At 41.8% G+C, this 105,973-nt stretch overlaps 5 protein-coding genes across 31 annotated transcripts in view; 3 read left to right on the forward strand and 2 right to left on the reverse strand.

Moving 5' to 3' along the window:
* Positions 1–2,398: 2,398 nt before the first annotated feature.
* LOC143419072 (uncharacterized) lies at positions 2,399–4,096 on the reverse strand. Its single transcript, XM_076885286.1, has 3 exons — positions 3,644–4,096; positions 3,237–3,519; positions 2,399–3,104 (listed from the first exon to the last, which is right to left on the reverse strand). Exons 1-3 carry the CDS (start codon positions 3,973–3,975, stop codon positions 2,436–2,438), a joined length of 1,284 nt encoding a protein of 427 aa, XP_076741401.1. The 5' UTR covers positions 3,976–4,096; the 3' UTR covers positions 2,399–2,435.
* Positions 4,097–9,362: 5,266 nt separating this feature from the next.
* Positions 9,363–25,055, forward strand: LOC101483811 (tensin-4). Its single transcript, XM_004538722.3, has 12 exons — positions 9,363–9,429; positions 11,606–11,859; positions 14,031–14,367; positions 16,451–16,848; positions 17,175–17,306; positions 19,173–19,265; positions 19,749–19,826; positions 21,629–21,691; positions 23,379–23,550; positions 23,658–23,726; positions 23,838–23,867; positions 24,246–25,055. The coding sequence occupies exons 2-12, from the start codon at positions 11,637–11,639 to the stop codon at positions 24,376–24,378; spliced, it is 1,728 nt and encodes a 575-aa protein (XP_004538779.3). The 5' UTR covers positions 9,363–9,429; positions 11,606–11,636; the 3' UTR covers positions 24,379–25,055.
* Positions 25,056–25,131: 76 nt separating this feature from the next.
* krt222 (keratin 222) lies at positions 25,132–62,356 on the reverse strand. Of its 4 annotated transcripts, XM_004538721.5 has the most exons (11): positions 61,977–62,352; positions 59,183–59,565; positions 58,757–58,960; positions 52,688–52,770; positions 48,181–48,334; positions 46,739–47,035; positions 42,973–43,098; positions 41,065–41,285; positions 32,806–33,026; positions 31,749–31,851; positions 25,132–27,994 (listed from the first exon to the last, which is right to left on the reverse strand). In XM_004538721.5, the coding sequence occupies exons 3-11, from the start codon at positions 58,958–58,960 to the stop codon at positions 27,781–27,783; spliced, it is 1,623 nt and encodes a 540-aa protein (XP_004538778.3). In that variant the 5' UTR covers positions 59,183–59,565; positions 61,977–62,352; the 3' UTR covers positions 25,132–27,780. The 4 variants fall into 4 exon arrangements, with proteins under 4 accessions (XP_004538778.3, XP_004538776.3, XP_004538777.3 ...); XM_004538719.4 differs by lacking the exon at positions 59,183–59,565 and having other exon boundaries at positions 61,977–62,356; XM_004538720.6 differs by lacking the exon at positions 61,977–62,352 and having other exon boundaries at positions 59,183–60,452.
* A 16,289-nt stretch (positions 62,357–78,645) lies between these two features.
* LOC101482554 (keratin, type I cytoskeletal 19) lies at positions 78,646–83,584 on the forward strand. Its single transcript, XM_004538717.4, has 8 exons — positions 78,646–79,284; positions 79,971–80,053; positions 80,308–80,464; positions 81,027–81,191; positions 81,313–81,438; positions 81,631–81,851; positions 82,817–82,851; positions 82,951–83,584. Exons 1-8 carry the CDS (start codon positions 78,652–78,654, stop codon positions 83,055–83,057), a joined length of 1,527 nt encoding a protein of 508 aa, XP_004538774.2. The 5' UTR covers positions 78,646–78,651; the 3' UTR covers positions 83,058–83,584.
* Positions 83,585–88,051: 4,467 nt separating this feature from the next.
* The window catches only part of rims1b (regulating synaptic membrane exocytosis 1b), a 96,488-nt gene continuing 78,566 nt past the window's right edge, over positions 88,052–105,973 (forward strand). For 11 of the 24 annotated variants that reach the window (XM_076885261.1, XM_076885271.1, XM_076885269.1 and 8 more), the window contains exon 1: positions 88,060–88,801. In XM_076885261.1, the coding sequence (XP_076741376.1) occupies positions 88,635–88,801 (167 nt within the window). In that variant the 5' untranslated portion in view covers positions 88,060–88,634. Of the gene's footprint in view, positions 88,802–105,973 lie in introns of all 24 variants that reach the window. The other 13 variants (XM_076885274.1, XM_076885276.1, XM_076885279.1 and 10 more) reach the window with 4 other exon arrangements.

A 105,973-nucleotide genomic window follows, 5' to 3' on the forward strand; every position in this document is an offset into this window, starting at 1 on the left:
GACAGAAGCGGCAGAATGCCAAACAGCCAACTGTCACACATCAGTGAAAGGGGACAAGGTGAGAGACACTGAGCGATCCAGAAACCACACACAGGCGTTAATAATCATTCCTCGGTAGATTTACCTACTGCAAAAACTGAAAGCTCTCTTAGTCATTTGAGCCTTTACAGTGAGTAAAGCTGTGCTTTTAAGACAGTCAAAAGCACCGTGCTGCAAAGGATTTATAACAAGCTATCAAATCCAGAATGATGTGGAGGTAAATATATAAATAATGCTCAACGAGTTTTGGGAACACGAAGATCAAGAAATGAATCAGCATTTTTATAACACGCTTTACAGACAACTTAAAGGCAGATTAACCCATTAATACACAGAGCACGTCCTTTAATAAGGAATGATGATACTGCAGTGGTTAGGTGTAATAAGGGTGGGCAGGAGTCAGAGTGCAGGAACATTTTGGAGCGGCCCAGAAGAAATCACCTCCTTCTGAATGTCAGCAAGACAAAAAAGATGCTGGTTGACTTCTGGATGAAAAACACTGCGACTACGCCCATCAGCATCAGGTCGAAGCAGCGGACACGCTGGAGGAGCAACAGTGACGCTGTGTACAAAAAGGGTATGAGCAGACTCCACTTGTAAGGAAGCTCAGATCCTTTAAGGTGTGCAGCGAGATGTTGGAGATCTTCTACTAGTCTGTGGTAACGATAGTGCCAGAAACACCAGCAGGATCAACAAACTAATCAGTGAGGCTGGAAGCATCACTGGAGACTCCATGGGAGTCAGGCATCACTGAACAAACTGCTCTCCATCACAGTTTTCTATAAAGCTGTATAATAAATCTTCATTCTGTGAGGTGAACACACTCGTCAAGCATCAGATCCCAAAGAGATTTTTGTATTATACCTTCATGCAGCAGTTTTTCTTACAGTTATAGTGCACATATTATTTATTAACGCAATTTTAACTTCTTTCACATAAACAGGTCGATGGATAGATGCACCAAACCAGGAGCCAAGATTTCAGGGCACATCTGTACTCGTTTCTACACCAAATCATCTGTATAGCGTCTGATATGTCATCAGTGCTTCTTCAGATTGTGTTATCACAGAAAAGCACTATAGGCAGCCCATCTGCAGACCACTCATCATATTTGAAATCATTTTTCCAAATGTGTTAGCACTCCACCATCATTAAACTTTCCTCATCTCTTTAAGTGAGCTTTGAGTTTTCATTTAGAAGAAATTATTGGATTTCACGAGCCTTTTTTTTTTTTAGCTTGCTAGTTACCAAGTGTGCATGAGCCTAAATTGCCTAAAAAAAATAATATAATCATTAATATTTTTTTCTGTAGTTGTACAGTGCAAAAATATATTGTACAGTTGTCGCAAAGCACACCAGTTGGGAACCACTGCCTTAAGCACGCACACAGATGTATTATGGTCGTGTAAAAGTGCTGCAGATAGCAAGTTGTAATTGTGCATTGTCAAAAATACTTACATTACTTTTTAACTCCCTCTCACCCCCAACATCTTCTGGATTAGCTTTTCTTTCTTGTGTCTGCTTCTGCACCCTTGAACTTTACACGTCTGCACCGCATGATCTCACACACACACACACACACACACACACACACACACACACACACACACACACACACACACACACACACACACACACACACACACACACACACACACACACACAGCTTCAGCACATCCTCTACAGCCTCACGGCGCATATAATTTAATGTGCACACATACAATCAGACAACACCAAGCACCACTCGGGTCTATGTATCGCGCTCTTATGGAACCACACCTTCTTGCATATGATGGATGTGTGATTTTTCTCCTTCGTTTAAGCGTCACACACAGCGTGCAACATCAGCTACACACACACACAACCATGGGTACACTAAAGTGTGCTAGGTTACAGTTTTTCTCAAATGCTAAAACACATGTCACAAACGTTACCACCAGGTCCCCCAATGTCCAAACACAACACCCTTCTCTAAAGCTACATAAACACAACCACACCTTCCCACTGCAAAACTCAAACTCCCACACCAAGAGAGCAGCTCGAAGCTGTCAAAACTGTAAACACTATACACAGCATTACACACTACAGCAAAACAATTGAAAACACAATGCTCAATTTGTGAGAAGGTTCTTTGGTTCATAACTGCCAATGCATATTTTTATAAACTGTACAGTAACGGATCGTCATAGAACCCTGCAGAGGATTAGGCATTTAGATTTGTGAGTTTCACATGAAGACTATAAATCTATAAAAACATCCTGCATGTACGTACACTACTGTAACACAACTCAATGCAAAAACAGAATCTATCGCACACAACAGTACTCTCGGAAACATGATCAGGGTGTGAAGTCTTTTTTATTGTCTACACGGTCTTTTTACAGTATTACACACAGTCACTGTGCGGCATCATGTCGCCGAGCTGCATTGGGCCACATCACCTCATCCACATCACAGGCTATATTGTCCCTTGCTAGGCACCGCGGGAAAAACGCCCTGGAATGGCGAATCCATCCCTGGAAGGCCTCCACTGGGATGTCAGCACAGGCCAGCTCCATTGCCCGTACGAGGTTCTCTCTTGTGTATGGCTGTCTGTCATACACCTTCCATCTCCATGATGAGAAGAACTCCTCTATAGGGTTCAGGAAAGGGGAGTAGGGTGGCAGACAGACGTTTAAAAAGTGGTCACTGTTTGTGGTGAACCACTCTCTGATTTGGTGTGTCTTGTGGAAGCGGACGTTGTCCCAAATGATCACATACATGTGATGTGCTAGCCTAGGATGGTGTTGTTGACGGTCCAGGAGGATGTCTTTTAGCTCCTCTAGGAAGGTGAGGAGACGTTGGGTGTTGTAAGACCCAAGGACAGCATGCCGGTGGACAAGCCCCTCCGTACCCATAGCTGCACAAAGAGTAATATTACCCCCCCGTTGGCCAGGAACCTCAGTGATGGCTCTCTGGCCAATGATGTTACGGCCTCTTCGCCTTCGTTTCTGGAGGTTGAAGCCAGCCTCATTCAGGAAGAGGTACTCATGGGGTCTGGCCATCGCGTCCAACTGCATTATCCTCTGTGAACATGGGAAAGCGTACAGGTGTTCAGAACGGTCAATCAGGTAGCACAGGTAGTCCAGAAGTAATGTAGGCCACTAAGCAACACAGTATGTCCACTAACTGTACTGTGGACATGGATGTATACGTACTTGCACATACTCGTAACGTTGTCCTATGTGTCGCGCAGAGTTGCGCTTAAAGGGAACCCTGTAGACCTGTTTCATCCTCATCTGTTGGCGCCGGAGAACTCGGTCTATTGTGGACACGCTGACAGCATCAATGTTCTCAAAGTTTACATTATCTGCAATGACTTTGTCTCTGATCTCTCGGAGTCTAATGCAGTTGTTCTCACGGACCATATCTGCAATGAGGGTTTCTTGTGCCGCTGTGAATATGGCAACCCTCCCACCTCTATGTGGCATTCTTTCAGCTCTAAAGAAAGAAACATGTGTTGTCAATTGACTGATTTATATGTAAAACTACATGTAAGGTAACAGACCACTTTCACAGGCCTGTAAAACTGTAGTGTGACAAAGAAAGCAATAGCGTACTATACCTGTTGTGTTGTCTAAATGCCTTGATAATGGTGGCCACGGTGGACCTACTCAGGTTTGGATGTACTCTTCGTCCCGCTTCAGCCATTGTCATGCTATGGACAATGACATGATCAATTACTGTTGCTCGCATATCATCTGTTATGATGGTGCGAGGTTGTCTTCTTCTCCCACCTGGACCTTCTCCTCTCTCTTGTTGGCCTCCTTGTCTTCCTCCTCTACTCCGAACTCCTCTTCTTCTTAGGCCTTCACCTCTTCCTCCTCTGATCTCAACCCCTCTTCCTCTTTGGCCTGCAGCTCTTCTCCTTCCGCACGCTCGAATGCCTTCATCCATTGTGATTGTTTGGCATCTTCACCAAACTATGCTTTCATAGGTGGGGTCACATCATTAGCAACAGGTGTCTTCAATTTTGAGTCGTTGTGTGTAGTGACTGACGCCAAGTGTGTTCCCTGTGTTCACAGATTGGTGACTGTGGCAAGCATTTTGCATCACATGAGCTTTCATTTGAGAATATGTGCAGAGTTGTTTTGCAACATGTGTTTTGGCAAGGAAAAATGTGTTTAGATTTATGAGTACAGAGGGTTGTGTTTTGTGAATTGTGTCTTCATGTGACATGTGTTTATGGTACTGGTATATGGTGGCTACATTTAGTAAATGTGTTTAGACTACTGGTCATTTGGGTTACAGGATTGGCTTTTGTGTTTTAACATTTGAGAAAAACTGTAAAAGGTTAAAGATATTTAAGACCTGTCACAGCTATAGATAAGCAAGTTTCCTAATGTGTTCTCAGCCTGCTATAACTCTAAGCAAAGAGGAGTGGCAATTTTAATTCATAAAAGTGTTCAAGTTATAGATCCAGGGGATAGATTTCTAATAATTAAATGATTTATATGTAACAAAACGTTATGTATTGTCAGCTCAAATGTTGATGACCCCTCATTCTTCCACGTTTTTTTTTTGTGGTGCACTCTCTGAACACCCTGCTCAGGTTGCTCACTTGTTCTTGGGGGCGACCTCAGCCGTGAACTAAATGAAGAAATGGACATGCTCAATACAGGAGGAACTCAGTGCAACTGACAGTCCACAAATGTAATTAATCAGTACATGAGCGATTACGGACTTGGCAACGCATGGCGTTCCCTTCAGGCCAACCGTAGGGACTTTCTTCTCACGTCCATCACTTCTACTCTTGTCTGGATTATTTCCTAGTTAGCAGCTCACTGCTGAGTGACATTTGAGACACTTAGATGTAGGGGGTGTCCAAATTCATAGGGTGCATCCTCCTGAGGACCTGGCCTTCACGGTCTACGTGGGCCAGGTAGGCTGGAAGTGTGAGGCTGTGAAATTGCATGGTCTAGCCTTAAGATTTTTGTGACCAGCTTTATATCATATAACCCCCTATTGCGGGGCGTGGTCTGCGGTGCCGCTGCAGGGGAGGCGGACGCAACTAAACAGCATCCGCAATCATGCCTTGCCAGGATAAAACACTGAACTGGGTCCTGAGTTGATGTTGTTGTTGTGGTGTATGTGGTGGGCTGCAGCCCAGCGTGTGAACAGCAACCAGAAGAATAAAATGTGTGAAATCCTCAAAAGCATGAACGTGTGTGGTCATCGGGTCTGTCGTGGTTTTGCTACACTCGCTTAAAAATATGTTACAGTAGATCGAGAACTCAAGAAAACCATGAATCAACATATGAAGATGCTGCTGACGTGAAGCAGAGCAAAGCTACAGAGGTTTTATTAGAGACTGAGCTAAGCATTTTCCAATTTTTCATAAATGGTAAAAGCTGAAATTTCTTCAGTATTGAACAGCCGAAATTTGACTTTCTTGTCAGAGATTCCCCCCTAAAAAACAGCGGCCGTACACAACGGTAGACTGGTGGGTAATAAGCCAGTGAAAAATGCAGAAAACAGAGATTTTTTGATGGGAAACTGGTCTTGAAGTACACTGAGAGACAGCACTGTGCAGGAAGTGGGATTTTATTGTGGTGGAAGCTAAACGGCAAAAGTAAGAGAAAAGTCATGACGATGTTTTTCAAATGTGAAGTGTAGGTTCATCTTCTTTTCCTGCTGGTTCAGTGAGTTTTGGTCGGAGTGATGAAACGTGCAGTTTAAGAATCTGTGAGATGTGAACAGCGCTTTGTGTTTCTGTTTGCAGAATCTATTTACCTGCCCTTTAATTGCTCGGTGGTTGTTAAAATAGTTTTGTGAGTTATAAGCTGAGATTCTGGCGTTTCTGGCAAAATACATTTATATTTAAACATCTTTCAGAATTTAATTAATTGATATCGGACTATTCAAATTAAAATCTATTTAAAATCGGGAAATCTATTTTTTTAAACCCACAGGATCTAACAGAGGTGGAGGATGGACTCAACCTGGGTGTCTATTGCCTTATGTAGTCTGGGAGTTGACTGAATGTCTGGCGGGTGTAGTTTTCCCTCTGTGGTTGGGTCAGGTGGGCTTTCCTTGGCTTGGCCCCAAGATGGTGCTGCAGCCATGTACCCTGGGCTAGAAGGGCCTGGGGCCCCCTGCCCTTGGTGGATTTTAGGGAACAGGAGTGCCTATTAGGGTCAGTGGGGGGGCTGGCTCCAGGAATCAGGACACTTTGCCCTCTGGGCCTTTCCTCCCCATCCCTAATTGCTTCCCGCTCCATCACACCACCAAACATGCAGGGCCTTGGACACTCTCATTACCTACATTGTCATAACACATACACCTCTTCTGGGTGGGCACACTGAATGGCGTCTAGACAGGGGGTCTGTTCGTTCAGCCTCACCCCACCTGACCCCACTTCTCAATTTTAAATCGCATGTAGACATTGAGGGTTCTGTGGAGGGGTCGTGCTGACACCAGCTGCTATCTGGCAGAGGGTTGTCTGTGCCATGCCCCCCTTTTTAAATGCACTTTAGAACACCATGCATGGACACCACGTATGAACAGGCGGAGTGAAGCATGGGCTCTTTTTACAACCCTGTTCCTTGTTTGCCATCTGGGGCTGGAGGTTGAGAGGACGAACTGGTCGTCCGTTTAGGGTCTGTGATGGTGGACTCCTCTGCTGCTGCGGGGACTGAGCCGGTCGGCCTCCACCCCAGAGTGAAGCGGACCATCTCCTGGGTCTGGGGCCTAAATATAGAGTGTATATGGGGAGTGTGAGTGTGTTTACAGTGTCCATTTCTGTGTGTCTCCTTGTTTTGTGTGCGTGTGTGTTTATTCTCAGGAAATGTGCAACCTAATCCCGGTCCAGATTGCAAATGCTTAAGTACTCCTTGTGATTTCAAAACTCGAACAGGTCTTGGTATCACTCATTTAAATGTCAGAAGTCTTCTTCCCAAAATTGATTTTGTGAAAATTTGGATGAAAGAGTTAGATACTGATATTCTTATATCATCAGAAACCTGGCTTACTAAATCAATTCAGTTCTTTCCCAACATCAGTCAGGATTCAGAAAACAACACAGCACAATAACTGCTGCTGTTTAAGTGGTTAATGACATCGCTGATTTAATGGACTGCAAAAAATCCTGTGCTGCTCTTTTTCTTGACTTGTTAAAGGCTTTTGATACAGTTGACCGTGCTATTTTATTACATAGACTAAACAATATTGGTCTATCTGTAAATGCTGTAAGTTGGTTTTTAAATTACTTGTCACCAAGAAAACAGTGTGTCCGGGTCTTCTTCCTCTTTTCTCCCAGTATCCAAAGGAGTTCCGCAGGGCTCCATATTAGGGCCATTGCTATTTTCTCTTTACATAAACAACCTTTGTGATAATTTCTCGAATGCAGCATTCCATCTTTATGCAGATTAAATACAATTATTTATTGTTCATCCCCTTCAGTAGCACAAATCCTGCAATTTCTGCAGTCTGCCTTTGATGTCGTTCAGTCCCATTTAACTCAAGTTGGTGTTAAATCCAGAGAAATCCAAGTTCATGTTATTCTCAAATGGCAAAGAGTTGTTAGCTACGTCTCCTAAGATTAAAACAATTCAAGGAACTGAAATTGAAATGGTCACATCTTACAAGTATCTAGGGATCATTATAGATCAGAATTTGTCATTAAACTAAGTTTCTTTTTTAGAAATCAATCCTGTTTCTCCCTCCAAGTGAGAAAACACTTGATTCATGCAACTTTTTTACCTTTATTGGATTATGATGACCTGCTTTTTATGAATGCACCTGCCCACTACCTAAAGACGTTGGATACTGTGTACCATTGTGCTTTACGTCTTATTACCGGCTATGGAAATCGTGTACATCATTGTTCTTTGTATGCTGCTGCTAAATGTCCATCTTTGCATATTCGTAGACTCTCCCATTGGTTGATCTTTATCTATAAACCTCTCCTTGGGCTGGTTCATCTTATTTATGTGTTTATATGTGTAAAAACCACAACCAATGCAGCCGTCGTTCTCACAATATCCTACAATTGATTGTCCCAGAAATCAGAACAGAATTGGGGAAAAAGGCTTTTACATACGCTGCCCCTGCTTCCTGGAATAATCTGCAGAAGGAACTGAAATGATCAGAATTGGGAGAGTTTAAGTCTGTCTTAAAGGAACGAGAGAACAACTCTTTTACTGAGTGTGATTGTTTTTAATGTACTCTTAATTTGATCTGTTATTGTATATTTTTCACATGTTGGTATGGGATATTGTATTTGTTTTAAATGTTATGTACTTATGTGGTACGTGTATTGTGACTTTTGTTACCATGATGCCAGGTCTCTCTTGGAAATGAGATTTTTAATCTCAATGAGATTTTTTACCTGGATAAATAAAGGACTAATAAAAAATATATATTTTGTTTTTACACAGGAGAGACCGCAACATGTTCACAGCTTTAATTCTACAAACAGAGGTTTAAACACAGGGATATCTCAAGGTTTGTTTTAGTAAAGAAAGAATAAAAGGAACTATGATTGAGCAACATCCAAAGAACACACAAAGAACGGCTTTGTAGTGAACTGAAACTGTGTTAAAAACAATAAAACATGTCCACTCATTGTGCTTCTCTTGATATTTCATGCCCCCCTCACCACCACCACACACACACACTTATTTGCCTTCAGTGAACTCTGCTCTTGTTTCTAAGGCAACTTTTCATCCAGTCAACATTTGACCTACACCCAGAGCGTCTTTGTTCAGGTTTATGAGATTAGCAAACCATTGCATTCTGTTTTCATTTACACACTAATTTTTATCTTTATCAGTGTGTACTCACAGATAAAGGGGTGTGTTTAATGCAACACACATTCTGACTGTATTCATTTAATAGTTAAAGCAGTCTTGGGTAATAGTGGAGCAATATATTATTAACTATACACCAGCTGTTATAGGGGAAGAGCAGGGCACACCTGGGACAGGTCACCAGTCTGTTGCAGGGCTACATCAAGCCCTCACATTTTGAAATGTCCATAACGTCCTTTGATCTGAACAATTTGTTAAGCTCTATATTAATGCTGGCATCTCCTCACCAAGAGTAACTCTGCATTTTATTGACAAAATTACAAAATTACAAAAAAAAAAAAAAAAAAAGACTCACTGAGTTTAATAGGGTGTCTGTTTCAAAGAAACACGAGTGAAAAAAAAAATCCATCCATAAAAATTAGTGCTGGTATGACATCATCACCTGGAGCGGCAGGGAGTCGTGATCCTTGCTGCTGATAGGCTCACTGGGAAGAGGGTTGGGATTTGATTAATAAAAGCATCCAACACTTTGAGTGCAACACACTGCAGAGTCAGACGGTAAGCAGCATCACGGCAAGGATACTGATCAGAAGATAGCAAGGTAAGAGGACTTTTTTTGTTACTTGTAACAATAAACAGGATATCATCTGCAGCAAAGGTTTGCAACTAACAGCAGCAGGTCCTCATTTTAAGTTCCTTCCTGTTAATTACGAATGCAGACTTAAGTGTTTATTATAGCGCGACATGGCAGGGACACTAAAAGTTACATGAAACCAAATAATCGCAATATTATGCTCTTATTTTCTGAGATTTAAAAAAACGTATCCAGCTGCTATATGAGCTGTAGTGTATTTCATGCACTGTTTCACAGACTAAGTTGGACCTTTGTGATGCTCAGTGTGTGTTCTTCATGAGCTGAAAATGTTGTTAATAATATGAATTTCCCTTGAAAAGAAATGGAAATTCTTTCCACAATGCACATCTCACTCCTTACAAGCTTTTCCTGTTTTAGGAAAACATTAGAGTTGCCATGGTAACAGCCACTCACCTGAGTGACTCACTGAGCACCACACCTTGTCTAAAGTTTAAAAGAGGGAGACAGATGAGCCAATCCTCCCACATATTAGTCAGTGCGCCCCAGGGCGGATGTGGCTACAATGTAGCTTGCCATCACCAGTGTGTGAATGGGTGGATGACTGGATGTGTAAAGCGCTTTGGGGTCCTTAGGGACTAATACAAATACAGGCCATTTACCATATTACGCAGCCCTGCGTGAGCAGCTATTCATGCTGATGTCAGCAGTGAAACATGGCATTTACTCAGCTCGAGTCATTATTCACCACGTGCTGTTATAATAACGATTGAGAAACATGTTGCACGGCGCGGTCTGTAAGAAGTACTGACTCATACTGGGTGCTGCACTCTAGGACGCACACTGTTTATTTTTTACAGCAACAACAACTTTTTCAGATTAGCCGTCACTGTAGTCCACGCTGATGTGGACAACCCGCCACAGCTGCCCAACAAATGTTCAGGTTTAGCTTTCTGCAGAGTTCCTGAAGCTGAAAGCAACTTAGGCTTCGAAGTCATTTTAAAGGAATTTAGGACCACAGCTGAAGATAAAGCAGTCACTCCAGGTTATTTAATTTTTCTGGTTCACTGGACCTCTAGCTCTCTGAAAGCCCAACAGTTTCTGAGCATTTTTGCCCTTATTGTAGGTTTATCCTCCTAAAGTGCTGCACCTCTATGGAAATCAAAGTGTCATTACTGGAAACACAGAGAAGTGTGGCATATAGCAGGCTCTTTATTGTTTTTTTCTTAACTTCTGCTAGGCTGGGAGGTCATTTGGCTAGACCCCAAATGACAAAACCATAAAACAAAACATCCCCAACAAACTGTACTAATGTATGCAGGCTAACTTGTTGGTTCTGGATAACATGTAGAAATTTACGAGTCCACCTTGAGTTGAATCCAGATCCAGCTTGAATTCGTGCCAAGTTTACATCACTTTCTGCACAACATGAACTATGCCTGGAACCAGTTTCAGCCATGCCTTGGTTAAATCCATGTTGCTGGTTTTGCACTTCTCCAAGTCATTCCTAGAAATCTCAAAATATGACTACTGTTGGCTCCATTTTCATTTTCCACTCGTCCAATTCGGGGTCCAAGAGTGCCCGAAGCTCATCTCAGCTGACGTGCGATCAATTATTTCTCAAAGGCTACACAAAAAACTTGTTTTTAGAATACTGAATTCAATACTTTAAGACTTTAGGGTCCACGAGAACCCAGGTCTTTGTTTCATAAATGCCACCGGTATCAATAGCAGGATGGAAATCATACTCCTCCCTCTGTTCTCAAACTGAGCAGTGTCTGTTGTGTCTGTTCCCACCTATTCTGCCTTTAGCCTTCAAAAGCTTCTGAGTCTGCACCAACACTCCCTTTTCAAAGGCCTTTTCAACTCCAGATGTCCTTATACACATTCACAGGGTCCTTTTTCTCCACCGTTTCCAGTCTTTCTGTATTGCTAATGTCAGCATAGGGCAACAAGTTGCACAGCTTTTGGAACCTTCTGTTAAAAATGCAATTGCTACTTTGCTACTTTCTCCAAAAGCAACACTGAAAAACTCAGGATGGGTACCCATGTGTGGTGCACAGTATCGGGGGGGAAAAGACCTTTTGATGCGTCTGTTATACAAAAACAACAATGGCAAGGCTTTCATTTCATTCATGACAGAATAACCGATCTCTCTCCATTGTCTCTCTCTGGCCTTTGGCAGGCACGCACAGAAGACGCTGAGCTCCCCTAACATGATGCCTACAGTTAAAGGCTTGGCACACACGATACCCAGTCATGTTCTCAGAGTGGGCCAAACTATTTGCTTGGAACCGTCACAAGAGACAGTCACCCACCATGATGATCCTGATCTCGACATTTCTCTGGAAAATCTCAACCAGTTAATCTTGGAACTGGATCCCACATTTGAACCCATCGAATGCAGCAAAAGTCCCACATGTCTCAGCCCCCCTGCAGGTACAGTAAGACTGTAAACACTTCTCTTGCTCTACCCAATTCAACCTCACATCACTTTATTGCAGATGCATCAAACTCAAACGAGAGACAGTCAAAACTTGCTTGCTGTGTGGGAAACTGAACTTGAAAAATTGTGTGGTTAACGGGTACCATATAGCAACTTTATTGCTCTGAAATCAGTTACGTATAAAAGCCTAAAATTGCCAAGTGCAGTTTCACAGAAAATCTACATCTAATTGACCTCAAAGCCACTTCTCCGGTTTTTTCAAGCGATATAATATTCATTTTGAAACCATGCACCAGCAGAAATATAGCAGCACCCTGCGAAGGGTGGAGCTTACTGAGGTCACAAACACTAACCTGACTAGATTAAAACGCCATATTTGATTCAGGCCTTCACGATTCTGACAGTTATATATATATGGCAGAATATAAGGACCAGTATGCTAGGTCCTCCTTAAGTTGACAGGGAAGAGATAAAAATGGCCTGTATTTATATAGCGCTTTACTAGTCCCTAAGGACCCCAAAGTGCTTTACATATCCAGTCATCCACCCATTCACACACTGGTGATGGAGCTACATTGTAGCCACAGCCACCCTGGGGCGCACTGACAGAGGCGAGGCTGCCGGACACTGGCGCCACCGGGCCCTCTGACCACCACCAGTAGGCAACGGGTGAAGTGTCTTGCCCAAGGACACAACGACCGAGACTGTCCAAGCCGGGGCTCGAACCGGCAACCTTCCGATTACAAGGCGAACTCCCAACTCTTGAGCCACGATCGCCCCAGGGTTTAAAGAGGGTTTAAAGCTATTTCATTAGTCCAAACAGTAATAAGACAATTTCAAAGACACTTCAAACTCAGACACTTCATGCAGAGTGGTCATAAGCAAGATTAAATATTGCTTTGGTTGCATGTCTCTTAAAATCAGTTCAGCAACTTTTTCAAAGCTATTTTCTCTGCTGCTGTGGATTCAAGCGTGTAAAAACATTGCTTGTTGGTAAAGAAGTCATCAGTTTCTCATCTCTCTTAAAATTACTCCCCTTGACCCTGTTGGAACCTGGTTACAGGCAGTGTGCTGGGAAAACCTGTCATCATGTTTCACCCATTATGTTATCACACTTTCAGCAATAAACCAAAGCAACTTAATGTTGCCTACACATTTGGTACCTACATGTTAAATCTGCTTTCTGATCATTTACCTAAATATACTATTGTAGAAAAGTTAAATTTACTTACAATTTAGAGTGATATGTGGACCAGATATAACATGTACAAAGGGCCTGTTTAGCCCTTTGTTATGCTTCAGTCTAACTCTTGAAAGCTCCCAGCTTTCAGAGGTGTGACACAGAGCACAGTAAAACCATAGCCACCCTTGTAAACAAATAGTACAGATAGCCTTGGGCTCTGGAAATTTACCCACCCTTTCTGAGATAGTTTTAATATTTTTAATCATGTTGTAATTGCACCACTTTGTCTGTCCTGGGATTATTGCCCAGACTTGTACCACACCCTGCATGTGTTACAGCTACAGACTGAAAAGGCTCAGCGAGCAGTCACGCACCGGGGTGGAACAACGGTGCCTCATTCAGTCCTGCTTTCATCAGAAAGTGTGCGCAAGAGTCAAAGCATACATACATATGTGTAAAAATAAATGGGTTTCCTGTTTCTGATCTTTTCTTCAGAGAAGTTTGGTCGTGTGTTTATGAAACTGTCACGTGTTCTGAAAAGGTGAATAAGTTTAAAGGAAATCAAGCAGCAGTGTGGAGAAATATCTCCATATTCAGGCAGATTTCGCTCTTTCTGCATGAACATTAGTCATAATTATGCAACTCTGGTTGCAGAAGCCGCTCGTCTGGTATATACAGACACCACATGCTATGGCATTTTCTTAAGGGCGTAAATTGTGCCGATCACCACCTTGATCCTGACGAATCAAGAAGTGGCTGAGGCTCCTCTAGTTGATCTAATGTTCTAGCAACAGTACAAATGTGCAACTCAAAGAACACTCTGTGCAAGCAGGTACCTGCATGACAAAAATACCTGGCAACGGTGTCCTTACATACACACCAAGCCAGTTCTGCTGATATAAACCAAACCAACACTGTTTTTTCCTCACCAGCATAAACTCCCTCCCTCCCAATACTAACATCTCACCCTTCCACCCACAGATGCCTCTTGCTCAGATGAAGATTTCTCTGAAGTTGTGCTCATTCCTAGAGGCTGTTCAACCATTTCATCACCCACAGTGGTCCCCTCGGTGTCCCCGAGTATACCCATCCCCACACACAACGGCCTCAGATGCAGTCCCCAAGGGACGCTGGTTTTCTCCAGCTCCCCAACGTCCTCTCTGCCCCCGCTGCCATTTGGCAGCGCACCCAGGCGAAACCCCTCACCGAAGAATGACTTTTGCCAAGGATCACTGCGGCTGTCACACTCCAACAGAAACAGCACCGCCTCATTGCTCTCCACCTCGACCTGCTCGGACACCAGCTACATCCTTGGCAGGTAAAACTCAGTAAGACATCCCATCATGATACAAATGTCTTCCATTCTGTCCACTTCTCTGGTCTTGAAAACTGATCCACTTTAAACATGGTGAGTATTTTGAGGCGACACGAGCAGAGAAGGCCTGATCGACTTGGATGAGCAGTGCTCACATTGTGACTAAAAGCTGTTCCATTCTGTGTGTAGGCGAGGGTCACACACACACAAACACACACACACACACACACACAGATATTATTGCTTTCCCAAGCGTCTTACTCCAAACTTTAACCATCACAGGTAAGAGCCAAACTCCAACTCCAAGTCTCAAACTTCAAGCAGGCCTGAACGAGTTTTAACACAGTTTCACAGCATTATGCTCAATCCTTTCACAAGTGTTAGGGTTCATTTCTAAACACAAAGTCGAGATTCTCCTTATTTAAAGAAAGGGAAGGGGGGGGGGGGACATGCAGAAACTAACTGTACTTCCCAGTGAAATACACTAGTTTCACATTTTTACTGAATTTACTATGAAATCAGGACAATTTATGTCCATGTACTCCAAATTTCTGACATGAAACAATTTCTGACATGCATTTCTCCCCTGATCTAAAACAGGTCTTACAACTTATTGTGACTCATCTTTATTTATTTTTGGTTATTTCTGTCTTTTGATTTCCTGTGAGAAATGATTTCAATCACCCACTTGAGTTCTTATCACGAAACCTGCAACCCGCAGTCTACATTTTGAACAAGCACAATCACATAGTCCTCAAGTTTATCCTTACCGCTGTGCGCTTTTATAATCAATGAGTGTTTAATGTGTACTTCACGAGTGTCTGTTTGTCATGTATTTATAGAGCAACTCAAAACTGTAGCTAGAAAAAAATAGGTCAGGTTGCACTAGGCCTAAAATACTGCACAACCTTATGTTCAATTTGTTCTATACCCGCAGCACCAGTTTACATCGCAACAGTCGTCTAAAGGTGCATTATAATTAGAGGTAAAGACTCCACGACAGTCTTCCATGAGGAAGAACTTAGTGACACTTTTAATAGGAAGACCTAGAAAAGACTTTTCATGGTTTTTCTTGGCTCAGTCTCCTGCTTTTATTTAGCAGGGCACTATACACAAGCACAGTCTGCATATATCTAAGGCAAAAGACATTTAACACACAATTCTTTGCTTTTATTTTAGCTTTTACCATTTGATAACCAGTTACCCACTGTAATTTCTTTTGTTCTGAAATAGTTTGAAATATTAAGAAAACAACTTAATCTATCAACAGAAAAGAAGAAAACTGACTTGCATTTCCAAAACCATGTATTGTGTTAAAGAGCTGTTGACTGCATTTGAACTAAGCGGCGCTGTACTTTGGTTTAAAACCACTTTGTGCCTTAATGTAGTGCCGTAAAACCTACTCGGATCGACTGGTTTTCCATTATAATTTAGTACCAACGTGTCCAAGCGTCCCACAACTTAATTAATACGCAGCACGAACGCTACAACAAAGGTGGACAAGAATAAACCTGCTGCTCGGTCTGTGGATTTTTGTCAGACTTGGGGATCACTGAGTTGTTTTTTGTTGCCATTTCCCAGTTGTCGGGTTTCAAAAATGCCAGTTTTGATTTCCGTGAACAAAACACTCTCATGACTCGTAGAGTGATGCTACTGACCAGCCAATTGGTGGCATGCAGTCGATGACGTCACATTTTAGTACCTGCTCGGATTGCTTGGAACCCCGGCCAAGCAGGTACTAAAAAAGTACCTGGTAACAGGTGAAAACTGTGCCTAGTCAAGCCCAGTAGGTAATAATGGAAAAGAGGCTTAAGTGACTAGAACCTCAATTTAACCATGCTAATCATTAAGAAGACCTTTTCATTCACAAAGTAAGGTAAGCCTCTCGAAGAGGTTTGCTTCTGCACAGGATAATTACAAAAACACTTTTAAATTCAAAAAACAAAAAACATGTTTTTTATTAAAGTCTTTGTTCCTTTAATTATAGTTATCCTTCTACAGGGAATTAAAATTTTAAAAAAATGTCTCACTGCAAAAGAACCTTGTGTTTCCAATGTTATTTTTCCTCCTTTTTCTTTCCTCATAGTAACCTCTCCTTAACCGGTGAAGATGCTGATTTTCCAGAGTCCATGCTATCCGGCTCCTTTAGTGACAATTCCAGAATGAAGCCATGTAATAACAGGCAAAGCCTGGAGAAGCCCTTGAAGACAAAGCGAGGACATTTACAGGAAGTGAACAGCAGAAGAGCACAGAACGGCCCAGTCTCAGGGTCACTGACCGATATTCCCGTACTGTTAGTCAACGGTGCACCTCAACAGGACCTGCACAGCCCTGAACCACAGATCGAGTTACTCCAGAGGAACCCTGTGTCAAAACCAACATATTCCAGTTCTCAAGCCCGTTTTAACGGCAGCCAGCCATCGATGAAATTTGTCATGGATACGTCAAAGTTTTGGTTCCGTCCACACATCAGCAGAGCAGAAGGTGAGACCCAAGCAAGCATCACACGAAGACCTTACAGTAAAAGCACTAAATTCACAGTGGATTTGTTTGAGGAGGTCTCAAAAGTAACAATTTCATTTCACAGTCCTGCTTAACGTACAAAATGTTGATGCAATTCAGCATGAAAGCATTCACCACAAAGTTAAACACATTCAGTGCTTTTCCATCAATGGGAATCTTCTCGAAAGCTTTGTTCAAACTCTGAAACTGTGCCATCAAGCTAAAGTGATCCATAAGTGTTTTTCTTGAGTAATAAAACACACGTTGTTGCATTTTTCTGAGCATTTTTGATGTCTTATTTATTCTAGCTGAAGCTCTGGTAAAAGACAAGGAAGCAGGAACCTTTGTGGTGAGAGACAGCACCTCCTACAGAGGCAGTTTTGGTTTGGCCATGAAGGTAGATCAAACGCCCACCAGCTTTACTGCTGCTGCCTATCCAGGTAAGCTCACTAGTAAGAGCAGTGGCCTGACCTCAGTTTCAAAAGCAGAAATCAGTCAGATCCAGGAAACAGAAGATCTTAAAGCCACAAAAAACACAACTGCACACACAAAGCATGAATACAGTGTAGCGTATTGCTGTTGTTGTTACTCATATATAACACAGACGGTGTATAAAGATCTCTAATTTTACATAAATGCTCTGGTCTATACCAGAGCCCTGCAGCGCATGCCTTACCCAACTCTGCTGACGACATCAAGCGATCTGTGGCGTGCTAGCACGCAGTGCTGTCATTTTTTCCTACCACAGTATACCTTGTATAAACACAAGAGAAAACCAGCTGTTTACGGCACTGTAAGCAGTCGGTGAGGGGAAAAAAGGACCTCACTCACGAAACAATTTTGAGGCTTGCCTCGTTTGTAGATTTGTACGTTTTCATCCCTTTCAGGAATGCGGGATATGTGAGCGTTGCTCAAGCTCTGAGACCACTTCACTGACAGGCTCCATCCATCGAATTAATCCCTACATCCCGGGCAATCTAGCAACATGTTTTTCCTATTTAGCATGGTTTTCTTTAGCAGAACATTATATAATAATGCCTCTTTTATTTAAACCAGCCACAAAAATGTAAGGCTATAAAATGGAACTAAAAGCACTAATTAACTCAGTGAGACCAAACAGTTTGCCTTAGCTAAGCTAAAGTTATAAATCCTTCACATACAGACATGTAAAGGCTGTCTGTTCTGCTCGCTTACAGCACCAATCTATCCTTAACTCTGGTCTCAGTGCAGTCCCTCAGTTTACCCTTTGTCATAAATGAATCATTTTAGCTCCTCTCCCTTTAAATGAACTTTCACCTGATTGGTTGCTCCGTACAAACAGCAGGTTCAAACAGCAGGTGGATGAATATCTGCTCTCAATGTGAGCTTTCCGCTCCCAGAGATTACCGAACAAAACTTCTGCTAGTTTAAGATGAGCATCCAACACTGTAATAGTATATTTGTCATTCTTTTCTGTTATAATTTCCATGCACATGACTGACAGCATCATGTGCATGCTGATAATCACCTAGCCTCCCAAAAAAGTGAGGAACAAAAGAAGAGAGTGCATGCCCTGAAACCTCGCAGCACTGCTCGTGAGAACGGCCAATAAATTAGGCTGTAAAGCTCTGCGACTCTATTTTACCGACAGACCGGCACTAGTCAGTCCTTAGGGGGAAAAACATAGGACAGGACGACAACATCAGATCGTTGATGGCCTCATTTATGTGTTTATGGTGGCCTTGTAAGTCAGAATGAATTTTAAATTAAAGTAAATTAACTCCCTGATCACAGCAAATGACAGGAGACAACTACCTGAAAAACTCTACATTTATTAAATCTAATTTATCTGGGCTGTATGGAGGCAAAACGCACTGAATGAATGGCAGCACTTTACTTATTACAGCAGCAACATAATGTTTTTTGAAAGCTTTATGTACCCTGCGTCTCTCACATTCAGAAATCACTGCCATCCAGCGCCATTAGTAACTAATGCCTCTCTTCCATCATTGTGGTCTCAGTGCTGTGCAGAGGCAGCTCTGCTTCAGCGCCTTTTAAGAACAAGCTCACATTTCGAAAGGTTTGGGAATCCTGTGCAGCAGCGCTACTGAAGCCGGGTGAAAGAATTCGTAGGTTACATATGCCAATCGCTGATGAACATCTTGCGGTGCCCTGCCACACAGCCACTGACGTCAACACGAGCAATTACGTGGTTCTGTGTCTTCTTTTTTGAAGAAACTGGTGGGAAAGGGTTATTCCAGTGCTTCTTTATCACATTGCCTTCATATATTGTTCATTCTCTGACATTTGTCCTTTTGTCAAAACAGGGGAAAGCAGCTCTGATCTTATCAGACACTTCCTCATTGAATCATCTGCCAAAGGCGTGCGCATTAAAGGCTCTTCTCAGGAACCCTACTTTGGTGAGTCGAGTTATCAGTTTCATACCCACCGAGAATTCACTCGTCTGTTTAAAAAGCGAGTGCTGCTCTGACTCAGAGATCTCTCGCCTCCTGGGATGTGGGTGGGCACGAGTGCCATGGATCTTACCCTTGAGCATTAGTACAAAGGGTGTGTATTCTCACACCCAAAGAACCTTTCTTATCAGTAGTGTGGGTCACTGGTTTGTAATCAGACACCCATGGCCATGTACTGATATGTCTGTCGCCACAGATATGTAACGTTACAGTAACGTTGTCACTGAAATATGGAAAAACAGTCATCATAGCAGCAGAAGGATTTATACTGTAGTGAGTCTCTGTGTCATAACAAAACTCTGTAGGTTGTCTTCAGACCTGGCAAAGTGTTGAGGATAAAGTTCAAATTTTATTGTTCTTGAAATAGCCAATCAGAAAGTTGCTTATCTGTACTCAGCTGGAGCTGTGATTTGCTTTGTGTCTTTGCAGGTAGTCTCTCTGCCCTGGTGTACCAGCACACCATTTCTGCGTACGCCTTACCCTGCAGATTATGCCTCTACTGCCACGGTAACTGAGCCTTTGTTATTACTGCACACACACACCAGGAGTAGGCAACTCCAGGCCTTGAGGGCCGGTGTCCTGCAGGTTTTAGATGTATCCTTGTTCCAACACAGCTGATTCAAATGACCTCCTCAACATGTCTTGACGTTCTCCAGAGGAATGGTAACGAACTAATCATTTGATTCAGGTGTGTTGACCCAGGGTGAGATCTAAAACCTGCAGGAGACCAGCACTTAACTTTTTTAGTGCTGAGACTTAATAAAGAATAAATAATAAAAGTAATCTTCATGTTTGAAAACTATCAGATTGCCTTAAACCTGCATCCTTTCCAAAGTTTGCAAACAATATTGGTTCATAAACATTAAAATAATGGAGTTTGACTTTTTGTTTTAAAGTGTATTTCTAACATATTTCCTTCAATATAATGAATCGACTGCAAAGGACAACTGCTGGGCCCTGAGAGTGACAGATACCTGCTGTGTGCTGCAGAAAGAGACTATGTGAGAGAGACTGAACTATCTGGAGACAACCATTCATACTATATAAAGATATTTTTGAATGAAGGCTTAATTTCAGTCATATTAGCTCGAGCTGAACTTAACAGTGATCGAGTCTGAGCTTTTAGGAAAGGGTTAAAAAGAACTGCTGGGAATTAAGCTTTTTAAGCCAAGGCCTGATCGCCTCTGTGCTTTAATCTGGACCTCAGGAAAGCCAGGAGTTTGTTCTGCAGACCTCAGTGACTTTGAAGAAGTGTACTGGTTCAAAAGATCAGAAAAGGTATGAAGCCGCTAATTCCTGCAATGCCTTAAAAACAAACAATAAAATCTTAAAGGCAATTCAGAAACTGACTTAGTAACTGTGCTGCAGCGTTTTAGACCAGCTGCAGTCGGGCTCAACCTGTAGTTTCAGGTAATACTGAATAAAATATTTAGTTCATTTTGTAAATCATGATCATCATCAGTCACAAAGGAGGGTTCTCCAGGATATACTTATTGGCTAATAACCTGTCAATCACAAGATGCAAGTCAATGAGTGAGCAATGTCCTCAGTCAGCTCCAAGCCACACTTCTTATGTGGTGCTGACAACCAAAATTACCCTTTCGACCAATCAAAATGATGGACACAAACCAATGAGTGGCATCACTGAGGTCATGACCATCCCTTAGATATAGTCGATTGTGTTTTTCTGTCTGTGTCAAAGATATAACGAGGTAGGAAGGTGTCCTCACTCAGACGCTTGGCCTTTCTCACAGTAGGGCTACTTTCCAAACCAAATTCTAACAACTAAAACTATTTTGGAAAGAAGATAAAAGCCAAACTAAATGAGAATGTTTCTTCAAATTATGGATTGTCGGGTTATCTTTCTCACGTCAGAGACAAAAAGCAGGAACAGATCCTAACTGAGTGCGGCTCCAGCGACCACAAGCTGGCAACTGAAAAAAGGAAGAAACAGTAATGCAGGGAAACCAGGGGTGTTTCCAAGACTCTGCTAATGTACTGGCAATGAGCAGAAAACTGAAACATGACACTAAAACAGATCTTTACTTGAACAAGTTCTATTGTGCTTTAATGCCACATTAAAAAAAAAAAAAGCAGAAATATTCCCAGCAGAAGAAGAACAGGGACAACTTGCTGCTCAGTATTGACAAACACGCCCCCAACATCAGGGACAGACACCACGAACACTGGAAAAAACATTAATGTTGAATCAACTGAAAGTGTCATTTCTAAGTCATTTGGTGTTACTGTTGTGCCAGTAAAGCCCCTCAAATTCAAATAAAAAACTCAAATCTTATCTGTCTACACAGACCTGAGATCAGCAGAGGAGAGAGCAAAAGAGAGAGCACCTTCAGAGGACGACAACAAAATAGGTGAGTCCATGTAACGCCCCAACAACTCTGTTTGGGCATTTTTAGATAAGTAGTATGGCCTGTACAGGACCTGGCCTGGTCCAGTGTCCAGGATTTGGGGAAGACTTCTTTGCCTTTGCCAAAATAAAGACAAACTGGACATTTTCTGTCAGATCACAATATTAAAGGTATTAAAAAGTGGACCTTTTCTAAGCAGCAAACACTGATGATAAGTTATGATTTAAGATATGATTAAATACATAATTTTGCACCAACACTCCAAAAACTAGGACGGGCTTAATTTAAAATTAAGCTAATGGAAACACAGGTTAGTGTGACCTAATATAGCGCAGCTGCAGGTTTCCTTCTGTTCGCCACAAAGCTGTACCTGTGCTTCAGCACAGCCAGGGTCAGAGTTAAACTCCAACAAATTAAACTCTAAAATAAGCAGTAACAGGAGTCTGACCAACAGAGTTATGATAGAGTTAAGAAGAGTTAAGAAACCAACAACAATTAACCCCCTTGCATTCAACCTTTTCCTGTCCTGCGGTTATAAACACTACTGTTCTGCTCTGCAGCCAAGCAGGAAATGCTGATATTACCGTGTCCCACCGACTTGTTATCTGAGGTTTGCTCACGAACATCGAAAGCCTGGTTTGAGGGTTTGCACATCGCTTTTATCTGCAGAATATAAAGTGTTGCTTTTACCTGCACCCCTGTTTTCATGTGCATTGACTTCCTGAGCAAACAGCGTGACTGACTGTCAGGCAGTTTGACTTGCCACAGCCGTGAAGCCTCTCACAGGTGGTAATAATACCTCTTCTCGGTAAAGAGCTACGGCGTTAGAGATGCTGCTGATTTCACGCCACAGCCACGTGTTGCTTCATCAGTGAGAGTTCAAAGACCGAACTTTTCTTTTAAAGTCTGAAAAACTCAGGATATTATTAAAAACACTTAGCGTCGTCCTGAAGGCTTTTCCACATTCCTCAAAGTCTCCTTTCACTAAGTGGGAGAAAAATGTTCAGGCTTTGAAACATTCCAGCTGTTTTGGCTCAAGTCCACTCAACCAGGCAGGCAGCCATCTTTGTTTCGACACAGATAAATGGAGGACAAAGTATCCCAAAATTTTATTTACTTCGGTGAAATACTGAGAGATTTCTCAACAGAAAAATAAATAAACAAAGTGAAAATATATAATCATCCAAAGCAACAAGACAAACTTTCATTTTACAGAAACTGGATCACAAGAATATTTTTATTACTTCAAAGCAAAAAGGAAGTAGGGACTGAAACACAAAATATTTTGTAAAAGTGGTGCACAGTCCTGCAGCAGGAAGGTTCCTGGGTCAAACGTCCTGGTCAGTTTCCTTCTTTGTGGAGCTTACTCCTCTTCTGCATAAAAGTTATTTGATAAATCAAAACTTGTCATTATAGTGCAAATGAAATACAAAGAAACAAAAAACCTAAAACAACAACTGCAAAGATATCACAAAGAATCAACTAATAAAAGAAGAAGAAATAAATGATAGTACACATTGTTTTCTCGTCTCCTTTATTAACACACAAACATGGGGAGTCTGAGGACATTCCTCAGCGCTTCTTACTTTCTGACAACACTCCCTTCTGTACTTAAAGTCTCCCAGTGGCAGAATCGAAACAACCCCTCATCTCTGTGTTTAACAAGTGTGTTTGTTTGTCTTGTCAACAGCCTCCAACTTTGTCTACCTTAACGCCATCCCCACTGAGATGCTGACAGGCCCCTGTGCAGTGCAAAGGGCGGTGTCCTCAACACTCGAGAAGGCTCCGGGTTCCTTCACACCAACCATAGTCAACATGAAAGTGTCTCTGAAGGGTGTCACTCTCACAGACATCAACAGAAAGTAAGAAAACACATGAAATCAACGTTTTGCTGAGATTTTATGTGCTGCCGTGCTGTTTAGGTGTGGTCTGTGTGTGACACTGGGTCAAGACTCATCGTTTCTTGCAGGCTCTTCTTCAGGCGCCATTACCCTGCACACATGCTGAGCTACGGTGGTGAAGATCCAGACAATCGAGTGTGAGTATGCACGACATGAGCTGCGAGCGCAGACGTCAGAGATCATCTCCACTGGTGGTCATCAACGTGTTTCATTTCTAATCTGAACATTTGTCTGTCTTATACTCACAGGTGGACGAGAGGTTCAAGTTTTGGTGCAAGGTAATCTGAACTTCAAGTCTAAACAGGGGACCTGTTCTGTTCATTTACACATTTTAGCTGTATTAGTGTAGCTTTGCATCAGCAGCAGCTCAAAATAATCCTTCTTTATCTTACACTGTGTCTTGGTGCAGGAACTCAGCTCATCCTCTTTCTGAAATAAGGTGTTTCAGTCAGCTCCTCCCTTTTAAGCCAGCTTTTTTCTTATTGGCTGCCCCTCATAAATCAATTGTTTGAATAGGATGTGGGTGGGGCTTCTATGAATACTACTGAGAACAATATATTTGACAGTAAATAATGAAAAGCAGAAGAGGTCCCTTTGAAAAATATCTTCTTCTTGGGGTGCAGATTAATCTGACTCATGTTTCTTTGTGCCGACAGGTTGTTTGGCTTTGTGGCAAAGGGCAATGAAGCCGGTATGGAGAATGTTTGTCACGTATTTGCAGAATATGACACCCTGCAGCCCTGCAGCGAAGTCATCAAGGTGATTCAGGCAGCTGTATCCAAGCCATAAACATGCAAACCCAGAGACGGCGTGATACATCTTCAAGACTCCTGCTTACACTTTCTGTTTAACACTGTGCTCTTCTACAAATAACCTGTCCAGTATGGTGGTTACAGGAAGTGTCGCTACTGCTTTGGAGAAAACTGGACAAGTTTGTGTTTCTGCTGAATTGCAAGGAAAACCTGATTTAGGTTCCGGTGTTTGATCAGATAATAAAAATCATATTAAAAGATATATGAGTGATTATGGCAAAAATTAGGATATAGTGGACTGCACCTATAACATGATTGTAAATGAATGAGGCGCCATAGTTTGAATATCATCCAATCAGCTTGTAAAAGCAGTAAAACAAAGCCAACTATTTCTTTTAAGACTGCTGAGAGAACAGTTGTAGATGTGAGAAAGCGGCACGCTATGTCTTCATAAGAACAGGAGCCCTTTTCCCTGAGAGGTGAACGTGCATTATCTGATGCATTGAAATATAGTGATGTGGTAATTAAAAGTTTGAAGGTGAAAAGACTTGAAGAGAAACAAATGAACCCTGGTAGGTCAGTTCATTTCAAATTCTGCAGCTACCCCTGAATGTATTTATTACACTGCAATGCACTGTAAAAACTTTATTTTCTGTATATTCGTGGATTTTTATTTTTGTTTTTCATGATGGAAAATAAACATTTTTAACTATTCATATGTTAATAGTGTGTGTGAAAATAATAAAGAAGAAGAAGCTTTATTTTGGACGTGACAGAAAACACAACAGTCTGCACATATTTCTGTGTTTTATTTGAAATGATAAATCTTTAGATAAAAGCATAATGCTTCATTCAAATGAAGAGTGTGCTTCCTGAAGCAAAGCAAAACCAAGTACAGAACTGCATAGGTAATTTTTTTAAATATTCTCAACATATCTTAAGGGACCCAAATGCAAAGCTCAGCGGTCCGCTTCTTTTATATATATATATATATATTTATCTTTGGTGCCAACTCAAAAGATAGCATAAAAACTTGAGTCTAAGGTGCAACAGGACGTGTTACAGGACCGAGTGGAGCACTGAGAACACTCTGCAGTGGTAACTATTTACAAACACTGCCCTCCTCTGGTTAAGACGGGGAATCTAAATTCTCACTGCTGTTTGGTTCACAGTGAGTATCACACAATAACGCCATAGCAATATATATTATTGTATTCTTTTTAAATCCCCACACAGAGGATTAACCGCAATAACAAAAGACCCTCAGAGTAAAAGAAACTCTTCTTTCAGTGCTGTGAGTGTCTGCAGTGCAAAGCAGGAAGGGACTGTATGAAAATTAGCGGACACGGAGCAAGGCTTTACTTTAAAAGCAAAGTTTAAGACACTCATCTACATATTTGATGTTATATGTACCTGAAATCGTCAGAGATGGTTATAATGTGGAAATTGAAGTAAGTTGCACTGAAATGTGACCTGTTATTGTGCATGATCTGTAGTTGCGTGAACTTGTTTGAACTATCTGCTGCTGTTTTGAAAAAGAGATGTTACAGTCTTTTATTGGGATAAATAAAGGATGTCATTTAAAAATGTATATAGATCTATTAGATTAGTTAGAATGATTTTTCCATCAACCTTTTTTTTTCTTTTTACATTTTTTAATTAATTTTTAAAAATTAATCTGTGATCTGAGCAGGACTCCGCCTTTCAGGATGACCTCTTGAATCGTGGCACATTTGTCTATTTGCAAACAAGCTTTTTTAACCCCCCGTCTCAGTGCTGGAATCCCAAACATTCTGTTTCCATCTGTTCTGTTTCTCTTTCACCTCAGAGTCATCCTCACTACAGACTCCTCTCACCTGAAACCCAAAGGTGACCTGGTCTTTCTGTTTTTGCCCCCCCACAGTCTGGACCCGTCTGATATGTCCAACAATTGTTAAATCGGTTCTATTTGATGATCTCTTATTATTTTTTAAACTCATTTTTTAAATTCATCCTTAGTATTTGTTATTAATTTTGTTTTGTGGGTTTTTTATTCTTTTTATATTTTTCCTGTCGCTGTTTTATTCGCTACCTTTTGATTTCTCACCTGATCACCTGCACTTCCTGCTCAGTACTGCCTCTAACGCATCCATTTTTTTACACAGAATAACTGAAAAGCACTTTGGGGCTGCCCATAAAGAACTGGGCTGTTCATTTGGTCTTCCTTTGGGTCAACTTCTGTTTTTTTCAAGTGTGCTGCACGGTCAAAGGTTACCTGATGGGACTGGATGTCCATCTACTAACCATCCAGTGTTAACGAATATCAGCTGGTTAATAGACGTAGGTTTAGCTCTCAGATGGCCCTCCTAAAAATCTGATTAGGCCACAGGTTAAACGAATTGGTACCTAATGCAGGAGAAACATTTGAAAGCCATCACAGTGATTCTTTCGTCCATCATGTGACTTTCAGTAGAAGTTTTCCTTCTCAGATTTTTTCTTTTGCACTTTGTAAACTCTATTTTAAAAGTGCTATTTAAATTACACTTTGATTGCATTTTTATTTCAGTCAGAATAATATCAGGCGGCTTCTTTGGTCAGTGTGTACGTTTTTTTGAAAAATGGTGCGAATTGCACTTTTTAACAGATAAAATTTTCTCCCAGTGCAGAAACCTCACGGTGGAAGGATTAAAGACTAACACTGTCTTCTAAATTAAATGCTAATGATCTGATGGGAAAATAACTTTCACGTGGTCACCGATGCACATATCAAAAGGGAAAATGGAAAATTTCCCAAATTCTTCCATCAATTTTCCAATTCTGATCTATTTATTGATGTTTTTACACATGTTTTGCTCTGCTCTGAGATGCAGACTGGAGTTGAACGATTCTGCGACATTGACAAATTTTATATGTCATTCCTACAAAAAAACAAATAAAAAACAAAACTTTGTAATTTTCATACAGCCCCTCACAGAAAATCTACCAAAACATGAAAATCCACTCTTAGGTAGTTCACAGCAGCTCTTAGTGCTGTGTCTCCATCCATCCAAGTCTACCTGTGCTCTCAGCTTCCTGTACCAGGTGCTAATCAGGGTTAAATGCTGTAGTTAAGCAGAGTCATTGTTATGATGTCTTTAATCCAGTGAAACCTAACTGAAACAAAGTGTTCAAAGACAGCTTTTCTTCATCTAAAATGATGACGCAGAAATATGTTTTACATATTAAATACTTATCCTCTGTGAAGTAATGACTGTAAGTCTTTCTGACACTATAAAAATGGTCACCACAAAAGCCTGATGGTTAATGATCGTCCTGTCAAAGATGAGATCTGATGGGAGCTCATCAGCTAAAATTCAGATTAAGCACGATGGTGACGGGTGGTAACGTGCCCACCGTCGTGGCACAAATGTTATTTCTGTTACCGCAAACCAGTGTCAGCTCGGGCCCAACGGTGACCGAGTTACTGCGTGATGGTCGGGATGCTGCGGGATCTCTTCATGATGAGACGTACCTCCACGTCGGGGAGGCTGTCCTGTTTAGTTTGGGCGCACCCCTCGTCCGCCGCGGCCATGTGCAGGTCGAAGCGCAGCGACACGGACTTCTTCCTCAGCTTGGGATTCCCCCTGAAGAAGGAGCCCTCCCACTGCTTTATCACCTTATCAATCTTCTCTGTCCTGGTGAGAGACGTTGGAGATGTTGGTAATAAACGGTGAATATGCAAACTGTAAACAGATTCTGTGAAAAACGTTATCGGGCTCTTTGCGTTTCTTTTGTTTGTACAATGACTCATCTTCTCTTTGAATTTGAAAATCTGTCTTTTCATCTAAGTGTCATTCATTCATTCTCATCCTTGCTGAGACAGATAGAGCCTGCAGGGGGCAGCGACGGAGAGCGCTGATGCTAAAATGTGCTGAGCTTGAATTGCCCTAGATGTAGCCTTTGATAAGACATGATGTGAAACATAAAGAAGATACGCCCTCACTCTGTATTTTAATCATGATATAACACATCATTTTGTATCCTCATCAAACTATTTTTGAAGGCTTTTGATATTCTGGGAGACAGTCAATCAGCTTTCCATTGATTTACAGTGACCCTTCATTTTTAAAGAGACAAGTAGACCCAAGCCGTGTCAGCAAACTGCTCTGAAACTGCACAACAGAGCCTCTGGATCCTCTCATGCTAAGGGTTATTTGGGGCTTCCTTTAATTTGTCTGCACATTCATAATGATACAACTGTCTGGGAGGGAGGGAGAGACCTTGCCTCAGCCCACTACTGCACTTTAAAGTGTGTCACAGCTGAAACGGGGTCAACTAACAGAGTGGTAGAAAACTGAAACACAGAGGTTGCACATTTATGTGTGTTTGTTTTGGTTTGTTTTTGTGTCAGATGGTTTCCAAAGTGGGTTCGATAGTTTCAGTTTCATCTTTAATATTTTAACATGTCAGTTTTATTTAGTTTTGATGGTTTAAGCGTTTCTGTCGTTTTAGCTTATTAAAATATGGGTTTTACGTTCGGGGGTAGACTCAAACAATTCAGAATGCATATTAATGCAAAAGTAAAGGGAAATTATTTGACATTGGTTTAAAATAATAACAGTTGATTCTGTTCTGGACATGTTTCATCACACATCCAAGTGACTTTTCAGTCTCTGCTGACTGCAGGTTTCCTTATAAACAGAACATCTGCATAATGACTGAAACCAGCAACACTGTGAGGTCAGTTTCATGATCATTAATATGTAAATTGCCATGACCACTGATCAATGGTCATATGCACCATTCACCATTCACAGCATTGTAAGATGGTGAAAGATGTACCCTTAGGCCTCCTCCTCGATTTCCATGTAAATGTGTTCCTTGACTCCCCAGACAAACCAGCGTTCCTCCCACTGAAAACGCTACATCCAGATAAACAGATTTTTTTTGGGACCTCCTCACCTGGATGATTGAGCATGCATCAAGACAAGTTTTCACAGGACTGCTTCCAAGTAACAGCCCATTACTGCTAATCAAATCCACTTGATTTAATCATCAGCACCTCTACAAACACAGTTGTGAGTGATGCCGTAAAAGCAGAGGCTTTGACAGTTTGATGGTCTGGAGCAATGATGTGTGTGTTAACATAATGACAAAGAAAGCCCACAATGATCTCAGACAAGCAATCGTTGGTGCCCATCATTCTGGGAAAAGTTATCACACCATTTCCAAACAATGTGAAATCCTTTGCTCTACTTTCACAAGTGGAAAACATTAACGTTGTCCGTTTTCCCAGGAGTGGACGCCGCAGCGAATCCACACCGAGGTCGGACGTGCAGTGCTCAGAGAAACTGCAAAAAACACAAAAGCTCCAGTTTAGACCCCACAGGCCTCAGTTAGCAACTTGAATGTTAAGGTTCATGAGAGTTCAATTAGAAATAGACAAAACAAGTATGACTTGTTTGGATGGGTTGCCAGGAGAAAGCCTGATCTCTTTTAAAATCTGTAGATGTTCTGGATAAAGTGAAAAACAAATTTAGTGATGAGGGCTCGTCTTGATAAACAAAACAAAAACCAAACAAAAGAAACCAGCACATATAAAAAAATAATAATAATTCACTACACCTAGATCCCAGATATCCCATGCCGATCATATGTTTTTAATTGCTTCAGCCTGCCCACGGTTGCTTTTGCATCTGCATCCATCTCTCGTCTGTTGTGACTGATGCAGACTCTTTTATTCGCTGGGATCTCGCTGCTGCTTTTCCCACATCAGATGGAAATAATCACTCCTGATTGAAATGTAATATTTACTCTGCTTGCAGCTTTGTGTTTGATCTACACCTTTTCTTTTTTCCTAGCAGCCCCTTGCTTCACTGTTTGACCAGCTACTCCCTAATTGTGTCCTTGGCTGTCTGGTCTTATCAGGCAGTATGGAGCAGGTTTGTCAGAGCTTTTCTGCTGGGAACAAGTGTCTGCCTGGACTAGAAATGAGCTTCTATGTAAGGTCAAACAAATTAGCCATGCACTAAAAGGCAGTGTATAAGCAGGGTGAAAGACATCAGGTGATAGTTGTCTGTAGATTGTTCACTGTGATTGATTGATGGATTGTTAATCTAAAAATGTCTTGGCAATTATCTCCTAGTATACTAGTAATTTGAAGTCTGCAGTTACAGACGAAACACCAGTTTGCTCAGTAACTGCAGACAGACGCCTCACTCAGGGAGTAGCTCTGTGCACTGCTTTGAAGTTAAGAGCCGCACACTAGTGGATATTTCAGGCTCTGGTCACCTAGGTTACGCTAATGTATCAACAGCCCGTCATATATCAATCAGTCACTTTTCCTGATGTTGGTAGCTGTCGCCAGTAGTTATCTTACCCTTCATCACTTTCAGTCACTGAATGTCATTGACTTTCTCTGCTGTTGCCACATCACTGCGATCACTTCCTTTGCTCCTGACAAAGTTGATTAGTTTAAACAGACAGTTTTATTTAGTTCTTGTTCATTTTTCCATTTTTTGTGGGAATGTCTTTCAGCTCTTCATCACACAATGTTTCGAACATTTAACCAGCATGAAACTGGAATGTGACACAACAGTCAGCTGCTGACATCAGCCTAATCTTATTTGCCAATCAAATATGCACACATAAGTCAGCAGGGTGCATTCTTACTTGTTATCTTTAGAGAGGGAAGAAGGGCGAGGTTTAGTCTAATTAAAAAATAACAAGGTCAAACTATGCAAGAGGCCCTCCCAGCAATAGCACAACAAAATAATAAACACGGGTCGTCCATCTTTGATGTGGGCAAGCGCGGTCACCTGCAAAATGTAGAAAATAACAGGATCTTTGAAGCAAACAACAGCGCACTCAGGAGAAAGTGTGAGGACATGACCGATAGTTGCTGGGCTGGCAGAGCAACTGCGTCTCTTTGCATTTGCGGCTCTCTGAGGACATTATGCAAGTGTGTATGCGTGGCTGTGTCTCGGTCTGGTAATACCTGAAGCACGAACAAAGATTTCCACCCATGTCTCGTCCAACAATAACAGGTGTCACGCCCTGAAGCATGCATACCGGGCGAGTACCTCCACATCAAACACAGGCCATTAAAGGAGGAGAATTCCCATGCAACCCAGTGAGGAATTACTCATGGGAACTTAGGAGAAACAAAAACATTTAGCTCACAACTCGTTCGATGTGTGAAGGTAATTCTTCTGTTCGCCTAGACGTCGCCGGGGAGTGGAGTATGATGACTGCATGCTTGTGAACTAATATAAAGACTCTAATTGAAATGTGTTAAAGCTTCAGGAGATTACATGAGTAAGATGTTTTTGCAATAGGGATTTATCTGTGTGATGTAATTAGCGGTTACTATTAGAAAATGCCTAGGTTTCACACTCAAGCAGAAGCACTGACTGCAGGCCAAGTGGGAGCACAGCGATCAATACTTACTCAATGGTGCCGTGACCCTCCGCGCTTTCTTGCACCACATTGCCTTGAAGGATCTCCTGAGTCTTCACAGTGGAGATTGGCAAGTCCTTATCTAGTTCTGGCTCTGCGAGAAGTCGTTAAAGATAAACCATAATAAGAAATGACTGCAACAAGTAGGCGTGTCACTACTTTTCCATCAATAAAGAGGAATGCACCGAAATGATGAGACGTCAGCTTTTTGGCCAAAAAATAAGATTACCGATGCGACCCAAAGACATTTACATATCATTTGTTCCCATGGAAATTACCTGAACCTCTCCTTTGAAGCTGAACATAACACCGGGCTCATGTTACACTCTATATTTGCCTGTTCTATATTTATACAGTAATCAAAATGTCCCGCAGTATATTTGCAGAGCTTTTTGTTATTTTTTCCCTGTACATTAGAGTCCATTGACATCTCTTGTAGTATTCCCCGTCTGCCTGCCTGGTGTCCTGTGTTTAAGTCCCTTTAAGGGTTTTGGCTCAATAAAAAGAAAAATGGAGGAATGGCGGCTACATGGTGGCTATCTTTCTGTCAGTATGATGTGAGATGTCCCACTCAGTGCTGCACAGCTGATTTTTCTGATGAGGCCCATACACTGTATATAAAAGATGGACATAGCCACTGTGACGTTACCTGCCGGTTTTGGTGTTAGCATTTAAGCTACTGTGTTGGTTTCTGGAGCCAGAAGTCACCATAATTAAAAAGAAATGGGTTGGAGAGCTAAATTGTAACGCTATCGAGTTCTGTTAGCTTCATCAATTTTGCAGACAAAACACTTATTCCCACATAGCAAAGTTGGTATGGCCCGGATCTGGCCCACACAATATGCTTACACATTCTTTGCACATACCGCAAAGAATGATGGCCCTTTGGTGGCCCAGATCTGGTTTGCCAGAGGTGGCTCACACATGGGCCAGCACAAGGCCTAATGTGTCACATTGGCTCATTTAATTATGACACACTGTATGAGAGACACCTTAAATCAAAGAGGGACTGGTTTGCTCCGCACAGCGAGGTAAATGTGTGTCTTACCTGTGAGTATCACCAGGCTTCGCTGTCTGTACAGTATGCTTTTCTTCAGCCCATTTTCTGTTGGGAGGAGTGAAGGTATGTCAGGGAGGGGCTCTGACTTGGGTTCGTCTGGAGTAACGGCGAGGTCACTGAAACCATTTTCAAGTCCATTCTCCTTTGGCTCCACGACTGAAGACCTCCATGGCCGCAGAACCATCGGCTGTGCAGTACGACCCATGTATCTGCAGGCACATGAAGACGTAAAGATGTGTAATATATGTACGACTCGGACGGTGGGAGGGATCTGTGGCGGCACTATATCCCTTGAAGTCTGATTGTTTCCATGTTTGACACCAAGTTGTCATATCATGAGTTCACAGTTCTTTACTTTCGCTTCTCTGTAGAATGAAGGATACAGCACCTATGGTTGTAACCAGACTGCTGGTCGTTAGCTCTCCGCTCTGCGTTCATATCCACAGTAATGTAGAAGCCACGACTGCTAATACATGTTTATGCAGGCAGGAGGTCTGTCTCCAATTAAAGCCATTATAACTTCCTGAAGTTACTACTAATTTTCAAGTCGTTTGATACTTCCATACCACCCCAACTGCTTCTTAGTCATCTGCTTTCATCATGTCATTTTAATTCCCAGGAAATTCCCATCCTTTATGCTAATGTGAAACGAAAAGCAGATTAGCTGAAGACTGTGGGAGGGATAAACACAGAAAAGGCAACAAAAAAAAGGTATCAATTTAAACAAGTTTGGCCAACTGGAAACACATGAACAGGTTTAATAAAAAACAACTGAATGGAATTTTATTCACAACAAGGTGCTTTATACTGTAAAGAAACCCCACCAAACAATCCTCTAAGAGCAAGCACGTGGCAAACATAAAACCAGGCCTCAAACCAGCACCTCTCTTAGGGCTGTCAAAAAGGAAATCCTCAGATGTTAATCCGTACTAAAAATTGCTTTTAGATGTTCCAAAAAATTTGATTCTGTTCATCTGGACGTAGAGTTTTCAGTGGGAGAAACGTTTCGTCACTCATCCAAGTGACTTCTTCAGTCTCAGCCGACTGCAGGTTTCCCCAATCTTACAAATTGGAGGTTCATTTTCAACTATGCACACAATTTGGAAAACACGAAGCTCATGAAGTGTAACAGTAACATCACTCAAACCCCATTTCCCGGTCTCACTCAGATGTCATCGTTCTGCACACTTCGCTCACCTGCAGGAACACCGGACATCAAAATGTAACATCCTGGTTGCCAATTAGCCTCGCTCATGTTGCGCCTGTTTAAACTCCGCTGGAAGAACAATTCAGTGGGTGAAACGAGCACAAATGAAGAACGTAACGTCACACTTGGAAGGCGGATGATGAATATGAGAATCAAAAGAACTGGAAATTATAATAAGTCGTTTAAAAAATATATAGCCATTAAAACACGGTTTGATGTTTTTACCACACGAGCGTTTCTTTGATGTTCTATAAGACATAAGCATAGAACAGCAGTGTGTATTATTTTGGGGGGAGGATTCAGTTTGAATAGAGAGAGCGTTGTTTTGAGGCCTTTGATGTGTGGAGTTTTGACAAAGCAGTCTGTATTCAGAGTTTGGAGAAACTGAGCCACAGTTTCTAGAAATTTGGGAACTATTATCAGCAGAACTACCTTTTTCTGACATTACTGTTGGTAACGTTGCGCTATCATTTTAAAAGTTTGCTTTGTGTTTTGCATACTTGTGAATGTTGGCAGATGTTAGCATGCTAACAGTGAGTTGGACAGACCATCCAAAGTGTGTGCTCAGGTTGTGAGAGCAGTTGGAGCCAAATGATGCAGCACAGTGCAATGTGTCCTACAACCTCACTGACACACGAGCATGACTTCTATTGTTGTTATTTAACAATTCATCTGCGATATTAACACAGTGTGGTGCAAAAGACAATGGTGATGTATTCTCTGGACTGAGCAGATGATCTAAAATTTCTGCTCCTCCCCTTTGTGAGTGTGGACGCTTCATCTCTTTGCTCTTGAATGCTTTGCTTCTTATATTGATTTTTATTGATTTTTATGCTGATTTTTTCCCTTTTTTCCGTGTGAGCTTACCTGCGATAACTTCTGGACACTTGTAGATCATTAGGACTAGAGTGTTCTTAACAGAAACAGCAACATTTTATGGTTACCTTATCCTCAGCGCTCCGTGTGTCTGTGGCCTAGACACAGCTGAAGCCTGATTACAGCGTCTGGGCACCGAGCAGCCTCAATAGCCTGGAAAGGTGCTAACCGCTAGGCTAACTAGCAACAAGATGCCTTCCCTCTCCACAGATGACTACCACAGCCTCCTGCAGAAGATTGCAGTACTGGAGACAAAAATTCATCGCTTAGAAGTAAACGTGGAGGTAAATGGACTGTGTGGAAATGAAACAACCTTGCCTTTGATTCAAAACAATGGCGATGAGCAAGCTAGTACACAGCTAAGGAGCACAGATAACATGACCAAGAAAGTAGACTCTGTGCATTATTATAAATCCTCAAGTGATAATCCCCCCTTAGACTGTCTTGGTGCAAAACAAAGACATAAATCATGTCTCCTGGTAGGGGGAGGACGTATCACAGGCAGGGCACAGCGAGCTGAAATCTCTGAAACCGACTGGCCTTCACTTCCTACGAGACAGAGAAGCTCTTCTACCCCTGTATACGGGAGGAAACAGGACTGGACAACCGTGAATAGGAAGGTTAACAACAAACCTCCAAAACAACTGAATGTGAAACTGCAGAACAGATTTGCTCCACTATCAAAGGACCCTGGATCTATATCGGACAACCATCCATCTAAAAGCAGCGAAATAAGGTCTGAAAATCTGTTGAAAAGTGAAAGGCCACAGGGAAAGCTAAAGGCTAGGCCTGAAACTCTGATTGTGGGTGACTCTGCCGTAAAGGATGTACAAAGGATGTGCGGTAAGAACACTAAAGTCCTCTGCTTTCCTAACGATATGGTCAACAACCTGAAGGAGAGAATTCTTCAAATTGCAGATGAATATCCAACTGTGACAAACATTGTTCTGCATACAGGGTCAAACGATGTGTCCAAACAACAGTCGGAGGTTCTGAAACGGGACTTTACTGGATTATTAAATACTGTAAACTCTCTGAATGCAGCTGTATTCATCAGTGGACCTGTACCGCCGGTCAGAGGAGGAGACGAGAGATTCAGCAGGTTGTTTACACTGAATAAATGGCTTATATCAGCATGTGCTGACCACTCAGTGCACTTTATCGACAACTTTAATATTTTTTGGGAACGCAGGCATCTGTTCAAAGCAAATGGATTTAATTTTAACAAGTCAGGGGTGAAACTGTTCACCTCCAACTTGTTTTATTCCATACGTCATCCATCCGTGCTTGGTGCCAAGGCTGAGATAAACGAGGAGTTATCTCATAAAGAGGAACAAACAGTACTCCAAGAACAGACAAAGCCCAGCAGAAACCTTGAGGAGGAGCTCCATTTGCCCCCACCCGGGAAGAGCCTCAGAAAGGAGAGACATCCATGGAATCTGAGGAAGAGCCTCAGAAAGGAGAGACATCTAAGGCAAGAAGAGGGGTCCCTATTTGCCTCCAACTCTCTCAACAACACCAACGACCAGGACAAGGGACCACGACCTTCCCCAGTCCCCCAAACCCCTGACAGGCCATCACCCTCCTCCCCCTCCCTTTCTCCCTCCTCCCCACACCTGAAATTCACTGAGGAGATGATGGAGCGGGTCAATGCTGGGCTCAGATCTACCCCCCGTCCCAATCCCTTTTTGTCCCCCATAAACCCCCCACCAGAGCGGCCAAAGGTTCGCCATCGAGCCCCACCCTCAACAGAGCAATCGAAGTCACATTGCCCAGCCTCGCCCCCCTTAGTTCCTCTTCATGCCCTGTCTCCGCAGTCTGATGCGTGATGTGTGAAGGGTCCGGGCTGTGAGGATTATGGCAGTGGTGACTTTTCCCAGGAGAAGCTGGGACCCTGTTTACTAGAAGGTTTTAAAATTTCTGTACTTTTAGGTGACAGGAGACATGTGGCCTGGTCAAAACACAGAGAGCTGCACTCTAAAAGATCTTTAAACATAGTAAACATACCTTGTGTGCCACAGACTGCTCCCAAACACGAGGGGACAAGTAATACCTCTAAAACACTTAAGTTGGCTTTATTAAACATTAGATCTCTAGCTGGGAAAACATTTTTAATTAATGATTTAATCACTGAGCACAGCCTTGATTTTATGTTTTTAACTGAAACTTGGTTGGACCAAAGTAACAGTGGAGCTGTTCTCATCGAGACGACCCCTCCTAACTACATTTTATCAGTGAGGTCAGGGCGAGCAGGAGAGGAGGAGGGGTTGCTGTCTTATTTAATGAATCATTTCAATGTAAGCAGCTATCTCCTGGAAGTTTTCAGTCTTTTGAATATGTGGCTTTACAGCTGAAGGCCCCATCCAAAGTTGTGTTTCTTAATGTTTACAGGCCTCCCAAATACTGCACAGACTTTTTTAATGACCTCAGTGAACTGCTGTCTGTGATCTGTGTTGATTTTGACTGTGTAATTATTGTTGGGGATTTTAACATTCATGTGGACAACCCTCAGGACAAAGGGACTAAAGACCTGAGTAACACTCTGGGCAACTTTGGGCTGACTCAGCATGTAACAGAGGCCACACATAATAGAGGACACACTCTTGACCTACTGATCTCCAAAGGCCTGAGCATTTCAAAGGTTACTGTGTCTGATGTGGGCCTGTCTGATCATTACTGTGTTTTCTTTGAAAGTAAAATCTCAGCCCACACAAATATATCAACAGCAGTAATCACAAAACGGTGTATAACTGAACACAGTAGTGCAATTTTTAACCAGGTCTTCCCATTAACACCTGACCTGTCCAGAGGGTCAGTCAATGAGCTCGTCAATAGCTTCAATGCTAACATGTTAAATGTAATGGACACTATTGCTCCCATTAAGGTGAAGGTTATCTCTGGAAGGAAAAAGTCTCCATGGAGAAACTCCACACTGGTGAAAAATGAAAAAAGAGAGTGTAGGAAAGCTGAGCGCAGATGGAGAAAAACAAACCTCCAGGTTCATTATGACATTTATAAAGAGAAACTTCACAATTATAATTTACAACTGAGGAATGCAAGGAGGTCCTACTTCTCTGACATCATCACTAAAAACAGCCATAATGCTCGGGTCTTATTTTCTACAGTTGACAGGCTAACAAACCCTCCTGTGTCAGTGGCAGCTGAACTTCATTCGACCATGGCCTGCAATGACTTTGCCAAATTCTTCACAGACAAAATCAAAAAGATTAGACAAGCAGTTGGTACATCAACAGCAGATCCAGGATATGTACTGTGTCCACCAAAAAACTGTTTAAACACCATCAAACAGTTTGACCCTATTAACAGCAAAGACCTGGAGGACATCTTAGGTCAACTGAACTCCTCCTCCTGCTGTTTAGATGTCCTGCCAACAAGTTTTTTCAAAAAGGTCTCAAAGACTTTAGAGTCAGACCTGTTACAGATCGTCAACTTTTCTTTATTATCAGGTGTGTTTCCAGAATCACTAAAAACTGCTGTAATCAAACCTATACTGAAAAAGGACAATCTTGACAAGACACAAATGAACAACTACAGGCCGATCTCAAATCTCCCGTTTTTAAGTAAGATCATTGAAAAAGCAGTTTCTCAACAGCTCAGTTACTTCTTAAAACAGAATAATTGCTACGATGCCTTCCAGTCAGGTTTTAGACAGAACCACAGCACTGAAACCGCTCTGACCAAAGTGTTTAATGACATATGTCTGAATACAGACAGTGGAAAAATGTCAGTCCTAGTTTTACTGGATCTCAGTGCAGCATTTGATACAGTTGACCACAACATATTACTCAAACGACTGGAGAACTGGACAGGTCTTTCAGGAACTGTACTAAACTGGTTCAAAACATACGTAGAAAACAGGAAATACTTTGTATCAATAGGTAACTTCACATCTGAGCAGACAAGTATCACATGTGGAGTTCCCCAAGGTTCCATCTTGGGACCCCTTCTGTTTAACATCTACATGCTCCCACTGGCACAGATTATAAACAACAACAAAATAAACTATCACAGCTATGCAGATGACACACAAATATATATCACAATGTCACCAGGAGACCGAGGCCCTGTACAGGCTCTTGGTAAATGCATTGAGGAAATCAATGACTGGTTGTGCCACAATTTTCTCCAGCTAAACAAAAACAAAACTGAGGTAATAGTCTTTGGTGCCAAAGAAAAACGATTACAGGTCACCAGAGAACTTCAATCTATACATCTAAAAACCACAAACCAGGCGAGAAATTTGGGTGTAGTGATGGATGCAGACCTAAACTTAGAAAAACACATTAAGACAATAACAAAGTCAGCTTACTATCACCTCAAGAATATATCAAGGATAAAAGATCTGATGTCTCAACAGGACCTGGAAAAACTAGTCCATGCATTCATCTTTAGTAGGCTTGATTACTGTAACAGCATCTTTACAGGTCTACCTAAAAAATCAGTCAGACAACTACAGCTCATTCAGAACTCTGCTGCTCGAGTCCTCACTAAGACCAAAAAAGTGGACCACATCAGTCCAGCTCTGAGGTCCTTACACTGGCTGCCTGTCCGTCAGAGGATAGACTTTAAAGTTCTGATGCTGGCCTATAAAGCTCTGAATGGTTTAGGACCAAAATACATCAATGACCTCCTGACCCAGTATGAACCATCCAGATCCCTCAGGTCATCTGGATCCGGTCTTTTATCAGTTCCCAGAGTCAGAACCAGACACGGAGAAGCTGCATTCAGCTTTTATGCTCCTTATATCTGGAACAAACTCCCAGAAAGCCTCAGATCAGCTGAAACACTCAGTTTATTTAAATCCAGGTTGAAGACTCACCTGTTCTCAGCTGCATTTGAATAAAGCACCAAATCCACACTTTAAGCTTAAATTTCAAAACTTACATTTAACTACTGATTTTATCTACTGTTCTGATTTTATCTGTTTTGATTTTATATACTGTTGTTTGTTTGTTTGTTTGTTTGTTAACTAGTTAGTTAGTTTATTTGCTTGTTTTATTCAATTTTAAATCATGCTTTTTATTTGTTCTTGTTTCTAATGTCTCTGTAAAGCACTTTGAATCACCTTGTTGTTGAATTGTGCTATACAAATAAACTTGCCTTGCCTTGCCTTGCCTTGCCTAAAAGCATTGTGGCGCGACCTTTCAGAATCATCTTTTGTGCTTTTTATTCGGTAAATACCCATTTCACAAACCTCAGCGGTTTTATGTGCTGAAGCTTCAGTGAGACTTGTTTTTAATGCGTGCAGATGCTCTGCTCTCTCATTTTTTCTTGTTTTATTGTGTTTTATCCCACTCAATGCCGCCCTTCTCAAATATGACTAAACAATAGAAATTTCATATGCGTCCTGCCCGTCCTTGCATCATCGTCATTAATCTAAAGAGATGAGACAAATCAAAGGCAGCACTCCACTCTGCCCGTAACCTATGTGGCATAAAGTCAAAGTGATGTCTCCTAGCTATAAAACGTCAGCAGTGCGGTTGATGCAGCAAATGTGTTGAAGCATCTCAGAAGAGTCTAGCGTCCAAATGGAAGGAGATAATTAAAGGCCCCGTCAGGTGAGCTGAATATTCCCCTATAAAACAACTTGGCGCTTGCAGAAAAAGCCAGACAAAGACGCCTCTACTGTCTGGATTCTGTCAGCTCATGTAATTAAAGACAGCTGGATTTTCAGGCTATGAATCGGAGAGTTTGTCATCTTCATTTCAGTTTAACAGAAATGTTTATGTGCCACTATGTTGTATGGGCGGACAGCAGGGCCTGAGTACGTCTCAACTTGCAATTATTGTGGATTTTGAATTTGTATTCAGGTAAATTCAACATAATCCAAAAGATAAAGGTTAAGATTTGAAAGTGTCAACTCATAAAAGCTTGACAGCTCAAGTTAAAGAAAACAAACAAGAAGTAATTTTGTTTACTTTGTGCATTACTTCTGACAATGACGCTTCTAACTTGCTCACGGCACTAAAGCGCGTGCCAAGTTTGTCAGACTCTGCTGCTTGATGCGCGATCTTTTTCTTTTTCTCAAGGAAGGCATTTCATTAAATTGTAAAGACAAGGAAGAACTCTAAAACCACAAAATTCCAGCTCAAACAACCCTCCTGTCTTCTTTTAAGATTCCTCGCCCTTTGTCTCGCGCTCACCTTCCCTCCTCGCGCTCCAGCAGACGGCGGTAAGTAGCAATCTCTCTCTCCAGCCTCATCTTAGTGTTGAGAAGCTGATTGTGGCGCTGACGCTGGGTGGCCAACCCGCTCCTCACCTGCTCGAGCTCGCTCTCCAGCCCAGCGATCACCTGGGAAAGATCCTGCAGCTGGCTGGAGTAGAGCCTCTGGGTGTGCTGGAGGGACGTTTCCAGGCCTTTCTCCTAGACGCCAGAGAATAAAGACCTGTTTGGATCATGACTTGATGGTCTTTGTTTTCTTAAAAAGGAATGCAGTGAATACAAAACGATATTAAATAAAACAATTTTACAAATTCACCTAAATATATCAAGACTTTTAAAACTTTAGTGTCAACAATGAATCGAAACGCTTTAGCGCTCAGAGCTCTCCAGATGGAGCGGTTAGACGACGGTAAACTCAGCGTTTTTAAATTTAAGGGGGATTCTGTGCAGCTTTTTAATTTATCATCAACCAGCAAAATTAAAGTCATGACTCTTTTCCCAGTCTTAATAATTAGGTGCTTCTAGAAAGCATTGTACATAGAAGAGGAAATGTTACGCTGCTCTGTGGGCATACGAAAGGTCACTTTGTTAACTAGTGTATCAAATTGACAAGGCTAAAAACTTAGTTAGGACTGGATCAGGTGACTAGCAGTTTAATGCTTGTTTTATGCTGTTCTTGTCTTTCTATGCTCCTCTCTTTGTCTCCTCACCTTCAAACTGTTCATAGCAGACTGCTCTTCCTCCCTAAGCCTCTGTCATGGTCCTGGGTCAGTGACCCAGCGCTTTAAGTTTATTATTATCATTTTCTAGTTTATTATTATGATGATTATTATTGTTTGAGTTCTACGTGTTATATTCGGTCTGCCTCTGAGTCTGAGTCTGTATCTCTGTCTGTCTATGGTGTCTGTTTGTGAATCTGTCTGTTCAGTTCAGCGTCTTGTCTGGTTCCCTGTGTCTGAGTTTCCTGTTTTATTGTGAAGGTCTGTGTCTTATGTGAGTGTGCTGAGTTTACGTTTCCCTGTCTCGTCAGCTGTGATTTCTCCCAGGTGTGTTCCCCTCCTGTCTCTCATCCCTTGATTACTGCCGTCTGTGTATTTAAGCCCTGTGTTTCTCTGTGTTAGTATCGTACCTTCAACTAGCTGTGTGTTCTGCTTCCGTGTTTAGTGTTTCTTTTCTAGTGTTTCAGTCCTCAGTTCCACTATTACGACCTTTATTTTCTTTTAGTGAGTTTAGTTTGTACGAGGTTTCTCCAAGCAATAAAGCTGCGCTTTAAGTCTCACTTCCGTGTCTGAGTTCTGCATTTTGGGTCCACCACTCCTGCTTGCCTGCCTGCCACACAGCCAACCATGACAGCCTCGTTCTATTGAAGGTTTCTTCCTGTTAAAAATGAGTTCTTCCTTCCCACCATTGCCAACCCACAGTTCACAGGGGTTTGTCTGATCTTTAGAGGGTTTTTTCTAATTCCGTGGGTTCATTCACATCCATAATGTAAAATTGTATTAAAGCAGCAGTTGGGAATTAAATAAACTGAACTGAAATTAAACTGAATGAGGTTTTTTTTATATTCATAACTTTTTCTTCTTTTTATTCCAGTTTTCATTCCTTAGATTTTCCATGAATTGCAGTTATGGAATCAGTTACACAATGTTTATGAAAGCAGCTCTGAAAATGAAGAAATAATAATAAAGTATCTGTGATTGAAAGATAGAAACCTTATGTATATCTTGGCACAGATGTATTAAAACTCCCTTTAGTTGCTAAATTGAAACATTACGCAAAAACAGTATTTTTTCTTGTTATTGTCGTCTTTTCACAGGCAGTCTGCCGTGTGGTGTTGAAGCAGTGTTAACAGTGTGAATGATAACTTTAGATATTTGTTTTTTCTTACCAAAGCATGTAGGGTCTCAATCTCCACTTGCAGCGAGTGCCACTGCTTCCTGGCCTCGGCTAGCTCGGCCCGTGCCTCCCTCAGGGCGGCGCCGCCGAGGCTCACCTGCGCCCACGCTGCCTCCTCCTGCACAACGAGAGGGGAGCCAGATGTTTAAAGAGGTGTGAATCCCAGCACCACCACCCTCTTCGCCAAACACTCACACAACTACCTAGTTTTCCCTTATAGAACACACTCAAGTGGTTTCATATTTGTGTTAATGTAAAGTAGCTGATGAGATGCAATTGTTGGGTTTAATATCTGTACTATGTAAACGAAACAGAGGCCTGTTCACACAATGACACACACACACACACACACACACACACACACACACACACACACCTCATGAGTAAGTACTTTTTCCCACTGGCACCGTCAGACAACACAGAGGCGAAGCAGTCACAGGTGGTGCCTTTGGTGATGTGTGTTTCAGTGCAAGGTAAACAGACAGCGTGTACACACAGCTGTCCACACACTGTACAGCTGTGAGGCGTTTCACACCCTTCGTCCTCGCCCCGTTAAAATGCAGCAGAGCGGTGAAGCTGTCTCAGCACTTATGACAATATTTTGACAGATAAAACAAAGTTACGCAAGATACTTCCTGTATAATTTGTTACTTCACTGACTCCATTTATCAGTTGCAACAAATTTAAAAAAAGATATTTAATCAAGGAGACATTCATTTAGGGCAATATTAGCTGAAATCAGCAGCTCATTGATGATAACACCGGCAAACAAGACCTGACCTGACAGTGGGTTTAAAAGGGACTCCTTACATATGCTTGCATATACATAGATTTTTATTTGAAAGTTGAGCATACACTTGAAACGAGCTATATATGACACCTACATCATACACATATATCATCTATATCCAACAGAAGATAAGCACTAGAAGTAAAATCCAAACAAAAACTCTTACAGAAGAGGTTGTGTTGGTGTTGTGTTATATTACATAAGAACATATCAGTGAGTTATTAATGGGGCCGTTATATGTGGAGCATGTTGACGCTGAAATCTGTTCTTGGAGTTAAATTATTATGTGTATTATATCACTGGGTTAACATTATTGTTCTGGAACAGCTCATTCATGTGTGTGCTTTATATACTGTTGACATGTGTTTGGGTAAATATTTGCATTTGATCTGCTTTCGTATGCGGTACATTTTTTAAAATTCTACAGTTTTTTGTTCTTATTCCTGTTTTTGCTTTTCTTTTCATCCTGTTATGTTTTTAATTTGTGCATAATGCTGTTCGTTGCCTGGTCAGACTCACGCTTGCATACCGTGAAACATCAGTGCACCACATTCTCCTCACTTATACAGCACTATGGAAAGTCTTTTCATCTTCATTTCCAGTAGCAAGAAAACTGCAGAATATGACATCATCTTGACATTATTACAGTTATACAAAGCTTGAATTGCATCTGCTGCGATTCCAATCCAGGCTTTTAAGAAAATCTAAATATAAACTTTTGTTTGTTCAGAGACAACTCCAATTGGCGCCTTTAAGCTTAAAGAGCTTTACTGTCATTGAACGTGATGACAGAAGTCATGCATGGATGGAGGTTTGGATTCTTTAGTCTATTTTGCACTCAGACTTTGACGTTTCATAAGGTAAACATTGTAAATGTTCCCGGGGACAACGAGGCTGCTCTGTATAATCTTACACGGTATCCAGACAGCTCCTCCTAAAATTAAACCTACATATTATTATATTATCTTTCTGTCTTGTGGAGCTCTTTATACTTTGTTTCAGCAACCAGATTACTGTCTCTGAAATAACCTATTACTGCTGCGCTTTTTATGTCATTTTTGGCACTTTGAACACCATAAAGTGATTGTCCAGTGTGCAGAAGCAAATGCTGATGTCTACTCAGCTAAAATCTCCAGAACCAGGCAGTTCACAATGTAGACACAGAGCGTAAACTCTGGTGTGTGCACTTAAGATCTAAAACAGATAATTATTCGGCAGAGCTGCAGAAATTAGGATAGATTATTTGCCAAATACATATTTGGCAAATAATCTATCCTAATTTCTAATATTTTTGCTTGCTTAGTTTAATTAGCAGGTAAAATACAAACAGAGGCTCCTAATGCTGTACAGGGAGTTGTGGTCCTGGGTAACGGACCGAGTGTCTTAAGTTTATAGATTTTGTATTTTTGTTTTATCTGAATGTCTGTGAAGGTTCTCAGTCATCCAGGTCATCGTAGTCAAAGGAGCTTGCAAAGAAAAGCGTCTGGACTTCTTTAAGTTGCTTGAAGATGTTTCACCTCTCATCCGAGAAGCTTCTTCAGTTCTAAGGTCAAATCTGGGACTCCCCACCATTTGACCTTAGAACTGAAGAAGCTTCTCGGATGAGAGGTGAAACATCTTCAAGCAACTTAAAGAAGTCCAGATGTTTTATCTGAATGTCTTCTGGCAATTCTTAGTCTTCCTTTGTTCCTTAGTTCCTGGTTATAATCTTTGGTTACTGTTCTTTATATATTTTTCAGTTTAGTTCCATTCTCAGTTTTTGGTAGTTTAGAGTTTAGTTTCACACTTTTGTGTAATTCCCCCGTATTGTGTTCATTTGTGTCTGTTTCCCCATTCAGTTTTATTTCACCTCCTTTTTTATTTTGATAAGTCATCTGTCCTTGTGCCTTGCATTCACTTTACTTCCCCTCGTCTCATCTTCCCCATTTGTTGTGCTTCCTACAGCTGTGTCCAATTCCCAATATCCCTCAGTGTGTGTACAAGCCCAGTCAGTCCTTTGTCGGTGCATTTGTTATTCCTTCCTGTTTCCTGTTTCCTGGTTGGTTTGTTTTTTCCTCCTTCTGGATTTAGTTACCTTTTGGACTTTGTTTTCCTTGAACTGTCTACACGTACTCATTAAAGGTATTCTTTGAGTTTTCCACCTGCCCGTGTGTTAGTCTGACTTCTGGAGTCCACATCCACACATAACAGGACAACAAGAAGCAGTTGTCCATGTATTGATAAATCAGTTAAAGTATATTAACTGCTCACGACCCCCACAAAACAATTCATTTTAGCTACGCAAACGTCCCTTGCCTTAATTCCTACAGATTAGAGGAAAAGAAGAACTCCTCTGAAACAAGCCAAACGCAGTCTTTGAATCTTTGAATGATTTTTTTATTGCCGTGTTGTCAGCTCTTGACTGCTGCATTGTGCTGCTGTTAGTGGGTCTGATGTAAACAGCAGAATTTAATAAAACCTGCCCTGATTTAGTGCCGTGGTCGCTCTCAGCCCTTGGTGAAGGCACTTTATTGTTGCTGTCAGACCAAAGTCATGGTGCTGTGGAATAATAAACAGCTTCTGGACTGTGTTTTTCCCAGAAAAGAGGCCAGCTGAGCTAAAATAAGAGTGGAAACGTCAAAACAAAACAAAGCTGCTATTACTAGACACAGGATGAGGATGCTTAGGTTGTATTTTGGGTTGTAAATATTTAATGAAGGTGAGGGATCATTCACACAGACCACCACTACTGTGTTTAGATGAAGAGAGAAAGGAGACAAACACACAATCTGCACACAAACAGGCCATATAGCAAGGAAGGAGAGGTTTCAAGCTTTTTATCCCAGTCAACAAATACCAGCGGGGCACATGCATCACCCTGCCTGTGGGTCAGCCTGGAGTTGGTCCTGAGGGTGTGTCGGACCGGCACAGATCAGGACCATTGTCCTCAGAAAAGACAAGTGAAGATTGTGTAAGAGTGGATGCGTACCTCGCTGAGGGCTCCTCTGTGTGTTCTGGATGCTGCTGCTGCTCCAGCTCCAGCATGAGGAGGCCCGACCAAGCCGGGGGCTGGATTTGAGATGGCGCCCAGGCCGAGGTGTCTCTCCCCCGGGCTGGGGAGTCTGCTCTGTTCGCACTGCGCTCTGATTCGGTCGAGGAGCTGGGTGAGCTCCATCCCTGTGCCATCCTCCTCTTCCCTTCCTCCTGCTGCTGCTGCTGCTGCCGTGGCCGTCGCTAACAGAGCATCACAGGAGCTGGCCCGCTGCAGCTGCAGAGCCCGGGCTGCCTGCAAAACAGCCAACCAGGGGGAGGGAGAGAGAAAGGGAGCAGAGAGAGAGGGGAGGGTGAAGGATGGTAAAAAATACAGGCGAGACAAAAAGAGAGATGAGAGTTGGATTAAAATAAATTCTGAATGAAAAAGGTGAGTAAAATGCAAAGGAGAAAAAAGTGGGAACACATGTGGAGAGACAAGGAGAGGAAGAGTAAGCAGGGATCAATACCACATTTATGCATATGTGTGTGCACGAAAGGATCCTGAAAGTGAGGGAGGGGAGTATTAGTCAGCAGGAATGAGAAAATGAAGATAAGGAGGGAGGAAAGAAAAGATGGAGGAGGGACGGACGAGGTCACTGTGAGCTGTTTCTCACACAAGGAAAAAAAGTGCTCATGCACACCCAGTCATTACAGGACTATTATGTCGAGGTTGGAACAGATCACTTATAATTTACGTGTTATTATAACAAGTATTCCTATAATTAGAGATCTAAATAGGACTATTACACACATTTTATATATCATAACCACTTAAGGGTCATGTAGCGTTCACGAGAGGAGCACATCTGTGGAAGTCAGAGTGAAGGGACAAACAAAGACTGTGTGGAAATTGTTTTTCATCCTGTTTTTAATGTGAGAGATCGAGACAGCAGATGCAGTTAATAGACAGTCCCTTGAAAATGTGCCTCATCATGTACCTCTTTTCCACAGCCACTGACAATAAAGGCTTCAAAGGCCTTAAGTTTGTTACATGCCGATGGCAGCTTTTTGGCACCACAATGTTTTTGCAGTGGAAACGTGTGAAAACTGGTTATAGACTTGTAGGGGCTGGTTTCTGCTCTCTTTTCCAGCCACTACAAGATGACAGTTTGAATCCAGCACCAACGAGAAAATGTCAACTCATTCCTCCAAACATGCAGGTACTGTAATTTCCTGCCTCTTCGCTTCTTCTTCCTCTACTCTGTCTCAGAATTACTGAGTTTTGCAGCCTCCAGGGACCCTGAATGTTCTCGCTGAAGTTATAGGGGTGAGCTAGTTTCTACTTTGGAACACAGTTACTACTGTGCATGCAGATGGAAAAGCACGGGAGGACAGAAAAGAGAGCAAAGTTAAAAAGACAAATGAATGAGAAGGCAAGACAGAAGAACATTTAATGACCTCAAATTCCCGGTGCATCTCCTGCAGCTCTGTCATGGAGCGGTGAACCTCTGCATGCAGTATCATGCTGCTGTGATCTGCCGTCCTCTTGGTCTCCCTGAGCAGAGCCACCTCTTCCTCCAGACGCCTGGTGTTCCTCTCTTCGGTCTCGCACCTGCGAGGGGATATTGACACATATCGACCTAGTTTTATTATTTAAACAGTAAAATGCATGAACACACCAACCACCCGGCATCCATTCACATTGTTTTCTGGGGGAAAACTTGCATTTTTGAGGCCATTACAAAAATATGAATTCATCCTAATTTCAACCTTAACTAAATATGCCTGCTGAGTAATTTATGATTGATTAGAGGACCAGCTAACATCTAACTGGTGCAAAACCAGTCCAGGGTAGCATCTGCTTTAATCTGGTTCAGTTCAAACTGGAAGTTTAGCAGATCATGTGCAGCCAATGTTTAATAAAATGGAATAAGCTGATAAACACACCAGAATAAGATGAAAGACACCACATGAATTAAAATTAATGAATAATGATTCAAGTTAAATTCCAGGTTTTTGTTTGATTAGTTGTGATTTTTAGATAATCTTCTAATTTAAAACATTTGAAAGGTACTTTATAGATGACAAAAAGTCAAAAGCTTTTTGTGTTTTATTATAAATCACTGCTTGCAGCCTACCTGGAGTACCTTCAGGACTCACCACAGGATCACAGCTCACACTGTGGCAAGCATTTAAATTGAGGTTTGATCGCTACTGTGCATCAAATGTTTGACCTTTGTATTGAAATCTGTGTTGTAAGATTCAACCTTTGCTTTTCCAGTTAACTGCTTCAGAGAAGTGTAAACGGGTTAAAAATGTGTCATTTTTATTTCAACTTGTAAATCTGGTGAAAAACATCTTGATTAATCCTGGATTTGTGAGTGAAATGCTCATATGCACTGTTTGTGACATGCCAGGGTCCAAAGTGGCGCAGTGATAAACAATGCTCCCTCACAAGAGGAAGGATCTGGGTTTGAATCTGCCAGTAGTCTGGCAATTTTGCAGCGGAGGTATGTTCAAAGTCATGTTTTATTTATCGCTCCGGCTCGAGACCGAGCTAATTTAGCAACTGAAATGACTGAGTAGGGCAATTTGAAAGTAAACTAAGAAAACACCCCAGAAATTCTCATCATTGGTCCAGACAACATGGAGGAAGATCGCAGAGAAGGTTGATGTGACAGGCTGAGACAGAGACAGATGATCCCTAAAGAGACCAGGCAGGAAGAGGAAGAAGAGGGCGACGATGACAACACGACAAGCATTTTTGAGAAACATGTAAATAAGGTCACCCGATCCCTGGTACTACCACCTGAGGGTCGGTATAATCCACACTGAGTTTTAGCACTCAGCTTTTCCTCTTGGACAGATTGTAAAGCTCTTTTACAAGCTATTAATCAAAAATCGATCAATAGACTTCAAATCACTCAAAATGCAGCAGTAAGACTTTTTTTCAGGAACTAATGAAAGTGTCTAAAAATATTGCACAGATTTTACTGACTCTACACTGGCTGTTCATTAGTTTTACAATTGTTTCCAAGATTTTGCTTCTTACTCTTAAAGCTCTTTGTGGCCTTGTTCCAGAATACACTGGAACCTTGTGCCAACCAGTGCATGGCCCGAGATCCTCAGGCAGGAACCAGTTAACTGCTCCCACCTCACACTTAAAGACAAAAGTAAATTCAATTCAGTTTAATTCAACTTTAATTTTATAGCATGAAATCAAATCTATCGCCACAAGGTGCGTTTGTAAGGTAAGGACCCGATGATAATAAAGAGAAAACCCAAACAATCAGACGACCTCCCGTGGTGACATACTTGGCGACAGTGGGAAGGAAAAACTCCCCTTTAAAAGAAAGAAACCTGTTAAATCCTCTGCCACAATTCATTTGGTTCGACGGAAAGAAAACTGGACAAAAGATGAAAATCAACAGGGAGCTAGTTCCACAGAAGGGCCCTGTGGCCCCTCCCTGAGCCTGGTTCTGTTGGAGGTTTCTTCCTGTTAAAAGTGAGTTTTTCCTTCCCACTGTCGTCAAAGTGCTTGCTCATAGGGGGTCATATGATTGTTGGATTTTTCTCTGTATGTATTATTGTAGGGGCTACCTTACAATATCAAGCGCCTTAAGGCGACTGTTGTTGTGATTTGGTGCTGTGTAAATAAAATTGAATTGAACTGAACTGAGAAAGGACCCAAGTGCAGGCACTGACAAATGACGTATTGCGAGTGAGCTTTAATTACAGTGGGGAAAACGAAACAAACAAAAGCTGAACATGGCAGCAACTAAACTGAAACAAAACCTAAACTGGGTGAAACTAAAGTGATACAAAGGAACAAAAGCCTGGGACTAGAAACTCGGGACATAAAACATAACAACCTGAGACATGGAGCCTGGAGCACAGAGAAATGCAACAGGTAATGCACAGAGAGGAAGACACAGGGCTTAAATACACAGGCAGGACAATGAGAGGATGGTGAACAGGTGGGAACACAGCTGGGACAAATCAGACATAATAAGACAAAGGAAGCAAAGCAGAATACACTAACATAAGACAAGGACTATCAAAGTAAAACAGGAAGCATGAGACAGTCGCAGAGACGCAGACTCAGAGACACGGACTAGACACTGAGACATGACTGACATGATGCACTGTGGAACACAGGGAAGACACAGTGAGCGAAACTAGGAGATAGAACAACAAATATAGTATAAACACAAACCCAGCCATGAATAACAAATAATCAAGGAATATAACTTAATCAAACACAAAACACTGGGTCACAGACTCAATGCCATGACAAACTGTAGTTGCTTCCTTCAAGCTTTAAAGACTGAGTCACATCCTATCTACAGCTTTCAACTCAAATCAATTTACTTTTATTTATATAGCGCTAAATCACAACAACAGTTGCCTCAAGGTGTTTTATATTTCAAGGTAAAGACCCTGCAATAATACAAAGAAAACAGAGAAAACCCCAAAATTCATGTGACCCCCTATGAGCAAGCGTTTTGGCAGCAGTGGGGAGGAAAAACTCCCTTTTAAGAAACCTCCAGCAGAACTACGCTAAGGGAGGGGAGGGGTGGGTCATCTGCTGCAACCAGTTTTAAGCCTCATCTTAAAAGTAGAGATAGTGTCTCTCTCCTGAATCCAAAGTCTTATACTGTTTTCTTTGCCTTGGACAGATATTCTAAAAATTATTCAAAAAGGGGTTTTAATATGAAATCTTTATGATTTCATGTTAATCTTTATGAATATGAGATCTTTATGCCATAATTCAGAGTTCTTCAGAGTTCACTATCACAGAGACAGTATGTGAGCTTTAAACATCCTTCAAAGCATTAAGTTTGCCTGTCTGTTCTGTTATCAAACCACATACTTGAGGATATCTCTGAATCTTGCTCTAAGTCTTACAGCAATGGTTCACTGCACAACATCACAATGTAGTGGTTAAAAGTGGATAATTACAAATAAAATCAGACCACAAAACTTTCCATTACCCTAGCCACATCAAAGATCCAGTTCCTGGAATAAACTACAAAGAGCAGGAGAAAAATTCTCTGTAGGAAACATTTTCATTATTAAAAATATCAGAGCACATACAAACATATGGCTAACCCCACCCAGTCACTCGAAGGTCAAGTATTGACTAATGCAAACAGCAATTCTAAGAATAGCTAGTGAGTGTCTAACCAGGGGCTGGAGTCTCTGGTATCAGCTGGAAGTTTTTATTTCACCCCATGACTGTGAGTCATTGCGCTGCAGAAATGATAACTAAAAGAGAAAAGGACATAAAAAGACCTTGGAGTCATCCTAGTGCATCATAAACAGACAGATGGTCAGGAAACTCGTCAGGTGGAGGTATAAAAGGAAGAGACAGGTATTTCATCCACTGTCCTTTAGGGGTTAACATTCGACAGCAGGCGGGAGGTGTGTGAGGGAGGTAGAGGTGGTGCTGATGGTGGTGGTGGTGGTGGTGGTGGTGTGTGTGTGTGTGTGTGTGTGTGTGTGTGTGTGTGGGGGGGGGGGGGGGGGGGGGTGTCTGTGTCACTCTGCATCAATACATAAGTGAAAGCGCCGACGCGGCACAAAGTCAGGCAGGTTGGCTCACAGGAGCGGGAACTGGCCTGAGTGCGATAAAAGGGGAGCTGGAAAAGCATTGCAGCAGGATGAAAACAGGAAGTCTTTTATTCTGAACTCAACAGCTTTGCCTCAAACACTGAAACATCTTTATTGGCTGGTGATGATTATCCCATATTAGCGCCTGTCATCTGGTAAAAACTACCAATGGTACACAAACAAAACCATGTCTTTTGCCCACTGTGGCCGATTACTTTGGACATACAATACATGCAATAGGTTTATGCAATATGAAATCATACCTAATGCTAATTAATAATCAGAAAATTGTATTGATTGAGGAAGAGGAGCACTGGAGCTTCCAGGAAAATTAAAGCCAAATACAGCTGACCTGGCCTGGATGGCAGCCGCTCTGGACTTCATGCTGTCAGACTCTAAAGCCAGCTGAGCATTCTCCATCAGTAGTTTACCGACCTGACAAAGCAAAAAACAAAAAAACAAATAAGATGTGATTAGATTTGGAGGTCAAGGCAAAATCTAACCGGTGATTCTATACATACAGTTTCCATGTTCTGGTGGCATGATCAAAGCTACAGCTCTCTAAGAAACAAATCATGAGATGAAAGTCACAAAACTTGGAAAAAGTGGGAGAGCAAGTCGCGGCAGTGGTTAGCACCGCTGACTTTTAGGAAGAAGGTTCTGGGTTTGAATCTCGTGATCTCTGGACTCTTTTGTGTGGAGTCTGGTTATTTTCCACATTATAAGGCGCACTTAAAATCCTAATTTTCTCAAAAATCGACAGTGCGTATTATAATCCGGTGCGCCTGATGTATGAATTCTGGTTGTGCTTACTGACCTTTTATGTGGTACACGGCGCTCAAAATCTGTCAACAATGTTTTAGTAGGACTTTTGTGAGCTATGAAGCCGCACTGCTTGATAGATTTTCTGAGCCTCACGGCTACTGTAGTCAGGAGCCTCGCGGAGTAATCTGGGTCCTAAACTCCTTCTACTTCTGTCCCAAGGTCAAACGAACACTGCGGCATCACTGAGAGTTAAAAACTGTCTAAATTCTTTCATCTTTAATAAAATGATCAGCGTCACTGCTTTACTGGATGTAACAATTAAGTTTAACATCCAGGCATCCATGAAAACAGAATTTATTAAATTTAACGGAGTCAGAAGTTAGCAGGAAGTTAGCTCGCTAGTTTCCACCTACAGCTCTTCTATCATTTTCAACATAAATGAAGACAAAAAACTAAACAGCAGTGACTTTTTTAGGGTTGCTGAAGTTGGGCTAGCTGGTATGTAATGATGCGCTACGTGATCGCTAGCTACACAGCTATGTTAGCATAACAAACTGGAGGACGAACGCTAACCTTTTTTCCACTCTGTAAAAGTTAACGTGAGGGTTCCCGTTGGTTAAATGCAGTTGCATGGCAGAATGCTGTAAACGGACCAAACTTCAGTCAGGAGAACAACTGAGATAATCCATCCACAATAAGAGGTTAGTCATTAATATACTGCAGCAACATGGGAATAGAGCAGCTGCGAGAGAATTCAACATTAATGAATCAATGGTATGGAAGTACGGAGCCCTGCAAGGGACATGGGAGAGAAAAAAATTACGATGAACTTTTGCGAGATCTCGCAAAACTAACTCTGGATCTCGCAAAAGACAGATATCTCCAAAAATGTCAGAGCACTTTTGCAAATATGTGATGTCTGGAATTCAACTTTTGCGAGATCCCGAGTTACCGAGTTACCTTTGCGAGATCTCGCAAAAGTTCATCTTAATTTTTTTTTCTCCCATGTCCCTTGTGGGGCTCCGTATGGAAGTGGAGGAAGCAAGAAGAATGAGTTGAGTAAAATTTGACTCATCTGACTGTTTTGTTTCGCTTAATGCGCCTTATAATCCGGCCTGCCTGATGGTCCGGTATTCTCCTAAACCCTGTGTGGTCTTACAAGTACTCAGGCTTGCTAAACAGTCCAAAAACATGCATGTTAGGTTAAGAGGTGATTCTAAATTGGTCGTACATAAAGAATCTAAATGCATAAAATAAAGTGCAATATGACTTTGTGTGAAAATGTAAATGTGGCTTGTAATCTAAAGCACTTTGAGTGGTCAGTGAGATTAAAAAGGAGCTATAAAAATGCCCAACCCATGCTATAGACGCCTCATGCTTGTAATCCATCCTACTTTGCATGCCAAAATCCCCATATTATCAGACGCACACAGACTCTGAAGAGATACTGTTATGAATTAGGCCTATTCAGAAGAAAACAAAGCATTTGTACATCAAAGGTGATGCGATTGACTCGATTCAGCTCACGCCCTTCCTCTTTGTACTTTTTAAATATAAATTACACTAATACCTCAAAATATAGCTTGTTGAATATAAACTTGATATATTTAATTTACAGGTAAAGCTAAAATCAATCCTTTGAGTGTTATTGCTCCTCATGTCACTTCTGCACTCAGAAAGCCAATCAGTGGTCCAGTTTGCACATCCTGTTTACATACTGTTCATGGGAGAGTTCATTTAGCATACACCTTCTGCAGGGATTTATATCAAATCCCACAATTTTTTATAATTTCTAATATTATTTTAATACAGCAAAGTAAAGTATAAAACATTGGATCCTTGTATTATATCAAACACAAATAAAAATCTTAACACGCCCTCATTCTCCTTTGTTTTCTTATGAGTACAAAACTTTTGAAAGAAGACACACCCTTGCTGAAAGAAAGCCAAAGATAACATCGACTATTCCACCATTTTTTTTTTTTTACCATAAGCACCATTACAAGCTTCACTCATTATATGGATAGAACATTACAATCCCAGCTTCAGACTCCCGGTGAGGATGTGAGTCAGGAGACTGACAACATCATGGAGTAATGTCTGCCCCGTCTCCTGTGATGTAACTAAATTGAGCACTTCTTAAGAAGATAAATAGAGAACTAATCCCTAACATTTATATGGAAGCACTCCCTGGATCCTCAGACAATGAAGTTGGCTGAGTTTGTCTGTGGTAGTCATGGGAACATGTGAACAACTAATTAGTGTCTGTCAGTGACACCTACTTATGCACGGTGTAAAGAAAGTGACAGTAAATCCAGGGAGCAGCTCAAAACCATCAGTTGAGTCATGGGAGATCACTGCTGTTAGTCGTCGACTCAGCGCTTCCGCATTCTTTCTGTGGCAGCCATCAATCGTGGGTCTCTGTGGCAGCGTAATGATACGGGCACAAGACATATCTTTCTATATCTGTGGCGAGCCCTCTCACAGTACGCAAAACATCTTCGATTAGTCTCGTTGATACCAAGGCTGTTACAATGATAACTAATGTTAAAGGTAAAAAACTTGGGCGTGTGGTTCGACATGGTGCTCTCTTTCAGGTCTCATGTAACAGAGACAACAAAGTCCACCTTTTATCATTTAAGAAACATAATCAGACAAGTTTTGTCAAGCAACACTGCAGAGGTTCTTGTCCATGCATTTGTGTCTTCGCGTATTTATTATTGTAATGCTCTCCTTTCTGGGCTACCAAAGAAAAGTTTTAGAGGTTTACAGATGGTTCAAAATGCAGCTGCTCGCATTTTAACTAAAACTGGGAAATCTGAGCACATTACCCCTGTACTGAGATCTCTTCATTGGCTACCTTGACAGGTTCAAGCAGATTTTAAGGTCCTGCTGCTCACCTACAAGGCTTCAAATGCACCTTCATACCTCTCTGACCTTGAAGACCCACTTGTTCACCCTGTCCTACATGTCAAAATTCCATGCCTTTTAGTTTTTAAATAATAATAATAATAATAATAATAATAATAATAATAATAATAATAAACTAAGTCTAAAAGCATTTTACCTACCTGAAATGATTATTAGCTAAAAAAAATGTTATGTATTATGTGAGTACAAGAAAATAATTATTAGAATATAATGTGTTAAATTGGCTTAGATGAGAGGGTCCAGCAATAGATCAGAGGAAGAGGGAAGCATTTGTTTGTGTGTTTTAGTTTGGTTTAGCTGTAGGCTTGAGAGTGTGTGTAATTGTGTAGAGGGAAAGGAATTTATGGAGACTGGGGGTCAGCCTGTCATAAAAGGAGACAGGAAGCTACAGTTGGGGGTTGCTGATGCTGATGCTTGTACCTTTAATAAAAACTCATAATTGTTATAACTTAGAAGCAGGTTTGCAGGAGACTCTCCACATGCTTATCTGTAAATGTAAGACAACAAGAGGCCAATGGCCCAGTGGATGCAGAGTCGGGGTCTCAGTGTTTGTAATATGTTAACTCTGTTTTGTATGTTGTGTAGAGGAATTTAGTGTAGCTTGGGTGAGGAGATTACTTTTATGACCGGCAGGAAGTCACGTACACAGAGACACACACACAGTGCTTTGACTGTTATGACGCACCCACACCTATATGCACACTCACTCACGTGCACTCACACTTACACACGGGTACGCGCACACACACTCACTCACGTGCACGTGCATACACACACAAACACAGAGTTTGCAGCACACCGTGGGGGTTTTATGATGGGGTCACTTCTATAAAGCTGACTGTAACAAACAAAGGAGTGGAAGATTTGCAGAGGGACACCGGCCTTGCGCGCCTCCCCTTCTCTTGCTTAACTGAAGATGAATGAAGATGAATAAAGGTTTTGTGAAAATGACTACTGAGTCCGGTGCCGTCTCTGGATGCCTCGAGGAATAAAAAAGAACTGATTTCGTAACAGTTTCAAAACTAATAAACCAGAAGCTTTATATCTACATGACATACAAGTCTTTAGTATTTGGCTTTTAGTATTGGACAATTGCAATGATTTGTTTTATTACATAATAAAGCAAAATCACATTTAGGAGGGGCCATAGGAGTCCAGTCAATGTGGATTGGGCTCTTGTTGAGGACTGAAACTGGCTTTGGGTAGGTGGAACGTCACCTGTCTGGTGGGGAAGGAGTGTGAGGTAGTTCTAGAGGCAGAGGGATACTGGGTATGGCTAAGTATAGTTAGACTCATCTCAGTGCACAACTTGGAACCAGTTAGTTGGAGCGGTTGGACTGACACTGAGAGGTGGCAGGCAGGGGTGGGTATATTTTTATCCCCTCGGTTCAGTGCCTGTAATTTGCAGTGATTATAAGCTGAACAGCATCTCAATGTACCCAGTAGGGTCCCTGAGTGGAGTCCTGGAAGATGCCCCATCTGCCCTACTCAGGGACCCCTGTGCTCACGAGGGCAATGACATTGTGACCTGGAGTTATGTGACTGGGAGGAACACCATGCTCGCACATAAGGGTGCCCATAAGTGCACAGGGTACCAGGACACCCTAGGCCTCAGGTTGATGATTGGTTTTGTAATCATATCATCAGCTCAGCTGCTTGCTGAGGAGCACTGAAACTGAGAGGAGATCGAACCCCCGCCCCCCAAAAACATGTCGGCTGCAGCCCTTATGCACAACTTTCTCTATTTTGAAGTTAGCGTTACGCTTGTTCAAGTTTTTGTTCCATGCAAACGTCAATAGCATTAAGCAACACTAGCTAACCTTGACTTGTGAGCTACTAACCCCAAAATGCTGTCTCGAGTTGCTCCTGGAAGCGAATTGACTATATTATATTATAACTACCGGTATATTATAACATTGGACTGAGTTTGGCAGATGAAATAAAAAGTAAAAATCTTGCTGTGTGTTTATGAGCTATTTGAAACTGTTAACTACATTCTATAATAACCAAATCATGTTTTATGTGTCAGTGAAATGAGTGCACACACACAGTGACAGCTAACTTTGAATATAGCAGTGCAACAGCAGCAGCCTTCCTTCTTTGGACATGCCTGTTCTCCAGTGACTTCATGTCATATGCCATGACACGATTAATCGACGAGCAGCATTGTCTAGTCGACTAGCTTTTCACTTTAGCCTTTAGTAACTCATCTGATTCCTGTGGCCTGATATTTGTGATAAATTAACTTGTAGTTGTCAAATTATTTTATCAGCCGTGAATGAACTGTTGCCACATTCATGCAGCGTAGCAAAGTTACATCTAGCTTTCACATATTTAATTAAAAATGATCAACAACAGATTAAATTTGCGGTCCTTGTATGCAGTCCTAACAGGAACTTCAGAAATAAAAGGCAGTTCATTTTACAAACTGTGTGATGGTCTTAAAAACAGGGTGCCATTAACCACCTATCCTATCCTTTAACTAAACATGTGTTCGAGGCTGTTCACAGGATGCTGCATCCAGCTGTCATCGACACTACACTACACTGGACAATAGGCTGTGTTTTTACTGCACTCATTGTTTGATTATACACACCCACTCCTCTCCTGTGGCTGCAAGATGGCCTTGAGCTGATTATTATAAAGCCTGAGTAGAAATAATACTGCAGCACCACAATTATGTCAAACAGCTGTGAAATTTACATAACTCTTTATACCATCTGACCTGGGCACGGAGCTCCTTGACGGTCTGTTCCTGTTTGGACCAGTCCTGGGAACGCGCGGTGTTCCTGACCCCCCAGCTGGCTATCTGAGCCTCCAGCCGCTGGTTTTCTTCCTGCAGCCGGTTCACCTGCTCCAAGAAGCTCTTCAAGCGAGCATTCAGGCCCCACATTGTGTGACTGGAGTCCTGCAGCGAGTCCATGGACATCTGAGAGAGAGCGAATGTTTACAGTCACACGCAGTTGCTGAGCCTGTGAAATTTTCATACAGTCAAATGACGCAGCTGGTGGTGCCTGTGATGGCCAAACCTTTCAGGCAGTACGTGACTGACAGGCGCGTGTTCACAAGAGCTTACAACTTTCTCTGCAGTGTGAAACCCACACGCTGCCAAAGGCGTTTACAAGGTAAATGTTTACCTAGTGATACTCACCTGCAGCAACGTGGCCTTCCCTGAATGAAGCACAGTATATGTAAGTCACTCTGTTTGCCCGGTCACACAGTCCACCACTCCTCACAGCTTAGCTGCATTCCTCCACAGCGAGCTGGAGAGCACTTCCCACTGTGTCCCAGGTCATCGGCAGCAGGCCCCCGAGACAGAGCAGACAGGCTGGCCTGCCGGTATCAGCGTTCGCTTGTCTTCAGGGTCAGTCACGGCAGGGACGTTCCTCCCTGTCCCACCTCGGCCCCTCCCAGGCAGCATGTGGTCACCCGCTGGACACTGGACACAGTGCTTGCATCACCAACGCTCTGGGGTCCCTTTGTACTCTCTGATCCAGGATTACTGATCTGCTTTCAAACAGGCAGCAACACAAGCTGCGGAGGGAATGTTCAGGGAGACACAGTGACAGGACCTGAGTGTGTGTGTGTGTTTGTGTGAATGGTCCTGTAATGAAAAGTTACATTCACTGTAATGAATGTGAAGCCCGTGTCCCTGAACACTCTCTCACTCTTTGTGCAGACTTGCTCAATGACAGCCTTGGTTGGATGTGTTTGTGCTGTCTGGGCCAAAGGTTTTCTCTTCCAAATATTATTATGTGGTTTTTTTATATTCCCTTGGTTACAAGGACTGCAGATACGCTTTCTTAACTACTGTTTAAGCAGTTACTTGATGTCATCTGGAGTTTGTAGCTTTCTGTTGCTTTCAGCGGACAGACTCTGCGGCATCATCTTAGACTTCAATAATATCATGGAAATGGCTAATGTGTCATGATAAGAGAGGTATGTTTTTTTAAGGTGGGGTGTGGTTCAAACACTCTCTCCTCTCAATGTTTAAGAGGATAAACCCAGTAAAAACAACTGGGTGGGCCACTGTAACAGCTAGAAAAGAAAAAAAAACTAAAAACAAGGCTCGACGGAGGATTCAAAAGTGCATGTTAGAAGTGGATGGTGGGCGGGTCTAATGTCTGTAAGACAAAATCAAAATCAGCTGAACTCACATGAACTCACAAGCAGAATGACAGAGCTTCACTGCCATGAACAGATCCCTAAAGATCAAACTGAGGTGTTTTTTTCCACCCTGTTGCACATGAATTCATAACTGAAACTTGGCTTGTTTACCTGCGAATCTTTGGGTCAACTCTCTTTAAAGCCACAGCAGCCACCCAGGTTACTGCAGCTTTCAGCACTGCCTTTGGCATCAAAATTCTAAGCATAGTATTAAAGATGAACGTTGCTTTCAGCTCTGAAAAATTAACTTTGAACGTGCCCCGGGGGACAGCAATAAGGGTGACATTTAACTTACTTTAAATAAATAATTTTAAATAAATAAACACTGTAAAATTTGTATATGTACATGCATTCCTACCCCCCCCCCCCCACCCCCACCCCCACCCCCCTTGAATGTCTCCCTAATTCTGAGGTCTCAAGGATCGCAAGTTTGCAGAGACAGAGCAGGAGATGTAAGAAAAGTGCATGAAATTAAACGACCTTGTGTTTTATTTCTTGGGCTCTATTTTTGGGACTTTTAGAGAAGAGCAGGGTTTTTTCCCTTTTCTGTCACTTACTCGTATCACTTTAACCTTCCTGCCTTCTTGGGACCTTTTTGTGCCACTGCTATGTGTTAAATGGCTGCCATTTCCACTGTGTTCAGTGGAATATAACCAAACTTGCCACAGGATAGTTTTTACCTGTCAATGTTAATATTCCAGTGTGAATTCCTTAAATCAGCCTAAAATGGCTGAGCAGCAGAAATCCCCACACCCATCACCCTGGGGACCATTTTCTGCCCATTGACTTCCATTATAAACGCTATTTTTCAACCCCAAATTATCATCATATGATTTTATTTTTTCTTCTTTTCTTGGATGTCAATGAAGACTCAGGGCCTTGAAGTTTTAATTTTTAAATTGCAAAAAAAATGCAAAAAAAATAATGGCAGGTCAAAATGTATGTTGGTGCCAATCTTTGGTCCATCTAAAGGCCTACTTATAATGACAATCACATATTACTTCAACTGGTTTTTTGTGGAAATATTTAGTTTCGTTTTTTGGTTTTTGGGGCTTATAACACAGGGTGCTCATGTAATAACACTGGGATTTGAAGGGTTAAAACAACGAAAATATAATTAAAACTTTACATGAATATTTCAGGGAGAAGTAGTTTTACAAGGTTGGCTAATTTAAAGTGGAATAAAATATGGATATATGGTCTTTTTATGGCGTGGCTGAGAATGGTCCCTAGGGTGATGGGTGTGAGTTTTTTAAAGGATGGCAGGAGGGTTAAGGTCTGCTACATTAAAAATGGCTCACAAAGATGAATCAATTTTTAAGAAGATGAACGTTTCACTATACCTGGATGCCTTTTTTTGTTTTCAAAGAGCCTTGTTTGCGGATTTGCAAATACTTGAGCTGTCTGGATTTGCTTGCCAGGCAAAACAAGCATGTTTTGCTAAGAGAAAGGATGTGGGGGTACTATTACACACATCTGAGCTTCTTTGTGTTGCTGCAACCTAATATTGTCTCTGTCTAGACTTTCATTCTTTATCTCTGACTTTGGCTTCACTGATGGTTGTGGGTGTTGTGGTTATCTATCAGCGTGGCCAGAAAAGACAGGAAATGGGTTCATGTACAGAGAACAAAAAATCAGATATAAAGAGTGAAAGAGCAAGAGAAGGAGAATAAGTCTGTAACAGGACATGAGCTGTGTAGATTTTAATAATTAAACGCACACACACAAAGCACACTGTCTAACTAAACAATGCCAGACTTGTATGCCAGGACACTTACTGTCATTGCACTCCCACACCCTGTCAGTAAGATGGATTGGCAGGAGAGCAGCAACGATGATAGTCAGTTGAAATCCGGGAAACAAAAAAGCAAAAAATTTCCATGATTAAAAAAAATGCTCTTAGGGCGTAGCAGGTGGCTCTGCTTTGGGTGTCTGTGACAGATGATTTTTGCTGCAAGCGTGACGGGGGAATGCCATCGAGCCTGTTTCTGGATGCCGTGTTGCTCCCTCAGACATCCAAGATGTGTTTTTTTATTGCACTGCATTTAACTGATGGGTTTAAGCAGGTGTTAACTTGTTACACAAATTTAAGGAGAAAAGGTGGAGGCGTTAGAGGTGGACACTGCCCAAAAAGAGAGTGAAAAACAAAACAAATCCACCCTGGATTATGAGTTTACCACCAAACAGTCTCACGAACATGAACTTTGCCTCTTCGCATTCCTCGACCTCTGTTTCCTTCGAGGGAGGAGGGGCGGCAACAGCTCTTTGATCCTTCTTCATGTGATCCCTCATTTTCATGAGCCTTTTGCTAAACGTGTCTGACAGAAAAAACAGAAAAAACCTGTTATAAACACACAATACCTTTCATCCTTTGTTTCGTAATTAGTGCTTAAAACCAACTCAGTGCCAACAGTTTTTGTTCATACACGGTATCACCACAACAGTCACTTCAGATCTGATTTAGAGACTATTGTGGGCTAAGTCCAAAACTACAGAAAGGATTAACTTCGCATAAACTCCACCAGACTCTGCTGTAGGGGTTATGTTCAGCTAAAGCGTGTGTCATGTGCTTTTACTTGTGGTATAAAGTACACAACAGTTATACTTTAACCTGTGTTGGCTTTTATTTATACCTCTAACCTGCTCGCTCAGGCACCATAAAGTATGTTTCTACTCAAATCACTATTATCAATCATTGTGCTGTTTAAAGCTTTACTAAGAAATGTTTTTATTTCCACAATGCCAAATGACTAATGTAAAGGACAACACAACAGGAGACCAGGTCGTCCTCACCTCTGCAGAAAGTTTTGACATCTTTCAGGTAATTGTGTTTGTATTTTCCCTCTAAGCAGCAGCCAGCACTTTTAGGACACTATTCGAATCCTTTTAACCTCGATGGTGGAGCGCTAGGGATATATTGCTGCATTCAGTTACTGTCCATGGGCATCATTAGCACGCACTTAGCTGCTAGTGAGTGCTAATTAACAGACTAATAAAAACTGGAATTTCACTCACTAAAACTGAAGCACAAACATGTTGAACAGACAAACTGTGCTATTCTTCAGATAATTCCACTAAAAACCTCCAAAAGTTGATTCTGTTCATCTGGACGCAGCGTTTTGTGGGAGAAACATTTCGTCACTCATCCAGGTGACGTCTTCAGTCTCAGCTGACTGCAGGTTTCCGATCTTATAAACAGTACATTTGCATAATGACTGAAACCAGCCCACCGAAGGAACAATGGGCTGGGAGGTCAGTTCCTTAATCATAATTATGCAAATTCTCATGACGATTGATCAACTACCACTGATCAACAGCCATGAGTACCATTCACAGAGAGTTGGGGAATGGCTGTAATCACAGCATTGTAAGATGGTGACAGATGTACCCTTAGGCCCCCTCCTCAATTCAGAGATGGTCTTTCCCATTTCACGTAAATGCCCTCCTTGACTCCGCCCTCAAACCAGCGTTCCTCCCTGTCCAGGATGTTACATCCTCATCACTGAAAGAGTGTCCACTGGCCTGTAGGTGTAAATAGACTGCAGAGTCCTGGCCTGACGAGGTGACTCTTCTGTGTTGTGCCATCCGCTTCGCCAGAGGTTGTTTGGTTTCCCCGATGTATAAATCCTGCCAATCCTCCTGGCACTTAACAGCGTACACTATGTTACTCTGTTTGTGTCGGGGGACATAAGAGAGTCCACCTTGGGCTGGACCAATTTTTGGCGCAGTGTGTTTTGGGGTTTAAAAGCCACAGAGACCCGGTGTTTAGAAAAAATGGGTCTCAACTGCTCCGATACTCCTGACACATCACTACAGGTTTTCGCTTGGGCAGCGGTTGTCCTTCTCTCCTGCATCAGCTGGAGCTTTCTTTAGGCTTTGACAAAAGTCCAGCTGGGATAACCACATTTACTCAGGGCCTTCTTGATGTGCTGTTCTTCTGCCTCCTTGGCAGATGTCCCCCCATTACTGATGGGGGACATCTAGACACAGTGTAAGAAGGCTAACCTGCCACTTTTCATATCCTCTCTGGTGAATTTGATGTGTCAGTCCACCGAATTAATGTGATCTGTGAAATGTGATACGTCCTGAGATTTGATTTTCACCCAGGTGTCATCCACATACCTGAACCAATGGCTTGGTGGTGTTCCAGGGTAGGATAGCAAAGCCCTCTTTTCCACTTCTTCCATGTACAAAATGGCCACGATGGGTGAAACTGGGGAGCCCACGGCACACCCATGTTTCTGCCTGTAGAACTGACCCTTGAAGTAGGTGGAATGAAGACACAGTTCCAAAAGCAAACACACTTCGATGGTGAGAGTGGTCCTGTTGCTGAGGTTGGTCATCCTGTAATCTCTTACATTCAAGTTTGTCCTTTAACCAGCGCTCACATTGCCCTGAGCGCTGTCACTTAAATCAAATGAGCCACACTTCAGTATTTTTCCACCCCCTCATGGAATCTGTGACATCACAAATACCCCTGATTGATCGTTTGCTATGATCGGCCTGGAGCAGCACCATCACTGTGCCACATCAGTAATCTTTATGGTTTGGTTCGGCCTTTCAGCTCTACACGAGTAATCTGTAGATATTAAAGCATTGATAGTGGTGCCAGCTTCCTGCTTACAGTTTGGATAAGGAGCCTTCCTGTCTCAGCTTGTCATTTGCACATTGTGAAACTAATGGTTTTTGCCAGTTTGACGTGGAACAATCTGACTCAGATACCTCATGAATTCATGGGAATGCAGACTAAGAGCAGGTTTTTGTTATGTTTGATCCCAGTAATTTACAACTAACACGTTATGCAAAAAGAGCTTTTAATCATCTGTAATTGAGTGGTGTGGTTTCTTCACGCGTTCCAGCACTCACACAGTGTCAGAAGCAGAACGAGCACAAGTTAAGCCCTTCACACCTTAGACATAAACGCGGATCAAACCACTGGAAGCACTGGAAACAATGTGGTAACGACCAGAAATGCATCATGCCATACATTTCACGGCTGCTAAGCCAACAAATGTGACATGCACAAGTTCATAACAGTGAGGATGATTGAAGGGAACAGCTTGATCGTTTTGTCACGCACTGGGCAAAGTGGCTCCTCCCAACAGAGCAGGAAAGTGAGCAGAACATCTTTAATCAGTCGTTTGTCGTTAACTGATATTGTCAATGTCACAGCAGTCTCATTCTTACACATCACATTAATGAGACGTGAGGAATCAAGACATGAAACAAGCGTCTCCGAGCACAAGGAATAAATTGAGTGGAAACAACCTGAAGGGACAAAGTATTAAATTCTTTAAATATTTGTATAATATAGATTTTTAAACGGGCCTGAAAAACAATTATCTTCATCGCACTTTGTTTGACATTCATAAAGCACCCCAGGGTTACAGTGTGTTTGCTTCTCACAAAACAATTAGACTAGGCGTGCCACTGTTGGCTGTCATTTATGGTTGCGTAGAAAAAAAGGTTGGGCAAATATCTCAAACGTCTCGAACAAGTCAGAGCTGGGAGCTCAAAGGAGTTCCCGGCAGGCTGTGGGGTCAGAGAGTATGCTGGATGGCAGGTACCTGTCAAACTGCAGAGGCTTTCTCACTTCACTCAAGTTCGGCTTTGGCATGTTTATGTATGTGTTTAGTTGAGTGAACGGGGTCTAGTATACTGAGTATATTTCAGCTGTTTAGCCCGGGACACAGGGGCGCGTTTAAATATATATTTTACTCATATTTAGCCACTTCTTTTCTCCTTGTGATTTGACCACTAGAGGGAAGGATTTGACAAACTGGAAAAAGCACAAAAACACTGACAACAATGATAATGATTTTAATATCATGAGGGTGGAAACTGAGGCCTGAAAAATATATTTTATGTAGTTCCACTTGACTTTATCACCCACTTGAGAGACCAGTGATAAGACTTAGACTACAGTAAGATTAGCTGTAATTTACCATCAACCATTAATTTAATCTCATCTGTTTAATTTCTAACCCTCATGAAAAAACTCTTACATCTACCTTCAGTTTAAGACCTAAATATAGCTAAATCCTTCAATAAATGGTTATTTAGTGACCATTAGGACAGCCAACAAGCTGTAAACACTGCACATATTAGCTTATTATAAAAGCAGCTGTCTCCTGTGTGGACAGCAATTAGCTGTGTAAGGTTTCTGGTCTTAGAACCTGCAGTTTTATTTGTCTTTGAAAACGAGGAGTTGTGCTCATTTTATAAAACGTTCATGCTTTTTCATCAGTACTCTGTTCCTCCTACATTCTGGTTATACCCTCTGTTAATATTTAGTGTGTATTTGTTCCTTCAGTGGTCTAAAGTGCTTGGAAATAAAAGCTGGATTTCTTTAAGTTGTTTGAAGATGCTTCACCTCTCATCCAAGAAGCTTCTTCAGTTAAGAACTGATTAATTTCACAATGTGCAAATGACTTGCTGAGACAGGAAGGCTCCTTATCCAAACTGTAAGCAGGAAGTTGGCACCACTATCAATGCTTCAATATCTATAGATTACTCGTGTAGAGCTGAAAGGCTGAACCAAACCATAAAGAATACTGATGTGGCGTATATCACAGTGATGGTGACGCTGCTCCAGGCCCCTCATTGCAACCGATCAATCGGGGGTATTTGTGATGTCACAGATTCTGTGGAGGTAAAAAAAAAAAGAGAAAATACTGAAGTGTGGCTCATTTGATTTAAGCTCACATCACAGGGGATCAGGGGTCCGTGAACTGGTCAAACTTGAATTTATGAGACTGGGGTTCAAGTCCACCGTGATGCTCTGAGTTCATGCGGACTTAGTTTTATAGTTACTTGATTTGTTTTTTTATTTAATTATGTCCACACCTTTGTTAGGTTCATGCAAAAAAAAGTTCTTGATTTGAGTAAAAGTCAACAGATGTGCAGTTGCTCTGATGGTCTAATATTGTTCTAATCTTGAGGCTATCTCCTGCACCACCAAGAGCACCCTGACGGGAAACATCTGCACCTGGTATGAAACAGCACCAAGCAGGACAGAGTGGGGCGAAAGCATCATTCGCTCTGAGCTTCCTGACCTTCAGCTCTGAACTGAAGAAGCTTCTAGGATGAGAGGTGAAACGTCTTCAAGCAACTTAAGGAAGTCCAGACGCTTTTCTTTCCAAGCTCTTTAGACTACAATGACCTGGATGACTGAGAACCTTCACAGACTTGTTGCTTCAGTGTTTCCCCGTGTGCTGATTTCTGTTTATTTTGGTAGTCTTATGATAACCCGTGTTTTGCATTTATGTGTGTCTTCCCTTTGTCCTTTATCACATCGTCTGTTATCCTTCCTTGCGTGAGTGTTTCTGCCAGAATTCTGTTGGTTGTTTGTTTTGGACTTTTTGTGAAGAAGGTGCCAGATGTTATCATTTCTGTCTATTTTACCCGCCTGAATCTAACCTGCCTAGAGCACCAAGACTGACATTAAAACAGCAAATAATTACATGTCAAATTAACCTCCTAGGACTTGGCGTCCACATATGTGGGCATCAGATTTTGGGTTGTTTAGACCAAAATGCTAAATTTGCTCTACAAGGGTCTGATATCCACTAACAAGGACATTATACTGCCACTGTTCTATTGAAATTTAACATGAATGTCCTCGATCTAATTTTTCTCAGAAACAAAATAAAGGTAAAAAAACAAAAACAGGTAATTCTTTGTTTTTACATTCATCAGGCCCTAATCTGCCCAAACAGCAAAGAGAAATTAAAAATGCCATGAAAGAGTTCGGGTCTTAGGAGGTCAAACCAGTGAGCTGAAAACGCACAGAAAAGGGAAGCTAATGCAGAGGTAGCTTAAACCTGCGTTCTTTCTGTTCGTCTGCTCTCGCTGCAAAAACATCTTTGCTCACCTGATCTATGATGTAAACATTTACTAAGGAGGTTGTGCTTTAAGTCACTACTTTAAATTCTTATTTATTAATACAACATGATTTACATTTTTATCATTATCCTCCCTTTTGCAGTAAATTAGACGATAAAGCAGGGCAAATAAAGTTTTATGGACAGAGTTAAATCTGACAGTTTAATAAAGTTAGAATAAACATATGTACCGTTTCATGTTCACCTTCTGCTTCAGCAGCATCTGCTGCTTTTCAGTTTTGCTACAAGATGACAGACGCCAGGACGCTTAACTCGAGCCTTCAGAGTCACAGCGTTACAGCTTCATCAGAGGTGAACTCCAGATCACAGCGATAACTGTTAAACCTGCATTTTTACAAGCGACCATTTTCACATTACACGCATTCACTCGATTCTTACTTTAAGCTCTTGTGTGTCTAACTCCAGTCGTGTTGGTCCAGAGCTAAACTTCCTTGTCATTTTAACCCGACATTTAATCTTGTTTGTTTAGGCATCGAGTAGGAGTGTATACTTGCACGCATTTGCACCTTCTAAAACCTTCTGAGAGAACCATATCTGGATTTCATCTGTGTTTTCTTTTTTCCTTGCAACGAATTTGCCTGCAAGGAATTCTTGTCAGTAATTCATTGAAAACCCGGAATAATGTGAATTATTTCAGAGTGAAATACTTTTCCTGATCACACTGAAAGGTAAGGGACACTGAACAGGACCTACCCCTGCATTTATTAACAGTAAAACATCTGCCAATTGCCTCTAGTTGAAGTAATTGGACATAATTTAAATGAAGCATTGATGTGTTTGGATACATGTCTGTATAAGAACAAACAGGCTTCATGGGAATTGGAGCCTATTCACAAGTTTTAAAAGAAGGCTCTTGGCAACTGCTGTGAAAATGAAAATAAAATGTGTTTATAGCTTCTGCTTATCCAGGAGTTTACCACCATTACTGCCAAGATCAACACCTACCCGTACTATTCAACATTTTTTGTGCAACAGATAAGCAATGCAATCATATCAATCAGAATGGAACATTCCTACTCTCAGTTGTTTAAAATCCATGAGGCCACAGACCTGTGCTTCCTTCAGGATAGAAATGTTTCTTCAGATGTTCAGGTTTTTTTTCCTTCAGGCTGCCACACATCATGTCTAATAAAGAAGAAAACAGTATTCTAACTTTGCACATTTTATTCTGGTGTTAACAGCTGATCTTGGTAAAAGTATGATTTGTGGACTGTTGGTTTATTAGCACTCAAGGAAAACATGGATCCAGCAGCGAGCTGTAAGTTTACAGTGGACCAAACCTGAAGCTGAACATGGCTGATTTTATTTAACTAAGCTTAAGATGATCTTTTGTTTATTGTCCACAGATGCACATTTACGGTGGCCCCTAGAGACAAAGCATGTATAAACTCCAAAACACTTACAAATTCCAAATAGCACGCACAAACTCCTCAACACATACAAAATCCAAAACACATGCAAACTCCAAAACACATGCAAAATCCAAAACACGTACAAAATCCAAGACACGTGCAAAATACAAAACACGTGCAAAATCCAAAACACGTGCAAACTCCAAAACACGTACAAAATTCAAAACACGTACAAAATTCAAAACACATACAAAATCCAAAACACGTACAAAATTCAAAACACATGCAAAATCCAAAACACGTGCAAAATCCAAAACACGTGCAAAATCCAAAACACGTGCAAAATCCAAAACACGTACAAAATTCAAAACACGTACAAAATTCAAAACACATGCAAAATCCAAAACACGTACAAAATTCAAAACACGTACAAACTCCAAAACACATACAAAATCCAAAACACGTGCAAAATCCAAAACACGTACAAAATTCAAAACACGTGCAAACTCCAAAACACATACAAAATCCAAAACACGTGCAAAATCCAAAACACGTACAAAATTCAAAACACATGCAAACTCCAAAACACATACAAAATCCAAAACACGTACAAAATTCAAAACACGTGCAAACTCCAAAACACGTGCAAAATCCAAAACATGTACAAAATTCAAAACACATGCAAACTCCAAATCACAACGGAAGTGCTCCAGGACGCTAGGGGCAGTGTTGAGCTCGATTTGTAAAATAAACGGCAAGTTTGTTGCAAACACATGGGCTCTAGTCTCCCAGGTTGCCTAGCAACTATGATACTAACAGCTGGAAACGTGTCGTACAACTTTTTTTGACAGAAATGAAGGAGAACATATTTTTTTTCATTTGTTTGTTTGTTTCTACAAGAGCTTTGTGTGATTTGATAAGTATCTGAGGCTGAGACCACAGGACAGTAAAACATGATTTTTGGGCTTCATTTCTGTACTGAACAGTCATTTAAGATTAGCTAGTAAATAACAATTAGCTAATGTTGTTCATGAGACTAAAGTCATATCACTTTGGTAATGTAAATATAATATGGCCAATATTATGGTTATTATATTAGTCATTATTAGCTATTACAGCAGTGAACATGAACTCTTTGTCAAATACTGAGCTTCAGTACAGATTCAAGTTGCAGTTATTTACATGTCTTACCACCTTAAATCTTCACTCAAAGACAAGTATATAGGAATGACTGCCAAATTTATTTGCCACTGAAGCCGAAGGATGGCATCTGAATAAAACCTCTCTTGACATGCCTAGATGACATTAAAGCTTGGTTGGCTCTAAACTTTTTAAATTTGAATGAAAAGAAAACAGATTTGTTGGTGTTTGGACCCAGTGGCCCCTGTGAGTCCTCTTCTTTTCATTTGGAACCCCTGGAGGTTTATTTTAAACCTGTTGTTACTGCCCTTGGTTTTAAGTTGGACCAGTCTATTTTTATCATTTAAGGCGACTGGCAAGAGTGAAATCGTTTCTTTCTAGGCAGCACTTTGAAACCGTGATCCATGCTTTTATTTCTTCCCCTGTGGACTACTGTAACGCACTTTATGTGGGGGTCAGTCAGTTGTTACTCTGACATCTGCAGCTGGTTCAAAATGTATATTGACAGTGCATATATAGGTGTATCATATATAAGAGACAAATGTTGTTCCTTCAGTATGTTGGCATTACTAAATTTGGCTCAAATGCTTACATACATGTGTAAAAAGAAAATGTACAAGCTGTGAGCTGTTTCAAATCAAATCACTTTTATTGTCACATCACATGTGCAGGTACATTGGTACAGCACATGTGAGTGAAATTCTTGTGTGCGAGCTTCACAAGCAACAGAGTTGTGCAAAATACAATAATGTAAACAAGCAAAAAACAAGAATGGCTACATCTGAAACTAATAAATATATGTACAATATATAATAGTATATATATGTTTCTGATAAAATGAAGAGTAGACTGATGTATTAAATATTCCTTTATTGGGTGAGAAAATCAGACCATGTCATAACTGCTGTAAGTCACACAGAATAGATATCAGAGCTTTAAACAGGCTGACGTCTGCTAAATGGGTCAAACTGGGCAGAAAGTATACAAACACATAACATCCTTATAGAATATGATGTAACACTATAGATCAACTTACCTCAGAATATATAAAGCATATAAACAATTACAGCAATATGATGCAACAAACACAGCAGTGCTACTGATCCAAAATACTCAAAGCTTCATAGAACTGAAACAAACATTTATTTTTAGTTCCATTCTGCTGCTGATACAGACTTTAGGTTTCTGAACATTAAACTTGTTGCTGCCTTTCATAGTGCGTAACTTGAAGGCCCTGAGTACTTTCTCCCACACTGGAAACACTGGAATGATAAAATTATTTGAACATTACCTAATAAGACTGATTCAGGACAGACAATTAGTTATTTTAAACGTTTCTAGCAGTCCTTCACAAACAGGGAACAGTCTGTCTATTCTCTCCATCTGTCAGCTGCTGCTGGCTCTTCCTCCTCCTCTTCCTCACATACTGCTGAGATTGTCCTGGTGGATCATCAGGGGTGCAAAGCCTCACAGATGATGTAATGCAGTGGGTCCCTCAGTCTGTCCTCACTCTGGACACTTGCAGGTGTCACACATAGAAATCAAATGTGTGATAAGCTGCAGGATTCAAACACAAGTGTGACTTATAAATACATGTTCATACTTTCATTCCACAATCAGAGAGAAAGAAACAGAGAGAGAGTGCAGGACAGACAGACAGGTGACAGTCTCAGGTGTACACACTGCTACAAAACAGCACCAGAGAAGGAGGATTTAGTGTTTGTGTCATTACGAGTGCTAAACAAGAAGAGTTCCCAGATGGTACAGTGGACACATGTGTGACTCCTGTGATTAAAGCATCTTTCTTTCAGCTTAAGGAGTGAACCGTCAGCTGACTGACATGACTGACTTTAATTACGCATAAAATCATCACATTCTCTGTAAGATTAAAGTCAGCTATTGAACGGCGAATATTTTGAAGTGAAGGCTTTAAAACCAAGTTAGTACAAACGTCGCTAATGTCACATAACTTTCCCGACATGTTGCCAACAGTAATGTTTTAATGTTCTTCATTATAAAAACATTTGCGCATAAATAAGTGACATAATATTCAGTACTTACTTCTGGAAGTTTACTCTTCGTCCGCTCCGCTTCCGCCGTTTTTTTTCGGCAAAATTATCCAAACCACCGCCGCGCTATGAAGTCTGGGATATGTTGGGCCATGAAGGCTACACAGACCCATCCTTAAAATTCAGGGAAATTAAGGACGCATTTGAGGGCCGCATTTCGAGCAGCCTTTGAATTGGGACAGTCTTTGTCGTGTCGCTGTGACATAATCGGCCTTAAAATGCGGCCTTTAAGGCTGCAGACCCCAAATCCGGTCATTGGTACTTCCTGGCTTGTGTAGTTACTAGGTAACAAAAGCTCAACACTGCCCCTAGCGTCCTGGAGCACTTCCGTTGTGTTTTGGATTTTGCATGTGTTTTGGAGTTTGCGCGTGTTTTGGGGTTTGCACGTGTTTTGGATTTTGCACGTGTTTTGGATTTTGCACGTGTTTTGGATTTTGCACGTGTTTTGTATTTTGTACGTGTTTTGTATTTTGCATGTGTTTTGTATTTTGTAAGTGTTTTGGAGTTTGCACGTGTTTTGTATTTTGTACGTGTTTTGTATTTTGCATGTGTTTTGTATTTTGTAAGTGTTTTGGATTTTGCACGTGTTTTGTATTTTGTACGTGTTTTGTATTTTGCATGTGTTTTGTATTTTGCACGTGTTTTGTATTTTGTACGTGTTTTGGATTTTGCACGCGTTTTGGATTTTGTACGTGTTTTGGATTTTGCACGTGTTTTGTATTTTGTACGTGTTTTGTATTTTGCATGTGTTTTGTATTTTGTACGTGTTTTGTATTTTGTACGTGTTTTGTATTTTGCATGTGTTTTGTATTTTGTACGTGTTTTGTATTTTGTAAGTGTTTTGGAGTTTGTACGTGCTTTGTCTCTAGGGGCCACCGTAACTGCAGACACACACATGTCTGCTAATCCGAACTAAAGAACAAATAACTAACTTCTACAAATACTAGAAATCACTCAATGAAATAGAAATCGTGCATCTTTGATAGTTTCTACAATAGAATACAATAGATAGATGGAATAGCCTTTTATTGTCATTGTGCATGTACAACAGAATTATGGGTGATAATAACATTATGGGTGACAGCAGAAATAAATAAGAAACGGAAGAAATATATACAAAACATGAGAAAGACACACATTAAAGAACAAAGTGCTTGGAAGTAGTGCACAGAAAAGACTTAGATTGGTGGGTGGGTGGACACCGGTGGGGTGTGTCGGTGTTTGTTAACAGTCTGAATGGCCCAGGGGAAGAAGCTGTTTCTGAGTCTAGAGGTGTGGGATGTGATTGACCTGAGGCGCCAGTCAGAAGGCAGCGGGTCAAAGTGCTTGTGGACAGGGTGCGTGCGAGGGGTCACCTGTGATGGCCCAGGTTTTTCTGAGACAGGAGGTTCTGGTGATGGCCTCCAGGGGTGGCAGAGGGCAGCCAGTTATGTTTTGGGTGGTGTTAATTACTATGTGCAGATTCCTGTTCTCAGTCGTGTTCTCTACGTACCAAACATCCAGACAGTAAGAGAGCATGCTCTCCACTGAGGAGCGGTAGAAGGCCAGCAGCAGCTTCTGCACACGGAGGAAGTGCAGCCACTGCTGGGCTTTCTTTACCAGGGAGATGGTGTTGTGGGTCCAGGTGAGATCAGCGGCGATGTGGGTGCCCAAAAACCTGAAGGTGGAGACAGATTCACCCTGTTCTACATTTGTGATGATGAGTGGAGTGGACCTGTCTGTGCCTCTTGAAGTCCATTATGACACAGCACATCAACCATTTGTCAGTTAACTGAATTAAATGTTCATAAATGCACCAACAGCACAAACAGAGTCAACTGTTCCACTTCAGATTGTTCAGATTGTTGTGGACTTCAGGAGAATGCACACCCAACATGCTCCTCTGACCATTGACGGAGCGTCTGTGGAGAGAGTGAGCAGCACCAAGTTCTTGGGTGTGCACATCACAGAGGATCTCTCCTGGACGTACAACACCACAGCACTGGCCAAGAAATCACAGCAGCGTCTCTTCTTTCTCCGCAAACTAAGAAGAGCAGGAGCTCCAGCCCCCATCATGCACACTTTCTACAGAGGCACCATCGAGAGCATCCTGTCGAGCTGCATCACTGTGTGGTTTGGAGCCTGCAATGCGTCCTGCCATAGAACCCTCCAACGCATAGTGAGAGCTGCAGAGAGGATCATTGGTGTCTCTCTCCCCTCCCTCCAGGACATTTACAGCACCCGTCTCACTAAAAAAGCCCTTTGCATAGCGGCTGATCCCACGCACCCAATGCAAAGCTTCTTCAAGCTGCTGCCGTCAGGGAGGAGACTGCGGAGTCTCCAGGCCAGGACCAGCAGACTGAAGGACAGCTTCATCCATCAGGCTGTCAGGAAGCTAAACTCCCTCCCGATTCTGCCCCCCTCTCCCCTCTTCTCCACCACGGTCTCACTGAACTCTGTCACACACACACACACACTCACTCTCTGACGCACTCACTGGCCTGCTCCAGTCACTTTGTGGAGCATTGGACTGCCATTACCTCATAAGACTTTGCTGTTACACTATCTCTTACCGTACACTACGAAATCTCCATTTGCACTATTTGCCTATTTTGCACCACTATGCCTTCTTACTTGAATATTGTATATTGTATATTGCATAGCTTTTTTTTTGTTATACGTAAAATTGTATTGTATTTATTTAAATTTTTACTTTTTAATTATTTTATTTGCATTTTTCTAATCACTAGGGTTTGAGAGTAACGCAATTTCTATTCTGTGTATGTCCTGTACATGTGGCAGAATTGACAAATAAAGTTGACTTGACTTGACTTGACTTGACTTGACTTCAGTGACTCCAATTAGCTGAGGTGAGTCCAAGAAGACAGCTAACAACTATAGATGGAAACAACCTGTCAGTCAAAGCAGGCACTCCCTTCATGGCATTGAAATGGATCACTTATAATAACGGTCACCCAGTATGAAGGACTCAGGAAGGAAGTTTTGCAAACACATGATTCATCTTCTAAATTGTAGGAAAAGTTTCTTCTCTTCTGGTTTGTATGAGCGCTCATATGAACCTAAAAAGCTGCTCATCCAACTTTTAGCAAACGCAACCCAAGTGCTCACCTACAAAAGCTTGTGCAACAGCAGCAGCCTGAGAGAACAACACTCCAGAGAAAATGACTTTTTCAGAACTGGCTACATCTACCAAAGATGTATCATATTTAATTCATTAATTTCTTGGTAACACTGACGTCACGCTGCGTTTGTTGGACGTGTCAGTGTTTTTTGATAGAAAAGGGGAGGTACCAGACCTAACTCCAGTTCTATGAGTGCATTTAAGGTGCCCCCAAAGAAAGAGTGCCACCAGAGCCGATCTAGGAGAGCCGTTCCACTTCATGGTAACCTCACTGTGCAGAAGACAACTGCAGTTCAGCTGTGTGTGCAGGAGGGGGAGTGTGTAATTAATGAATTAATTAATTAAATTGTAAAATCTTTATCTATATCTGCTTCCAGACAGAAAAAAGCACCCTTCTTTTGCAAGTACAGCACAAAAAATGTCAGAATTTAAATAAAATAACATGAGGATCTCATCTGGACAACCAACTGCTCCAAGTTGGTCAAGAAGGTGCCTCTTCTTCCTGAGGACTCTGAGGAAGAACCACCAGTCCTCAGACATCCTGGTGAACTTCTACCGCTGCACCATCGAGAGCATCCTGAACAACTGTATAACAGTCTGGTACGGGAGCTGCTCTGCCTCAGCCCGAATAAACTGCACTACTGTAAATGCTATATAGACAGTCGTTCTGTACTATACAATAATTATAGTTTTACAACTGTTTATAACTTGTATAGTTTCATATTTATATCCTGATCATAGCTTGTACACTCACTACAGCCTGTACATACTTATAGTTATAGCATATTCATAACATACCTCCATGTACATTGTAACATACCCATAATAGACCCATATTTTGTATTGTATCTATATATCTATGTTATTGCTAAAGCACTTTCTGGATGGATGCGAACTGCATTTTGTTGCCTTGTACTTTTGATATGTGCAATGACAATAAAGTTGAATTCTGATTCTGATTCTTTTCTCCATAAAACACAACCTTTGTATGTTGATTGGTTGGTCCAGGATTTATGACAGGACACATTTTATTGTAAGAGATAATTACATGTTAGACATACAGCACACTGGAGACTTCCACGTGTACATAAGAAACAGCTGGTTGTAGGGAGGGAAAATGATGCAATCCAGTAACTGCTGCTTGTTTCCTGACATCAAAATGGCTCGTGGCGTGGTGACATGCCTGAGACTCACATAAAGACACTTTACTACTACTAAAACATCTATACTGCACCAACCAGGTGTTTTAAAAGTGTGATAAAAAGTAGTAGAAACTTGAGCTTCAGCTCTGTAGGCTAGAGGTGTAAATACTGGCCCAGTATCACAGATACCAAGTACCAGTAGTGATACAACAAACTTAATGAGGTGAATGCATCATTGTTGTGCTATATAAATACATTCATCTTAACAGTTAACACAGAACGGTTATTATATCCAGGCATTTACATTTTTTCACTTCCAATAAAATAATTTAACATGTTTCAAAAGGATGATTACATTATTTCAATCTTTGAATGTACTCTATTGGTAACCAGTCAGCTGAAGTAACAGCTATCGTGACCAAAAACACTTTGAAAATTACTAATGCTGTTGAGCCCACATGAGTCATAACTGAAACATGACTTTCACCACCATAAACTACCTGGGTTTTCTCTACCAGGAGCCTCGGTGTCTGTGCCGGGGATCTGGGTCTCTTTGAGCGTTTTTTTTATTTTTTTTATTTTGCAGCTTGTTGTTGCCTTTTTCAGTTTTTGATCCATTTGTACAAACTGTTTTGCAACAGCAGAGAATTCCCTTCTTACACACATATTGCAGTTTGCTGTGTGTTCACTGACAGCTGTAAAATGTTCCTGCAGGATGCTCCTCTCTGCAGCCCGCATGTGTCTTTGCACAAGGTGTCACATGACAGAACGAGGGGGAGAATCGTATGTGCATGAGAGGAGCTGTGTTTGCACAGACACGTCTACTTTGTGATGAAAGGGGAGCAACATACTGAACCTAAGGAGTGAAAAACTGAAACTGAAGTATGCCATCCACATCTATATGATGCCAGTAGCAACGTTGCATTAATACTATCTATGTTTGGATCAGTCCGCCCACTCCTACCACAGGCCCCCATTCATATGCATTCCCAAGAGAACTGTATCAGAAGTTTTCTGGTTTCACCCTGGTTGCGAGTCTATGGCCACCCCTTGGCTCCGCCTCTGTTCAGAGAATGAAACCTCTTATCCCTGGGTTTTACCACTTCTTTTGCCTCATATGGAAGTTACTTTTTAGATTAATATATATAAAATATATCATTTTGAGAGACTCCTTTTATTCTTGTGGTAAGTTTGTAGGTCTGTCACTCTGTAACACCTACTGTAAGAAGCAGTTACTAACTAACAGCCGTACAGGCGATACATTCGAGCCTAATCTTAGCTGCATTTGCATTTATGGCTTAACTACCATACAGTACTGGCAAATGTTTCAGATGTGTCCGAGCAGAATCACCATGAGTCACCCTGAGTAAATTCAGAATGCGGCCCATAGAAAAAACCGCAGATGTGGCATAGACAGATGTGAGCAGACGCTAACGTCTGGTCTCTGTTAGCCACAGACCACCTTTAAAGGGAAAGAGTCTGCATTTCACCCGACCCATAGAAGGTGGACCTGCGCCTGACTTTGGGCATCCTGTCTACAGCCTGTGTCAACAGGTCAAAATGCCAACTGTGAGACACATTAGGGTGACACGTTCATCTCTGTAAGGATATTATTTTTGGTCTTTGTTATGAGCGAATTATTCTATAAAGATCATTCCCACATACTTCTACCAAAAGAGAAATTCATCTTTCATTTCCTCCTCAGATTAAGAGGCTTAATTGAAAATGACGAACGGCACGAACAATGGCCAACACCCTCTTGAACAAAATATTCAGTGGCGGCCGTTACAGCGAATACCAAAAAGACCCACCACGCCTGGTCACACCTGCAGTGACGAGCAGTATACCTGTTTGGCAGCTCCCTCCTCTCATTGCCCTATAAAACCTTCCTCCGGGCTCCGTCAGCACCACCTCTTGCGTACCACTCGTGGAGACTTAGCGATCGCCGCACCTGAGAACAGAGACCGACTCATCATGACCTCCATCCGCCACGGATTATCCGCTCTTTCCCTCTCCTCCGCGCCCAGCCTGCGAAGCTCTCGGGGTACAATGAGCGTCTATGGCGGGGCAGGTGGTAGAAACGTCCGGGTGTCTTACGCCTCCAACGGCCTCGGCTCCGGCTTTGACTTGTCACAGACGCTCTCAGGTGACAGCGGCAGCTTCTCCGTATCAGGCAACGAGAAGGTGACTATGCAGAACCTCAACGACCGGCTGGCTTCCTACCTGGAAAAGGTGCGCTCTCTGGAGACTTCCAACGCGCAGCTGGAGCGTCAAATCCGCGAGTGGTACGAGAAGCAGACCCCCACTGTCAGGGACTACAGCAAGTATGAGAAAATCATCGAAGACCTGCGCAAAAAGGTGAGCTCTCCCCTTCAGTAAATGTTTAACTAAAGAAAACAATTTCAAAACTTCAAAAAATGAAGCTGAACTCTTCTTTCCAACCCTTAAACTTTTTTTTTTTATCTCCCACATCTGTTGTTGATAAGCTCTGAATGTTGCCGAACTAAGTTCCCTTCGTTTCTTAGTATTTTTTAACCCTTTCTGCATTAGGTGATGATGGAAATGCCGTTATTTGTTTGAAGAAAAACATAAAAATCAAACACAAATTATCGTTTCAACATATGTCGCCTGTTTTTCAAAGGAAGTCACCTGCTTCTTTTAAACACAATAAGGCTACTCTGCAACATTATCAATAACATATGGCATGCTGACACACCAGCAGCATCATTCAGTTGTCTGTCCGTGGAATGTGGATCAGATCTAAAAAAAAAAAAAACTACACAAAATGACAAACTGGACTTTGTTACTCAACAGGATGTAGAAACCCTGCCAAGAGTGATGCTCAGACGCACTTGATGAACAAAATAGTTCTTTGATCCTGTTAAAGCATTTACTCTGGAATGAATAAATAAAGTTATTCTGTGTAATAACCCAACCTTGCCAGCCTACATTCTGGACAATGAGTCACTAACACGCCTTTGTGGTAGTATTATATTCGGATTAGAAACCACTCACGCTATTTCTGCTTTGTTTACTTTTCCTAGATCGGCTTGGCCACACAGGACAACGCCAGGCTGATGCTGCAGATTGATAACGCCAGGCTGGCTGCAGAGGACTTCAGAATCAAGTGAGTGGGAACATTTGCCGATGTCTGTGTGGTGGAAAAATAATTAGCTGACTGCTATTTATTCAGACGTGACTTCACCCGTTCTTGCTCTCTCTTGATATTATCACTGACCCGTAACCTTCAACAACAAAAGGAAAAAGTGGTTTAACTGGCCCAGCTGGTTTTTGAGCTAACGCTACATCGTCTGTATTTGTTTTTGTTTTAACATCAATCGAGCAGCTACAGCAATATAAGCAATATTTTATCCCCAACAGGTTTGAGAATGAGCTGGCGGTGCGCATGTCGGTGGAGTCGGACATCGCCGGGCTGCGAAGGGTTCTGGATGACCTCACCATGAGCAGGTCTGATCTGGAGATGCAGGTGGAGGGTTTGAAGGAGGAGCTGGTCTACCTGAAGAAGAACCACGAGGAGGTGAGCGGCCTGCTGTCACTGACATCAGAGTGGCAGAACAAAAAACAGACATGTGATGCACTTTGAAAGTCTCAGGGCTGCACATCCAGAAAACAGAGTGCAGAACAAAAGCATGAAAGTAGTTTTTGATGAGTCAGTTCACCAGCAATTTGGCATCATTTGCCTACTCAAACAGCCGTTAATCCCGAATTTGTTTAGATCATTTTAATGTGACTTCAGAGCCTCAGGCTGATAAAAAAAAGATAAGACTTTTCACATGACAGTCCAGGTCTGCTTAGATGACAAAAGTCTCATAAATGTCCACCTGCATAAAAAAACACATTCAAAGAAAAATGCTTTGGCCACACAGAACAACAGTGGGATACAGTGAAAACACAGCGAGTCAGCAGCACACAGAGTCATGAACTGAATCAGTGTGAGGCTACATGAATGCAGTGTTTATAAATTTTGGTACTTTCTGTAACAGTCTGGTTTTAACTGGCTCTTCACCTTAGGACCCAAACTGTTTTTTTCCTCTCTTAGCATTTCATGCTCTTACCTGTTACTGTTGTCATGGTTTCAGGAGCTCGCAGCCCTGCGTGGACAGGTTTCTGGCAGCTCTGTGAATGTGGAGGTGGACGCCAAGCCTCAGGAAGACCTGAACAAGGTCTTGGATGAGATCAGAGCTCAGTATGAGGGCATCAATGAAAAGAACCGCCGTGAGATGGAGGCCTGGTATAAGGTCAAGGTGAGGAGAAGAGGCTGCACTTTGAACTGAATCATCTCATGACTGCACTAAAATAAATGTGATCACCCGATGGCTTGAATATCTTTGTGACCATTATTGTGTCCATTTTGATACCTTTTAGTTTGATGAGCTGAACAAGCAGGTGGCTTCCAGCACAGAGACCCTCCAGTCCTCAAAGACTGAGATCAACGATCTCAAGAGGACCCTGCAGGCCCTGCAGATCGAGCTACAGTCCCAGATCAGCCTGGTAAGGAAGGCTCTACATACCAGCAACACATTTGCAGCATTTTCCTGAACACACCACAAACCGCAGTTAGTCAACCTGCCAGTCACCATTTTTTATGCCTTATGCGACTCAAGTGGAAATACGAGTTTCAAAACAAGCAATTAGCACTCGGCACACACTCCTTTATCCTCGTGTGTTTACTCTCCCATGAAGAAATCTGCCTTGGAGGGTCAACTGTCAGAGACAGAGTCCCGCTACAGCCTGCAGCTTACCCGGCTCCAGGCTATGGTGGACGGCTTGGAGAAGGAGCTCAGCGAGGTGAGGGTGGACATCGAGAGGCAGTCCATGGAGTACCAGCTGCTGCTCGACATCAAGACCAGGCTGGAGATGGAGATTGCAGAGTACAGAAGGTTGCTGGATGGAGAGGATATACAGTAAGTTACTTATAAATAAACATCTATCACTGTAAATAACTACTTTTGCAGTAAAGCAGAGGTTTAAACTGGTGCCAGTGGCTGTATTAATGTGCTAGTGCTCTGGCATCAATGCATTTAAAGTCAGCCAAAGCTGACGAGAGGAGCAGGAGTTGCAGCTAATCCAAAAAAAATTGAATAAAAATTTTGTAATCAGTAAAGACGTGGTTTGGCGACCAGTAGAATAGTTCCTGGGTTTTTCCAATGTTAGCTGCATAGGCGAAGACCACCCTCACTAACTTCTGATGCACTCCCATTCATTTTGTTCTGTAAGCAGGCCTGAAATATAATACGAACCGCACAGTTCAAGAGTTACTCCTTGTCAGCTTTCAAAGGTTAAAGGGTTGGATGAAGAAATGGTGGTAAAAACGCTTCCTGCCAGAAGAAGGAAACATGAGTAAAACTAATGTGTCATAATCTTAAAGCTGTGGGCATTAAAAAAAAGACCCAACAACATAATTTTGTGTTATAGTTTGTTTTATTAAAGCAAACCAAAGTTTTGGGAATGCCAAGCATCCTTAAAACATTAAAATGTTTCAAAAGCACAAACAGGAAAGGCAGGTTCACTTCAGTATCCCGAGTATCCTCAGAAAGCAAGAGGATACAGCACTCTGTGGCCAAATAAAGCAAACTTTAACCCTTAATAACATCAAACCAGCTGAGCTATACAAATTCCCTCTCCATATAGATGTCATAAAAGAGGAAATTGACTGTAAAGACTTTTATTTTTTATCTTATTTTATTATATACCAGGCTGTAAACATGTTCATTTGTGCTGTAAAGCTGGAAACTTTAACGTGGGAGTTTGTGGACACTGACTCGCATTTGGAAAGTTTTAAAAGTTCCTGCACCCAAAAGTTCATCATTTAGTACTTTTTTCCTTAAACTTGTAGCAATCCAAAATTAACTTTTTTGCTTTCATGCAGGAAAACCGTTAAGGTCGTCGAGGTCAAAGAAGAACGTAAGTTTACGTCACTGCTGCTTTTATTTATCTCAGTGTTGTTGCCTGGTAAAATGACACATACTACAGGTTTAAATTATGTTCCTATTCGCTCCGCAGGTAAACCAGTCAGAACCCAGAGGAAAAAGGTGGTGATTGAGGAGATCGTTGATGGGAAAGTGGTGTCCCGCTCAGAAGATGTAGACACAGAGGTCATCAGCAAGTAGACAGACTCTCAGCAGATCTGTACCAAAAAAACAACCAATAGGTGCCCTTCCTGTCCTCAGATGTCTACTAAAGCTATTCAGGAAGAGAATTTGTAAATATTTCTCTCCTAAATCTTTTTTTTTTTTTTTGGGATTGCTATTTGGGTTTTATTTTTCTCAGAAAATATTTATTCTGATTTAATGTTTCAGAAAATAACAAAGCTATTAAAATTGGAATAAAAAGTTTCTAAAAACCAGCGACACGGAGTCTACTCCTGCAGTGCCTCACTCATACATTAGGTGGCACTGTCAAGCAGATTAGTGAAAAAGCGTTTGTGCAAAGTCAATTTGAATATTAAGGTACATTTTCAATGTTGTATGAATAGAAATGGCATTTTATGTAGCAAATCTTACATTAACAGTGCTGAAGGTGTTACATGATGCTTTTAATAAGGGAGCCAATATCCTTGAAATGCTTAGACCACTGTGCTGTGCTATTCCACAGAAGGAGAGCAGACCTCGCTTCCCATAAACATTTGTGTCTCTGAGCTCTTTGTGTCCTTGTTTTCATTTCCTCAAATGAACAAACATCTGCCTTCCTTTTCGTGTCATTTTCTAACCTAAACACAAGAAACGCGCACAAAGCTTTCAGCTCTTCCTTTGTGCAAAAAGAACATGCACATGCCTCATAATTAAACTTAATGTGACACACTGCAGTTTTGGTGCTACTTTTAGGGACTGTACAAAAACAACTAGCAGGTGACAATATTTTCTTTGCTTACATAGTATTCTTAGAGCAGGTATATCTTTCATGTAACCAACGCCAGGCTAAGCGATGTAGTTATTAATTATCACACACACACACACACACACACACACTTTGATTGTTTGGAGGCAAATGCATCAACGTATTCTTAATTATAGACCATAATTAAAATGAAAATTATGTTTTGTGGGCAATTCCTGTCTGTAAGTATTAAATATAAACATATGTCTACAGATTTACAATAAATTAATAACTAACGCCGCTAATCACTCCTACCCTTATCCATGGCATACATCGAATGAGCTACACTGTGCTGCAAACATGGTGAGTATTCAGGATCAGCTCTTAACATTTAACATTCGTACGAGATTGATGTTACTTTAGCTTTATCATATTTATCATACGATTATTAATAATCACTTAATACAGACTATGTGTAATTACACACAAACGTATTTTAAATTCTAATGTTTTTCTTTGCTTTGTTGTCCATAAACCTGAAATCAGCGCTGAGCTGAGGAAGAGTTCCTTACTCTCACTTTAAGTGACCAGAAACATGGTGACAGTCTGAAGATTGACTGCTGCAAGTCTTTTTGTGGTCTTCACCTGTTAGTTTGAGAAACCACTTGTGTGAGAGGTGAAACGGCTTCACAGACTTAAAACAAAAAGTCCAGTTGCCTTTTATTTTCAAGCTCTTACAGTTACCACGACTGATGAAAACCTGCACAGACATAAACATCATGTAGTGACTTACGAAGTGATTCACTCCTCTCTGCTCATGCAGTGTATGTCAGTGTCCACTAGATATCAGTATGCTCACAAAGATCGTCTGTTCCTGTTTCTGCAAAGTCTTTGACAAGTGGAGGTGATGCTTGTTTGTGCCCTCACCATGTGACAGCTGGGACAGGCTTCATACTCGGGTCATGTCTATTTTTAGATTCAATAAAAAAAAAAAAAAAAAAAAAAACAATTTAAAATTAATATTGGCTGACACAAAGATATATTTGAAGACACACAGAAGTAGAATGACACAGTTTTCAGTGGGAACAGACCAGTACATCTCTTATATGTGTCATGTGAGACTGTTATGAAGAGGGGGGTGGGCTAATTCCATTTAAGCAAAAGTTTTAGCATCAAAATTTTGTATTTTTAAATTATGAATATGTACTATAGGAAGATATATGTATTAAATGTAGATCACTTTGAGATGGTGTTAACTACTTATATTCTGTTGAGTAGCTTTATCTGCATTAGCACAGTAACATATATTACAGAGTACAAAGGATAGCACTAGTACTAGTATTTTCGTGTCAGATGAAAATACTAGTACTAAGTGCTACATGTTCTCATCCAGTGTGGTTAATCTAGCGCATGTTTTTGGCGAGAGGGGATCACTACTCGGCGCCCAGAGGACCCGGTTTTTCCACTTCCTGGTAGAAGCTTCCTGAGTGAAAAGTTTGAGGTGTAGTTTCATCTCCTGTAACATGAGGCTGCAATATGATAAAAACAAACTCCGGATTATGTGTGCATGATGTTATATTTACTCCTGTGTGATTGTCAGAGTTCGTTAAATAAAAACAGTAAAGGTCGCTTAAAGCTCTGCTTCCTCCTGCAGACTTTCACACTCTGCAGCAGACTGTAGCACGACTGTGCCACTCAGGGCTGGGGTCCCTAGTCACGACCTAAATGATGACAAAATCTTGCACCACGGAAAGCTGACGTCACCGCGGTACAGTCGCCGCTCCGGTGACGTCACGTGACGGAGGCCGGGCGGCAGCATAAACAAAAGCCGAGAGTTTAATGCCATCTGCTGGACGGACACAGCCTGTCACCCAGCATCATTACGTCATCCGGGAGAAACCGGTACCAGCTGCGGATCGAAGTAACCTGGGAGCCCGGACCTGAATGCAAAATGAGCCAGGAAGCGAAAGAGCAGGACAGACAGTGAGATTAATAATGGACAGAAGCTGCCAGCATCTCACTCTCTGATATCATACAAACAGATCTCTGAAGTTTATACTTAATACCTGGAATCCACAGGTTTTTCTTATTGTGAAAAACACAAAAAGACACGAAACCTAAAAATGTTTCTGAAAGACTTTCTAAAAATCTGTGTATTCATTCAAAAAATATTGTACAGATTACTGAGAAACCCAAATATTCATTATTTTCTGCCTTATTTTGGACCAAACTTCCCTCCAGACTACAATAAATGTCATGTGGTGTCCAGTCATGTTTCGCTCTCTGTAAAGAACCGTTTAAAATAATATTATTCTCAGAGCAAACCAAGCTGGCTAATTAAACACAGAAGTGGCTGACACATAAATGAAGTATGATGAGCATACTTTATGGAAATAGTAAAGTTAGAGTTTTTAATGAGGCACAGAACTCTGATAATCTTGTATTTATTAATTATTAGTTAAATCTGGTAAAACACATATCACATTTTTAATTGCTTTTTTCACTTTTTAAAAGTTATTTAAAACTAGTCCAACTATGAAAATTAAAATGCAAAAGTTTTATTTATTGTAAATAATATTTCTAAACATGAATCTAAGTCAAATTAAACAAAACGTTTAAGGAAAACATGGAAAACATGTTCTGTTTTAATCTTTAGTTGTTTGGTCAAAATATTAAATATAATAAACTTGTATTACCTGTCCTGTATTTGTTCCATAACATCAAATACACATTTTTGTCAAAGACTCCACATGTAATCATAATAAAAACAAAATAACTAATAAAAACCGATACTATAATACTAATATAAAACTGAAATGAATTCAATTAGAATTTCTATCCTGAAAAGCAAAAAAATATGAAAAAATATTTAAAAACTAAATGAAAATTAATCTTTTGGTCTGGACAGAGTGTTTTATTTTGGAAACTGGCCACGTCCTCTGTGCTGTTCCTGTGTGTGACTTCCAACATGCTCTGTGTAGCCTGATGCAATTCACCCTTGTGGATGTGAGACAGCAAATCCCAGACAAGCCCCTAATTTGTAATTCGCAGAATTTAACTACAATTTTCCCCACTAGGGGGCAGTGTTTTGACAGTGGGATTATTGAATTGTTTTTGGATATGTCCTGCTGTATATTAATTGCTTTTATTGATTTTATTGATTTTATTGATTTGGCTGGTTAAATAAAGGTTATTCTGACTCACTGCACCATCTTGTGGTATGAAGCGGTGTTATATGAAGGTATAATCTAGCCGTAGTGTGGTGGTTAACACATTTGCATAACAAGCAGAAGATCTCTTTTTTAGTTCTGGGAGATAACGCAGCTGACTTTGGGGTTGTGCTGGTATGGCATCTGCACCAAAACAAACAAACAAACAAACAAACAAACAAACAAACAAACAAACATGTGGTTCTTGTTTGATTCCTCATCTGACCCTAGTTTGACTTTGGTTATTATCTCTTTAACACAACACTCAGATATTTTGAACATGAAGTTGTCCAAAATGTTTTTGTTTTTCTGTACATTCAGTAAATAACTAGATGAGTTTAATTTTTTTAAAAATTATTTTAAGCACACACCTTTAACAAGGAAGGATGCAATGAAAGAAACTACAATATTAAAACCGACTGAACACCAATCAGCCTGGCAGTTAGTCAACATTTACTTATATATAACGAACAAAGATGGGGGAAATAAACAAAAGGGAAATAAATGGATGCGTCTAAGGCTAAAATGACCCAGAGAAACCACTTTTCTTTCAAGAATAACACAAAACCATGAGCTACATAATGTTAGAGGAAAGGTGGGTCAAATGGAAATGTCAGAGACCCCTGCCCAGCTTCCATTGCCCTAAAGTAAAGCGCGTGAAGTACGGAGGTCAGTCTAAAGTCTGTATCAGGACACACGATTCAAATGACGTCAAAGAATGGTTAGATCAGGTTTTGTGCAGCAGCTGCTTGTGCTCGCTTGTGCTTGGTGCAATCTCAGGTCCGAATACGGGAGAATAAGCTCGTTACCTGCTCTCGTGGTTTGGAGCGTTTCAAAAATACAGCATAAACACGACGTGGAATCGCTCAGGTGTGGAAACTGCTCACAGAGAACTGAGCAGCTGTCCGTGGTGCTGAAAGTGATCGTGCATTAAACCGGCGGTGATTTATTCGAGTTGACGAAATACAAAAGCATTGAAAGGGGACCGGAAGCAGCCGGTAGTGTCAGACACCGACACGCTTTGTGCTCCCTGAACTTTGTGTGGGTTTGAGATGCGCGTGCCCGAGCGACGCCTGGGATGGTTAAGGACCCCATTCTCACATGAGTAAGCGCGCCTCTGCAAAAACGGGAGATGACGGTGGGCTGCATTCCCATTGACTGAGAGAGAGAGAGAGAGAGAGAGAGAGAGAGAGAGTGAGAGAGAGAGAGAGAGAGCACGGACTCCGCCTATACCAACCCCACATCCAGCTCCAGTCCGACGACGGCGGAGGCTCCACAGATCAGCCGAGCGAAGAAGAACCACGGCCCCCTCCTCAGCTCGACTCAATTCCCGGCGTGAAAAAACGGAGATGGGCTCCGTGTGAATCCGGGCGGTGGAGGGGAGAGGAGGGCAGGCGGGGGGTGGGGGGGGAACGACGACGAGAGCGTGGTGGGGGCAGAAACACCCATAAAGAGGACAAACAAAAGCACAGCCGAGGGTGCCTCCAACCATGAGCGGCGCGCACTACTCGCCGGAGCTGCGGCTGCCGCTACCGCGTTCACTACGCCCGCCGACCATGTCGTGAGGTGTGGCTCGGGAACACTCCGGGGAACCTGTCAGCCGAAACGACACGCCGAGGAGAAGGAGGAGGAGGTGGTGGTGGGGTGGTGCTGGTCGAAAAGATGTCCGCCTCGGTGGGGCCCCAGGGCGGCCCTCGCCCACCCACCGTGCCGCCGTCCATGCCAGATCTGCCGGACCTTAGCCACCTCACCGAGGAGGAAAGGAAGATAATCATGGCAGTGATGGCTCGGCAAAAGGAGGAAGAGGAGAAAGAACAAGCCATGCTAAAGTAAGGGCAACATTTTCTTCCTCCTCTGTGGAAGTTCTAAGGCACAGAAAGCTGCTCTTGTAGCCGAGCTCTCCATTATAACCATCACATCCAGTAACCACCAGCCTCTGCGATTCCGTCATTTTGCACTTGTGGAGGTGTTGATGTGTTCCCAAACATGCAGCCACCGATATAACAGCACCCAGGGCTCGGGAGGTGTTTCCGAAAAGAATCGTGGTTGCATTAGAAGACCGGATGCTGCTGAAAACAATCGATACATTTAAAACAATTTACGGCCACAGTGAGTGGAGACGGCCCGGGTCAAACAGGTGTAGAAAGGGGCTGTGGTGAGGGTGGGGTGTGACAGTGCTGATGGGGAGAGAGGTAGGGGAGGAGGGGATGAATCATAGCATTATCCAGCCCTCACCCACTCGTTTTCATCAATGGGGACTGCACCCCATCCTTCGGTTTACACATCCAGCGCCGCTCAGATTTCCCTTTTTACGCACGCGTGCAGGCTGGAGTGTGAGCTTTATCGCTGTAGGTTTCTGCGGACAGTGTGTGTGTGTGTGTGTGTGTGTGTGTGTGTGTGTGTGTGTGTGTGTGTGTGTGTGTGTGTGATATCCTTTACAATAACAGCAGAAACAATGACATTATAGCTCACTAGCTCACAGGCCTGGAGCGAACCAAGCCGCTTTCATAAGCCCAGCAGAGGGCCGGTGGTGAGGCGGCGTGTAAGACTGTGCTCCCCTCGGCGGAGAGGAGAAGATGGGGTGTGGTTGGCATTCTTAGCAGGCCACAACCAGATAACATACAGATTAGGAAAGACAGAATTGTAACAACATAATAATGATATTGGACGTTTGTAAACCCTCTGCTTGTCGATTGAGCAGGCTGTCAGAGAAAACTGAGAGAAGAATAAGAACAGAGAGTGCTGGTCTGGGGGATGCTTGGCTGTACAGAAGCTTTATGGGAAAATGACAGAAGGGGACCACTTCAAACTGAACAAACCCACTATGAGATGATAGGGAGACGTTATAGAGGGTTGGGTGTACTCCAGCTGCCTTTTACAAAAGCTGGGTTGCATTGCAGTTTGATGCATCGGGGGGCGGGGGTTGAACACAAGCAATCTTTAAGACACTGTGAGTCAGGGCTGTATGTGATAACTTGCTCCTGAAACATGCGAGGACCCTTATTCTGCTGTCTTTTAGCTTCTCTGTCCTTCTCTGATTCTAATGACTGTTTTCATTTCCTCACTGAAGGGAAACAGAGTGAGGGCCAGCGTTGGGCCCCTTGAGAGGAAGTGATGTATTTAATGTTCCATGAGGCACAGGCAGCAGGTTCAGTCAATAATGGCTTCATCATCTGGCTAATCATTAACCGGACCAGAACACCATGGCCAAAGGAGTAATGTGATTTTAGAGAAATGTGCAGGCATTAGCTACTGAGGCACTCTTTGATATTTACCACTATATGGTGTAAGATTATTATGCACAGTATAGAAGCCAGACACAGGACTGAACTAATATTTTATTGAGCAGAAACGTACTCAAACCGGGTTTCATTTCATCATTAAACCCAGCGGTTCGTTGTCAAAGTCCTTCTAGAAGCACGTTTCGCCACTTGGGGATCTTTGGCCAGGTATTTTGAAGTCCCTGTTTAAATAAACTTTAATTGTTCAGCTCTTTAATTAAACTGTAAATCAATCTTTTGCATACCTACTGGGGTACGCAAATTGATGGCAGTGTAGTTTGATCATGCTTGAATGGAAGAGCTGTACACATAGAAACAGAAGCTGAATTATATAGAACAGAAGAAATCAGGAAAAATGAAGAGACAAGCATATGTTTTACAAGCAGGACAACAATAAAAACAAGGGACACACAAGTATGTAAGTTTGAGCTTTCCAGCTGAACAGTAGGCGATGACCATCTTCATGCACGCTCACACAAATGGGGTCAAGAGATTTAGGATAGTCACAGCTGAATGAGAATCCAGGATTAAGTCCATACTTCAGTGCAGAGAGTTACTGGAATTGGACTTTTGTTTTAGAGGAAAAAAAAGTTTTCTTGTCACAATATGTTTTGAATTATGAGTTAACAAGCAGCACGGTGGCACGGTGGTTAGCACTGTTGCCTCACAGCAAGAAGGTCCTGAGTTCAATTCCACCATCAGGCCGGGGTCTTTCTGTGTGGAGTTTGCATGTTCTCCCCGTGTTTGCGTGGGTTCTCTCCGGGTACTCCGGCTTCCTCCCACCGTCCAAAGACATGCAACTTGTGGGGATAGGTTAATTGGATAATCCAAATTGCCACTAGGTGTGAATGTGAGTGTGAATGGTTGTCTGTCCCTATGTGTTAGCTCTGTGACAGACTGGCGACCTGTCCAGGGTGTACCCCGCCTTTTGCCCTATGACAGCTGGGATAGGCTCCAGCGACCCTGAAAAGGATAAGCGGAAGCGAATGGATGGATGGAGTTAACAAGCAAGATGTGCATGCAGCAAATGTTCCCCAACTGTGCTCATCTGCAATCTGAAGCAACCAATTCAATAGCAGTCAGTGCGTTAGGACGAAAATCTAAGGTTAAAAATTATCATCTGGATTACTGGGCAACTTGAATCTTCTCATTTTGAACGTATAATGGCGCTACTGGAAGGTAAAGTTCGTTATAGGCAGTGTTGGTCAAGTTACTTGAAAAAAGTAATCAGTAACTAATTACTGATTACTTCCCAAAAAAGTAATCCTGTTACTTTACTGATTACTTATTTTCAAAAGTAATTAATTACTTAGTTACTTAGTTACGTAGTTACTTTTTAAAAACACGATTTACAACCTGAATAGGTAATAAAGCGATAGATCTTTCAGCCCAATTCTACTTTTTCTACATAATCCATCATACAAAATGTAATCAAATGGAAAAGTCTCTTTTTAAAACTTGTTTTATTAGTTTTAATCTTTTAACTTTATGCATCAAGCAAAAATTTAATTATATGCAACATTCTCTGACTGGAAGAAATTAGTTTAACATTTAAACCTATTTTCTGCACATTCCAGCACATAAAATAAAATATTTTTTGTGTTTACACTCAGTCTTTCAAATAGATGCAAGTAAAACACAGCAGAAAATAAATAAAGTCAAAGACTCAGCGGTGCTGTTGCTCTATTTTCACCTGTAAAGCAGGACTGGGGTAGGCGGAGGTTTACCCTGGTGCAGGTGTGCCGCGGTCAGTGGAAGAATCCGCGAGTTTCTCTGTGAATTTCCCATTATGTCGTAGCTACTCGGTGCTTGTTCGGAGGTTTAGGGGGTTTTTTTTCACTGTAAAAAGAAGTTTTCTTCCCACGCACAGCGGACGTTAATGTTTTTGTCACTTTTTATGGAATCAAACTCAAAGTAAGGTCAGTACTTCCACGCTTTAAACGCTGCACGCTCATACTCTCTCTGCACTCGATATATGATCCATTGTTGATCTGCACGCAGCTGTTGTCACGAACGTCGCACTTGCTTATGTCACTGTCATGAGACACTCGCAAAAAAATCACGGTTTTAGTAATGAAGTAACGCATCTGTTTCTACATCTAACCAAGAGCCTTTAGTTCTACGCTCATAGCTGCAAACTAATCAGAATGAAAATGAAAGTAAAACGCTCCCAGCAGGAGGCAAACTGCAGCCTTCTGACTCCAGCCTCCTCATGCAGCCACTGTCGCTCTATATAATGTGACTGTTGTCTCTCAGTGTTCACCGCAGTTATAGCCAGTGTGTCAAGACTGCCGTCCAAGGAGGTTTTGTGTGTAATGGTGAGGAACGGTGTAGCGACATCACCCATTGGTTTCAGGATATTTTGCAGCTTCAATATTAGTGTTTTGGCTACAGAAAATGCTAATGTTGCTAGAAGTGACCATATTTGGATTAGAGGGTGGAGTTTCAAGTTTTCAGCTAACACTAGCAAACTTGGTAGCAAACGTAGCAAGCTGCACAGGTGCTATTGCACAGAAAGTAACAGAGAAATAAAATACTGCAATTTCACTCTAGTTAGCAGAGGTGACGCCTGGCAGATGCCTGTGTCTGGACGCCTGCCAATGAAAGTGGCAAAGCTTCACACTCCAGTATCCAAACAGATGAATTATTGAAAAAATAATTGTCTCTCAGATTCAAGTGGCCATGAGAGGAAGTGCAGCTTTGGCACTTCCGTGTTGGCTTCATTTTTCTACTTGGATGTGACTAGTACCTGATAGAGTGACAGCACGTAATGTCTGGGGATGAAAACATGTTGCTGTCTGTGAATGAAGCAGAAATCAGTGAGTATAAAGGAGACGTAGCTACCCAACAGGGCACTAAATTGAAAAGTTTTTTGCTTTTTTGTAATTTAAGGATTTAAGACCTTGATAAATTTTTATTTGTGTGCTTCTACACTGTCTATTGAACGTGTAGGGTTTATTCCTCATGCATTCATGTCCAGAGATGTTTTCCAACACCAGTGAGAGCCTACAGCCAAAAGGACATTCAGTACCTTAGTACATCAAGACCATTCCACCTGGCCAGCACTGCCTGAGAGTCAAGCAGCTGGCAGCGATAAGGTTATACTGATATGGGACTTTATCTGTCACGAGTTTAACCTCCAGCATGAAAGAAACATCGCAGAGCCAGATCACCTGCTTCTGAGCTCACAGGCGGTGAGAAGTCAGCACCTGGGTTTTCCTTCACTAATTCACAGCTACAACAAACGCTTTGTCCTCCTCTAATGCATTGTAGACTTCAGAAACTCCCTCCATTGACTTGGCTAAATCTCCATTGACTTCCTAATCCAGAGGAAGGTTGGTACAGGGGAGCCGTCGTGCAAAAGGGGAAGGATCAAAATGCAGTATGCAGCAGTGACCATAATCTCAGGAACAAATAATTCTAAGCACAACAGGAAATCTTTTTTCTGCTCAATGTTCCATCCACCCCTGGGAGCTTTGAGGTTCCCAAAACGTAAATATAGAAATAATGTTTAAAATATTGATGTGCTCAGAGCAGAGTTTGTAGACAGGGTGGATGCACAGCACAGGGGTGGTAGGCGATGTTAATGGAGGCCTCCGCTTATGTTGATCTTAAGGGAAAGAAGTAAAAGCACCATCAGCAGTCGTACCCATTGAATCAATGAGCATGCACATCTGCGTTGGTTTTGTTTTCAGGACTTTAAACTTTTTTCTGATCTGTACAAGGTGCAGATTGTTCCTTGAAACCAGATGGGCAGCAGAAGAAATAAGGACTTGGGGGACAGAAGGAGGGAGAGGAGGGAGGATTTAGAGGTTTTAAGGATTAGAGTGGTGGAAGAGAAGGAAAGGGCGAGACTGAAAGAATGGGAAGTTACACACACACACACACACACACACACACACACACACACACACACACACACACACACACACACACAGCTAATCTCCCTTTACCAGAGCTCCCCAATGCTGTAAGGCTGCAGGGTGCATGGAGAGGGCAGCGGCGCCCTCCGCCCTGTGTGCCGTCTGATGTGGCTGCTGCTGTCCAAGAGGTCAGCTACAGCTGGGAGACAAGGTCAAAAACAGGCTGGGTCTTTGGTTCTAGCATCTGTTCTAATGTGTGGAGTCTGGTTTCTACTTTATTGAACTGATTGTTTTCCTCTTATTTAATATTTACATAAACAGTGAGAGATAGATTGTGATGTTACAGGGTGAGAGGTCGAGACCAGAGAAGTCCTGCCTGACTCTGTCGTAGTTCTTTCAAAATAGACCACTCCCCTTTCTGCAAGTTCCTGTATGTAAACAATCTGTTACAGGTAACCAGTATTTACACGTAAAAACCTCACAGAGTTACTACAACTATAGAACTTTTAAAATATGAAAAAACAAGCTCCTGGTAAATATTATGATCCAATGCCGTTTACTTTCTGTGACTTAGCTGTCCACCCACTTATCCGGTAGACTGGCGAAACTCAATGTGATGCTGTTTCTGTGTTTAAAAGCTGAAAAAATGAAAAGGACAATTAAAATAAAATGAAGAGAAGAAACTGCGTTTACGCTGAAGTTTGCATGGGGACTGACCAGCACGAGGGACATGAGACAGGCAATCAGGGCAAGGGAGCCAATTACAAAAGGAAGAAGTAACCCTGTTTCAACCTGTGAAAGAAACCCTGCTTTTATTGTAAAATAGGAAATAAACAAAAGACAACTAACAACAGATTCAAGAATCACACTTAGATAACCATGAATACAAGCGCATGGATGAGACAGAGGCAGAAAGAGGGAATCACTGGGGAGACTGTACCACTACATCTACTGCTAAAATGATCACGATGTGAACCAAACACAACATCACAAAAGTGAATTTCATCCTCAGAGAACACTTAACGTAATAACAACAAACAAAAACTTGACAAATATAACAAGAAATAAAAAAAAACAGTCTACTAGAATATTAAAGAAATCAACAGAAGAAACTAAAAGTTCACCAAACAGAAAATTGAATCTTCAAACAGATATGAGCCAGACAGAAACTAAAACTCAAATATATGTTAACTAAGAACTCAAAAACCACACAAACCCCGGGGCCGTGACAGCAGCGGCTACAATTATGTCACCTTACCAAATAATGTCTCCAGAGTAAAGAAAAAAACTTGTTGTCTTTCAGCTGAAATTAAAAGCAACATTTTCAGATCAGACTGAAGAGTTTCAAGGTTTCTGGGAGAAAAATGCTAATGCTGAATTATGGATCAGGTCTGGAAATAGCACACACTTGGAAGTGGTTCCTGAAATATTTAAGTATTCAGTTCACTGGCTGCTGTTGATGCTGTGAACCTTTTTTGTTTCTTGTTAACCTGATTCATTTTTGTCCTGAAGTTAAATTGCACTAATTACAGTGTGTAGTGTTTGCACTTTGTCCCGGCGCACAGACAAACTGTGAGCACGGATACTTGAATGCACACAGGGAAGCATGTGTGCCCATTTTTTCCTATTTTACACTGGTAAACACTCGCACTCATGCAAGATTGTACGCTCAAAATCGGCACCCACCCACCTCCACATGATGCACACGTTCTGACAGCATGTGTACCGCTGTCCTTATAACGAGAAGCGAAACACAAACAGCCACAAACCCAGATGGCTTGCAGAAGGAAAGGACACTCTAACAAAGACAGCACGCCTGCGTTACTGTACAGTTTGTCCTGTTGCTTTGCAGCGAGCGTTCGCTCGCTTTCCAGACAGCTGGAGCAAGTGTGAGTCCATGTGCTTCTGTGTGTGTTTGAGTTTCCTGGATTGGATCGTCACACTTTGCTCTTAATTAAAAGAACTTCGAGGCAGTCGGGTGTGTCTGCAACACCTGGAGGGAATAGAAGCCCGGCGTGTGTTTGTGTGCATGGTTCTGAGCTTCCGTCCGTCATCTTTTTACTTAATTTTCATTTAATTTGCAAGAGAAAAAAAAGAACGTAGTGCACCTGTGTGTATGCATGTGTGTGTCCAATGCAGTAAATATGGGCCAGAATCTAGGTTTGAAAGCCAGAGAATGTATGTGGACGGGCCTGTTCACACATTTTCTGCATACTATTTCTCGGGCTTTTCTGCAGCATTCATTCAATTGAAAGCTTTCTGTCACCAGAAACAATGCTCACCAAACACAGTGACGGATTCTTACAACTCCCGATGACATTCAGTGACAGTTTTTGTTTAACGCTCACTTCTGCCATGTGCACATTGTTTTCTTTTTCTTTTGCCATTATCAGATATTCTCTGATTATTACTTTCAGGAGAAATAATGTGGTTATGGTTAAAAACAACAACAACTAATGTTTGGGGAAGGTTGTTTGGTTGTAAAAAGGGTTAAAAGCATTGGAATCTGAACTTCAGCCAGATTTGTTACAGCCTCTTTTCCACCTTTTTTTTTTTTTTTTTAAATATTTTTATTGAGAGACAAGTGTACAGTAGTTTACAATGACAACACAATCTGTTCCCCTCACATATTTTTTAGTTTTTCTTACATGAACAGACACAATAACACACACACACAGGCACATCTACACACACGCTTAAGTAAACAAACAAAACAAAACCTAATAAGAAACCCAAAACAAACACAAACCCCAAAAGGGGGGGGGAAAAAAAAAGGGGGGGGGGGGGTGGGGGAAGAGACATGATATTAATCAGCTGGTAGAGCGTTTAATGACTTGCAATAGTCCACGAAGGGGCCCCAGATAGAATAAAATTCTCTGTATTTGCCCTTCGCCACAAGGCCTATCTTTTGCAATTTAAGAGATGACATCACATCTCTAAACCAAAAAGAAACTGAAGGTGGCTTTGAAGATTTCCAAAGGAGTAAGATGCAACGTTTAGCCAAAAGTGATGTAAAGGCTAATATTTTGAAGTGTGTAGGGTCGGTTAGACCAGTGTTGACTGGAAGCCCAAAAACAGCTAGAAAAGGGTCCATGCAGATTTGGGTCCCAAGAGCTTTGGAAAGAATAACTGAATACTGACTCCAGAAGCCATGGAGTCTTGGGCACAGAAAGAACATATGGCCTAGGTCACATGGGGTGGCATGACATCTCTCACACTGATCCATCACTTGTGGGTAAATCTCAGACAGACGAGACTTTGAATAGTAAACCCTGTACAACACCTTGAACTGGATGAGTTGTAACCTGGCACAGGACGTACTATAACGGACATTGGATACTGCTTTCTCCCATTGCTGATCCGAAAAAATTATTCCTAACTCCTGCTCCCAAGCCCCCCTAATTTTAGCAACGGAATGGACATTTAAATCCATAAGTTGTTTATATATTAAAGATATAATTGACTTCTTATTGGGTTTAAGGGATAAGAATTCCTCCCACGGTTGGACATTTGGGAGAAGAGGGTAGGAGGGGAAGAGAGCAGAAGTGCAATGCCGTGCCTGAAAATAACGGAATAGATTGGTAGCCGGAAGATTTGTTTCTGAACACAGGTCTAAAAAAGTTAAGAAAGTGCCATCTTTATAGAGATCCTTAAATGTATTAATACCATGACGCTTCCACTGTACATAGGTACCATCAATGAGGCCAGGAGTAAACAGATGGTTCTGCGTGATGGGCATGTGTACTGACGTAGAGATGTACTTAAAATGACTTCTGAATTGTGACCAGACCCTTAGACTAGACTGTACCACGGGATTTTGGGTGAAATGAGAAGGCTTAAGTGGTAGTGGAGAGAATAATAAAGCTTCTAAGGATGAGGAAGTGCACGACAGGCGTTCCAGTTTGCACCACAGCAGGTCTTGAGATTCAAGCCAATGGGTCAATTTGTGAACATGAGAGGACCAATAGTAAAATAAAAAGTTAGGCAAGGCAAGACCACCATCAAATGTCAGTCTCTGTAATAATGATTTCCTCACCCTGGGGTGTTTCCCTCCCCACAAAAACGATGTAACTAGCTGGTCTAACTTTTTGAAAAAAGCTTTAGGTAAAAATATAGGAATACTCTGAAACAGAAATAACAATCGAGGCAAAATGTTCATCTTTACAGCATTGATCCGACCAATTAGGGACAAAGGTAGCGATTTCCATCTCTGAAAATCTGATTGAATTTGAGTCATTAAAGGGGAGAAATTGGAAGAGTATAGAGAAGACAAAGTACGAGTCATGTTAACTCCCAAATATTTAAAGCCAGCAGGGCTAAGTCTAAAAGGAATGTCAGATTGTTTAAGTGTAAGACTTAAAGAATTTATGGGGAAACATTCACTTTTAAGAAGATTTATTTTGTAACCTGACAGAGAGCCGAACTTGTTTAGTAGAGACACAATCGATGGTATGCTAGATAAGGGATCAGAAACATATAGAAGCAGGTCATCTGCATATAAAGACAATTTTACGTCAAGGCCTGACCGGGAAATACCACGAAAATGAGGAAGGGCCTTCAAAGCTACAGATAGGGGTTCAATTACAATAGCAAAAAGTAGGGGGGACAGGGGGCAACCCTGTCTCGTCCCGCGTGACAATGAGAAGTAGCCAGAGGAAACACCATTTGTATAGACACTGGCTTGGGGTGCCCTGTACAACAGTCGAATCCATAAAATGAATCTGTCCTTGAAACCAAATCTTTGCAAGACCGCAAAGAGAAAGCTCCACTCTACACGATCGAAAGCTTTCTCAGCATCAAGTGAGATAACTACTTCTGGATTAGTGGTTGAGTGTTGGGAAAGAATGACATTCAAAAGCGTGCGGACATTAAAGAACAGCTGGCGGCCTTTAATAAAGCCATTCTGTTCATCTGAAATAATAGTAGGAAGAACCTTTTCAAGGCGAATTGCTAAAATTTTAGCCAAGACTTTAACATCAACATTCAGCAGTGAAATAGGCCTATACGAGGTGCAAGACGTAGGATCCTTACCCTTCTTTAAGAGAACAGTAATTAGTGCTTGAGACAATGTAGGGGGCAATAGACCACGTTCAAAAGATTCATTATACACTGAAAGAAGTAGTGGGGCTAACTTGTCTATAAAAGTTTTTAAAAATTCAACTGAAAACCCGTCAGGTCCTGGTGCCTTACCATTGTGCATGGTCTTGATTGCATGCACAATTTCATCCAGCCTAAGAGGGGCATCTAATTGTTCAGCTATAACAGGATCGACAGTGGGCATTGTAAGACCGTTAAAAAAAGAATCCATCTCTGAGGCGTCAGCAGCAGATTCAGATTCATATAGGGAGGAATAGTACGTCTTAAACACCTCGTTTACTTCCTTTGAATCAGAGACCGAGTTGCCTGCCGCATCTTTAATTTGGGAAATTAATCGAGACGAGGCCTGACGTTTTAACTGATGGGCCAAAAGCCTTCTGGGCTTATCACCATATTCATAATAAGTCGCACGCGCACGAAGTAAAAGACGTTCAGCATCTGCCGTAGAAAGTAAATCAAATTCAGTCTGGAAGTCAAGTCGTTTTTTATGCAAATCGGGAGTGGGACTGTCAACAACCTGTCTATCTATGTCACAAATTTGTGTAGTCAAAGTTTGAAGTTTGGCTTTGTGGCTTTTAGTGGAATGGGCAGAGAAAGAAATTATTTGCCCACGCACATATGCCTTAAGAGATTCCCAAAGCAATGACCTCGTAACAGTATTGCTGTCGTTAAACACCATAAATTCATCATTTGCGGATTTGATAAAGGTAACAAACCCCTCATCCGAAAGCAACAAAGAGTTAAATCTCCAGGGTGAGGAAAAAGAGGACTGGGCTATGAGCTTGATGTCAACGCTAAGTGGTGCGTGATCGGAAATGACAATAGGATGATATGTAGATGACAGTACTTTTGGAATAAGGGAACCGTCCACAAAAAAATAATCAATCCGCGAAAAGGACTGATGTACCTGAGAAAAGAAAGAGTACGCTCTGGCAGTAGGGTTAGAAAACCTCCAGGGATCTACAAAACCATTCTGAAACATAAACTCAGAAATAGACTTGGACATAGAGGATTGGGTCAGGGTCCGAGGATTCGAACGATCTAAGGCAGGATCAATAACACAGTTTAGGTCACCACCCAATATCAAAAGATGAGTATCAAGGGAAGGGAGACTACTCAAAAGTGCATCTGTAAAACCTGGATTATCAAAATTTGGCGCATACACATTGACTAAGAGGACGGGTACATTGTACATGGTGCCTACAACAACCAAATACCTCCCGTTTTTGTCAGCTTTAATCTCAGAGGCTGTAAACTGTACCCTTCTGTTTATTAAGATCGCCACCCCCCTGGCTTTTGAATTAAACATTGAATGGAAAGTATGACCCACCCATGGGCACCTGAGCCTAAGATGATCCCGATCTCGCAAATGGGTCTCTTGCAAAAACATTACATCACTCTTTAAACGTTTAAGATGCGTAAATATTTTAGATCGTTTAATTGGGCTATTCATACCTTTTGACATTCCAAGTTAAAAATCTAATACCACTATTGCCTAAGGACTGACCTGAAGTGCTGATCATTGCAGAAAGACAAAAGAGAAAATACTTATTTCTTCACCCCCAAAGAAAGAACAAGTGGGAAAAACACACTCACACAAACACACAACGCAAACCCACAACAACAAAAGTACAGCTTCAGAATAAAAATAATAATAACACGTCAAACACACCCACCCGCCTCCCCCCTGCACAGCAAAAGCCCCCATCCCCAAACGACGGAGACGGCAGTGCACGCTCCCACCCGGAGCAATCTGAACAAAAACGCTCCCGACTACGAAACGAACCGTGTCAAACCAAAGCTCCAACAGAGTCTTTTCTCAATAGATTAAAAGGCACAAATAAAATAAAAATAACCCAATTATATTTTACTATTAGACAGGTAAAACAAAACAAGTGTTTGGCAGAGTAACAAACTTAGCTTACCACAATGATGTTTGGATTAGGATCATACGCTATTTCAAACAGACAAACATTGTCCTGCTATATCTTTTATCTTGTGGTTATTGTCTTAATATATTCCTTGGCCTCATCTGGCGAGACGAAGTCGCGCTGCATTCCTTGATAAGTGATCCGTAGTCTTGCCGGATAGAGGATCCCAAATCGGACTCCCTGGATGCCGCGAAGCTGGCGACGGACCTCATTGAAAGCCGCACGGGCCCGCGCTGTCTTAGCGGTGTGGTCGGGGAACACAGAAATGGTCATATTATTTATCTGCACTCTCTGCAGCTCCCTGGCCTTCTGGAGAATCCTAGCACAGTCAGCGTAATAGTGCAGCCTCACAACCACAGCACGGGGACGTTCACCGGTGTTAGGTTTGGGGGCCAAAGTTTGGTGGGCTCTGTCTACAAGCGGCTCCTTCCCAAGCTGAAATGCCTCCATCAACAGCACGGACACATCTGTAGCGGACAGGACGTTCTCCTCTGGCACACCAACAATGCGTATATTATTGCGGCGAGACCTGGACTCCAAATCCTCGCATTTATTCTCCAATTTGGCCAACTCCTTTGACATCGCATCAACTTTGGCTTGGAGGTGGACAATATCATCTGTACATGTGGAGAGAGACTGCTCCATCCCCGTAACCGTGCTCCTGAGGCCAGCGAATTCCTGCCGCATGGTAGTTATATCTGAGGAAAGGTCCGTTTTTAGTTGCTGTATGTCGGACCTGATAGACGTGAGATTCTCCGCAAACGCTGCCGTCAGTTCCTTTTTAAACAGTGATGAAATTTCTTCACGAAGTTCAGAGAGGAGTTCAGCCTTCGTGAATTTTTCCGTATCGACGAGCGGCGTGTCGGGTGACCCAGGCCGTGGCGAAGTTTTACCACGAGGCGGGGATGCAGTGTTAGCAGCAGGCCGCAAGTTCGGCTGAGAGGTGCTTGCGCTCTTATTAACCTTACGCGACATTGTAAACACAAAAGGCAAAAACAGTCTTGTCTCGGAACTATACAAAAAGAAAAAAACCCGTCAAAATGTGCCTGGAAATGCTAGATAATAACTAGACTCTGCAGGAGCTACGCTCGGTGCGACCTACGCCATAGTCACATAAACCGGAAGTCTCCTTTTCCACCTTTTTAACGCTTGTATTGGTTATACTTTAAAATCCGTATTAGTCAAGAATAATCATAATTTTTGTGATACTAAGTTATTTGAACTGCTGGTTCCCCCATGAAACTATGTGAAGGAGTGTCAGTTTTAAACCCTCTGTGTATGCAGATATTTACATTTCTTTTTTTTTCCAAAAATATCCATCCGTCTTAGGGCAACAGGCAGGGTACACCCTGGACAGGTCGCCAGTCTGTCACAGGGCTGACACATAGACAAGGGCAATTTAGAGTCACCAATTAACTTATCCCCACTAACTGCATGTCTTTGGACTGTGAGAGGAAGCTGGAGCACCCGGAGAGAACCCACGCTGTGAGGCAACAGTGCTAAGCACCGTGCCACCATGCCGTCCATGCATTTTGTTAAACAATTAAAACTAAAGACTGTATAATGCAAACACTGATCTTAAAATTGATGGAGTCAACCACTGTCGTGCCGTGCGACAGGTGGCATAAAAGCACCTTTAGGCTCCACCCCCACTGTGTCCCTGAATCAGACATATGGAATCAAACAGATAATTAACAACAAAGGGAAAGTGATGCTTTTTCTACGAGTATAGTATAGTCAGTGACCTAGGTGGTCATGAATTTAAATAATGTAGACTACATAAGCACAAGATGTTACCACTGTGATATCAGCCTTTACTTTGTGAAATCCTGTTATCAATTGTTGTTGTTTTCTTCTTTATGTACTAAAATCTGTAATCACACGATGAGGAAACTACACACTCCCACTGTAGTGAGTTTTCAATCTTAAGGCAAAACTTGAACCTAGTGATTAAGACCATAAAGTCTTCGTTCCTTTTCAGATCTCTTAGTTATGTCCATCTTTTATGTACAGCCTATGGATTCAGCACAAAAAGCTGAAAGCAAATGTTTCATCTAAACAGATGCAGAACAAAGTCAGCCTAAAGTTGGAGTCATGTTTCCATAATTGTGAGTACTCTCAGCATCAACAGTATTTGACTTTACTCTGTTCTGCTCTCAATAATAGAGTGTATGTAAATGATGTGACAACTAAGTTATGAACTAGGCCAAAAAACACAGCATCTGTGGAATGGTTTTCCCAGTTTGGCTTGTAAAAGATTAGATTAGATTTTCTTTCCCCACCTGATCAGTCCAAGCTTTTCTCATCAGTCACAAAGGCTCATGTGGCCTCATAAGAGCAGTGAGGGTTCAAAACCTGCTGGTAGAGCAGGGCGATATGGCCAAAAATATTTATCACGATATATATTTGAAAATTTGCGATAACGATATAACCGACGATATAATTGATGCGAGACAAAATACAACTCCACAACATTACTAGCGCAAAAAGACAACCTTCCATTTATTTTCACTTAAACAAGAAGCTGGTTTTTATGTACATTAAAGCTTTATAAAAATGTAACAGTGCAAATGCAAATTCCTTGCTGAAAGTTTAACCAAAAGGCATTTCCAGTAGAAATGGGCTGACATATCCTGAGCATAACTATATATAATATCCACTGAAGTTAAAAATAGGTGCTTTGCAACATTAAACTGCAGTGTGCAGTACGCATTTTTCGGACCATAAGGTGCACGGGATTATAAGGCACATTAAGCGAAACAAAGCAGTCAGGAAATCAAACTTTATTCAACTCATTCTTCTTGCTTCCTCCACTTCTGTACCATTGATTCATTAATGTTGAATTCTCTGGCAGCTGTTCTATTCCCATGTTGTTGCAGTATATTAATGACTAACCTCATATTGTGGATGGATTATCTCAGTTGTTCTCCTGACTGAAGTTTGGTCCGTTTACAGCATCCTGCCATGCGATTGCATTTGTCTCTAACCATGAAGAACCTTCACGTTAACTTTTATAAGTGGAAAAGTGTTAGTGTTCGTCCTCCAGCTTCACTGTTTATGTTATGCTAACATAGCTGTGTCGCTAGCGATCACGTAGCACATCATTATATACCAGCTAGCCCAACTTCAGTAACCCTACAAACGTCACTGCTGTTTAGTTTCCTGTCTTCATTTATGTTGGAAGTGATAGCAGAGCTGTACGTTTGATTTTTTTCAGAAATCTCTCGGTCAGAACATGCAATATCATGCTTAGGTAACTAGCGAAACTAGCGAGCTAACTTCCGCTAGCTTCCTGCTAACTTCTAACTCCGTTAAATGTAATAACTTTTGTTTTCATGGATGCCTGGAAGTTAAACTTTATAGTTACACCTGGTAAAGCAGCAATGCTGATCGTTTTATTAAAGATGAAAGAATTTAGACAGTTTTTAACTCTAAGTGATGCTGCAGTGTTGTTTGACCTGAAGCATACGGAGTTTAGGACCCAGATTACTCCCAGATTTAAGAGCATCTTAGTCCGACAAATACGACAATAACGACGGCCGCTTGCATGTTCTGCAAAAAAATGTGCTTTGTTGTGTATCTGACGGACAAACACCAAACCAGTTCCACATCACGGAAGTTGCACCATTTTTACAAACCAATTCTGGTTCATCTGTTTCACTCAACAATCAGCCATGTGCGTATGAAAACAAAGGCACTGCGCATGCGCGTTTTACTCCCATTCTATCGCGATATTTCATTTTCCTATCGTTGCCTAACATTATACCGGTATTACCGTGAACGGTATAATATGGCCCAGCCCTACCTGCTGGTAATCTTTTTGAGAAGAGCGGAGACATTTACACGGTATCGGTATATTAACAACATTATCGTGCTAATAAATAGTAATGATTAAATAAACACTGCTTAGCTTAGGAGTAAATCTAAAAAGGTTTCTGCCTCACTTGACTATTTTTGTGCACTTTGGGAAACAGCCGCGTGTCTGTGTGTTGATACAGCTGCACACACTTGATATCTGGTTAATCATTAGCTACAGCATCAGAGACACAGGGAACAAAATGTGGCAGAGAAGGAGGTGCAGCCTTATCAGACTCACAGAGGAAGGGAGGAGGTGGAGGCTCGCGGTGTCTGGCTGAGTGTGCTGAGAGTGAGCGACCTGAGTGAGTAGCCCCCGTTAGTGCTCCCAGACCTCAGCAGCATTAAAGTTTAATGAGAATGCATTCTGCTTGGGCTGACCAGACTCTCTACATTGCTCTCCCTTCATCTCTGTCTGTGTTTGTGGTCAAATGAAGCCAAGGGAGTGTATCCTGAGCGGCCACACACACAGCAGGCTACGGGATCAGCACATAAACGACCTCCGCACGCTGACTTAAACAGCACGCCAAGCAACAGAGCCAACGTCTGCAAACATGCTACATCGCGAACAGCTGACCACACCTGTGAACTTGATGTTCCCCATATTTCCCTAGTGAGGAGCAACTTTGCGTGTTTAGGGCAACCGTGGTTCAGGGGTTGGGAAGCTCGTCTGTAACCGGAAGGTTGCCGGTTCGATCCCCCAGCTCTCTCTGTCCTGGTCGTTGTGTCCTTGGGCAAGACACTTTACCCTACCGCCTACTGGTGCTGGAGGTGCCGATGGCGCGATATGGCAGCCTCGCTTCTGTCAGTCTGCCCCAGGGCAGCTGTGGCTACAACTGTGGTTTGCCTGCACCAGTGTGTGAATGTGAGAGGCCGGTCTGTTCAAATGTTGTCAGCCATAAACTGGTCCGTGGCGCAAAAAAATGCTGGGGACTGCTGATCTAGTGCTTGGAAGGTTTGAATCCTAGCTGCTC

Source organism: Maylandia zebra, linkage group LG6 (assembly GCF_041146795.1).
Source record: "Maylandia zebra isolate NMK-2024a linkage group LG6, Mzebra_GT3a, whole genome shotgun sequence".
Lineage (NCBI taxonomy): Eukaryota > Metazoa > Chordata > Actinopteri > Cichliformes > Cichlidae > Maylandia > Maylandia zebra.

Coding starts and splice junctions, on each gene's coding strand:
- krt222 (XM_004538719.4), bottom strand. Junction 33,027..41,064: donor CTGGAGCGCGAGGAGGGAAG/GTGAGCGCGAGA, acceptor ATGTGCCTGCAG/ATACATGGGTCGTACTGCAC. Junction 31,852..32,805: donor AAGCCTGGTGATACTCACAG/GTAAGACACACA, acceptor GACTTCTCGCAG/AGCCAGAACTAGATAAGGAC.
- LOC101482554 (XM_004538717.4), top strand. CDS start 78,652: ATGACGAACGGCACGAACAATGGCCAACACCCTCTTGAACAAAATATT. Junction 80,465..81,026: donor TGAAGAAGAACCACGAGGAG/GTGAGCGGCCTG, acceptor TCATGGTTTCAG/GAGCTCGCAGCCCTGCGTGG. Junction 81,852..82,816: donor CTGGATGGAGAGGATATACA/GTAAGTTACTTA, acceptor GCTTTCATGCAG/GAAAACCGTTAAGGTCGTCG.
- LOC143419072 (XM_076885286.1), bottom strand. CDS start 3,975: ATGGATGAAGGCATTCGAGCGTGCGGAAGGAGAAGAGCTGCAGGCCAA. Junction 3,520..3,643: donor GCATTTAGACAACACAACAG/GTATAGTACGCT, acceptor TTCTTTCTTTAG/AGCTGAAAGAATGCCACATA. Junction 3,105..3,236: donor AACGTTACGAGTATGTGCAA/GTACGTATACAT, acceptor CCATGTTCACAG/AGGATAATGCAGTTGGACGC.
- LOC101483811 (XM_004538722.3), top strand. CDS start 11,637: ATGATGCCTACAGTTAAAGGCTTGGCACACACGATACCCAGTCATGTT. Junction 17,307..19,172: donor TACTGCTGCTGCCTATCCAG/GTAAGCTCACTA, acceptor TTGTCAAAACAG/GGGAAAGCAGCTCTGATCTT. Junction 23,727..23,837: donor GAAGATCCAGACAATCGAGT/GTGAGTATGCAC, acceptor TTATACTCACAG/GTGGACGAGAGGTTCAAGTT.